Source organism: Plectrocnemia conspersa, unplaced genomic scaffold (assembly GCF_051122295.1).
Source record: "Plectrocnemia conspersa isolate PC_06_02 unplaced genomic scaffold, ASM5112229v1 ptg000004l, whole genome shotgun sequence".
NCBI lineage: Eukaryota > Metazoa > Arthropoda > Insecta > Trichoptera > Polycentropodidae > Plectrocnemia > Plectrocnemia conspersa.
The window spans coordinates 9,013,890-9,158,068 of record NW_028277168.1 but is presented as its reverse complement, the minus strand read 5'-3'; the positions used below and the strand labels follow the sequence as shown (position 1 = coordinate 9,158,068).

General features: G+C 28.8%; 1 protein-coding gene across 12 annotated transcripts; it reads right to left on the bottom strand.

Moving 5' to 3' along the window:
* Positions 1-64,160: 64,160 nt before the first annotated feature.
* On the bottom strand, positions 64,161-132,049 carry LOC148235845 (limbic system-associated membrane protein-like). 12 transcript variants are annotated; one of them, XM_088184117.1, is made up of 8 exons: positions 131,642-132,049; positions 118,341-118,863; positions 70,814-71,007; positions 70,527-70,737; positions 66,425-66,517; positions 65,443-65,570; positions 64,410-64,578; positions 64,161-64,335 (listed from the first exon to the last, which is right to left on the bottom strand). In XM_088184117.1, the coding sequence occupies exons 2-8, from the start codon at positions 118,414-118,416 to the stop codon at positions 64,238-64,240; spliced, it is 969 nt and encodes a 322-aa protein (XP_088040243.1). In that variant the 5' UTR covers positions 118,417-118,863; positions 131,642-132,049; the 3' UTR covers positions 64,161-64,237. The 12 variants fall into 12 exon arrangements, with proteins under 12 accessions (XP_088040243.1, XP_088040248.1, XP_088040251.1 ...); XM_088184122.1 differs by having other exon boundaries at positions 118,341-118,809; positions 131,661-132,049; XM_088184125.1 differs by having other exon boundaries at positions 118,341-118,809; positions 131,797-132,049.
* Between the last annotated feature and the right edge of the window lie 12,130 nt (positions 132,050-144,179).

Here is a 144,179-nt window from a genome sequence, read left to right as displayed (position 1 = left end):
TTGTATTTTTTGTTTTTCTATAACTTTACTGTCTATTGTGCTAATTATTAGTGAATTGTCGGATGAAATATCCGATGATGATCTAGCTCTGGTATACATAGTTAATATTCCTTTAATTACGCAGAAGCATATAAGATCAGGAATATTTCTTTGATCAGTTCTGGCAAATATAACAGAGTATTTTGTCAAAGCAAAACGATGAAATTTTAGTAAAAATTAAAAAAAAATACTTTTTTTGGAACAAGCCTTGTTGAAAAAATCATATAAGCATTATTTATACACCTATATAAATGTATTATATTTTACCTTTGTGCAAATGATATTGTTGTATGGTGTTAGTATGTTAACAAATAATAAAAACGTACATAGATAATTATAAATAATAAAAACTCTCACAGCGTATAATAAAAATCAGCTTAAAGGCTTACAAATAATCATAGTACTGGATTTTTGTATTTTGTTTAAAAAAATTGTTATCGAGACTGATCCAAGCAAAATAACAATCGTCATATATAAACGGATAAAATTATAAATTAATATTATTTACATGAAGTAAATATAATTATTAATAAATAAACTAAAAAAATATATAGTTTTGTACTTTTTTATATGAATTTATAAAAAAAGCTAGTTATTAAAATTAAAAAAAATATATTTTTATTCAAAAAGTATAAACAACTGTTGTATCAAAAACTGTAACGTTTTATTATACAGTATATTTCAGTGTCTTGTATATAATAGTCGTATTTTTTGTACTTTGTAAATAATGTTCGTTAATGTCGTTTATTAATAAGATAATTTTATGAATTTTTGTTGCTCATAACACAAACGTTAGATAAAAACTGAAATTATTTACATGCACAAAGTGCTGATGCAAATAAAAGCCGATGTGGTAATTTGAATAGTTCTGAATAATTTTGCGAATTAAATATTCAGTGAGATTATAAAAATCTATGAAAACCCAATCTCACATAGTACGTGCTTCCAATTGGTGAATAGTTATTCTTACCACTTGGCAATAAAAACGAAAAAAGTAATTTGAATTTTTCTTTAGAATGTTTTCATAAAATGGTTCAAGTAAGGTGGTGCATGCAATATATTTTCAATTTATTGTGAATTTCACCAGCTCTGCAAAAGAGACGTACACTTTTCATTGTTGCCATACATAAATATATGTTTATGATTTATAGCCGTGCTATTTACTGCTCACACTGCACTATAGGGCGACCCAGGAATTCGCATGTTTCCGGCGAGTGGCAAACATAGAAATTTCTTAGCCCATTCTGTCGGTGAGATACTCAGCGTAACTATATTTTTCACAAATGCAGTAGTTGTTGTTCTATCTCATTGTAGTGCATTGAAACTTTTAGAGTTTATCGCCATGGATCTATTCATGATTCAATTTTACTACCACTCAATGTTGACGACACACTGTTTTATGTTAGTTTCAGAAAGTGGAACGACTCACATGAAATATGGTATACGTATATTGTATAAGATCATTTAAAATTATACACACAAGTATAACTATTGTATCAATATTTATTGCAAAGTATATGTAGAAAGGATATTTTAAGGCTAGCTAAAATAGCAAAATCTTTCTTACTTGGTATGCAACACTGATTTTAGTGAGTCTGCATAAAGTGTGTGTATATTATTATCGTGTCTATTCCCAATTTAGACAAAATTGAGATTCAATTAATGATCTATTTATTCTGTACAAAATTCATTAACAACTTGTTTATGTATAAGACGTTATAAATATGGCAAAACGGTATCGTGAATATAAAGCATATATTAGTAACATGTATGATGAATAAATAAATAGAAGCTTATCCTTTGTCCCACGAACTCATTAAAACGATGTATTCTAAAGACGATTCTAAAAATAAATGTTTCAGGTTGCTATAAGTAGTTGTGATTTCCAGAACAAGTTTATTTGTCATGCTGGCGTTATATAATACAAGATCTCGTGACGATATAATATTTTGGGTTCTAAGTACCACTTTCTAATGTACTTAAACCCATAACAATCGGTGTCTATACAAATACAAAAAAAGTGCTGACGAAATATGCATAACAAGTACCCGAATTATTAATGCCTATTGATAACGTTAGTTGGTACAAAAATTATAATAACAAAAAAAATCTGTTCAGATGAGTAACCAACAATAACAATTGGAAAGCACCACTTCAATCTCCAGAATAAAAATATAAAGCGCGAACATAACGTACCAACTTATCTTGAACATTATTTGTGACTTGGGACACATGGGATTTCAGTAAAATTCTAACCAAGCAAAGCTACATCAAATTTTATTTTAAGAAGAACGAGGAAGCTGCTGCTTCACACTTTACGTAAGCCTGGTGCAGCCAATATGTCCTTATTTTTAATGCTCCGCACGAGCTTTAGAAAAGAAAATTATAAAAAAGTAACAAGTTGCACAAATTGTTTTCCTTGCTCTCTTAAACAATGCAGATGATCCTTTATTTTTTACTTTTTGCCAAATTATATTTGCCAGGTGGGATTCGTGTAAATCTGGCAACAATGGTTGCTCTCTGGAGTGTTGTAATTTAGATACGGTGCTCGCTATCTGATCGGTGATGATATCTGGGGCTGATTTTTTTTGTATTTTCCTACTGATCCTGGATGAAGATGTGTAGTTGCTTAACTGTTTATCTTTTCATTTCGAAAGTCTGTTGAACTAGCTTTGTTTCTTAGTAAATTTGAAGGACGCAAATCAATTAGTATTATTATTCTATATTAAGTCTTGCATTAATAATTTTAATGTACGTTTTACTTCAATAAAAAAATATTTAAATTTACTGATAGAAAAATAATATAATTAATTTTATTTTATAAATTAAATTTAAAAACTATGTTTTAACTGTTAAGTTATAAAATTTAAACAACACATTTGCATTGTTACATATGTTTAAATAATAAAATTAAACATATATTTTATTTCTTGGTTATGTTGAATATAATTACTTTGTTAAATTATTTGCAAACTATCTCCTAAAATAGCAAAGTCACTCCACATTATTGTAATAAAGATAAATAAAATGTTTTACTAAAGAGATTACTTATTTATTTCTTCTTATTTAACCGCTTCTGTTCCGATCTATTTCGGTAGTGGCTTTCCGGCACGTGTGCCGCCGGTGTACCGCCACTTACCTGAATCAATTATTAATTTCAATTTGTACCGTCGCCCGTTTTACGATCGTTTTTCTCCTATCCGAAGGATGCATCCTCCAAAGCTTCGGACCGTACTTGGGCATCCATCAAAACCACAACTTGTCAATATTGAATGTTTGTGGCGCGGTAAAAGCATCGGCTATGGATGGAAGGAAGAATAGTAGAGAGGGTAGTAGAAAAAACCCGAATGCGAACTCCTTCCGTTGTTCTATCATATTATTCCGAAACGTGATTGCAATACTTACGAAACGGTCGTTTTCGCAATTTTGACGCTGTATCGGCACTTTTTTTTCGTTTCACGTACGGACAATCTTCACAGCATACGTGATTTAATATTTCGATTAAATAAAGCCAAAAATAAGATTGGCAAAAACATAATTTTATTTTCTTAGCAATAAAGTTATTAACTAAACATTGCCCATTCGAGTTAATTTTTTAGTACCAAAATCATTTGCCACCGAAAAATCGCGTTCGTTTTCAGTAAATGCATAGTTTAATTGATGTATATTTTTCGTCAGTTTGCCAGTTGTTTTAATTATATTAAATTCTTAAGCTAGAGGCTAGTATTTATCATTGTTATTGCAGTTTTCTCCAGGAATAAATTATTTTATGCATTACTGTTTTATAAGACGTTTCAATATCATCATAGGTTATGTTTAGTTTCACACAGTCGTGACTAGAGTCTCTAATTCGAGTAATCGAGTACTCGATACTCGAGTATACTTGTCTATTTTTCAAGTACTTAATAATAGAGTATTTTGAAAATTACTCGATTAATACTCGAAATTAAAAAAATTTGAAATATTTCAGAAACAAAAATAACTTTAACTCGGTCCGGTAAAGGTTAACGTCTTGCTTTTATTTGGCGTTTATGCCCGAAGTCCCGAGTTGAGCGGTTACTATCAGGTATAATTTTTTCATAGTTCCATAGTTGCATAGTTCCGGTCGTCGGCTATGTTAGTGGGTACGACGGAGAAATTTCTTTTGTGTTTTCTGTTCGACAGTCCCGACTTATCTAATTTATGGCAATGAACAATATGAAATATCAACAAATAAAATTTTTAGATTTTATGACTATGCAGTTGTAGCGTAAAGTGTTGTCAATTGTTTATACTGATCCCTCAGCTTAAACTATAAATCAAAACAATTGTGTGTTTTAAAGGCATTTAAAGTAAAGTCAGTTCTTTGCGAACCGTTTAGCTCTAGAGTGAAAAGGATTCACCCAAATACATCTTCGAAGGATATAGATTTAAATTTTTCGCATTAATCAGAAGGAGTAGAATATTGTATATTGTTAAGAAAAAAAATCTATTCAAGAGGAATTACAAAATGCTATTTTGTCCATAGTCGAAGGAAATAAGAGAAAAGCAGAGAAGGGAATGAAAGAAGAGAACATAAAAAGAGTTCAAAAAATTTTATATCTATAAAAAGCGAACAGATATAAATAAGAAGCCTTATCCAACGCGTTAATGACAATAAGAACAACATCAACAGCACCGGAAAGGGTTTTTTCCATAACGGGAATAATAAAACCAAAGGTTAGCAGTAATATTAAATTCGAGAACACTTTTTGCATTATTGTTTTTAAAAAGTATGTTCGTGAAGTTAAAATATATGTAAAAATGAACATACTAAGTATTTTATTTATTTATTTATATGTGCACGAATTTGAATAATAGCTATTTTGGTACATTTGGTAAATACTCGAAAGTACTCGAGTACTCGAGTATTTTAAAATTTTAATATTTGATTCTCGAGTAGTTGATGGTTCGAGTAATTGGAGACTCTAGTCGTGACTAATTTTAGTATTTTAAGTATAAGATATAATCAAATTACTTTTGCCGCTTCCAAAGAGAAGTTACAACTATTTTTTTAAAAGAAATTCGGTAGTGGTATATAGGATTTAACAAGTAGCGTACACAAAAGTAATTTAAAGACCATAACATACGTGGCTTTTTTTGTACGTTTCACGACTGTTAAGAAACAGTTTACAGAAGGGTATAATAACACTAACACTTGTCAGATTTATAAATGTTTCATCGGTAGAAATATATATCTACCAGTGAAAATATATTTTAATTTGATTATACTAAAGTGGCAATGAAGATATATTTTTACTAGTAACACACATTGAATGTACGCAACATATATTGTATTATTTATTTTTTTAGTAAAATTATTTATCAAGTAAGTACAGAAAACTGAAATGTATATATATTAATTTTTTTAATTAAAATCTAATGTAGCTTTATTTTATTGATATTATTGATCATGATGCATATTCATAAGACCAATAAATTAAGGAAAACTTTTTTTTTAAAGTACTTTGTAATATATGCTACAAATCTAAAATAAATTTAGAGCAAAAAAATCCATTAAAAGCGTAATTATATCACATTATTATAAACATTATCGCAAACTGATAATGTTATTCATCATGGTTTGTTATTTGAATAAAACACGTATTTCATGGCATATACTATAAAATATATGAGTACAGTTAAGTTTACTAAAAACATACAAGGGTTGCGTGTGAAATTTTGCATGTCTACTCCATGTTTGGTTATTGGTATATTACTTTAAAATATAATTTTACATTTTATAATTTATATTCTTATATATATGTACATAATACATATAAAGTATATTTAACTAGACGTTGCATGTGTAAACGAAATGTGGCCTGAATAAATATATAGGATGAATTATAAGATGTAATTAAATAATTTCGCTGGCAATTTAAAAAATGCATATGTATTGCTATGTTTTTTAGATTAAAGATAAGCTTTGTATATATAAATACTGTAATAAATTAATAAAAAACTTAATGTATTAAAATGCGAAATTTACAAATAAAATGCAATATTAAATACATTTACTTTCAGAATATTTTAAGGCCTAATATGAAAACGTATATGTACATTGCTTAAAATATATTTGTTTAATTATAATTTTACATGAGTTACAAATCCCTGGATTTTTGTATTTTAAAGTTGTCAAATATTTCTGGAGGGCGTAATCCTTATAACAAGCGTCGTTTAAAATTTTTTTTGGTGAAAAATATTTTTCATGTAAAATTTACTAATACAAGTATTGCACGTTGCGCCAAAGTGATTAGCGCAGTGGCGTATTATACATTTCGAATGCGGATAATCGGCACCCATTATCACATATCAGCAAATCTGAAAACACACAAAACCCATTAATGGCCAACGTATACATATGTATGCGTGTGTTTGTGTGTGTGAGTGCAAAAAAAAAACCTCTGAAAGCTTAAGCCTCAGCCGATTCGAATTAAAACCTTATAATACGACAGTTAGTAGGTGGGAAAATAGGAAAATCCACCGCATTGCGACCGTTTCTATTTTCTTGGCCCGGGGGGCAGGCAGACCGGTCTCAAAAATGGCGGTGGTACATTGTCACAAATGGCCACCGTAAAGTTTCAATGGCGGCTTTGAGCTTTTGCCCAACAGACCAAAAGTTTCGGCCATTGTTTTCGGATTTCGAACGACGAGCCGCATCCGTACACACAAACAAATATGGCTTTGTGGATTTGTCATCGCGCGCGCTAAATACCAAAGCAGTACTTACAGTTGTTGTTGAGGATATGTATTCAAAATTTCCCCCTTTTTCGGCAATGAAGCGAACAAGCCTTGGCCGCAGACTCGGTTATTACCTTTATCGTTGTGTTCAACCTAAAGACTTTATTATCCGCGCAAACATACAAAAAATCTATAGTGCAAGAGTTGAATTAGAATATGAATGAGATTGGTGATGGCATTGAAAGTACCAGTATGAATATATGTAGGTGAAAATGCTTAACCTTTTAGACGTATGTTTATCAAACATTGCTAAAATCTTCATTTATTGTTGTTAATCTTTATCGATTAGATATTGAATATCTAATATTTTCTAATATTTTATATCCGGTTATTGAATATATAATAACCGGATTTGTATGTGAAAGCACACGCATATTTCAGTGTGCTTTTTTTCAAAGAAGTCTAATTTTTTTGATATTGCCTTTTTTTTACTCTAACTTAATATTTAAAAATCTGTTAAAATACATTTTTTTGATTGATTACGTGCGGTACCTGTGCATGGCATACACATTTGTTTAAAAATTCAGATAACACGGCTTTATAAATTATTTAGTAGCAACAGTTCAAATACGACCCTACAATTTACGCATTAAATATATATTATGATATATATACTCGCAATGTTGTTTGTTTAAATAAAACTACATCGAAAGATGTTTAAGTCACTTTAAAGATCAAATTAAACTCTTTGAGATTTTATAGATTGCCGTAGAAACGTTTTTTTTTCTTTAAAATAAACCAAACAAAGTTATCGTCTGTGATGATTCAGCGTGAGCTCCGCTGGATCCAAGTTCGTGATTATAATAGTTCAAAGAAAAGTGATACATAAAAGTGATTTTTTTAGCAGCTTTAGAAGATTATATACAAAGCAGACCGAGCAGATAAAAATTTATTTATAAAAAAATTCGCCTTTAATAAAATCCGACCCCAGCTTTAAAGTACATATGTATATATCAATAGTGATTGTACATTTTTAAAGACATTATAATTTATAATTAATTATAATAATTATTAAAAAAATTTGATACCTTAAATATTTATAAGTCTTTATCATGTCTTATTGACTTATCTAATTGGTGCATATTTACCTAAGAAAAAAATAGGTTTCCAGCTGATACATATATTATTAGATTTCAGCTACTTTTAATAATTTATGTGGGTTTCCCGTTTATTATCACTTGGAGACGGTATTGTGTGGCCAATTATTTTTGGGTACAATTACTTTAAAAAGTCATACATTATTTCAGTGAAAAACTAATTTTCTATTTTCTTGAACATTATTTAACTTGATCGCTAAAATGACTTTATTACTTATTTTAATGTATCTGGTAACTAATTGTAATGCGATTTTAATCACAATAACAATTAACTATTCTTATTTAAACACTTGCTAAGGGGTGGTGTCAACGAGTTTTAAAGTGCTTAGAGAGTCGCGATTGCGTCCCTAAATCGTACGTCAGTGCTTGAGAACGCTTCTCTTGCACGAGCTATCCAGCTTCTTAACGAACTTTCCAAACAAACAGATGTTTTCGGCGATTTGAGTTAATACTCATCTATTTTCAGTGTGCACTATATTTTGTAACATAATAAATGTAACGCTGACTACATTTTTTGCAATAATTTATTTATGATATTATTATTATTGTGTTATTTAAAAAAGCCTTTGATACAATATGACATGACAGATTAATGTATAAACATTTAAAATATGAAACTGACAATTATATTATTTATAAGCTACGGTCTTACCTGAAAAATCGAAGCTATGTTGTTTCGATAAGTAATACATTTTCTGGTGTACCTCAGGGAAGTATACTTGGTCAGTTTCTCTATATTCTATATACCAATGATATTACAATTTAAAAAAATACTAAACTATCAATGTACGCCGACGACACTGCAATTAATTTCCGACCTGCCAGTAATGTATTCTGTTGTTTCGACAAATGAAAAATAAGAATTCAAATGTAAAACAAGATGGCCGACAGTAACATGACAACAATTTTAAATAATTATTATTTATAAGCAAAATGTTGCTACGCGACTATAATTTGTATTAATTCGTTATGTGCGTTGTTCCATTTGATTGCATATAAATATTCGGATTGCTAATTAACTGTGTGTGTGTGTGTGTGTAAATTAAATATATACATAGTGTGTGTGAGGATTAGAAGAACACATTGTTACACCATATGAACGATCTTTGTGTTGAAGTCCAAATTTTGAGTTCCGAGGCCGAAAAGTGAATTTTTTCTTTTACAATACATAAACATTATCATTGCTTTCGATTTAATGACTTAATATAATTACTCGATTTGCAAATAAATCAGGTACGTTTTAAACGTGAACATGTAATATATACGTACGTATGCAGATTGAGGTTAAGTTGATCAAACCATATAAATGCTAATAAAACGTATTTTTTTTATCTATTGATATTTGGGGATACTATTTTTTACGATGATTGCGTGACAATGATTGTGAAGTAGTCGGTTTTTAGCTAGAGAAGTTCGGTTCCATTTTTGCGTATCTTATTGCTCGCTCATGGCTTCTAAAAGTAAGCAATTATTAAAATCTAAATACAATACTTAAACAGATAACTGACAATGATTAATTTTATATTTATCTTAAAACGTCATTATTAATGTCATTATTAAATACCTTAAAGAAGGATGGACTCTTGAGAAACTCGTGAAGGTGTAAATTTTCTTTTGTCAAAATATGTTACAAACTATTTACGATCGCTCAGATATTTTGTGAACATCCGAGTTGAATTTTTTATGCAACCTATCATGACTTTTGTAAAATATGTGTATCCGTATATACGTATATGTTTGCGTTTTATACATTGTGATACGATAAAAATTAAATTATCTTACTATTATTACTCAATGTTTTCCTTTACCATAAAAAAATGGTAAAGAATATTTTATTTAACTTTTTTTAAATTAAATCTTTTAAATGGTAATAAACGCCCTTTAATTATTGTTCAGCACGCGCTGATCACAGCTAAATGATGATTATAACCGATTCCAATTTGCATGGTTTAGCGTTAACAGCGCCCGAGTCAGAAATTGCGGTTCCGACCATAATCGTTATCGCGTATTCTTATTGCTGGAGGAGGAGTAAGAAGTTTAATTGAAGCCGCGGTCTAGTTTGCCCCTTGCAGCCGCTGAGTGCATTAATAATGCAGCACCATGTACGGAGGATTTCCACCGCTTACTAATTCCTATTGAGGACGCTTCCTACTTTATTTTCCTTTCTAGTGTCGGCGGAGCGGTCCGATTGTAAATAACGGGTTGCACTTAAACGAATAGCGTTACTCATTCGCAAAGATCCCGGTTTCCTGTTACGTAACGGGGTAAATACGTACATAGAGAGAAAAAACAGGCTCAAGTAGTAACAGATCACTCAATGTTGTTTCATAAACTGTTTACCCTTAACTAATCTATCATAATCGTATATAACGTAACTTGTATCAGCAATCTGTCAGGCTTGTACTTAATTATTTTTTTTAACAAATGGCAGACTTGACTGAAAAAATATATTATTTTAATAAGCGTAGAAAAATCTGGAACTTTAAATATTATTCAGCGAACGGTAAATAATAATAAAACATCGCGGGTAAAATAAATTTAATTATTGGCTTACTATTAAGTGGCACTGCAAAATTTATAAATATAATTTGATTATGTAACCATATTTTTAGATCTGTTCTCCTTCATATTATAAATCAATAGCTAGGTAATTTTTTTATTAAGAAAAGAACATAAAAATATGTATTATATTTCACTAGGTGATTGATAGCAATATTTGACCCAATTTTAATATTTAGTATTTAATTCGATCACGTTGTTAACAAAGCAAAATTTTATTCTTAACAACCAATACCGCAGCCTTCATAATTGGAAATTGAATTTAAAATATTCATAACCCGAGAAGATTACTTGTCCTTCATAAATTTCCATCCTCTTATGCCTGAATGTATATGTGAGAAGATAGAATTTCCTGCTATAGGAATTGGAGTGTTTAATATTAAGACATCCTTAGATGTGAATTTGTGAAACAACGGTGACTCGTGTGTGTTGCTGATTTTTCATACTTTTATTCAAAAAATCGAATACTAATATTGAATAATATATTTTTTATATATTTAATCCTTAAAGAAAATTAAATTAAAATATGAGGTATTATACACTTAAATACTAATAAAATTATTATTATAGTTAAAACTGCGCTACTAACTCTCGAGTATATATAATATAATAATGTACCACAAAACATTATTTTCTATTTATTCTGGTGTTGTTACAATATTTACTTGTGGGTGTTAGTTATTTTTGTGCTGTAACTGATAAGGCTGGCACAAATCATACAGTAAATATACAATTTTAGTAATTCAATTTAAAAAAAATTAAACAGCAATCAAGTACTCCTAACTGGCAGATGCCCAACGAAACAGCACTCGAAAGATTAGCAGCGTTTTTTAGAGCAACACCCAATCGTGAAGCGAAAGATATTGCGCACGCGCACTAATTTTGTAAATGCCTTCAAACTAGGTGCCAAATTAATTTATTGGCATCTATTACATTAATTATTCTACATTGGTTAGTTCTTGTAGTATTTTATTGTTAAAATATACAGACAAATTCTCTTCCGTGTATTTTTATATTTCTTCCGGAAGACTGTGATTTTTGCAGCGCATTTCCATCACACCGGAAAGTATCCGAAAACCATAAGGAAACAGCGGTCAGGTGCGAAAGAAAAAATGGTTTACGACACACGTACAAACCATATTCGCGTGTAATTTCAGGGGTGCGAAATTTTCATGACGCAATGAAGCGACCGATCGCAAAATGGCATCGTAAATCTGGGAATTTTTTTCAAATTAACCGCCAGCCAAGGAGGGCATCGATTTAAAGGCGTAGATACTATAATGCAGTGTGTGTGCAACGCTATGAGACATTCTAGGCTAGGGGCCTTTAAATATAAACTATAATTTTTTTTAAGGTTTCACTGTACGGCCTATATGCATATGTTTATATAATCTTTAGTCTTAAAAATAAATTTATATGATTCTTAATGCTTAAAACGTCTACATATTATAATGCTTAGCTAACATGGAAATGAGATAATTATTTGATGCTGCTAAAAGCAAAGTTTGTTTGCCAAAATTGCCAACATTGTCAAGCGAATATAAGAACATAATATTTGTACATCTTGAAAAATGTTACACAAAATTTTGGTAACTCAAGATTCATATGACTGATCATCAAATGTTTCTTAATCAGGGGTTATGTGATCCCATCTTGGAATCACAGACAAAAATTCCCCATTTGTAAGTTCACTTAATATTTATACAATATTAATATTTTTTATTTAAAAAAGCTTTTCAGTCATAATTGGTACTTAAAAACGATTTTTTGAAATCTACTTGGCCAAACACATCGGTAAATAAAACAGATGTAAAATGCGACTTTTCTTCAAAATCTGGTTAAATGTTAAGAACTTTCTGTGTAGACATTATTTTTCTGTCGTAAACTGAAATAAAATAAGCACTTTTATGCTTTATATATTTTTAAATATATTAGTAGTTGACTTGAAAGCTGCTTTTCTATGTCAATTTTTTTTGATGGACTTATCTTCAAAAATGTAAACAGCAAAAACTCAAAAAAAAACTAATAATTTGTGGATTGTGTAAAAAGTTTTTTAGACTTCAAACAACAGTAAAAGGCTAAATTTTTTTTTATTAATGAGAGGAGTCCGCAGTAGATCAAATACATTTCAACAATTTTAAATTCAAAAGAAAATTTTAATTTGTAACTGCGGTATTTATTCGTTATTAAATAACATGAAAAGCAGTAAATCCCAGTAAAAATCTTGAAAAAAATCCAAAGTTGCAATTGGCCACTATAAATTACAAACTGTCCACGATCGCCCGAGTTAAATCATCCAAGCAACCGGGTTTGACATTTTTCTTCTTAATAAACAATGAAAACCCATATCGAATTTCTACTTGTATCTTGGTATCAAGTAATTTTGTCTTTATTCTAGTTTTAAACAAAAATTTAGTAACAGTTTACCGAGCGGGACGAAACCCACGCGTTGCTTCAATAAAACCTGCTGAATGTGATTGGAATTTTTCACCCCTTTCATAAATAGGGGTGACTATTGTGCATTTCTAAAGAAGCAGCAAGCTTGATTTTGCAATCTTTCAAAAGTAAATCGAGAATCAAATTAGGCCCATAAGAAAGTCTAACTTTTAAGAGCTATATTTAATACCTAAGCGCCCAGTTTTATTAATAGTCAATATCAAAGACTAAGTACAATAAAAAGAAATTGACTAAATTACATTCGGCTTCAGCTCAGCAGCGCATTTAGTGTTAATGAATTTTTTAAACGCTATATGATCAGTAAAAATTTAATTTTGTCAAGTTTTGTAATATGCGATGAAAAAATATCATCAAACACTGCAAATCTCATGCGCACATTTAATGTCAGAAATTCTTTGAGAGAAAATGTGTTTTCCAAACTTTTCCATAACTTAAATGTGTGCTTTATTTTTAGCCATAAAATTATCTTAGCACAAAACCATTTAGAATATGCCACTTTAAGCACGCATGTGCTCTTTCGGGTAAATCACTAATCAAGTGCACAATATAGCGCCTCATAAAATACCGAAAGAGCAGATTTTATATAAAACCTTCTTACCCTCTCATATTTAAATCATATTATATTAAATTATATTTAAAAATAAGGAATAGTTTATTTAAACGATTTAGATCAAAAAATTCATAGTTCACATTTTAAACAAGTTATTTTATTAATGTTAACGAAGTGGTTTATTTTAAAGAAAGGTATGCAAAGTAATGTTTTAATTAAAAATAGGTTTTCTGCCTTTCGAACAATCCGTATATGTTTACCTAATAGAAAAATAACGTGAAGCATTACCGGCGTATTAAACCATGAGTGTTTGCACCTTTTGTTTGTTCAAAAGTATGAGGGCAATTTTCTAGCTACGCCACTGCATCGATCGCATATCCTGACATTACTACTAGGCTTCATTGGTCGTTTCCGACCCTTAGATCGGGCAACCGGACAGATGCAAGTTTCCTGTCTAATTTTGAACACGAAAGAAGCAAAGAAGACCACGCACGTATAATAACGTTTTTATTCGAGGGCCTTAAGCGTTGCCCTTTTGTACAGCCATTATTCCAAGTGTCTTCGGACACAATTCCCGAGGAGCGTATACGGCAAAGTAATAGATAGATAAAGATCTCCCCTCCTTCCTATTAAACCCACTCCAAAGCAGGCCAAGTCGGAAGAACCCCGATTTTGCCATTCGAGTTTGTATTTGCCATTTAGGGTTTTGTTGAGGTTTCCGAGATCGCATATCCTTGATTTTACGACAACGGATGATTTATACACATGTAAACTTACATGTAGTATATTAATATCCTTTTTATGCGTGCACATAACCCAGTTATATTTTATGTATGTATATTACTTTCTGTCATTACAGTACATCACAAAAAAAACTATGTATATTTTGGCTGAAACTTCAATTTGTACGATGTTTATGACGAATATATTTATTATATATAGAAAAGTTGTAAATAACAACTAAAACAACTTTTTATTCTATATAACCGAAGTATATATTTAGCAAATTCCAAATGCTAGGCCGTGTCTTTACGTAGTGAATCTCCGACACCATGAAGCTTATTTACATGGAAAGCTTGTTGAAATGATGTACACATTTTTAATAGCTACACATTGTACTGTTCCTACTAAAAACCCATTATAAACCTTATAAATTAATTATAATTACTCTGCTACCATCAAATTCATAAGCATAATTAAATAATAAGTAATTACATGGCAGTAAGAGCATCTTTTTAATTAAAAAAAGCGTATATTGCAACGTGATGCTCACGTACCCATTAAATAAATATATGTAATAACCACTATCCAGAGTTACTAATATCTATTTTATTTTGATTTTTACAATTATTATACTCTTTGTATATTATGCAATTCTCATATTAAAGTGCTCATTTACCACGAAATATACCGAAAATATTGAATTATCTATTTTTTTTATTAGTATACGACGTTTATAATATATAATATTTATTAGTAGACGTCGCTCACTATTAAATAATATATATATATTAGCACCCTGAAATGTAAACTATTTATTCAAACATACGCATAAGCTGCGTATTAGAATTATGATGAATTCCTAGAAACATCTTACATAACACAGAAGCTCCTTTATAAACGTGTCGCTAAATTCCCATATAAATTAATAATATACGTTTGTTGGTTCCTGATAAATTCAATGCGATGTACGCAAATTAGGTATGCCTAATAAAATCGATTTGGACTTATGGCCCCATTGGCAGATGGTGGACAGATTTTATGGGTGCTGAGAGCGAATCTCTGTTTACAGAAGACATGATTGATGTGTTTTCGCCGTGGGTCGTGTCAGTTAATCATCTCACTGACAAAACCCAAATTGTTTCCTGAATAACATAGAATGTATATTCATAATCGGCTTTTCCTTAAATATTTAATACCCGAGGCCTATATTCTCACTATACGAGATCAAAACTTACATCGTTTTTGGTTGTACTCGGATGACTTCGCTCAACTTTGAACAAGTCCCCTTGAGTGTTTGTTTTCTAAATATAAATTATTATAAGCGCTTCCGATCTGTGATAATGCAGAATAATTATCTATTATATCGTAATAATGTTTAAAATAAGCCTTTTGCATATGAGAGCTGTAGCCGTTATGATTAATTTTCAATTGGATTTATCTTATTAGAAGGGTGTAAAATTTTATATCTTTAAGTATGAAAATACCATACGGCAAAAAAATACTGACATACGATCTACTAAGAATATGTATCTAAAATTTTATATGTCAAATAAAATTATTATGTATAATTAAATTCAGAGTTGCAGTAGTTTTTTTATATAAGATAGAATCATTTAGTTATCACATTTAAAATAAAAACAATGGTAAATGCTAATGATATGTCTTTTATAAAATTCATCACACATTTTTATTTTTTATTATGCTATTTTATAATATTTTTATTGATCGAATTTTTAGTAATATATTTAATAATGTAATTGTGATACAGCTTATTTAAGCCCCAATATTTTTTTTTACTCGTTGCTTTTTTGTCTTCGTTCTAAGTATTGCTTATAATCCCTGGAAGGTCTACAATAATAGTTTTGTGTTATCGATACTATTAACAAGTTTATTGTACAATCAGGATTGATTTTTATTTAGGAACTATGTGTTTTTGGGAAATATTTTTCTGAATGTTCACTGCATTTAAAAAATATTTTACATGTATCATGAATGTTTTAATCAAATCAAAGCAACCTTTTCTGATAACGGATGTAGCTTATTTTTTTTTTATAATTTGGTACTACTGCATTTTTCAATAAAAAAGTAAAGTTTATATTAAATGTTGAATAAACTATAACACAATATTTTTATTATTGCCACTTTTACACTGTAAAAAAATTTTGTGTTTATAATAAAATTTTCGTTTCTGTAAAAAAAATACATATATTCTGAATCGAATATTTATTCGCCTTTTAACATTATGCTATTTTAATCCTCATACACGTGCCATGAAAAATTTCACTTATCGATTATAAAAAAATAGCCTAAAAACTTTTACCATTTTATTATCATTTCTTTGTGTGCTTCAAATATATTACATATTATCAGTTCATGTTAAAAAAATATTTTATATTTTTTTTTATTAGAACGCGAATATAAATGATTCATGATATACAACAGTATTTTCGGATCAACCTACATATCCACACATGTGATTGATCGAAAGAGAGCTGCTTTGTCCTTATAAATAAAAAATATCCTGATGACACACACGCAAACATATATAAGCGTACACACAAAGGGAATCGGTACATTTTCCTGTTTCAGATAAGGATCTCGCGGGTCTCATCGCAGTCTAAGTAATTGGAACGAGGCTGTTGGGTTGTTGTTGTTGAATTTTATTTTCCGCCTCGTCGACACTTTTCCAACCAATTTTTCGATAAGAATCTCACCGTTGGACGTACGGATAATGGATACGTAAAAAAAGGACAAACACACTTTAGAAGTTGCAATTTCAGTCCGCTCCGCCACTGTTGGCTTGTATAATTTTAATCTGATCGCGCGTTCTTGCAGCGAAAGTTTATTTCACAGTCTAGTGATATTCAATCCCTACGGTGCAAAGTCCCAAAGCGATCAAAGAAATCCTAGAGGCTTTTATTTCATTTTGAAAAAATACGTGCACAAGCGCACAGGTTTAGCGAAGAGGATAAATTGCTTTCAAATGCTTTGACTTTTTTATTTGCAAAATTGCTAAGTGAACAAACAATGACTGTGTATTTAAGTTTAAAACTGCAGGAATTTTATTTTAATTTAAATTTTTTTGAGATTAACCTACTTTTAGTAAGAATTGTTTAAATTGAGGCTTTATCTACAGAGCTACAGGAGTGAATTCACATGTATTTTTTATTAAAAAAATTAATATTTTCAATTTTCACTTAATTAATAAAAATATGTTTAATTTGTATACATGTTTTATAAACATTGCATAGCTAACGTAAGAATACTATATATATTTAGTTATATTTATAAATAAAAAAATATGTGTTTCCGCTGCCCACGTGGATCAAAGTATTTGCGTGTTATCTCAGAAACTAATTATATCGTATTATCTGAGAAACTAATATAAATAAACTATTGTTTTTGGTTATTACAGCGATATTATTCTACGTAAAATATAATTATTAAAATCCATTTCACAAACACCAAATAAACTCTTACTTTAAAACATTATTTTTGGTTGCTACAGTATCTTTATTTAAACTAGCATAATTTTCATTTGATAAATCATACGTGCAAGAGAATATTAAACTTTTTATTAAGACCAGCAATAAACATTGAAAAAGCTTTCTTGATTCCAGCATAATAACTTCTCGTACCATCTCTCTTTTTTCGCACACAATGCTCGCATAATTTATAAAGTTTTGTTCTGGAGGCATATCTTATTTAGCATTAACTAGTTTTCAATGAATTTTAACTGCATAGTTTTAATATGTATAGAAGTAACAAACCATGGTTATTTTAAGCACACACTGCAATCACAACAATACTTCAATTAGAGTCGAGTGGAATTTACCATGTCACACAGGTAACCAGTTAATAATATTTTGGATTTAATTAGCCATATATCTTTACTTTAATCAATAAATATTTATTACCATAGTACCTTAGCTAGTATTTTTTTTTATATTGATATAAATCTTCAGAAAAGGCTGGTTTTACCACTTCAGCAATTTTATAATTTGAAAGGCTCTGAAAAAGCAGTATAGATAGCTTTATTTAAAACCAAACTACCTAGCTTAAGTTTTTGAGTCATTATCGGATACTAGTTTACAAGAAAATAAAATTTACATACCAAACAAATCATTAGGAACATAATTAAAATTAATTTTAATTATGTTTGAAATTATTGTTCACAACTATATTTTTTAAATTATTAATATAGTTTTCACAAATTAAATGTATCCATAGTTTATAATTAGTTGTGCTTGCTAATTATAATTTTTAAATATATTATTGTGTAAATTAGTTAAAAAAAAAAATGTATTAAATATGTTTCACCTATAAATTACTTCAAGAAAAGATCAAAAAATAGTTTTTTGTAACTTAGTATAAAGCAGTGTATTAAAAATTATTTGTAGTGGTTAATGTTGTTTTACTCAACGGTTATAATACATAGTATGGTAATACCGGTCGATCGAAATTCAGTTATATGTCAAGTTTGTTGTCCAGGTGAGTGCCCAGGTAGTTAACGCTTGTACTCCACTTTATAAACTTACTCGTTCAATTATGAGATGTGTATACTATTGTTGGTAACTAGTTAAAAACGTGGTTTCCGTCTTAACTTAGTTACTATAAATTGTTTTAAACTCATGTAAGGATAGGTAACTGAATTTTATATGGCTTATAAATGTAAGAATTAGTTATTATAATTGCTATATAAATACAAAAAATAAGGTTAAATAATTTAATTTAATTAAAAGAAACAGTCCAATTATGTTTCGTTTATTATTAATCTAAATAACATAGCTCCCATGCTTCATATAAACGCAAATATGTAGATAAAATATTATATTGAGATTTTAATATATTTTAAAATAGTTTAATTTTACAACCGTTGCATCATAAGCTTAAAATAATCCATTATTTAAAAAAAATGGTCTTTTGAATTTTTAAGAAGTTTTCTTAACGAAATTTTATAAGGCGGTAATAATTAACTAATTGGGCAATAGTTGGTAAAACTATCCGCATCTTTCTTAGGATTATATTTCTATATATAACAATATATATATCTTTATTTTAATTTTAAACTACTATTCTAAAAGTTAATAAGAACTCTTGTTAACTTTGATTTTTTAACATAATATGACACTGAGTTAATTGTTATTATATTTTACGTAAAAGTAAATATATTATGTTTAAAAAGCATTTAATACATAATTTTTCTTTTTCACCTTTCAGAATTTTTCTTCCACACAGTTTATATATATTATTTGACATGGCAAAATAGCGTTTACTGAAATATCGATGAGAAAAATGCCAGTTCTTATAAAATATTTTGACATCATACTCACCTCATTATTAATTCATGGTTTTTTGTTAGACATTTTATATTTTTTTTTCGAACATATATAAATTAATATTTACTTGCGATTCACTGTGAGCAAATGCAAAGGTCCCGGGAACTTTGAAAGCGTAAATTGGAGGGCGAGGTCCTCGTCTTGTTTTCAGATTTATCCAATTTGTCGAATTTGCCTTTAGGCGTGATTGAAAGGGGATTTTTCTTTCGAACGAGGGCACCAAATCAACGCCATCCGAATGCTTACCAGAAACCTTTACTCCTAGCAAACGCTGAGTCAACCTATTCAAAATGGTACACGTCGAACTGTAGCCTTATTTTTCCAAACGACTTTCGTGTATATTTAAGTGAGGCTTTGCGTTACTCTAAATAAATAAAATATTATTTATATAAATAAGTTATTATTTATATAAAAAAAAACAAATAAAATACGTGAAATGTTCCACTTTATTTTTATTTAAATAATAACTTAGTTACGTAAAACATAACGCGATTATTGCATCTTTAATTAAGTAAGAGTCGTGGCAAATAGTGCAGCAGACAGAAAACACGATGTTGTAACATTGTAAAAATATTCAAAATGATGATCGATTTATCTTGCGATCAATTCATTTAAGCAAACATCGATTATACTGCCTAATAAAATCAGTATTGACTAGTAACCTTGTCGGAACTCGTCCGTAAGCGTCTGCGTATTAGTATACTCTAAGTTCAAAGGAAAAGAGTTTGAGTGTCAACACTGCGACCATTCAATTGTGTCTATTATTTATTATTAGAGTTCAACAAAGCTTATGATTATGAATAATCTTAACTTTCTTGTAAAGAGAAAGAGTTCACAACATATCAAGCCCATCTGAACAATTTTCAATAATGTTAAGGTTCTTTAATTGCGGAAAACTTCCATGTATTTTTGCAATTTGAGCAATTTTTACTTACTCCCACACATTAGGAAAACTTGTGTGAGTTTTACTTTTCGTAATTGATATACCGTTTATGTAAGTATTTTTAAGAAAAACGACTATGTGAAAAATTTTCATGTAATTTATATTTATCGCGAATGTTGCATCTTGATGCATTAATATTACGCTATACGGTTTGATAAAATCTTACCTAAGCCATGATTGATTGACTTAAATGGCGTATGAAAATAAATCACAAACACATGGCTAGAAATTAAAAACTATTTGTTTACGGGTTAACTCTATGAATTCTACGATTAAATAATTTTATTTTTACAAAGCAACACTTGGTCATTAATAATTATAAAAACACAAAACGTAGGGTTTGGATTTAATTAGCTTAACATAAATATATTTTATATTTAATTTTTACAATCTTCCTATCGCACACTCGGCATGCTAACCAAATAGCAAAACGAACCGTAACGTTAAACGAGTATAAATGTTTAAAGCTATTAAAGCAAACGTGGATCTGACGCTGCAATGGGACTTTGTACGTACCATTGCAGCGTTTTCATATGTAAATATACCGTTGTACCACAAACATATTAAATTTTATTGTATTTAAATTTTAGCAGTTATTTTTGAGCGTAGGGAGAGAATCAAAAATATGGATCTCATGTTTGTATATGAATTTTATTGCATTGAAAATAACAATAAATATGTAAAATTATAGTTTGCTTCAAATCTGTCACTGTTTTTATTGTCTAAAATCAAGTATATTAAATATTCTGTTTTATGTACACATAAACCATTTTTTTTTAATTGGAGAAATAGCTTTGCTAAACGCGTTAATTTCAAGTTCTAATTAAAAATGTTTATTTATTATTTTGAGGCTTCACTTTTGAAAAATCTGCTATGCGTTAAATAAGTATTATGCTGCTAATCGAATCAGCATAAATTCAGAAATGAGCTCACGGGTTTTATATCAGGAGAAAAAAAGGAGACTAGCGATCCTTTTTTTCTTCGACTCCATGAACGATCTGAATGACTAGTGCGAATCTAAAATTTATGTTTCTATATAATAAATGTCTTACTAGATATTCTATATTTTAGGGCAAATGTTAATTTTTGTAATTAAAAAACAATGGAATTTCGTAACTTCTTAGGAATACGGATTTTACCGACTTTTTAATTAAAAGCACGGACATACTCTAATTATTTGTGCAATTTACAATATTTTCAGTTTTAATTAATTTTTTGATTGTTTGTATCAAGAATATATAAAATATATAGCTGAGTCCTTTGAAAAACACATTTTTAGCCATGTCACAAAAACGCGATTTCCGTATTTTTTTATGAATTTTATTTTAAATTAAAAAAAAATTATGGTATTATTTTAACAAAATTATTATTTTGGCAGATGTGATACGTAGTTTAATATTGCTAGATTGTTATGCATTATTTCGATGACATTTACAAAAAAAATGTTTCTTTTTATCATAAATGCTTAAAATTTATTTTATGCAGTTATTTGTAATCACATTATTATATTTATAATATTTAATGACTGAATATATAGCACAAAAAAAATTGATGTAATAAATTTTACAAAATGGAAAATTTATTTATGCTAAAAACTAAATTTTAAATATAAATGTTTTTAAGTGTAATCTCAAAGTAAAACGTAGATGTAAAAATGACATAATTACAAGAAATCTACTATTAAATATGTATATTCTTACAACAGTATATATAATTCTAATATTATATTTATATTATGTAAAAATAAGTAAAAATTTGTTTTATGTAATTTTATATATTTTTTTATTTATTTATTAATCACTAAGGTCTCTTTGTCAATTTAGTCGTACGTTATGTTAGATATATATTTAATATTTAAAACTACTTTATGAATATTTAAAGTTTCTATATATATTTTATACAAGCATAAGTGTGTTTTTCATAAATTATGTCAAAGCACAAGACGAGGTACTATTCCGTTTTAGAATAAAGTCCATAATGCATGGATTTTAAATATTTATAGTCAAAAACAGATTTGCATTCAAAGATTATTTAGACTTATATTAGTCGCAAAAATGAAATATCATTTTATTTATTGAAATGTTCATACATTATGCCTATCTATACAGACACATAAATTTCTTTCGATAAAAGGTATTGCAATTTTATCGCTCGTATGCTAATAAACTATTGTCGTAAGTTCATATTTCTTATAATATAATCGAATATTATACGAAAGAATTACATTTTATTGCCATATAATGGCAGACTCTTTACGACTAACCAGTATTGGTTGCCATGAAATTTTGCCATATTTTTACGAGAACAAGTCAATAACACACAACGTCCCATTTTTCTCAGCGTATAAAAGCGATTACACATATTATTCATCTCGGGTCAATCGGTTTAACGTTACCATTAATTTAAAAACACAAAATGTGTATCGAAATAATATATATATATAATAATCATATTATTTGATTAGTTATTTTTAGCAATTGAAACGCTGTTTCAAGGAGCTTACCAGCATTCATATAAAGTTTAATGGGTCAAGTCGGCAAGCTTTCACGTTTGTACAAACATCGTATTGTTCCACCTCTTATTCAGCATATTGACTTCTCGGTGAGTTCTATGAAAGAACTTTTCCCATATTCAAATGGCGTTGTGTGTGAACAAACATCGCTTGGGTGACTATGCGTTTTACCTGTGAATAACAAATCTATTTAGAGAGTATGAAAATTAATTTGCTTTAATAAAGTTTCTCTTAGACTGGAATGTGATTCATGTGTTAAATTTGATTGTCACCATAAGGTTATTTGATACCATTATGATGGTGCCATTTTTATTTTCGTATATTCCGTCGAATTCCATAAAGCGTATGGCGCAGCAATCCAATAAACAGTAAACTTTTACGCCCGTCTCTATTCATGGCTACCGGGCAAAATAAAATAACTCATAAAAGCACATAACACAGCCGTTGTTTTAATAACCGGGCAAACACTACCCACAGGATGAATGGTGGCTAATATGATCCCGCAGATGAAATTTGGTGTTAGGTTGTTACCTTTAGAAAAAGCCTAAAACTGTAAAAGTCGCTATTATAAATATTAAATATAATACACTTATATTTAGAAACTAAATATAAAAATCTATAGAACATTTTTAGAGTTTTTTTTTAGTATTGAATCACTGAATAAGAACACCCTGTAAGAATCTTAATTTTACAAATCCTTATAACAATCAATAATAAGCGAAAGACCGCCTTATACAAAGTTTCACGTAAACAAGATAACGCGCACAGAGTTTCTGACAACTTTTCAGTAACCATTTAATTAAGAACAAAGCTTCTTGATATTGGTTATAAACTCATCGACCATTAAACCACCTTAAGAACGATTTTTATGCATATATTTTAATTGGTTTTTAATATCATTGGGTAGAGTTTTACTCATATGCGCTAATTATTTTCTATTTTTATTTTCGATACCACTTCACTACACATTTTTTTTCATTGGGTTATTGAAATAACTGACATAATTAAAGTAAGTTACAGTATACTTCAATAACATTTTTCGCACATGAGAAACGGAAAACGCTGCAAAGTTTTAATTGTGATGGTAGTTGTAAACACATTACAACCATACCGTTTGTACAACTAAAACTTAAATAAATAAATACTACCACGTCACAAGGTTCCTCACGTAAAAGACTGTTAAAGGTTTTTACTCTGTCTCATCATATAAAATATTATTTTGAACCAAATATATATATGGAATATCTCACATTCGCTTTTTAATAATAAACTTTAGTCAATGAAGCAGAAAGATATGTATTATTCAATTGAAATAGACATATATTATAATATAATACTGAGATGAACTTCTTATATTTTTTTAATAATTTACCTTAACTTATCGTATGGTTTGGGGACTTATATTACCTTTAAAACTAATTAGCAATAATATATGTAAATTAATTCTAGATTTAAATTATACTGTTGCTAATTTGATTTTTTTTTTAGTCATACAAGGTATGTACATTTATTGTGAATGCGTGTTAAAACACTGTTAGACTAGAATTTAAATATTATAATTATCTCTATCCGTAGTTTAAGACATATTTTATATGCTATTGTGTATATCTAGATATATAGGTAATGTATTTAGTGTTACTGCCAGATATTATAATACAAATTAAATACTAATAATGTAAAGCAATTGAACTATCTATTAAAATATTTTCTGAAATACTGATTAGTTTTAATTTTTCCTATTTAAAGTTAATATAATAACTTACTTTAAGTTGTTAATTATATAGATAAAGATTAGTACTTATATAAAAATACTGATACAAAAACATTGTATAGTTTACAATATGATATAAAAATTACAAAGTTAATTATTTTTGTTACTAATTAATAATCACGTTTAGCTGTATTATTGTTTAGTCAGTTTATCATAATATTTTAGAAAATAAAAATATCAAACTATATAACAAAGATTTATTTATTCTGGCTTTGAAAGCCCTTAATTTTTTATTTGACTGATTAGATGGGTAGGTTTTTAACGAGAGCTCCGATCTTTGTTAAATATTTTTTATATATATTCCCAATTAAAATTATCTTGTTATTACTAATAAATTTATTTTATTAATAAAAAAAACATTTGTAAAAGAAGCATTTAAATTATAATACAAATACCACAATGATATATTCTATCTCCCAAAAAATATTAATTTAATTAAACGAATTTAATATTTAATTTTCCGAAAGAGCGCCCAGCGCGCATTACATGCACAGGTCGACAAGATATATGAGACGTTTTTTATTCACTGAACAATGCATTATCCCTTGAAATTTACATACCCTTTGTTAAGGTTAATCCACGGAAAATAAAAATAGCCACCATAATCCGGGTATTTATGTGACCATCCGCGGGTTTCCCCGGGGGCGCCCCGTGATTTAGGAGCGCCCGTCACGTAATGATCCACGGGCCCCTGCGGCGATAATGCGGCCCTGTCGCAGTATTATTCGGTAATTGTCATCATTGAAATTCATTCACGCGAAGCCCTTCGCCGCTTCTAATACAATCAACGTTAATTGATACGAATTTGTCACTAATCAACTTCGCAATCACTGAGCGCTTAATTATCGTTTTGATTCGATGGTTCATCTCGACGGATTATGAAATTTATGCATGTGCTTTTATATCGCTTGTTTAATAATAACTCAGTAAATTAGTCGATTGTATTCAAACACCCTAAATGTTATACACCAGTGTTTGATGAAAATATAGAGATGTTTGAAAATTAGATAGATAGCAAGAGCGATAAGAAAGTAAAGTCAGTCATGCTCTTTATATATTATACCTTTAAATAATATGCAACAAATGTAATTTTTTTATATAAAAAAATGATTTGCATTTTTAAATAATTTATGTTGAATGTGTTTTAAAAATTTGAAACTTTTTTTGAATACATTTTGTAAAGTTTGATGTGAAAAACCAATCGTCAACATATTTTAATTATATCGCAATATATTTTTAGTTAGTAAAAAAATTTATTACCATTGCATTATTTTCCAAGAAACTACATTTCGCGCGAATCGTTTTTAATTTATATATAATTATTGCTAATATTACCACATATGCTTAGTGAAGCATATTCAATGGAGTATTTAGGTAAAAATATGTCTGAATAGAGATACAAATGTTCAAATAGTAAAAAGAATGTAGAGTATGCAATATTTGCTTTTGTTTTACCCTATCATAAAAAGAGGACCCGGCAGGCCGCGGCGGCGCGGTCATTTCTCTGTTACATAACATAATTACTGGGAACTGTTAGCCTTGCCTGAGATAAAGCAAATGTATTTATTTTATGTTGACACGTCGTGCATATCGTACAAAAATTATAGAGCATGGTAAATTAAATTTTAAAAATTTACGCTAAAATATCAGCCTGTCGGACTTTTTGCATAGGTAGGTTAAGTCGATATTACGGCCCTCTGGGACTAAAAGGTATATTATTATACTACCTTGATATCTTACCCTGATAAAACCCTTTAATAAATATTGTTTTAATTTCCGCTTCTGCTTTCAAGCAATATGGGCTTTGTCATTTTTGTAGTTCTAAGCCATAGAGATATCGTTTTCAACAAATAAGATGTACGAATTTAAAAAAAATAAAAAAATATTTTCAGTACTACCGGTATTTAATTTTGTAATACCGGTAGGACTAAATGTAAATTTTTTCTTAATACCGGTATTACAAGTTGTAAAAGACTATCTGTTGCTTAGTAAAAATTCAGTTAAAGCTATTTATTTTATCATATTATACACCCAGATAAACCTTCAAAATTTAATCAAGTGTGCATATGATGACCTACAGATTTCTACTAAGATTTAATAGTGTCACTATTTCAACGAATCCAACACTTTTTTATATTAGGATGCGATATGATGTAAGAGTGCTGGATGTAGCATTGAGTAGCGTACATTGAACGTACGTACCGAGGGAGGCTTAGCGACCCTTTGTCCCTAAAACGCGAAATCCACGCGAGAAAAAGATCGTTGCTCACTGTCAGAGACGGTCGTGTAACACGCAGATAATGGAAGATGAAACGAACATACCGAAAGGCTTGCGGGGATGTTGGCTGGCAGGTCTCCAGTGCGGACCGCGATTTCGCCTGATGGTGACGTTAAGCCTCACATGATAATTAACCTGTTAAAAACGTCTATTCAAACGCTCGTATAATTTATGCTTAGGGTTCATATGATACCAGTAAATATTTAATATGTTTCTGGACTTGATTTGAAACAAGAAAACGAGTACTTTTAGTAGTTGTATAAATTATGCAATGCATGATTCATAGTGCATATTTTTAATTGTATTGTATTTTATATATGAAGCTGATTACGTATCAAATCAATACATATTAAAATAAAATGCAAACGGGAAATTTTATAGTTTCCACAAAATTTAACTAAATAATAATAAAATTTATAAAAGAGTCTTTAAATACATGTACTTATTTCGAATTGTAAACTCAGCAATTATCCTTCTAATTGCAATTAGAACCTAACACACTTCATTTTAATTCGCAACTAACATTCAACCGTTTTAATTCTGAGAGATTTACACATTTCATCCTTATTTCTTATTGCTTTGTTACGCTACGTATTCACAATATTAACCCTTAAGTACTTAATTTTGTCAAATAATTATATTTTACATCTATCCATCATCACACATACGCATCCCTTAACACTATAAGTACTATAATTTGATTTAACTTTAATAATTATTCATCACCCATTAATGTTTATAGCTAAATATTTACCTTAAAATATTCATATCTTACATTTTTTCAAAAAATTATACAATTATTTATATTAATGTATGTATATATAATATACAAAACTAAAAATGGTTTATTATTCACATTTTTAATAAATACTATTATTTTTTCTTAATCTCAGTTTCTGTTTCTATATGTCAATTATTTCAAGCACGCTTTCGAGGTCTAGAAATACAGCATCTTGTTCTTAACGTTCAACTATTTATTTTCATTTGATAAAGGATTACGAAATAGAACATTTTATATTGAAGTTTGTAAGTTTTTATCCATGTACATAGTTAAAAAATGTAGTATATTAAATAATATTATTATGAAATTAAAATATAATGTAAAAGCTGTTGTAGCATTGAATTATAAAATATATAAATTATACATTTAATTATAAAAAGTGTCACACAATAAAAAACAATAAAATGTTTGAATTATTCTTAAGTTTCAGAAGTCAATTTAAATTATTAAATCATAAGTTAAGACTTAGTTTAATTATTGTAATTAAAAGTATAAATTATCTAAGCTTGCTATACGTCATGAACATTCTCTAATTATACAAGGCCCGCTGGGAATTTATTATAATATCCTGGATTAAGCTATCCTATATTTCTATATAATAGTTTTAACATACATACATACATATATGCTTAAAATACTATTGGAATTATTGATTTTTCATTGAAAATGAAATTTTTACAGAATCCCAAAAAAAATATGTATTAAAAATTCCATGATTATGCTATCATTATTATTATTGCTTGGTCTATTCCAATATATCTTGTCACATATGGAGGGGCCATTGGTAAGCTGGTGCCGAAGCGAAATGATTAATATACATACGTATGTATATGGCAAATTAATGTCGCAGTGAAATTAATATATACTGCTTAGATATGTTGTAATGATTTAGAATAAAAACAGAAATATTAATATTCGTATTAGATCACTTAGTAATTTAGTATTACATAAAGTACGCCATGTGTTGCACATATTGAAAATGTGGAATGATATTAACTAATATTCTTGCCCGCTCATGAATTTTCCGATACGAAATTTTACAAAATCTGCATAAAATATCCACAAAGTGTGGCGTATTATGGCTCTTGGGAAAATCCAATAACGTCTTTGAATAACGATAAGCTCTATTTATGTAGCATAAAACGCCAATAGTAATGATTAATGACGAGAGAGTTATTCTTCTCGCGGGAGTAACGATACATAATTATCTTCTCATTACTGGACCTAAATAAAGTTAAAAAATAATATTTTACTACACCATTTAGAAAAAAAATATTTCCATTATATCTAATTTTAATAAAACGTTGACTCTGGCATACCTTATTTACCTTGTCGTATATATGTCGCACCTTTCAAAGAATTACTTATTTATGTCAAGATGAATACATTTTTAATCGAAATAAGACGTTTCCTGAATTTCATTTCCACTTTTTGTTAATAATGTATTTTAAATATTCGCGACTCAAATAAAAAAAGTAATTTTAAATTTGTCTTGAGCATTTTGTATTTTATCTGATTCACTGTTATATTATGTAATGAAATCGTTATCGCTTATTATATTGTAAAACGTTAACAGATAGTTTTATCATATATAAATATTAATGTAGAGGTGTGTTTTAAAATTTGTTTATGAATTTAAAGAGAAAAATATTGATATCTATTTATATATCTAGAGAAGTTGTTGGCCTGTTTCCAAGCCAGAAACAATGTAGTTAAAGATAAAGTTTTACTCATGTGTGACAAGGCAGAAAAGCCTTGCCAACCACTCCCTGTTCCCTTGTCTGAAAATACTTTTTTTACGCATACGGGTTAGAGTTTTAAATTGTCAACAGATTGTGTTGTTTATGCTTTTTTATGCATGTATTGAATTATTCCAGAGCGCTCATTTTTTAAATAAGTTATTTTAATATGATTATAGCATCTAACTGCATTTTTTTTATTTAAAACTTTGCCTTTGAATTTGTTAATTTAATAATATATAGTAAAAACTAGATACGCAAGTGTTGTTATTGGACTGACATGTTTATCAATTGCACCATTTTAATTGATTTCAAAGATTAAATCAGCTTTTCGAAAAACGGTCTAAAAGCTTTTAAATACATTTAAAAGCCAGACAATCTAAATAATGAGTTAATATAAAACCCAAATGACAAAGCCAGTTAGTATTTGATTTAAAAATATGGGTTTTAAACATCTAAGTAGACTATCAATAATCGCAGAAGCCGCCGCTTCTCCCTTCGCATCTCCTAATTTTGCTCAACTTCCAGCACAAAAAATTAAAAACGCACCCAAGAATAACTTTACGTATAACTAACATAATTTTTAAACAATATTTATAATTAAATGATTAATTCGTCTATTTTAAGAAAATTTTTTCATGCTACTTTTGCTTCCTATAAATATTTGGCTTATACTTTATTATGGACTTGTATGTTTTATACTCTATATGTATATTTTTTATTTACTGTATAAATATTTTATAATATTAAAATCCCTACGTATAACCATCTAAGTATCCATACATACACAACACTTTGGTTAACCAGTTTCAGCAAATAATTCGTGAATTCTCACTACGTATATACATTTGGAATGCTACTTCTCCGATTTCTATTGTCGGATAGTTTTGAATAGTCTTGGAACAGAAAGTTATAGGCACACATCAGAGATGGCGTTAATCAGAATTAGCAGAGTCTTGCATTTCGCCGGCAGTTACGAAATAATTAACCTTAGAGCGAGCACGCCCGCTCTAATGACCGTCGCTGGCAAAGTGTCAAGCAATTTCTTCGCTCGGTGGTGTTGGCCTTTGTTAATCTTTGCCCCTAGTATTTCAGAGAGGGCAAAGTCCTCTGTAAAAATGCGCTGGCTATTCTCCTTTTCTTGTGTGAGCTTTCGCGAGCGTTCACACAGAGTTGGATGGATTTGTTAGCATTGAGAATAAAATTTCATTAACTGAGCAACAGACACTTCTTGAATAAATTGGGTCGTTAGCGAGTTAAAAATAGATGTATGTTAGTCACAAAAAAATGATAAACAAAAATTCTTGAAATGGAATCTCTACAGTTTGTTAAACAAAACGTTTCAATTAAAATATATTTTACAGATAATACAATATATAAAACAATGAATGTTGGATAAATATGTACTGAATTGGCAACTTTATTATTTTCAAGCTTGTGCTTATGATGGTCGAGTAAGTATTTATTAATAAACTCATGTTGTGAATTTTAAGCAGAAAGAATTTACGTGTAAAATTATTGAAATAATAAAAGAGCATCCATCCTCTTTGAAAAATATCGTTTTAATTGCTGTTTGAAGATCCATAAACTATATTATAAACTTCAAAAACCATTATAAACTATTTTCGTGCCGAAAAAAAAACGTTTTTAGGGGGCGTAGCACTAGGGGTGGTTGACCTCGCGGGCAATCTTCGGTGAATCCTATTAGATTGTTTATTAAGTTTTAATTACAATTTTGACTATGGACGATTACGGCGTGACGTTTCTCGCGATGAAGGTGTGCAGGTGATGATGTGTCTCAGGGCACTGTGGCTGCATGCGGAGAGTGTCAGGTGTGATCTTCATGTCTGTCGATGAGGGTGCGTGGCTGGTTCCTCCGGATGGCTGCTGGTAGATCTTGGCTCTCTGGTCATCTGCGTCGCTGGCTCTGCTGTCTGGTGACTTCTCTTGTCTCGTATCTCGGACAGTTTTTTGACCGTCTGCTTTCTCCTCGTCGGAGTCCGAGCTTATATCCTTTAGGGGAATGCATGCTAGCTGGCCAATCGCGATTGTGCATCAATCTCCTAGCCAATCGCTGCAGTGGCTTCTTAAAATTCGAGAAATCGGATGTGTATCTCCGAAAGCAAGTTTTTTGCTTGGCTCCAGACTTTCTTACTCTTCGGAAAGGGTTAGCATTGTGGTGATTGATTGCGTTCGTACCGTTTTGTCACAAAAGGGATTCTCTTAACGATTCACGTTATGTGTGGTCAAAAGAAATCCCTCTTGTGCCATGATGTTTGTCTCATTATTAATGAATGAACGTTTTTGGTCACGGTGCCTATATGTGTGGTCGCCACAAACTTTTTAAAAATAAGTTAATCATGATTACATAGACAAATTAATTTTAAAATGTATAAAATAAATCATCTAATTACTTTTTATTGATTTTTTGAGTTTTCTCACTTTAAATAACCATTTTAATAAATGCTGTAAAATCTGACTGAATTATTTAAAACAAATATTTCTTAACATTTTGTTAAATTATATTATTTAGGGATAGCAATCTTGTTGTTTTATCAAAAGAAAGCGTCTGTCTCAATTAGTTGTTTTTTTTTTATTTTCATTTGAGTTTTTATATTATTAATATATTAACATTTTATAAATGCCAAAACCAAGATTTAAGTAAATGTCAAAGAGCAAATATAACTGTATTTAATTAGATTTGCAGGGACTGACACAAACAACATCAGTAAACGAATTAGATTTGTACGCGATGCTTTATGAAATACGTTGAAGTGGTACTGTAAAGTTCAGATAAAAAACAGAAAAAAATAATAAATGATTTTTACCCTTGATTGATAAAACCCTTGACTACTTTAGCCCTGACTTATAGTAATATCATGACAAGCACTAGAATAATTGTTAGGAAAGTAGGATTAAGATGTAAAAAAAAATATATTTAAAGCGGAGCTTTAGGAAAATTATAAAAAATCCAAAAATAATAAGACTAAATTACAAAAATAAATAATATATTATAGTCTGTAGTTAAATGTTAGCAACATGGGTAGAATTTTTATATGCAGTAGTACCTAAAATACAACGATAAACTTATTAAACAATATTTATTAGACCGTCCGACTTCAATATAATAATGCTTCTTGTGAGAAATCATAGAGTCGTCCTTCGACGAATCAGTTAACGGTTTTAAGATGGTCTGAATAATAAGCAAATATTAACTAAATTCAAGAAATTGTAGTATTTATTTTACCAGCATCTTTAAATTAAATACCGAGCTACAAAATAAAATGTACAGTTAATTTCTAAGGTATATGGTAAAAATACGCTAGAAATATTTGCAGTGTAATAAAAGCCTAATTATTAATAAACACTTATTATTTATACAAATATCCTTGATCTTAAGTATAACTGTGATAGCTTAAACTTTTAGTAAATTTACTGGTAAATATATATGTTTACTAGTGAAAATCTAATTAATAAATCTTTCTCGGTATTACTATATTTTAGGTATAAAAGTAGATTAAGGAGACGAAGGTCGGTCGCATTTCGCTTGTCTTGTATATATTAAGAAGAAAAAGCAATTAATACGTAATTTGGAACACGTGTCTCTTTTTTTTGCTTTTACCTTTGGCAAATCTACAAGCACTAGTTTAGTTGATTTTTGACATTTTATAAGTGAAAATAGAGCTGTCAAATAATTCTTGAGCGCTTTTTTATGAATAATTGATAATATAAAAATAAATACAACCTTTATTTTAAAATAATGAACGTAATTAAAACTATACTTAATTATCTTTTACCTAAGAAAAGTTAACTAAATTTCATCAATATCAAGGTGCTTAATTATTTTTGTTAACACTATATACGGGTCTAGACTAGCAGGCGTATTGACATTTTTAGAATAATGCCTAAATCTAATATTGTGCTTAACAGTAAAGTAAGAACACTTTTTCTCAAGGTTGTAGCTACATATATTATATTTATTAAAGCAAATTTGCCAAATACTATTTTAACACTGTATATAATTCAATTTACTTTAGCATTTTTACACACAGTTGTCATGAGACCTTTATAGCTAAAGGTTTTTTAATTATTTTGTGAAGTCATTAATTATAATTAAAATCGTAAATATAGCATGTGTACACTCATAAACTGTTTGTATTATAATAACTTTAATAACGTGTTAAATGCCTACGTTATTTATAGCCGTTTTGTGCGTCACTCGATACTAAGCTATTCAGGTTAAACAGAATCAATTCTCATGAATTATCGCATTATTTTCCCAGTTTGCTTCGGCAAACAAATAAAAATATATATTTATACATTTTTCTAAAAGGTTAATAATTGCGAACGTTTATTAATTTACGATATATTCGCGCGAGCGCGCTTAAAGGGGTAAAAACGAGAAAAACCTTTCACGTCATTCGTGACTTTGAGCAATTATGACCACACGTAGCATATTTCACTTGAACGGTGCATGACGAATCAACATCAAGAGTCGTTTTGACCCCATGCAGGTATTATGAACTTATTGCATATCTGGCCGAAATTATATAGGACTTTTTTAACGATCACAATTTGAAATTACACAAATCAACGAGAATAATTCGTTTACAATAATAATATCCGAATTTCATGCAATGCAATATATAATATAGAATAACGTTTATTTACGATGTGAGCTTTGACTAACTGGTCTACTCTTCGCGTGGTAATTAATTATCGTAAATATACTGATAACTTCATTAAAAGTGTCGTTAGATGAAAACTTTTTACTTCGTATAATTTAATAAGCTGCGTCTCGATTTTATTACTTTATTTTTATGCCGTCTCGTTAAAAAGACGATGTCGTATTTAATGGTTCTTTCAAGCAAAAAATTAAAAATAAATACAATTATGATTTCTTCCCACTTTTTTTTGTTGTCATCCTCCCCTTGGGCTTGCAATGATAGTACAGAAAAAACGACGCTGTTAACAAAAAGCGCAATTTAAACCGATTCGGTCGCCGAGATGGGCTAGTAGATAAATAATTGGGTCAATTAAGAATGACAAATTATATTGAAACAAGTAAGAAGATATAGTGGCTTCGTTTGTGCCTAAAATATATATTTTATTAAATTAAAATAATTGTCAATGGTTGTTAATTTAATAATTTATTATTAAAAATAGAGTGCAATTTATAGTAAAATGCATTTTTCATAATAAAATACGAACAGATCACAATATTTTTCGTTCACTCAACTAATGATAAAATATTATAATTGCTTAGATTTGTTTATATTTGAGAAGCACATACAAATAAATATGACATAAATTATCAATAAACTAATCTATATTCAATATATATACTTACATTTATAAATTAATAATTAAAAAATACGTTAGCCGGGAATCATATTTAATGCAAATAGAAATAGATAGTTTATGAAATTAAATTTTACCTATTTATATCGTGATAAATAATAGAAAATAGGGAATTAAAACCCACCGAAGTTACAAGGTGAATCTATAAAACTCAATAGCATTCAAGGTGATAGTCAGGATCTTCACATTAATCGCATGTAATTATAATAATAACTAGCACATTTTATGAATATTATTAGTCTCTGACTATTGATCTGAAAGACCCGGGTTTAAATCTAGAAGATCGGAATTAGTGATTTTTATTTAATTATAATTCCGATCGATTATCACAGATTAGGTTTGCCTAAATTTTTCTAATCTAATGGATGAATATTGTGATGATTAATTAAAATCGAGCTAAGTCGTACATATCTGATATTGAAAATTCTCTAAAATGAGATAATACAGCTCATATTGTAATAAAAATAAAAATAAATCGACTATGTGTTGTTTTATTATTTTTTTAAATATTTTTTTTCTCAACATAATAATAGACCTACCAACATACACGATTCTTATAATTTAAAAGCACAACCAATTAGCTGATTATTATAATAAAATGATAAATAAGGTGTATAGGATCATGTAAAGTACCTTTTCTCTACAATACTCGCTGCTTTGTTTTATTGTTATATTGAGTAAATGATTATTTTTATTTATGAATGATATTTTAATTTTTATTATAAATATAAATTGCTGAAAAGTATATGACGAATTTTTTATAAATATTAAAAATATACTTTGGTACTAAAAATCTACATGCACACAGCATAATTCAAAAAATTCAATAATCTCTCGCCTGTTCTACGACGAGTACCAGTAAGTTACACCCGGAGAAAGAAAACACCCGTGCGTGTGCATAATTTAAGGGCGCGTTTCGCTCATAAAACACGTTTCTTCCAGCGATTTGATTGCAATTTTTTTCCACCCTTCTTGCCGAAAGAACATATATAAAATAATATTAGAAATCATTTCCCGCGAGTGTTGTACGTCAACGGAACATATTGCGTGTCGTTGACAAAAAGATGTGATTCTTTCCACCTTGCATCTCGCACACACAGCCTCCCGGGTATCGTTCGGAAAAATCTCTTCGCTTACGTTCGATACATTTTTCTTCAGAATAACAAATCCGACACGCTTTCAAGCGATTTACTCACAAGCTGTTGCTTAAATCTACATGCACGGAAGACACACATCCATTGTGAATTACTTTTCGCTCGTATATTACGCCGATTCGTCGGAAAACATAAGCCGGAATCTCTCGTGTTATTGCGGCGATGATGTTCTAGAGTACGACGTGTTGTTTTTTCTCCTTCTGAGTTTCATCCCTCTAGGATTTATAAAAATATTGTATAAATACGCATTTGGAAATTGCGAGGGTGTTTCAATGAGTACACAAATAAAGCTACGTGCTGAAAGAAAAATATAACGACATATGGCCTTATAAAGAGCAACCAAAAATAGAAATAGATAATAATTTAATTAATTCAATTCGTTTTATTCTGTAATGTATATAAACACTGCAATATGTATAGCAGATATTTACCATAAACCATAAGAAGAAAAACACCATTTGACATGAAACATTTATCATTAACGTCATCACCATCAACGTTTAATCCACATGCTTCTATTTAGTTATCGATATAACGCCATTGTTTTTCAAAAAACTAACTTAAAACAACATTCATCAATAGATGATTTTAAAACGATTGTACTAGGTTTTACAGTCTTAAAATATTAAATGCATACTTTAGACGGTTTATTTTAATGTATGAATTTAGGTAACCTTTGATTTCGAAATCTATAATTAGCATAATATTATTAATTGAAATATTGTTTAAAAGTAATATTCATCGACAAATGTTAGTCGATACAAACATATTGAAAAACTAGAAAATGACATTTTTTTTTTTTTTTACAGTTTTATTATTTTAAATAATTCAATAAGCATTTTAATTATAATATTTATTTTCTTAGTTTATTATTACTTTTTATTTCAACCGCAGACGCGTGTTTTTATACAAATTTCTCATATGTTCACTTTTCACTTTGCATCATGCAATGTTGAATGTGGCAGTTAAAGTGTTGTTCTTTTTTTGTACATCATTGTTTTATTAGCTTATGGTAAAAACAAAAATATGTTTTATAAATAGCGACGAAGGGTCATAAATTATTTTTATACGACATTTCGTTTCTTTCGCAATTTTACGACGCCATAAATTCAAATATAAAAATGCATTAATAAACACAATGATATTTAGTTTTAATGGTGTGTAAAAATAATTATTTGCTAGGCAAAATGTATGTTATTAAATTATCTAAATAAAAAAAATCAATTATTAATACCACCGTCACCGTTTACTTTACTTAAATTTATTAATCGTTACTTATGTTTAATAAAACGTTACATTTATAATATGTACATGGGATAATTTAATCTATATTAAAAGAATATTATTAAAGCATTTCAGAAAAAATATGCGAACAAGATAATAAAATATCTTTTCAGTGTTAAAATTAGATAATACCTTTGGTAGATTTTTTACATTAAAATAGTATTGTAAATTCTATGACGCAAGCACATTTATGAGCGCAACGCTATGTGTGTGCGTTCATACACCGTGACTTTTATTATTTATGGGCTACTGATGTAAAGGGTTCAGATGAGAGGCAATCGACCTATCTTTATTCTTATTTACCAATCTATTACAAAATCTTGCATCCATACCCTCCTATTGATAAACATGTAATTAAATAGCTAGAGCTCAATATAATAGAACATTACTAATAGTGTTTACGTTGAAAATTTAATAATTTGTATCTGAAATCGAAAATGTACTATGATAAAAATACGGATACGATCAATACTTATTTTGTATGTGTATTTGAATTTTTTTTAATCCCTTAAAACATCATAGTATACTTTGCTTCGCTGGGAGTTCTAATAATAGACCCATATTTGAGGACGCTACAAACAAGCGTATCTTAAAGAACATGAATTTAATTATTAAAGAGACACGCGCTCCGCATAACGAAGCCGAGCATTCTCAACGCCCTATCACAGACTTTGGTGATATGCATACAAAATCTTTATCTATGCTCAAATGGTAATATAAGTCATCGACGGAAGTATTTAAATACATATACTGCTTAAAATACAACTGCCTAAACTGTAACCTAATTTCGCTGGGAATGTAACAACGTATTTATTCTTAAAGAGAGCGAATCCTAATTCGTGCTTATATTCAGAAACATTTTTGGGTCGTCAGCCTTTAATAGTTTTTCTTAGTTCGTAACGACTGCATATTTATTATAAAAAAGAGCAAAGAACCCAGAATGGATTTTTGTAAAAATTCAGTATAAAATAAATTAGAGCGATGATTACCATAGATATATAGCCATACTAAAAACGACAACTTAAGTAACTTCAAGAAAAGGCTAACAAGACTATTCGATAAATCGCAATTGCTTAACTTTCAAAAACATATATGGAACTTCATCGAATGCTTCTTGAATGTCAGAAGAGAATTCATCGACCTGCATCTTTAATAATATGCACTTTGTCACGCCAACGACGCCGACGAAAACCTTGTTGTCGGTCCACTAGCGCTTGCCGACAGTGATTGAAGAATTGTATCAAACAACTTAGCAGCTGCCAAAAAAATAGCGCCCATTCTGAAGTTTTTGATACATAATTTATCGCTCTTTATGTGGATCGGGAAGACTTTCGAACACTTACACAAATTATTAAACATTTTTTTAAGCAAAAAATTAAACAAATATATCAAAGGGAAGCGAACATATTAATATGATTGCTGAGAATATCATATGGTTCTGTGAAACGATGCGGTTTGGCTTCTCAAAACCGTACTTTGTATCGAGAATGTTGATTTCATATATGATTAAAACATACCTTTATTGCAAATATAATTAACAAAATATTTTGTCACTTCTTGGAAATCATTTAATTTATTATCCGATTCGATTCTTGCGGTTATCGATTCGTGTAACAATATCCATAGTTACACACATATAATAACAAATCGATCATACTTGTTAGAATTTATTAAATACTCTTTCTCTGAAAAAATGTTCATATTAATTTTCTTCTTTTGAATACCATAATTACGTTTAATTCTGGGAGCGCCCGTAAGCACAACAACATCCCTAACGAACTTCACCAACGTATTCAAAGCTTATTAACCAAAAAGGAATGCACTAGGGGTCCAAGTCAAACACGAGGGGTCGAATCAGTAGTCGTCCGTCGTGCGACGCGCCCGTTTGACGTTGATTAAAAATGTTGTGTATGTGTTGTTGAAAATTAAGCCTCATTGGGGTGGCTCATTTAATTAGCTGGCGTCGATGTTGCGGTCCCGTAACCCCCCAGAAGACCCTCAAACGTCGGCGCTGTGAAGTTTGGCTCACTTCATTTGTCCGACTTCGCTGGGCCTGCGTCGGCCGCAAAGTACTTATGTGTAAAGTGCCAAAGTTCAACAAGATTATTATACTCAGGAGGGATCCGCTGGCTAACTGTCAGAACGTGATTACTCACGTGGCGAACGGTTATCGAGCGCTCAACGTGTGTAGGTTACTTTTTAACGGTTAGCGCATGCGACGCTTTAACCCGCCATACGTAGCATGTTCAAAAAGATCTCGGACCATTGTAATATAATATATATTTATATATCATATCTATTTAAAAAAAATAGAGCATTCAAATTAAGCAAGATAAAACATGAAATAATCATGATGGATTACGTATAAATTTTATATATTTTAAAACTAAAAAAAACTTGCCTCTAAAAAGATGTCTACTCTACCGCATATGAATACAAACCGAGTTCAAAAATTATGTAAAATTCTTTAGGTGCACATATAATAAACATTTTTGAGCACTTGCTTCTTATTTGGAATCTGAATACGTGCTTACATGCCTGGAGTGTCCTGTAACCATTAAGTTACCTGCTAATTTCAATGCACGCGAGCTAATCATATATTTTGTTTTAGATGCATTCACTTTTAATCCATACTTTTTGGCAAAGATGTGTGACATATCCAATTTGTGTACACGCATATTAAGGATGTCTTATAATTAATCTCCGTATTATATCTTGTAACTTTTCAATTTGTCACCTGGTTTTGTAGTTGAACAGTATTGAAATTTACACTAAATTTGCTAGTTTTCGGGGTACTCCTAGCGTTTCATGAATTCTTAAGTCATATTTCGGTCAATAATAATTAATGCCTGTTTAAAGGCAATGCGTAAATAATGTAGCTTGTTATCATATTCTCTGTCTCATAACATGCGTTTTCTTTATTAGGATAAGATATATTAAGTTGGGTACATTTTGAGTATTGATACTTTAATTCTAGTCTTCCATTCTTCAGGAATTACCAGATGTTGGCAAAAGGTGGCCCGCAAGATTTTTTTATATAGAAAAATCTTTACAAGTTTTAATATATTTAAACATTACCGCAAAATGTGTAAAATGTTGTCTCATATATCATAATGCAATAGCTATTTTAAAGGAATATAACCTTAAACGAAATGAAGAGCTACAAGTTGCAAAAATTATTGCTTAATCTGAATGACCGTACACAGACTAAAAATATTTTAAAATTATAATGACTGAATTGCTGGAAAAGTGCGTCAAAAAAAAAACACGATCACACGATTACATGACGAATTGCAAAAATTATAAATGACATACAAGATATTTTGAAGAAAATTATTGCGATGGATAAAAACTGGGATCTGAAAGATACCGTTAAATTATTATGATTTAATCATGTTATTACTGAAAATTTTAACGTTTTTTAAGAAATGGCTTTTCTTGTTATTTTAAAAAAAAAAACAGAAAAAGACAAAATTTTTAATACAGAAGAAAGAATAAATTCATTGGGGTTTAAGTGGAAGAATTTGATAAGTATTACAACTGATGATGGGTGGAACATGAGTGGTAAGAAATCTAGTTTAATGGTTTCAGCAAAAAAAAAAAATTAGGTTTCGGAGCAGCAATGAGTAATTACTATTTAATTTACCATGTTTAAGTATGAAGATGATAAAAATTAAACTATTAATGGATGTTTTTTTACTAATAATTATTATAATCAAAAGACAAAGTTTAAATCACCGCTAGTTTCCAGAATTATTAAAATAATATGAAACATTGAAATTAAAGCATTCGAAATGAAAGTTAAATTATTATAGATCAGCTTGATGCAAAGAAAACTAAAATTTCCCTTATTGTATATTAAAAATTAAAAAATAAAAGTACATAGTGAATTGAATCTTGACAAACGAATTTTCAAGACGATTTCAAGATTTTCATAAGCCCTCAACAGAAATTAGTCTTTTTCAAAATTCCTTCAATTCATGTTTTGAAGATATTCTGAATTATTCACAGATATAAATAATTGACTTGTTAATACTCTAATAATATCTTTATTTTCTGCTATAAAAAAGTAAGAATGCCTACTATACTTGCCAGCACATATATTTGTAAATAGAGATTTTCTAAAATAGGTTTCAATAAAATCAAAGATTAAACGATACTTACAGATAAACATTTATTTTTAACGCTCCATTTCAGCATCATTAATTTTATTAGTGATTTTAATAAATTAGTCAAAAAAATTCTAAAGCACCAAATTTATCACTAATTGTATATAATTGTATCGCTTATGAAATTAAAAAAAAATAATACTTAAAAATAATAATGTTGTATTATTCATAATAAAAGATAATAAATTTATATAAATATGTATCTAAAAAATCCATCACTACCTAATAAAAATAATATTATGTGGGCCGTCTATGAATCCCAAAGGTTCAAAATGGCCCGCGTCCAAATTATGTTGCCGATCTCTGGCCTATACAATACATACTTATTCATGTATGTGCATTTGTGTTTTTGCTGCCTTTTTTTCTTGAGACTTAATTACATAATAAATTTATTCAATGTAGGTTATTATATTTATTTTATTACTATATAGTATAATTCTTTCTAATCATGTCATATGCTTTCATTTTAATGATGGTTGAAGTGTTTTTCCCATATTTTTATCATTTTTTTTCAAATAAAATATTCTCAATATGCATTAAATCTACGTTTGCGTTTTTCTTGTTTTGTGTATATTAATACCTGATTTGGCGTTTTCAACATATTTTTAGATCCTGTCAGTATTTTTTGTGGGATTTTGTCTCCAGGCGGAACAGTTTTTTCTTCATTACCTTCTAAAACACGAAAGCCTCGCTATGTTTTGCATTACTATGTGGTTTTTCATTAATGTATTTTCTATACTTTTTTGCCTTAATACTAGCTATTTAATATTAAAATACAAAGAAGGAATTTTTTATCAATAACACTCTGATATAATTATTTTAATCTCTCACACCTTTCTAGTTTTTAATTAAAGTAATCAAAATTTTATTTTTTCAGTGTATTGAATTTTTTGCTTATAATAAATGTTCCATTGGTAATAAAAAGACCAAGTTCGTTAATATTGGTGGTGCAATAAAACTTTAAAAACCCAACCAAAATTGTAAATTTTATCCCGAATCAATTTAGCAGTGGATCAGAATATTTTTTGTCTATTCACTAGAGCTGATCTCTTTTCACTCAATCGAGCTAGCTTTGTTCTTATATAATTACTGTTTTGCCTGGTTTTACCAAATTAAAATTAAAATTTACTTTGGAGTTCCACCATACACAATGAAAAACTTTGTGCGTGAGATTGCCATTACTTTTTTAGCCATCGTACATTTAATAAATACGTAATTAAGCTTTATTTAACTTTAAAGTAAGTTTACAAACTGTTTGAACTATTTATATGTAGCTATTATGTATTTAATGACGTTGAATAGGGTGTTAGAGTAACTTACGTGAATGCGACATGTATAAAGCTACGGTAAAAAATATTTAAATTTGCAATTGCGCTATAAATATCCGTGTGATACACGTAATGCAACACTAGCGATTTGTATTAATGAGATTTGTTTAATGTAATGCTAGTTCATTTAATTAAATAATATGAAATTTGTAAATATTTTTTATTATATTAAAAAAGATCAATGCAATTCAATATTTTTTTTTCAACAGTTTTTTTGTATGGAAGATATGTTTTATTTTATTACAATTTAATAACTAATAAAATAATAAAGTACAGATTTTTTATTTATTTTAAAATGTTAATATATACAAAAATTTTTAGGTAATTTTTTGGCGCCTGTTTGTATTGTGTTATGGTGAGAAAAACTCGTTGTATTTAGAAGCCCTGCGATGGTTTTAGGGCGATACGAGCTTGTAAAGCAAACTGTATCATCTGAATAAAGTAGATTAATGCTGCTTTAACAACCATGCAAATTAAGTATTAATACAAAACGCTCGCGTTTTGTGTGAAAACCATTCATCATTCCCAGCGAAGATGTTTCATAACGCAAAGTTGCATGCTATAACAAATATTACAAAGTACGTCATTTAAACAACTTTTCCAATTACAATACACGAATACCCCAAAATAGATTTGGTGGCACTCGTCGCCATTTTCTAAAATATCTTCATTTTTGTTAACACGCACAATACAAATACATTCAGTCGTTTTGTATTTGTCTAATTCGACCCCGCGCAAAATGTTATTTCCGCGAGGGCGCGGAAGCACGCCATTAATCACCGAAAATATTATTATTGCGCAAATGGCGGTCGACGCGGATGTTTTCGCCTCCGAGAGTGTCGGAGCACAACGAACGCCAGAGTCCGTTCGTGCATGGCGTATTTTGTTTCATGCAAATTGAGTTTGACCCCGGGTGCTCGTCAAAATAAGACCACAGGCGGTGGTGGTGGTACGACCACCAGAGCGGGCTTTTCCGCTATGGCAGACGGACCGTGTAAACGCGCTTTAGTCGCGCTCCTGCAAACCCAACGCCGACTTGGTGGCGTTAAGTTACACTTACCACACACAAGTGGGAGTGGAAGTGAGAGCAGGAGCATAGAAATTGATGTTTTTTAAATTTTATTCTGAAATGGCAATGTTTCATTATCTTTATTAGTAAAACTGAAGAACCGCTCCGGGCGGCACTTGCTTGGGAGCGGAATTTTTGCGATGGAAGGACCGTTTGTGTAGTGTGGTTCTTAAACTAGATGTTCTTCATTATTTGTTTGAGACAAACATATGCTTACATAATGCTTGATAACCATTTATATATTTCATCAAACTTAAAAACGCTTTTGCACATTTTTTATATCCATATAATATTCCAAGAAAATAAGCCTTAGTTAGGCGAAAACGGGGGGTCAAAATAGTCCGCCTGCCTTGGAAAGTTTTGACATTTTGAAGACATGCATTAAGTTTGAGATTTTTAGGAAAGTACGATTTTGTATTAGGTAATTTTATAAGAGTGGGGCAAAATTCAGGATTGCCATAGGCGGCACAAACTTAAACTACGCAAGTTAATAATAAAATCACCAGAGTTTTTTGCCAATATAATAAATTTATTTATGTATTATAAGCAATAATCAATAGATGTACGAACCACCGGCCTCTGAGTTTCTAGTCAAGACAATACGGACTACGTTATTTCGACTGGGGATTGCAATACCGGTATACCGTCATTATGACAAAAATGTTGGTACTACAAATACTATAATTATAAATAGCTAATATTACAATTAAGAAATTATCCTAATTTATTTGTTTAAAATGACATTTCTGTACTTAACTGCGGAGTTTAAGTCTCTTGCCAATGCTTTCTTATTTTATTTTTCATGTTAATTAATTTAATAATCGTTGGAGTCATTTCAACATAATACTAAAAATATTTTAGCCTGTTCGATTATGGTTGTTAAATAATTAATATCATTGTCGATAGTTTTAGTGTCCGTTGGAGCATAGTTACGTCGCTTAATCACTTTACTGGATTCGAAAATACTTCTTTTAATCAGCTTTGTTATAAATAAAAATCTTACCTTAACCTCACCTTCTAGTGTAAAATACACAGGAAGATGGTCCGGTGACAAAGCCTGGATTGCCTAAATGAGGTCTGAGCGTTACATTTTACTAACGCAATATCTTAAATTGACGTGCGGTTGGTAGAGTAATGCGTTGGTGATTTTGGAAAGTTTAAAATCGTATCCGTGTCGTACAAGTAGTTAAAAAGCGTCGTCTTGGATCGATTCACACCGGCACAATTTCAATGCACGTGTCTGGCGTTGAGATATCCAGTTAAAATAACCGAATCCCCAGGAGCAAACACCGCATCGAGACCATTATAAGTCAATTCACATCACTTTGTGGCAATTATTATTAACCTATTTTCATGTTTAATTTGAATCGAAACTGTTTCTAGGTTAGTTGTGTTCATGCGCGCGTGTTTCATTGATTTATTTACAAATATCGTGCCTACTACGCCCGGTCTTGAGAGACGGTCCCTCTGGAGACAAGCAAAGTTGGGGATGTAAATGTTTACGTGCGGTTTTAACTGTTTCGGTGAATACGATAATATCAATTTTGTACTCACTAATCAGTAGTTTCAGTTCTCCAGTTTCATATCTGATTCCACGGGAATGCGAAGATCTCAGCGAGAGTCCAGATGAAGTAGAAATAAAAATAAAGCAAAGAGATAGTCAGCTTCCAGCCGACAAGCTCAAAGCAATATTCGGAGCTCTCAACGAAATCGTAAATATAATAAAGTGTAATTCATAATTTAAAAAAATAAAAATCTTATTATATTTTTACATAAAAAATCAATTATAATGGATTTGGGTGATTTCATAGAATTTCAATAAACATTTCCAAAAGTTAGATGCAGATGCTTTACGACTCAGACGTAAATATTATAATGTTAGCTGAAACGTGACTAACCATAAAAGGTAACAAAACACCCTTTCAAAATTTCCGGTTATGACTGTTTCGATTTTCGAAGGTAGTCGCGATTTTTATTTGTAAAAATTTTGCTGCCAATTGCCACTCATTAGCAAAGGCTGAGTGACGAAATTATTGCAATCTTCTGTATACAATTCCAAAGAGAAATCTTGATAAGAGACATTAATGGAAACACAATTTGCCGCAATCACAACGATGACGACATTTGGTTGTCATCTGATTCGTTCAGAATGTGATGTACTGCACATTCTGAAAGAAGTACAAAATGTGCAGTACATAACAAGCGGGGCTGATTATGTCAAGGGCTTTGCTCCTTGCTTGTTGGCCCCATCAAAGGCTAACATCGCAGGTAACAATCACTGTGAGAAGCCATTCATCATTCCCGTTTTTTGACCAGCCGTTCATCATCATCTCTTTTCGGTATCTTCCGTAGAGACAGGGCCGGTCTAAAGGGCAGCTTTATTAAGTTCTATAAAAAGAGTTCAAAAGTTTCTCTCAATTCATTATTTTGGAAGTTATTTAAGACGCTAACTTTTCCCTAAAGGTTTTAACTGGATCGATTAAATTTGCAATTTGTATAAAATGGCAAATGTTTTAATGCAAAGTAGTGTATTACATTAAGTTCTACAAAATGTTTAAAGAAAGTGTTTATCTTATTTTATTATTTCGGAAGTTATTTGAGACGTTAATTTTTCCCTAGGAGCTTTTAACTGGATCGATAAAATTTTAATAAAATATTACTGCAGCGTCTTAATCTGTGTGTAATTTCCACCCGTCACCTCCCACTCGCCAATATTTATTATTCAAAATTTACTTATTTAAAATTTATTTATTTAAAATTGATTTAATACAAAATCATTTATTTGCGGATTTAATATTTAAAATGTATATACTTGAAATTGAAAATTAAAATTAAATTTATTATTATTTAATTTAATTTATATATTTAAATTTCATTTGATGAAAATTCATTCATAATTTAATGTACTTTATATTTTTAAATTTATTTATTTAAAATTTTATAGGGGCCCAGAATTTTTATGGCCAAAATTTAGTGGTACTTGGGTAACACTTGCGTGACTGTTTTTATTTCGCCTGGCATCCCTCGCCCCGTTCGCGCGCGTCGTGGGCTCCCGTAACCATGTAAACAACTTTGTATCTCAATAAAATATTACTGCAGCGTCTTAAGCGGTGTGTGATTGCCACCCGTTACCACGCCGTCGCTAATAGTTATTTACTTAAAAAAAAATTTTTTTTAAGAAAACATTTAAAAAAAAAATTGAATTTATTTAGTTAAAATTTATTTATTTAAATTTCACTTATTTTAAAATTTTCTTATTTTTAATTTATTAATTCAAAATTTATTTTATAAAAATTTTAAAATTAGAATTCAATTTATTATTATTTAATTTAATTTATGTTTTTAAAATTCATTTGAAAAAAATTCATTTTAAAATTGATTAATTAAAAAAAAAAATTCAAATTTTTTTATTAAAAATTCATTTGTTTGAAATTTTATTATTTAAAATTTATGCATTCTAAATTTATTTAATAAATATAAGAAATTAGAATTTAATTTATTATCATTTAATTTAATTTATGTATTTAAAATTCATATTAAAATTATTTTATTTAAAAAAAAAAAAATTTGAAAAAAAAATTCAAATTTGTTTATTAAAAATTCATTTGTTTGAAATTTTATTATTTAAAATTTATTTATTTTAAATTAAATTTATTGAAAATTTTATAGAAGCCTAGATTTGTTATGGCCAGAAATAGGTGGTACTTGGTAAACTTGCGTGACTGTTTTTATTTCGCCTGGCATCCCTCGCCCCGTTCGCGCGCGTCGTGGACTCCCATAACCACGTAAACAACTTTGTAATTCAATAAAATATTACTGCAGCGTCTCAATCTGTGTGTAATTGCCACCCGTTACCACGCCGTCGCTAATAGTTATTTATTTAAAATTAACTTATTTAAAATTAATTTATTAAAAAAAAAATATTTATAAAAAGAATTCAAATTTAATTAGTTGAAATTTATTTATTCAAAATTTATTAAATAATTTTTTTTAATACAATTCAATTTATTATTATTAAATTTAATTTATGTATCCAAAATTCATTTAAAAAAAAATATTTTAAAATTCATTTATTAAAAAAAATTATTTAAAAAAAAACTCAAATTTATTTATTAAAAACCCATTTGCTTAAAATTTATGCATTCAAAATGTATTTATATAAAATTAAAAATTAAATTTCAATTTATTATTGTTTATTTTAATTTATGTATCTAAAATTCTTTTGATAAAAATTCATTTCAAATTTTATGTAATTTATATTATATATTCAAATTTATTTATTTAAAATTTTATAGGAGCTCAAAATTATTATGGCCAAAAATGTAGAAGTACTTGGGTAACACTTGCGTAACTGTTTTTATTTCGCCTGGCATCCCTCGCCCCGCTCCCGTAACCTTGTCAACAACTTAAACAACAACAATAAAATATTACTTCGGCGGATCTTTGAGACGTTAACTCTTGCCTAGGTGGTTTTAACTAGATCGATAAAATATGTAATTTGTATAAAATATCAAATGTTTAAATGCAAATTTGTGTATTAGATTAAGTTCTATAAAAAGGTAAAAAAAAGTGTTTATCTCAATTAATTATTTCAGAAGTTATTTAAGACGGTAACTATTCCCTAAGAGGTTTTAACTAAATCGATAAAATTTGCAATTTGTATAAAATGGCAAATGTTTTAATGCAAAAATGTGTCTTACATTGAGTTCTAAAAAAAGTTTTAAAAAAGTGCTTATCTTAATTAATTATTTCGGAAGTTATTCGAGACGTTAACTAATCCATAGGAGGTTTTAACTGGATCGATAAATCTTGCAATTTGTATAAAATGGCAAATGTTTTAATACAAAGTTGTGTCTTACATTGAGTTCTATAAAAGTTCAAAGAAAGTGTATATTTTAATTTATTATTTCAGAAGTTATTTAAGACCGTAACTATTATCTAGGAGGTTTTAACTGGATCGATAAAATTTGCAATTTGTATAAAATAGCAAATGTTTTAATGCAAACTTGTGTCTTACATTGGGTTCTATAAAAAGATTTCAAAAAGTGTTTATCTCAATTAATTATTTCGAAAGTTATTTAAGACGTTAACTATTTCCTAAGAGGTTTCAACTGGATCGATAAAATTTGCAATTTGTATAAAATGGCAAATGTTTTATTGCAAAGGGTTGTCTTACATTGAGTTATATAAAAAGTTTATAGAAAGTGTTCATCTCAATTAATTATTTCGGAAGTTATTTGAGACGTTAACTATTCCCTAGGAAGTTATAACTGGATCCAAAAAAATTGCAATTTGTATAAAATGGCAAATGTTTTAATGCAAAGTTGTGTCTTAAATTGAGTTCTATAAAAAGTTTAAAAAAAGTGTTTATCCCAATTAATTATTTTGGAAGGGATTTGGGACGTTACTATTTTCTAAGAGGTCTTAACTGGATTGATAAAATTTGCAATTTGTATCAAATGAGTTCTATAAAAAGTTTTAAGAAAGTGTTTATCTCAATTAATTATTTCGGAAGTTATTTAAGACGGTAACTATTCCCTATGAGGTTTTAACTGGATCGATTTAATAATAAATATTTAATTCAAATAAAAAAATTTTTTTTTTTAAAAAATTAAAAAAAATAATTCAATTTAATATTTAATTTGAATAATTATTTGAATAATTAAATAATTTAATATTTAATTCAAAAAAAGAAAAAAATAAATAAAAAGTCAAATAAATATTTTCAATAAATAATTGAATTTAATAATTAAATAAATGAATATTTAATTCAAAAAAATAATTTAAATTTATTAAAAAGTTTTATTTTAAATTAAATAAATAATAAAGTAAATGAATGAATAATAACTAGTTTAATTGTAAATCAAGTAAAAAAAAAAAAAAAATTATATAAAAAATCTGCGATTGTGCGTTTGCGGGCTTCCGATTTGTGTTTTCCTGTTCGGGCTGGCCGGGCCGGGCGAGTGTAGCGCGCGTGACACGGCTACAGCGGTGACACGTGAGGCGCCGCAACTGGCCGAGTCGCTCACGACCAACTCACGCGGAATTTTTAAAACTCCGACCGTGAGTCTGCCTGTTTTCTTGTCTTGACCGGGCCAGCCGGGCCGGGCGGGTGTTTGGGCGCGCGTGACACGGCTACAGCGGTGACACATAAAGCGCCGTAATTGGCCGAGGCGCTCATGACCGACTCACGTAAAATTTTTAAAACGGTAAAATGTCACAACCCGTGGGTCGATTGTGTCGAAACCGGTGGCAAACTTTGAGCGCTCTTTTGTTCATTGTTTGATTAAATTAAATATTGAATCAAATAATTATTTAAATTAATTATTAAATTATATATTTAATATATTTATTATTAAATTAATTATTTATTTATTTATCTGAAAATCTGACTTTCCTAAAATTTTTAACCTAAAAATTCTAGAACAGACGGCCTCTACGTAAAAAGTGATATTTTACTCTAAAAATAGCATTATTAATTTCTAGTTAGTAATATGTACCACAGAGCCTATTACAGTGAAATTAGTAATGCGTACAGTCCTATATTGTTAATTTTTGCGTTACAGTTAAATTTACAGTAAACTATATAAATGTATATGGTAACTACGAGACACAATATAGCAGCAGGTAATAACATAATCGAAAGCTCTCGAGCGTACTGCTAGAATCCTATTTTTATCTCTGTAGTGTCTCAGGTAGTGATAATATTGATTATGGTAACTTTATTGTTTCAACGCACACTGTCAAAAACGCGGCCCACATAACTTATATATTAGAATATTTTTGTGATACATTTTCTGTAGGTTTGTGTCCTGTTTTTATTTCTTGTTGCAGTACCATGGAATAAATCTCAATATATTTCTAAATGAAGTAATATGCTTTTAAATACAATATTCGAATACAGAATAATTAACAATAAACTATTGTCTATTTACATTTCTAAAAAAATTAATATGAATTAATTTAATAATAATTTTTACATATAAAAATATTGTGTTATCAGCAGATTAAGACTTCTAGAACGCAATAGATTTTGCACAAAAATGAATTAATATAATAATGGAAAGAATTTAAATTTAACCGTAAGATATTTATGTACATCCATGTTATGGTTTATTTTAGATAAAATATAAACTGTAATCGTTTTAATTTTTAGTGGATTAAAATTTTTATATTTGTTTTATATTACAGAAAAATAATTACTTATTAAATAACTTTTTGCACATTAAATACATAAGTTGTTTCAGTTATACTGTTAATGGTTATAATTTAAATGAAAAGCTAAATATTTTGCCGTTTTTTGGGTATATCCTGTGGGTAAAGACTCTTGAGACATCCTTTATATATGCACAAAAAAATGTCTTACTAAGTTTAACCCGTTCAACTTTGCCGCAGTTGAATAATGAGCCCAGGTCAACGAGTTTAAGATCACGTGTTTTACAGAGCCGTTTGGGGGAAATACGTGCGAATGTCTGTGACAACTGAACGCTTACTTATCGTAAATGCAAATGAAACCACTTAATTGCATACTTCATTTGGACCTGGAAACAAATCTGAGGGTAGTGCAAATGGTGCCACGAATGTTAAAGAAAGAGATAAATTTGTGTTTTAATTTCAAACTTTAACGGTTTTTAGATAACCTTAATTATCATATTTGCACAAAATTATTTAGAGGTACCAACGTAAATTATTATTTGTTTTAATAAAAGAGTTTTTGCTATATCTAAACAATTTTAAGTAATAATATTGATTATTGAATTTCAGTGTCACTATATATTCAATTGTATGTTTAAATCACAAATACTGAATAATTCACATTACTCGTTATTCCAATTTAAGTGTACATATATTTGCATTTTTTTTCATAACAAAATTTTAACGGGAAATTTAGTAAACACACGTGTATGTATATATATATATAGTACATATGTATATATCTTCCGATCGCAATCGGAAAAGTGTCGTTAAGTGACGCGTCGCCCGGTCTTTCCTTGGCCGGTTTTTTAAAAAGTTCAGCGCAAAGAGCTGTTCAAACAAAACCCGGCCAAAAGTAAGAAACTTATTTATGTTCCTGGAGAGCAAAATAACTTTTCAGCTCTCTCACCCCTTCTCTCTCTTCCAGACTACTCGAACAAGGGTAAATATTTTTCGTGTTTCTTTCTGAGCCGCACTGCCTTGCTGCAGATAACGGTCGCTTTATTTACATTACCACCGACCGCCAAACTACTGTGCTATTTTCTCTTATGTTATAAGGCAATATATTTTATATTTATTATATGGTATATAGTAAACGAGGTAAAAAACAGTGTTTTATATGCACAATTATTTCATTTTCGGGGTAGAAACATGAGATGAACGACAAAGTTTATTAGAAACTGGTCTGTGCATAAGAAAAAGAGACACAAAATAACACATAATTAAATAACATTCTATACCAACAGCCACAAATATAAAGCAATTTTTTACTGTCTCTCTAATTTTTGATAAAAAGTTGAAATTTTTTGCAAAACTCAATATTTGAAAATAAATTATGACAAAATCATTTTTAAATTCACCGATATAATTTATTAAAAAAAGTTTTTTTGTATCAAAAATAACTAGAAAAATACTTAGTAGCTGTTTTTTATGTATCTTTTATTATAAAAGTGTGAAAAATATAGTTTTAAGTTTTCAGCTTGAATAACATGAAAAAAATCGCATGGCATTGTGTTTTTAAAAAATAATTATTGTTAAGCCAAAATTATTTGTTAACTTAATAATATTTTACAGGCAATTAATTCTTTTTTTTTGCACTAATTGGTTTAATAAATTATTATCAGTAAAAAGCAAAAAAAAATAACAGATATATTCGAATATTCTAATACCTAATCAATTTTTTATTTATGATTCGAATAATTTAAAACTAACAATAAATAAGAACCCTAGTCCGATAGTCAAAATCCATATTTTCGGTTATTAAATTATAATAAACAGTAAACTGTGTATTTTAAATATTTTTTAAAATAATCATAATTATAATACAATATATGATGATCCCTAAACCATCCTCAAATAAAATGAATACGTATTTTCAACCAGAAAATAATAATACCTGCAGATCTAATAAAAATATGCATTTAAGAACTTTATTAATCTAATTATTGCTATACCATATATTTTAATAATCAGAACGTAGGTAAAATAAAATTAGAATTTAAAAAGTTGAACGTCCAATACCCATACGCTCGCTTGCTGCGGTATCTCTCGACAGTAAGTTCATTGCACATTAATAATTTTAAACATTTTATCAATCCAGAAAACGTTCTACACGGAAAATAAAATGGAAACATTTTTATTGCATTACTTAACTTAACTATTTTTTATAATAACAATAACTTAAAGTACAAAATTCAAAATTCACACTTATAATTATAATACAAATCCGCTGAGTCACGTCAGCTTGTATATCTACGGTAGGAATTTGTCACGTCTATGAAATTCTAGAAGACTTCGTTAATTGCGGCATAATTCTAATTATTTTATGTTTACTGTTCAAAAAATATAAGTATTAATCTATATTATAATAAGCACAGCTCTTAAACTCTTTAACCCACTAGGAGTGAATTGTTTTTTGAATACGATATAAATTAGTATACAGTGTATTAAAATGAAATTTTGATGTACTGTTTAACTGTACATCTTTTTAATATATAATTACATGTTCCTCGCTTTATAGTATTTTTATTATAAAGGTATATTGTTACATAATATTCAACAAATATATTTTATTCGATTTCCTTTTTATTTTAATCACTATCAAGCATCTATATAACACCTTTCGCAGCGCTCAAATTTATGACCATATTGATAAAAAAACATAAATAATATGAGTAATAATAGAATACGTCCAGAGACGTATTATTAATGGCGACAGAATGAAAACAGATTATAAATTATATATGAGATTTGACGCCGTAATATCCTTTTGGTCGAAGAGAAAAATCTGCCGAATGTTGATGAAAAATGTGGTGAAAAAAAATACGCCCGAATGGAATGTGCGCATGTCGGACAAAATATTTGATATAAGCATTTCGTATATTTCGGCACGGAATATATCAACGATACTATATATTTTTGTGCCCCCTTCAGATTCATCCACTTCATATTATGTGAATAAAGCAATTTCGCGAAAATATATATAATGTAATGCCTGTGTATAAATCTTATATTAAATATTCTTATGAGCGTGGGCTGTAAAAGAGAGCGAGCGAGATCAGAGCCTAGAAAACGGCGTGAAGTAGCATTTAAGTCGAGTTGAGGTCTCAAATTGGATAAATCAAAATTTAATGACGTTTAATTCCAACATATGAGGTGGTATATTTGATAGTACTTGTATTCGCCATTGTGTTGGTGGTAAAATAATTAAATGTGTTATTTTGAATCACAAAATCTTTGATGCTTCCTATATATTTTATGTTAATATACCATTACAAGATGACAGAGGTTAATATATATTATAAGTAGGGAGACATTAGCTTTAATTATACATCACGATATTTATCCGTTTTGATTTATCAGAAACATAATTATATAATAATCACTGATTTTAATATTCCAGATATAAAATATATTTATTTGGGGTTAAGACTCTGATCTTTCATGTATTAGTAACATACTTATACCATTAGCTTGTAATGCTAGTAAAATATGCTTATAAGGTTTACCATATTTAATTTAACATCAAGACCCACCACCAATTGATTTTAAAACTGCATATGAAAAATAGATAGAGATAGATTATATGCAGCCTTGAAGGAATTGGGCGTTCTAAAAAAACTTATTTATCTTATGGTAAAAAGGGGAAAATCTCAAGTGAAAGTGCAGAATGAGCTATGCAGAAGGGCTTCTGACTAGGGTAGAACCGAAACGAGGTACATGCACATTTTTAGAACATTTTTTAAACCCAGTCATTTAAATTTAAATATAATATTTGATTTCTTCATGTGAAATACATATATATATATCACACAATTTTCAATATGAAAAATTCTCTGGCTATTCTTCTAGTTCGCAATACCTATTTAGAGATTATGAAGGTAGTGAAAGTGATGTATCGAAAAGGGGCAATAAATTTCTATATAATAGTCTGAAAGTATTATTTTACAATGTAAGTTTTATGACACATTTTGTTTTGCCATCCTCAAATATTTGCCATTTAAAAAAAAATAAATGGCTAGTATTTGCAAAAAATATATACGGCATTCTTGGAAAATGATCGTACAGCAAAAAAACGACATTAAAGTCTAATGTTATTATATACCGTCAGTGATTTATGATCGTTTGTCTTGCTCCCTCGTTATCTATCGGTTGATGGTTAGCACCGCTAGCACCATATTTTCACAAATTATTTTTAAACTATTCAAATGCAATTTCGATACAATTACGCAATTAATATCAATTAACGTTTAAGAAGTAGCACAATTTTTTTTTTCACTTTTGCAAATATGAAGAAAACAAATTCTGTTAATACAATTAGGTGAATCATAATTAGAAATATAAAATTAACATTCAAAATTTTATGTTGATGTCAAGTTTATAACCCGCGAGAGTTGACAATAGTCAGCACTTCATAAAGATCATGTTAATCTTTTAAATTAAAGTAGTAACACATTTATGCTGTCGATAATATATTTGGGACGGGTGAGCCGTTTCACGTGTTTTTTAGATAAGCATATTCATATAACGAATTTTTCACGCTCACAAATAAAAGTGGTTCTAAAATATTTATTAGGCATTTTTTCTATCAGCTTTTTGTTTCTCAAATTTTAAATTTATTAAAAATTTTGTTAATTAATTATCAAATAAAATAACTGTTATTTTTTTTTATTTTATTGATCATCATGATCGTAATCTCTAGGGTACTTTTAATAACAGATTAAAACAATCTTCAAACAAACTCGTATATATGTATATAATAATAAACAATTTGAAGATTATTCACCTAATGTATTTTTATGTATTAAAAAATATATTTTACTACACTTTCTGTTTATCTTACGCTTATTTCTGCGTATTCAGGATTAGAATCGAATGAATTTTCCACCTCTAGGGAGTTGGTTAGTCGATAAAATCGGCGTCTTGAGTGGCGTATAGCAAAAAACACTACGAATCCCTTAAATCGAGAGCTTAGTTAAGGAATGCCATGAAGAGACAAGATCAAAACGGAATAGTGACAAACATACCCTTTTGAGCGTACAAAGAGGATGACGGTTCTAGATGAGCGCGACATTGCTCCTCTACTCCAGGAATGATACAAACGCGATAATAACTCAATGTGTCGGTACGTCTATGCGCCGCAGTTAAATCCACCCTGAGACATTAATCAGGCTGAACTCTGACGTGGCTCAAGCACAGCCCAACTGGGATGGGGATCCTGGGAATGGATGGATTTTGTTTCTGAAAAAGTGGCTGCCTGACCTTCTTACGGATTTGCGCGCACACACCCACGTGCCTGACGCCACGACTTTGGAAAAAAGCGGCGCGAAGATTTTTTCCCCGCGCCTTCAAAGTAAGGGAGTCTATTGCTCCGAGGGTGGGTGGGCGAGAGGGTCTGCGAAGATTTGATCTTGAACGTCTTCCCTTTATTCGTGCGTGATGAATGAGTTTCCTGGATGTGTGTGTGTATAAAGGTGCGGATACGCGACACGTCTACTAAACATTCGCAGGGGCTTAGATACAAGGACGCGCAAACATTGATTTTGGGGTATGATTTAATACACTGATATTAAACAGCGCTATTTTTATTATACATCAGTCTTTTCATCTAGCTGAACAAACGTGTTTATAATTATTTTAAAACAATATTAAAAAAATTCAATTTAAATTTACGATAGCTGGGAGACGTATAAGTTGTATTAATATTATATGTTCTTAAAAATTGAATCAGATTCGCTGTTAATTTTGTGAAGGTGTTTCTGATACTCCTGTTTTTGCATTAATTACTACAAACAAACTCAATGGTACACAAAAGTAAAATTCCTACAGAATATCCGGATTGTACGATTTCTTAGCTTATGATTCAAGTTATAAACTTGTATATTAATGAATAAAAAATGACAGTAAAATGTATTGAAATGCAAGTTCTATCGAATAACTATCCAATAAAACGTATATAATTGAGAATTTTTATAACACTCGCAGACATATCAAATTTGTATTTGTCAAATATGAATTATCAACATTCTTGCAAAACAGACTTAGCGCCTACTAAATATTTATTACGGTCGTTTATTATTTTTTTGTTGTAAGATATGATACTTAACTGTACGAGTATATGTTTGGACATGAAATAATTGGGTTATTGTGTATACAAATTATGCTAAGCTATCACTTAAACTACAGTGCGCCAGTTGAACTAATACATACGTATGTATTAATTAATTAAATAGTAAGTATGTAAGCAATATTAAATATAATTATTATATTAATAAATTAAGTAAATAAATACTAAGAATTATTTGATAAGTTCTTTTTCAGATATAAATCCTAATAAGAATTTTTTGAAAAATTCAGAGTAAATAAAAAATATTATTAATAATATATTATTAGCTTAATATAATAATTGCTATTTATTAACTTAATATTTTTTTTCAAAACTAAAAAACTAATCGAAAATCTGAAAGAATTATAATATTCGATTGGTACGGTCATCACGTATAAAAGAAAATTTCTTTCATACGTGATAAAACTATTACTTGCCAAATAATGATTAAAATGTTTTAAACTGGGTGGATTAACAAGTAATTGCAGAATTAGTGAAATTATAATATAGCAATTCTACACAGTGTAAACAATTCTAAAGCAATTTATTTAAATATAAACTATTCTATAGAATTAAATGTAATATACCAAACTGATACGCCATATTATTCGTAGTACTACACAAATATTTATTTATTAATAAAATTCTAAAATATTTTACCCTGTTAAAAAAAATTGTTTGATTCGTAGTCTGATATGAATTTCGAATCGGATATTAAACGTGGTACCAGACTATAAAAAATATAAATCATAAATTTAATAAATAATTTATGATATACGTATGTGAAACATTTGTGCAAAAATATTAGTTTTAAAATAAAACTCACACTCAATCTAGCTATTTTTATTGATACCCAAATAAATTGAATGAAATTATTTAAAATATAAATTTATAATATATTCATTATTTTTTATTAAATTTAAAATATATTAATATGGTTTCCTATGAATGTAGATAGGTAAAAGTAGGAGTTGTCGTATGGTTGTAAAGTGAAAATAAATCAGTTGTCACCGTCACATGTCGGATTGTATGGGTGCAGTGAATTACCACCTGTAATTATTTATAATTAACCCTAATATGCATTCTTTATTGTGTATAAAAGTTTTCGCTTGTATATATTTATATCATAATTACTACATTTTAATGAATAAGATATGATAAATAAATTTATATTATATACATATTTAAATTACTAAATTTTTAAGTTTTAGAAATAATTTGAGAAATTATTTAGTGTTTTTTTTAAGCCGCATAAATTAAAATACAAGTTTACTTTGTATATGGTTACAAAGACAAATAGTCAAAGATTTTTTTGATCAGTAGTATATACACATTTATTAATCTCGTTGGTTTTGCTTATTATCATAGTTTTTGCGGATGAACTATAAAGTATCTGTTATATTCGAGACGCTTGTGATTTTTATTGGAATGTAATGTATATAGTTGACACAAAAATGATGATAAATTTAACTCAGTATTGTATCAGACTCTAAACGTCGTCAACATAACACGTTACATACACGTGTAACGCGTTAATCAAAGTATCACTATATACAATTGCTTAAACTTCAGGATCATACAGTCGTATTATTCACGGAGCATTCGTACTTCCCTCGCTGTTCCATAACATTCGTTTATTTGCGACACAGTGCTACATATCAATGATATAAAATCAGCATTAACTTCAATATTATTATGAAAAGCGATAATATTATTTTAATACATTTTGTTAGCATCTTCCTACTAATCCATAGCTACGCATAGGCAAATATAAATGATAAAGCATATCAAAAAATTATGTGTGAATCACGGCGTTAATGTGCGAATTGCAAAAAAAGTTTTATCGCTATTATGAGGCGGCTTCGAGTGCGGTTCTTTATTGAAAAAGTTTCCCCTTTTCTAATATAGTTTCGATAATAACCCGAGAGAGAAAGAGAAAAAACTCGGCTATATGCTTTTTATGATGCTACTTTGCGTTCAGAATTTCATTATCATAATTCGCGTTCATTCAATATTTATATTGTTTAAAACGCTCGTAAGCTCAACTTAAATTCAATTTTTAATCGAAAGCGAACAACGGTATACTTACATAGCGTATTACGCTTCCGGTTATTCTAAATAATAAACACAAATTTCGCTGCGGTTTTTTGCCGGTTAAAAAAATTTAAACTCTCTTTCGTACTCCCCTTTCTCTCTCTCTCTCTCTCAAAAAGAAAGAAAAAACACCATTAGCCGAATTTTCCGGTTTTACACGTCCTTCCGGCCGAAACCGAGCTTATGATAAACGAGCTTCGGCGTGTTGGTGTTTTAATAACGGGGCTCGCTTACAACTTGACTCGAAACTTTCGGTCCTAATGACACGGGACACTTCCACTTCTACACGCAGAGATGGGGAAAACTAATAACGGAGTTATAAATAAACGCGACGGGGATTCTGTTATAACCGAGATAACATTATACCCGATATATTAAGCTCACCATATTGGCCGTAAATTTGCATATCTTGCAGTGCGTAGTGTTTTTTACTGTGTGCCGCTTAAGACGCAGATCACTAATCAACGACGGCAAGCAGTAAAGAAAATGTAGTAACTTTCAGTACTTGTAAAAATCATTGCGAAGAATCCGCTGTTAATAAAAATAATATTAATGGAATATCTGTATCTGATTGAACCGTCAAATAATACCAAAATAATATAATTTAATAATTCATTTTACAGACTCCATTTTTATTAAAAATGTTACTTATTGTTTTTCTGTATATTGTTTAATTTCTATAAATAAAAAATGTAAGCTTTATCTGGTACACTTTTAAGTATCCTGATTGTATTGTGTGATTTCTATTTGTATGTAATATTTTTATTAGCATTAATATCAGACTTGTTTCACCGCTTTTTTATCATTACCGAAAATGCTTTTTCTTTCATATGTGTTACATGCTCTAGTGCTGTATATTATTTTAAAGCAAAGATTTTTGCTGATAAAGAGGTTCTTTTAACGTTAAGGTTATTAAGTAAGACTTCCAACGGATGTGGTTTTAAGTGAACAACGAAAAAACACAAAATAAATGAAAATGTCGCTAGCAAGAGTAAAATAAGCATTAGAGAATCAATTATTGAATAGAATTCCAAATTCAATTCAAGTATAGGACATATTATGTGTAATACTAAATTGAAATAGAAAATAATTACATATATTTAAGAACCGAATTTCTAAGATAATTTTTAATTTGTGTTTAAAGATGATAATATAAACATTAATAACCAAATTTATTTTTGTTTTATGGTATAAATAGACGTTGGAAGTTTATTTAATATTATAATAATAAATTACAATATAAGGCTTTATACTTATACATATTTTTACATTGAAGCTATCCTCTTTTTATAAAAATTTAATTAATAATTCCAGGTATTATTTTATATTGAATAAGAGTATCGCCAATTATCTTGAGAATTTCAATAAAATGTAATGGCAACAAATTAAATGGTCCGAATTTAAATAACTTTGGGTAAGAAAAGAAATCAAATCTCGGTCAGAATTTTATTAACAGCCTGGTCATAATTATATTACTTAAGGTAAGAATAAATATCAAATGGTAAGAATAAAATTAGCATACGATTCGAATAAAAATATGGGAAGATCAGAATTTAAATAATGAACTGGTCACAGTTATATTATTTAAGATTAGAATAAATATCAAATGTTACAATAAAAATAGCATCTGGTCAAAATAAAAATGTGTAACGATCAGAGTTAAAATTTAGTTAGATCATGTGAATTTAATAAATAATATAACTTATTTATGAATATATATATATATATATATATATATATATATATATATATATATATATATATATATATATATATATATATATATATATATATATATATATATATATATATATACAATATATATTATAATAATATCTTGCAAAATATCTCGTTCGTACCAAAACTGATTAACAGGTTAAGTGCAATCAAATGACAGCGAGCGAGCTTTGGTCATTGAACATCCTTTGAATTACTCTCAACAAATCTATTTAATTATATGTTTGTTGCAAAGATATTTAGAACAACGTACGAAGCGGGAATACCGATAGAGCGGCAGCGGAGAGCAAGCTTGGCTTGTTGTGTTTCCATATAACAAACAAACTAATTACCCCTAAAACACCTTAATAATGATAATCATAATCATAATATTTTCAATATGTCGATGTCAACAACTATTGGTTTCGCTTAGTTGCCACATTATTATAGTTTTCGTTAAGAGCATATTCATTTAACTAGTCGCACTTCTCATACATATTGTTAAAAATGAAAAAGACTATTACTACTACGTATATATGGGTAAAACTAATAACCGAGTTATAAATAAACGTGGTGAGGATTCCGCCATTACCGAGATAACATTATACCCGATATATTAGGCTTGCCATATTGGCTCGTAAATTTGCATATCTTGCAGTGCAACGCGTGCACATTTGTGAAATCCTCCGCTGCTGGCTAGCTAAGGGGATTAGCCGTCGAAATATTGCACCGCCATATAGAATCGACGCCGTATCGTAACTTATCGGAAGATTTAATTTCGAAACTCAAGATGAGGCTCTATTGGTAACTTGTATGAAATATGGCGGCTAACTCAGAGCGCATAGTTGCAGCCTCACACTTAAATTTTGCAAGATTTCAACTCTTGTGAATACGTGCAGCACATTCGGTACTAAGCTGTATGGTAACATTTCTTTAACATTATGATTATCATTTCTAATAAAACTAAAAATTTTTTAATATGAAAGTAAATATTATAGTTTAAGAAGCAATATCAAAAACATTATAAATTCAGTCTTTTTTGAATTGATAAAGTTGTACAATATATGTATGTACAGGAAAAAATCGTTTGTGTAGTTTCATTAGTCTACTTTTATTTTATGCTATAGACATAATTGTTGAATTGCCAGAATTTAAATTTATTCAACGCCCGAACTCTTTGATGTGTTTCTATGAACACACATATGGACTCTAAATTAAATGTGACATAAAAAATACAACTGAAATTCTATTCACTGAGCTATAAAATTATTTGGAAAATAATCAACTTTCAGTATCCAATATGTTTGAAATTGTTACAACTAGAAATTCTGCAACGAGATGAAAGCATTCTAGCTTTAAAAATTAAAATCATTCACATGAAAATTTTATTTTGGTGTTTTACTTTATATTATACGTTAAGCACGTATGTGTAAAATAAGTTTACTAAGTCTAGTTAAATAAACAATTAATAAAACAAATCTTGGTCACAAAAATATAAGTCGATAATGATTCTCATAGAGATTTGTTGGCTAAGCAAAACTAGGAACTGACAAGATTTTCTTAATTTAATATTAAAAAAAAATTGAACTTAATTAATAATTAAATATATTTTTTTACTAAAATACTTTTAATCTGGAAGTTTGTTTTGATCGATTCACTCTTACACCTGTCACACATTAATCAAATGCTCGATTTTGAAATTTTCCACTCCATTAGGTTTTTCTGGTTCTCGTTAGGGTTGAGCTTAGTGAAAATACAGATTAGAAATAAGCATTTGACAGATTGTAACATTAATTATAAATTAAAAATAGAAATTTGTCTGTATGTTTTAAAAAAAACATAAATTAAATTTAGTGTAATAATGACACTATACAAAACATTATGGAACATATTTTTGCATTTAATACTCAAGTTTGAAGGTGTATGCCTTTATTTATTTTAGATTTATTTTTTTAAATTAAATAATATTTAAGCTTAATATATTTATCAAGATAATATTTTTTTTAACCTGATATCGCTGGAAGTTAATAGGAAAATACAATGCCAAATAAAAAAGAATACTACATATTATTTTGTGTAATATTAACTTTTAATACAAAATTATTACATTAAATATAAATTTTCTAGTTTCAAGTTGTCTATTGAGTTTATTTGTTACTTCTGCAAATTTGTTAAATATAGAGTTAGCAATTTTATACTTAAGGCCTTTAATTTTTATGGAAATTTATTAAACACGAATAACAATGACATAAGACATACACATCAATCTTTAATTACCAAATAGTACATTTATTATTCATAATTTTATTTTTAATATAAGTACCAGATATCTCACAAAGATAAAATTAAAATATAAAAGTATATGACATACCTTAATGTGTATTAGTGACTTTTAATTGAATATGATGAACATTTATTTTCACATATTTTTTAAAAATATATAAAAATAAAATAAAAGTTTTATATAAAAAGATTTTAAGCAAAAAGTATGTAAAATATTGATTAATTGGTGGTAAATTATCCATAATAAATTTATAAATAACTTAAAAAAATAGTTTTTATAAATTAATTATATTATATTTAATCATTAGTACAAATCAGTTTTGATTTTATGTAACTTATCAGTTACCCTTTTTTTTATTTAGTATTTTTTTTATTACTAAATAATTTTTTTCTTTTTTTCTATAAATAATAACTTATAAACAAGTTATTATTTACAGATTTTTTTTTATTTTTTTTCAGTATAAATTAGGGCATGCAAAATGTGATTTTATTTGTGTTTTTAAAATAAACATCTGATATTCTTTTAAAAAAAAAATTAAGAAAAAATTATTTGCATAGTTTTTTCATCAATGTTTATGTGTTACGCTTTTTAAACTATAACCTGGAGCTTTTATTTTGAACTTTGCAATTTAAACTTTAAGTATACAACATACAACATATATGTTAAATTTTAAGTATACATCTTAGAACTTTGCTTTGATTCAAACTTTAATTAACTAAATTTAAACTTTGACTACAATGTAAAATTAAATATTTATTCCGTCACAAAATATGTTGCCTATTAAATATCATTGCCAATAATTGAATAATGGTTATGGACAAATAAATGGAAACACACATTTTAAATGTTCATTAGGTTTTATTTTAAAATATAAATATTTTCACGTTTATTATTCTAAATATAATACATGTATTTAATTATTTATATATTAAATACCATTAAAAAATATTATTATCATAATTTGACAAATTAAACTACTCCTTAAATACGATGCAGAACTTCTTTGAATAGCGGCCGGTGTTTCTCCTATAATAATAATATTATTATAAAATTAAAATACATATAAATTAAGTATATTTTCATAATCGAAAATTACTAACCACTGAGAACGTACACCGTGACACTGGTTTCATCTGCATTTGACGACCTACAAGTGTACTTGCCAGAGTCGGGAAAGTCGGCGTCGTAGACCAGCAATCTGGACGTGGTAACTTCGCCTATCTCGTTAACCACAGAAACCCCAATTTGTGGCTTTTCATTGGGAATAAGCTAAAAGCACATGATGCATTATGTAATATCGTAAATTGCATATGTACACCGATTCAAGTGACATTTATCCTATTTGAAATGCATTGATTACTATACCACAAAATATAATACCACTAAACAAAATAATATGTAAGATTGCACTTATTTACTGTCCATTTTCAAATTTATTTTCACTGGTAGATATATATTTTTATTAAAGAAAATATAGTTAAACTAATATGCACTAGTAAAGTAATGTTTCTCTAGAATTTCTATGAGACTCTACAAAATTTGTTAACTATATTTATTTATATGATTCAAGTTAGGTTTGATTAATTTTTTTAGGTTAGCTTTGTGTTTGAAATTGGCAATTTGCAACTGTATTTTTCAGTAAAGTTATATTTTGACTAGTATAAATATTATTTCACTAACTAGAGCAGTTAAATTTATAATACAATTGCTTAATCATTTAACTGATCAATAACAATAAAACTGTTTTTGGTTCAAGACACATACATTTGTAATATTTTAGCTTTAGCTGGTGATGTATCGCTAACTATTTTTATGAACGAAATTCGCACAGGATTTAACAAGTTTAAGAGCAGCACTTACGTCACTTTTTTACATGTTTTAAGTCTGTTAAATGACAATTTGGAGCACTATTTTTTTACTAACTGCTGTTAGATGAATTATATTTTCCCCAATAGAAATATTTATGTGTATATACACTTTAACTAAAATTTTCTTTGGTAATAAACATTTACTGCAACATAAACACAAATGTTTCTAATGTTAAGAATTTCACAACTTGAACCAAAACTGTTAATTTAGCACATTCTGTATTATATTTACTATGAGCTATTACATAAACAATTATCGCATTACCTCATCTTGATGATACCATGTGATATAATCCGGTGGCTTTGGACTGAAGCGGATGCTGCACGTCAGATTGATGGTGCTGCCTTTATTAACATGAAGATCCGGACCGCTCGATATCGTAGCTGTTGGCACTATGAAATATTGATTTAAACGCTAGATAATAAATTACATAATGAACTAGAAATTATGTGCAAAATAGCTTAATAACAATGTAGTGTATCACGAAGGATATTCGTAAAGTTAAGACACAAATATGATTTTTTTATTACACAATATTATATTATAATATCAATTTAATAGATGAATTTTTTGCACTTATTTTTTTTAGCACCGAGATTACAATGTTAGTTTAAGGCACTAATTATCTTTTTATGTACAAAATAAATAAAAATCTTTTTAACGTATTTTTTCTGTTCACAGCGTAGTGGATTACGAAACAAATCTCACATTTTAATAGAATAGGAATTGACACGGCTACTTTAGACACAGTAACTACTTATATCGATACAAATATCCTTCATAAATATTATTAATCTGTTTTGATAATTTTAGGCATTTATAAGAAATTGATAGTGATAATCCTTTCATTGTGTATGATAGTTATCAAATAGCTGTCATGCATGTTTCAATTGCTATTCCTCAACCGCGTATATGTTGTATTATTACTAGGTAAAGCAATTTCGAAAATGGACTGATTAGCTCTATAACGAAACACGTATCGCTAACCGAAATTTTCGATGTTTGTAGTATGAACTGCGTGCGAATTTCAAACAGACAATTGTGTGGTAGTTAAATTTAATAAGCTTCTCGTGCATTTCGAATGTATTAATTAATGCCCCCGAACTGATCAAACACATGCTATGCACAGCTCGATAATCATATCGGGATTAACTTAAACCAAACACGACTTGTACGTGCGCTCTCAGTAGTTAACCGTTTTTGTTAGTGTGTTAGTTGTAGGTACAACAAACGGCGGACTTCTAACCTTGATCCGAATACATTGTGTGGTAAATTTCGGATGGAGATTTATAAGCTTTCGGTGACCATTCCTTTTGTAGTCTCGATGAAGAAACGCTACCTGGTAAAATTGAATTATAAAAAAATAAATAATATTACTTTAGATATATAAGAGAGAGTGAGACCTTATAAGAACAGTATTTATTACATCAAGATGTAGTTACATGCGCTAGAAACTATTTTGTAAAGTTAAATAAGCGAATATGTCAGAGGAAAATGAGGTCGCATTTTGCTAATGAGAATTTCAACCCTCACGTGGTTAATATTTCTAATAAGGCATCAAAAATGCCTGTGATGCGAAATACGAGATACCTCAGCAATATAGTCACACGCATATTACCCTTGAATTATTTATAAATATATTATTATATTTTAATGGAATTAATCTTAAATTTATTATCAGTTTATTCATGTGGATATATAATAATAATAATGTATATTATCATATATACATAAAACAGATATATTTTTAATATCAAATTAAAATGTTTTTTTAATACATATATAATAACAATCTATTAAGCCAAGTATACACATGAAATTAACAATCCGATCAATTAAACGCGGAAATATATCTAACGTTCAAATAATATTGCATAACGGTTTTGTGTATTGTCTTATACATAGAAAAGAGAAGCACAATGAATGGAAATTCAGTGTAACAAGATAAAAGCGTTTCAAATGATTGTTTAACAAAACTACTATAACTCGGTATTGCACATTAACGTTGCCTCTCAATAATTTTCTGTACTTGAAAGAGAAAACAATTACATATACACTCTTATTTAAGCAGTAATTGTCTTCGAGTTCAAAAACTAAAAAAAAATATTTATAAATAAATATATCCTACAAAAATTCTAGGAACGAGAATAACAAAGTTGTAAAAGTCTTTATATTATTAGAGAAATAATATAATTAACTAAATAATTGCTACTAAGATGGTATACATTAAGATTAAATTGGCCAGTAAAGCAACATGATTAGTCTAGGACAGCGGTCGCCAAAGATTTAGACAAAATAGCCAAATATGAGTAACAAAACGATTGAGAATTTTTTTGAGAGCCATAAATATATTTGTATTAATACAAATTATTTTAGTAAATTTATAACATGTTATAATTGTTTATTTTAAAAAAAAAAAAATATGCTTTCTTCACTTTTGTGTATTTGTGTAATAAATTAAAAATTGTGGGGATTGAATATTGAAATATTTTTTTCTTAAAAAATAAACACATCAAATTAAAAAGTATATATCATTATCAGAGTAATTTATTTTATTGTATAACTACTTATACTTTTCCATTTTATTTTTTTATAAAAATTCTACTAATATAAAATTATGAAATAAAGTTTTATTATTTAGGAATATTTTGCACTGTATCTGTTGCATTCCAAAAAGCGAGACATAAAGTAAAAAAAATATCATACTTATTACTGACCATCTGGTTATACTTGTCTCTCACTAGCATTCACTACTACACAAATATATGATTACTTACTTGGTTATACTAGCCGATCGATATTTACGTAGTTTCTATAAATTGTAGAAGCAATTTAAAAATCTAATATCAACAGTTGACAAATACCGAATAATAAAATACTAATATTGCATCATATTTTCTCTATTTGTGCAATAAGATCGTAAAAGCACCACGGAGGAATAATTAGGCTTATTAATTAACAAAACATAAAAATTGTGATTTTGGCAAAAAAAAAATGAACGCGTGTGTTTACTCCAAGGGCCGTATGCAGTTCGTGAGTCACGGTTTGCCGACCCCTAGTCTAGGGCTTTAAAAACTAACCTCTAAATTTCTAAGTGAAATGCTTGCAGGGCCGGTCCTAGGTTACTTAGCGCCCCAGGCAAAAACTAAATTTTTGACCCCCCCCCCATTATTAATACTTTAATAACTCATTATATGAGCTCAAAAATATAATTCAAGTTAAAGTAATCTAATTTTATATTTTACACGTACTCTTTTTTGCAAGTGTGGGTATTTAGGAATTTGTAGTTTTTTTCTCGTCCCGTGGAATAATTTAAAGAGTACAGAGTAGGGTGTTTCAAAAAACTAATATCCTCGGTGAAACTGACAATGAGAAATGTCAAATGCCAAATGAGAGTACAAAATGATATATTTGTGAATACTCAGCAGCCTACGATAGGGCGATGCTCTGGACTTAAGGTCAGACTAAGAACTTGTAAAGAGTTACACACCATTTTAAGAGATGCCCCATTATTAAAGCAAGTCACATAGGCTACATATTATAAAAAGGGCCGCAATTTTTATTTAAAAAGTGAAAAAAACTAACATGCATAACAAACTGAGCAAAAATTAATACAAATATTATTTAAAATGTTAAATGCTGCGGCAGCGACCGTGTCTTAAAAAAACAAATAATTGACAAAAATTTGAAAAAAAAAATTATTTTTATTTTGATTTTATTTTTATTATATAATAGATTTACTCTCTTAACGTTTTTCTCTTAAATGTTTTTTAATAAAGATACAATTTTTTAATTTTTTGAATAGCCGCCATTTTGAAACAAAATAGTAAATATAGCTGGCTAACAAATATATCTGAGATGTTTACAAGGTCTATATTTTGGCAAAAAAATTATGCTGATACAATAAAAGCAGTGGAAGTTATCGGGACCTTAATTTTGAGTAAATTTAATATTTTCAGGCAAATTGTATTTTTATAAGGAATTAAGTTAGGTTGAGTTAGGGTATGCTACGATTTATCGTAGCATAACCTATCTATCGTAACATAGCCTAACTCAAAAGATTTTTGTGTAACGGATGCAAGGTACCAAGGCTGCATATTATGAGAGGGGTCCGATTTAAAAAACAACAACCATTTATAAAAAATTATAATTTAAATTGTTTTTTTTTTCCCTAACTCAACCTAACTTAATTCCTTATAAAAACACATTTTGCCTGAAAATAATAAATTTACTCAAAATTAAGGTCCCGATAACTTCCGTTGCTTTTATTGTATCAGCATAATTTTTTTGCCAAAATATAGACCTTGTAAACATCTCAGATATATTTGTTAGCCAGCTATATCCACCATTTTGTTTCAAAATAGTGGTTATTTAAAAAATTAAAAAAATCGTATCTTCGGTAAAAAACATTTTAGAGAAAAAATTATAAAAAATAAAAATATTTAATATTAAAAATTAAAGCAAAATAATAATTAAAAATTTTTTTTTTCACATTTTTGTCAATTATTTGTTTTTAAGACACGGTCACTGCCGCAGTTTTACCATTTTAATAGCGAACTTTATATATGTAGGATCGTCGTCGGCGGCTCCTCTTCATCCTGTTAATCTTTTAAGTATACGACGTTATAAGCGTCCATAAATCGAAACTATACCGCTTTTTTACTCGTTTTATTATTTTATTTCATAAAACAAATTTGACCGTCATGACTTGACAGGTTTTACCATTGCTTTTTAAAGACAATTATACAAACAATAATTGCCAAAAATATCTTTGTGTTAGGCAAGCTCATTAAGAATCTGGATGACTTATCCAAGAGAAGCTTTCTCAAGCGCTGAAATCCTTGCCACAACGGGTAAAAATAAATAACGCGATCGAAAGTCACTGAGCATTGATGGGTTGTCTAAATTTTACAAAGTGCTTTATTAAAAAGATGCTGCACAAATAATGCACTGAACTGTATTCCAATGCTCCTAAAAAATAAAACACTAGGAAACAAATACAAATATAACTCATACTCCCTCCTGTTGAGATATCTTAGACTCTTCCACAACAATGGGTACTTTGCTACACTCAGATTTCAGATATTATAACAACATTTAAGGATTCAAGAGAACAAGACCTTTCGTAAAACTCAAGTTCTTTAACTTTTAAAGAAGAGGCGAATGACAATTTTTTTCTAATGCTTATTAAAGTCAAAGATTGATAAACATTTTTCCATCAGAAATATTTTTTTTATAAATATTATTTTAGCATTTTACTGCTTATTTATAGCTATTATTGTTCTTATAAGGTCACAATTTTCAACAAAAATTAAATTAAAATAACAATGGTTTTATAAATAACTCACTGACGACGCTAAGATGCACGAAGTAACTCGTTATCGGCTGGGTTGAGATTTGGCACTCGTACACGCCTGTGTCCCTCTGCTGCGCCCGCTTGACGTTGAGAGTCCATTCTTCAAACTCCTTATGGTGGCTTGATTGAAACCTCTCGTCGGAAGTGAACGTGTAAGTGCCAACTGCCAAAATTTGAAGGTCCCTGTGCCTTATCCAGGATACCTACACACAACCGAATACAAAGAATTCATCATTTTACAGTAGGTACGTGCTTCAGTAAGTAAATGTTTCCGCTTACCGTTTTGTTGCCGAGGTCGTGTACTATGCAGCTTAGGTAAGCGGATTTCCCGGCTAGAACCGTCACATTCCTTGGCACCAATAAGTCGAAACGGGGCTGAGCTGGTGTCGAGCTACCCCTGCCGTTGTGACCCAAATCACTTTCGAGTGAATTAGAATCTCCTTTATGCGACTCTCCCCGGATCGCGACATGACCTGCGGGAGAGAAATAAATGTTATGTGGCGGAACTTGACATGATGCAATTTCTAGTGGGGAAAGTTTATGCGCAAATTATGCTAAGGAGTGGGTTGATATTTCACAATGCAGTGCATAATTTAATTATACAGTAGACATAAAAGCAGACACTAGACAGCGCGTCTACCTTGTGGATAATCTCTTAAGACATGCTTTACTTTATTATATTTTTATTATCAAATAAAAAATATATTTTTACTACATATAGTTTTAATGTGCATCTATAAATAATATAAAACTACTAATAGTAGATTCCGCGATAAGATTTTAATAATTTTCAATTCATGCGCTCTTCTGTATAGTAAGAAAATATATTAACTACTATTGTTACATGGGTGTACCACCTACTCTTATTACAACTAATTATCTTATTTGTATTTATATTTGTGAAATAATAAGTTAATAGAAAAGACATGGTAATTCAGCCTATTTATTGTATTTTTCTAGTGTGTTTTTGTATTTTTACCCAGTGTTTTTCAGATTATTTTATATTTTTATCAAGTCTTGATATATAACTGCGTTTATGGTAAGCATTTTCTTTTAAAGTTAAAGTATTCATATAATTTCTAAGTTAAAATTAAAACTACATTAATGTGTCCTATGTATTCCTAATATATTAATTTACGAACAGCTTATTGCTTATTATTAATTCGAGTTATATACACTATGTTTTATATTAATAAAATTTAATCTAAGCATTTTCTAGTATTTCTTGTATAAAGCAAAGTATTACTGTTAAAATGAAAATATAATTGTATGCCTGAGGTCACAAACTTTTTATATCGGTAAAAATGTATATTGCCAATATCCTATTACACCAGAGCTATTTTACGCGTTAAAAGCGCAATAAATAAAAATGCTATTATTCTTTATGACTCACTGGCAAATACATTTGTACGCAACTATTGAAAATTCTAAAGGATTAGCGTTTATAAATAAATTTTTAACGGTTGTCCAGTACCAAAAAACATATATTAAATTGACAATACTGTAAAATATTTTAGTAAAACAAACAAATCTGATTTTTTCACACAAATCACAGTTGGTGCAAGCGTTGAAAGAAGAAAAAGCATGAAAGCCTCATCCATCCTGATGAAACATGTACAAGCGCAAACATTACATTTGAAATTACTTTTGAAAAGAACCTTCGTATATTACTTTTATAAGTTATTTTTGACTTAGAACACACAAAAGTTTAGCCAAATTCAGAACAAGCGGAGCTAAGCTAAGCAGAAACCAAAATTTAAAAGACCGAAAAGCAGTCGCTTTTAAACGAAAATAACACGATAATTAAGATCAGAGAATGATCTGGTAATATGTCTGATTTCGCATAAAGATACTATTCTGAGTTTTTTTACAATTTATTAAGTTTTATTAAGCAAATTATATAATTTATTTTTTAATAATATATATTTAACTAATTTAAAAAAATTAAATTGTATTATATATTGGTAGAGAAAGCTACAATGAATAATTATTATGATAAAAAATGAGCCCGATGTCACAGTTTATTAACAATAAGCAACTGTTATGGCACATGACAGTACGGTGCAAACAATGGACGTAAAAGTATGAAAAGCCATTCTGGACAGCAATTTCCTTTGCTGCCCCGCACTTCCAGTGCTATTCTAAAACCAAACGTATGTGTCGCGTATCCTCTTATTTTGTTCACGTGTACTTTCATTTAATGAGGATATTTTCTTTAATATATACAGGATAAGATATATCTATAATGTAACATTAAATGATATTTAATTTAATTTAAAATAATAATTTTGTTTCAAAAACATTCAAATTTATCACTTATCGGACAATGATCAAATGAGTGCGTCTTAAGATGTCGCGCTATTTATAGTGAATTGAGTGTTGCGCGCGTATGTCGTTTTTTCTATTTACATACATCTGTTTGTGTTTTGTGTATTACAAAATAAAATGGCGCCAGCATTCTGAGTGTAATATTTTGGCACATTTGCATTGAATTCAATTTCATTGTTAATTTTATTTACACAGACAACCGCTACACCAGCGATTATAATTTCGACTAAGTTAACGACTTTCAATTTGTTTACACACAAGAGCTCGTCAAGTTACGCTCGCGAAATTGCGTCAAAAACGAATTTGCAACAACGCTTTAGTATGAAAGCCATTAGCGATTGTTCAATATTGCGCAAATTACTAACTTCTCGATTTACTCGATTAAATTACAAAAGCGTTACTGCGGCAATTGAAACTAATTGATGTACATTACCATGGTTATTAAACTATCAGATCATTCTATAAATTCGTGTTTATATTATAAATTCAGAAACAAGGCAAATAAACAGTTTGTTATTGTAATTACTGATATTAGGGTTTGGGAGCACCAATAATAATTATTATAATTTAAATTTTGAGGTTGGTTAGGTTTCGAAAAATTTTTGCCAATTTTTTTCAAACTATTTAAGAGAACACATTCCGTTGTAATATAATTGTAGTACAAATTTCATAACGTCGGTTAATAATTGGTTTTTATTGAAACATTACTTACATATGTATGTATGTATAAATTAAGATAGGTTGAGACTACTTATCTTTACTGTGATAGGATGTAGCTTACCTAAGATAAAAAAATCACAAAAATATTTTCTGATTTTAATAAATTAAAAAGACAATACATTAATTAATTCGATTGTGTCAACAACCGACAAATCAATAGTTTCATTATTTTCTAAAATCGGACAGATTTGCGGATAGAATCCAAAGCAGTGTGAACTATGAAGACACCAAAATGCGTCGACGTTACGAGAGCATTTGTAAGTTTTCCCAACGGTATCGTATTCGCTGCCGCGATACCGAACCCGGCGGCAAATTTATGGACAACTTTTTCGCCAACGTGCAATAATATTTTATTAGTTTCTTTCGCAAACTGACAAAGTGTTCCGGGGCAAAGTTTCAATACAGAAACGTTGGAATTACTCAATGGAACAATGCGGGAATGTTCCGTGAGCGCGCGTCTTTACTTGTGTATTGTATATGTGGAAGGTTTTTGCCCGCAAAAATACCATAACACTAACTCATGGACGCGAATTGCTTGATTTATATTATTTATACGTGAAATGTAATATTTCAACAATATCCGAATCGCTTTTGCGACTTTTCAAAACGTGCGCATACAATGTATAACAGATCGATTCTTTAAAATGTCTGAGACGTTGTCACGATTTTATCGCCGTTAGTCGCAGTTTAACGGGTTAGATAACATTATAACTGCTAACGACCACTAAACAGGGTATAGGTTTATACTTTTAATGCACTATAAAATTAAAAAAATACGTTTATTAAATTTTAGTATATTTCTATTAAAATAATGATTAGACATTGTCCTAGAAATCATAAAAAAATCAGTCTTAAATCCTTCGAGATTCAAACTTGTCGATTAAAAATTTAATAATAATAAGAAATAAATGTTAAAAAAAATAACATGCTAAAAACATTATTATGAGCTGAAATTAAAATAACTTTCATTAAAAAGGTTTATTACTATAAATTATTTATTATTTATACAAAAAAAATAGGAAATAAAATCATAATCTAGGTAATGTAATTATTAAGAAATATATTTAAAGCTTAAAATTCCTGTTTTTTGAAAGTGTCAAGTACATGCACAATTAATCAGGAGGCCATTCTAACAACATTTCATACAAATGAAAATATAAAAGCAAATTTTATTTAACAATGAAAGAGAGATTTCGGGACTAAGCATTTGCATAAATAATCGGTTGTGGCACGATGGACTTAATAAAAAATAATATTACTCGTTTTTGCAGTATTTTTTTGAGAAATAAACGTATCTCAATATTTATATTTATAATACAAATTCAACTTATTTACATTTTTTACATATTTTTACCAATTATTTTATATAATATTTTTAACACAAACATATATATTTTTTATAATATATACAACTGGATTGTTTTATTATTTTTACAAAATTGTTTTTAACATAAAACCATTGAAGATAATTAAAAAGCATATTTTGATTTAGCTCTCAACTTTTATTTTTTTAAATTCAATCGTAGTAGAAAGAATTCGATAAGAAGAAAAGTATAAACGATAATAAAATCGACCATAACAAAAAAAAACAGCATTTTTTGTAGCAATTTATTATTCTCTAAAATTAAGCTAATGCACTATTATAGCTAAAATATATAAAGAAACAAATGTTTTTATTTAAAACGCTTTCATTTAAAAATATTTACATAAGTTTGATATTTTAAATCGCTTTGTTTGATAAGTATTGATTTATTAGAAAAGTGTGTTTATAAGAGAGAGCTAAATCATTTTAGTGAGTTTATATCGGGGATGATATATCGCGGGTGGGGGATCAATAGAGACACGACTAAGGTTGCACGCAGCTTAGCTCCCTTTGATCGCTGACCCGAAATGGTGAAGATGAACAAGGCAGGGCCGGGCTGGAGTATTGGGAAATATGGCCCAGCGTTCTCGGAAGATAAAAGAAAATCTAAGGTAAAGGATGGAGGTAAAGTTGCCCGAACGTCGGGGCATTAATGTAACTTTTGTTTCTCGGTCTAGCGGACCGGCGAGATATATGGCGCACGTAATGGCAGGCAAGGGAAATGGCTTCGGAGCCAAACTGAATTCTGGCTAGCGTTGACGGGAGCCCTTCTCTGTTCGCCAGGGAACACGCTAAAAACATAACTGATATGCCCGCAGGGCTAGGCCGTTGTAATTTGTGGCCCTATTTGCACATGTGACTTTGAAAGAGAATTTTTCACAAAGCGGATAATGTTTAAAAAGCGTAAACTTTTTTAGTCGTTCTATAGATCTCCCTTTTTTGTATCAAAGTATATGCGTATAACATTTATGTAACATTGTGTTCCATAATTATGCAAATTAATAACAGAAAAAAATATAAAAGGTCTAAAATTGTGAATGTGTTTGTACTAACACAAAAACATGTACAAGAGGCATTGTGTGAGTTGCGACTATAAAAAGGGTCGAGAAACTTTTTAGGTGTATCACGACAAAACTCATATCCTTTGCAAAAATCAATTACTGGTTTTTATGATTTTTAAATAATTATTTAAAGAATTTTATACTAATAAATATTAAGACCTACCTTTTGAAAATTCATTTATTCCTTTATATGACGCACCCCGTGTTCGGGAATTCCACACAGATAAAAGAATGCATTTTATAAACAAAGGAATGCAGTATATTTAGTCTCTTCTGAACTGTCGATCGAAACGTATCGCGAAAATTGCTCTTCTCTAAGTGATCTTTGTGATTTTTATTTTAAATTAATACGGCTTTACAATATATAAGCCTTAATGTATAATGGACTATGATAAATATATGAAAGGTATTGATCGCGCTGATAAATACCTAGCATGTTATCTAATATTTTGAAAAACAATGGAAAAACAAAAAAGGTTGTTTTTTATTTATTTAAATGCGCATTGCTTAATTCGTTCAGTGTCTATCAAAATTTAAATCGTAACAACAGAATTAAATTCAAAGATTTTCTTTTGAGTAAGGCTAAAGGATGGATACAGAATTCAGTGAAATTTATCGATTCTTAAGAAAAGATAAAGAATTGAAGATCATGTTTGTTCTGCACGTGGAATAACGAAAGATACAGCATACATGTGTAGAATTTGTGTTTTTATACGTATCAAAAAATGGTGAAATAGATAAAAAAAAAAGTGTAAATAATAAAAATAAATAAAAAAGTGATATAGTGCAATAGATAAAAAAAGTGAAATAGTGAAATAGATCAAAAAAAGTGTAAATAATAAAAATAAATTAAAAAGTGATATAGTGTGGTTTATAAGTGTAATGATGAAAATAAATGTGTTCGTGCCAGTTGTAAGCAGAAAAGAACGCCGAATAATTTGGTGAGTGCAAATTATATTATATTATAAACGGATATTTAATATAAATCGGTAATACGAAAAATTATAGCAGCATTTAATCATACATATTATTAAATTATAAATAACTAGTCTGTTGCCATTGCAACTATTTTAAATTTACACAAAATATTAAAAATGAAAAATACATATTTATTCGTTCATATTTTATTCCTCAGAGAGTCAAGTGCAATAATATTATTTTTTTTTAATTTTTCACAATAAAATATTACTGCAATAATTTATCCGAATTAAAGCTTTCCCCCCCCCCCCCGTTTTTAAATCTGTAAATCATTTAGGTTTTACAAATGGTAAGGAATAATCAAAATAACAAACACCCGGTAAAAATGTTTCAAAGTAAATGGATGCTATTTATTGTATATTCTTTGCTCTTCTACATATACCATAACGTTTTTATTTTAAAATTTTGCAATGATATACAGAATTTAAGGTTAAAAAGCCTTGTTTATTTATGTATTATCATCTGCGGATGTTTCGATTTATTTTAATTGGATTGGTTTTATGTTTACCTTGCCAGACAGTTTTGACTCTGAAATTTATTTCTGTTCAAGGAGTGTAACATAAAATATTATTTTTTTTATGAAATAAATAAATATGGATAATACATTTTATAAAAAAATTACGTCCCCCAAAAAGGCGCCGACTTATTGCATTGCAACACAATGGGATAAGACGACTTTTTTAACTAAAAATTGAAGTAAAATATATTTTTTTTTTGATATAATGAAAAAATAGTGTACTAGCATCTCATATATAGAGGCTAACTTGATGATATCCCTGTATATTTTTAATGAAAGAAAACGCATGACGCAGGACTCATGCTTGAGTACACGCCCACTAAACAATGTTCTTTCAAGACTCGTACACGAGTCCTCGGGCGTTAAGCTGTTAAGTTAAATTTTACAACCCCTTTGTATCATCGCTCTTCAAAACGTAACACTGCGCATCCTACTTTTTATATATGTATATGGTAATTAATGGGAACTTTTTTTAATTATATATTTATCTAAAATTTTAAGAATGTTTTGCATACGATAGATGTATTAATTGACTATCGTGTATTTGCCGACAGAATCGTTTTGAGCTGTCATTTTTTCAGAGATTTCAATTTTTATCTCATTTAAAGTAATTTATCCTGCTTTCTCGACTAGAAAGAAGTTTCAGATCTCAATTTTAATTAAATTTTTACTAAATTGAAGTAACATTTATTTAACATTTATTCCTGCTTTACAAAATAAAACTCTTGTTAAAATATAATTTAAAATAAATAGTTTTTATTTAACATATTTTTTGTTTAAGAAATAATAAACAATTTACTTCAATTCGCATATTCACTTAGCAAATTATATTTTCGTACATAGACATACAATAATTTCTGTTTAACTTTATAAATTTATTTAAATGTGAAGTAGGCTTAAGATTTTAAATTATATAATTATTTTTAACAAACGACTGAGTTTTAGAGCTGTGTTTAAATTTAATATACTGCTTAACACAAAAAAATGTAAAGGTTGCGTTATTTTATTTTATAAATATATTAAAGTAATATTTATGACAATTATTTATTTGCTATTATTGATACAAGTTAATTATAGTTCTTTTAATTAAGCTATTTGTCAATTATTCCACACTTTAAAAAAACATTACAGAATTAATAAGCTATATTTGATAAATGAGAACAGTTTTTTATTCGAAAATTTTAGGGATTTCATGTTTTGTTATCTAGATATTACTTTGTATTTTTGTTATACATTAAAAAAATATATGCTGAAAAAATATGTCATTATTAGTATTTTCAAAAAAATATTAATGCATTAACAATAACAATTAGAGATTAGTTAAACGAGAATGGTTTGCCTTAGCAGAAATAGAGCAAAATTACCATAAAAAAACAAAAGTCAATAATTAGCAAAAATTTATTTATTTTCTCAAAAAACCTCAAAATATTTTTTTATGATGCGATGATTACAAATGGCTTCACATAAAATCAATACGCTTTGTTTATGTATCCTTTGTAATTATCGGACGGCGACCTCGAAACTCTTAGATGGAACTAGATTCAAACGCGGTTTACTTTATATATCATTAATTAAATCTTTCTCAAAGGATTACTATAAATTATAAAGTTTAGTCACATCAACAATCACTCGATGACCATACGGATCGATATCAATCATTACCAGTCAATCACTAATCGTTTGATAAGCCCCCGACGGAATCTTAAAACTCGATAATTAGACTTCGCCGCCTGATACTTACATCTACATTTTGAAAAATATTATATTTTGCACAATAAACTGATACTCTTCCGGCAACTAACTGGGTGCAAAAGTGACACCACTCGGCCACCAATCGAAAAAAAATATTTCCTTTAAAAAACACAGCTGGATTGAAGGAAATACAAAAAAAAAATTAAACTAAAAAACTAATTTTCTATAAAAATATTAAAATTTGTCGTAAAATATTACTTTCAATAGTGTCTTTTTGTTTTAGAATTTCACCATAAATTTCCACTGATGATAAATTTGTATTCATACATTTATTTATGTAACCTCACAAATAGTATTACTTAATTAAGCAATATGTATTTAGCATTAGTTTAAATTAAACTCTATAATATTTACCATAAAAAAAAACGTTTTTTGTGATATGCATAGAAATATTAACCATTTATAATACGTTCAGAAAATCTACCACGACTTTCTTTGGTCCCGAATTTAATCTTAAACGATTCTATTCCCTGGCGCAATCGTGGCATTTCGAGTTGCCAGATGCCATCTGATCTCAATTTAAGAAATATTTTTGACACAATTTTTCTCGCCCCACATGCAATGTACATATAGTAAAATATAAAGGAAAATATATGGAGTTCCTTTACATGGCTATAAAAATATATAAAAATTTAATTTAGTTTTATATTATGTATCACAAATAAAAACGATTTAAGATTTAAAAGTTTTGTGGTAATGCTGACATAGCACAACATAGTTAAGTATATAGTCAAAAAGTAATGTTTAGAATTATAAACTTAAAATAAATATTTTATTAATGGATCATTTTGCAGCTGGACCAGTTTCAATTTACAGCGTAATTTTTAAAATAAAATAAAATTTTTCTGCAGGAATCGAATCTACTTTATCGACTATAAAGCAGAAATCTTTATATATAATTGGGTACAAAAATTTGAAATCAGATATAGAGCTAGGAAAACCAATAGACAAAAAAATATTTCTTATATAAATTTAAACGTCTATATATGTTGTCACTGGTCATTAAATTTGAGGTTCATCAATTAAGTTTTAGCGCTAATTGTTATAGCATAATAGTTAAGTTCTGGTAGTGACGAACATACTGGACAACCGCAAACAATGTGTTAAGCGCAGATTAAGCACGACGGCGAAGACTGTAATACCAGATTAACAATCGATCGTATTCATATGCGCTATAATCGCAAATTTAGATAGATAACGAGATTTTGCTTATAGCAATACATATGTATAATACATATTTAATATTTCATAAAAAAAAACTTATTCATATTTTGTGAAATCAATATGTATAAAGATATATAATAATACTGAAAATTGCAATAGTGCACTAAATATTAAAGTATAAAAGGTAATTGACTTAACGAAACAAAGAATAATATTTTTTTTTAATTATTTATTTGTTAAATTATTAAAATATTAATATAATTTATTTAGTCATTTTTGTAAGGATTTTTCTATAATGGTTATAATTTTTTCTTAAATTCAGGTTGTTATCTTAGGGAAATATAGTTTCTTAATAATTCCCCTTATGGCAAGGTCCAGCATTCTAAACTTTGTATCTATCAAAATTTTTTTTCTTGGTTTCCAAATAGCATATATTAGAAGCTGCCATTCTTATTTTTAATTTACCTGAATCAGCTTATAAATGTTTATTGATAACGTTTATAAGAATTGTGACATTTATTTGTTACTTTTAATATAAATCTTCACTAATTTTCGCAAAAGCATAGCTTATTTTGCTAAACAGTTAATTATGTTTATTTAAGGAACACATCTATTATATAGTCTTAATAAATTAATGTATTAATAGATAAACCTATTTAGGCAATCTGTGTATCTTAAATGATTAAATTATGTAGGTACATATTAAACAATTCTAGCGATTCTAAATAATTTATTAATTGTCAGGCTTCTAGACACTAAATACTTACCATACTCGAATAATCCGCAGAGGAAATCTACTCTACTTGAACGCTAGGTAGTTTGCTATTATATTAAAAAAAACTAGCAGCACTATTTAAGCAACATATACATATAGAGTAGGTGTAAATCGGGTTAGTTGCTCCAGTGAAAACCGTTTAACGTTTTGTTTTTAGTTCTAACCGCTTTGCCACGCTAACCTGATTTTAATCGCGAGATTTTTTCCCCACGAGCTTTCCTCCGAATTCACAACAAAAAGTTTTCATATGTAATAAAATTTCGATTTACTTTATGTTTGATAACTTATTTTTTAAAGCGGATTTTGCCAGTGCGAGTTCGCCTACACTTTGATTCTATGCGATAACTCTTAAACTACTTAACTCTAATGGTTGGTTTTTTATGTATAAAGTATAATATGGCTCTAACTTTTGCGTAATTAGCTTTTTGGCGTATTCTCGGCGACTTTTTGTGTCAATGGTTAAAGTTGTTCTTTGCGATTAATTAATTTTTATTTTATTATTACATGCTAAGCTTTAAGCGCAGTTTTTTGATTGCTGAAATTTTACATTTTTTTATGAAGACAGTCAATCTTATTTTGAAGCTATAAAAGTCAGACATAAATTTAATCAAAAATATGCGAAATAAGATATACGCATACAATTCGTACGTCAGAAACATTGGCGAAATAGAGTTATCTTTGATTTAACGACACCTTCAGATCATTAAATTTAACTGCTTGTTTTGCTGAGGAATTCATTGTTATAATGCGCTTATAAAACATGTGTAAACTCGTAAAGTTTTATTGCCCGTTTAAAAAAATTCCACGATCCGAATTAATCGCGTTCTATTCGAGTCGAGTAAACAATATATAGTCTACACGATACTCAATTGTTATTTTTATGTTGTATATTGTAGAGATTATTATTAAATTCAACTAACAAAGACATAAACTTCTTCATCTATATCCGGATTAAATCTGGTGGTAATCCCTGAAATTAAAATATCACTGCGTGCCGTCACAAAAGTGCGTGTTCTGGCTCCAAAGTCTTAAGTAAGACGAGTCACGTAAAATCCACAGGTATTAATTGATAATCAACCCGTAAACGACCGCGAGCATAAGATGTGGTAATTGTGAATTTGGGTCACGTATGACAGACAGCGGAAAACAACCGTTAGAGCACGTGCTTTGCACATGTAACAAACGTGACGTTTATTAAGCTCAATCGTTTTGGACTTTTATTTTTATATTCACAATTAAATATAAATGTTTCAGCTGAATCATTTTTTTAATTTAAAGTATAAAGTCATCAATTAGCGTTTGTATTCTGAGTGGAATTTCTTATTCAGCAAGTTGGACGCTGTAAAAGCTTTTTATTACGCAGTTTTATGGTACAAACATATAAATTATACCGATATACAAATAAAATGTTAATGTTACTATCAGGTGGCGGTATCGAATAGAAAAGTGTCTTTGGTCTTTGGTTCCTCATAGTCAGTTGAGTCAATCGTGTGATTCTTGAAGTCTTTTAAACTGAACAAACGAAAAGAGATCAACCGGACTCGAAAGCGGGATAACACACAGTATAATCACATAGAATAAAAAAAAGATTAGGTGACTAAATTATTGCTTTAATAATTGTAATTATTGCACAGACACATATATCCCGAGACATTAATCACTTAAAATTACCGCTGATAAATACTTTTTGTTTGGAAAGGACGCGCGCTAGATAATACATTCTACTCCGCGCACATTATTATTGCTCTTCAAATTTCTTCGTAACAGATTGCCGAACTAAAAGTTTGGGAATCAATAACCACCAAATTGAAAGTCTGGGAATCGGTGAAATCTTCATACATTTATTATTAATTAATAAATAATATGTATAATATATATATTATAACCAATAATTCACTGCAGATGGGATCGCTGCACCCGGTTTTTTAATGATTGTGCGTTTTTATAAATAAAAATTTGAGTGCCGGGGCTCGAACCCGTAACTTCTAAGTTACTAGTGTGAAACGTTACGGACTACGCTATTCTGTCCTTACATAAATTATATTTACAATAAATAAAAAGTTAATATGTGTGTGAATACATATTAGATTATTTGTAATTAATAACAAAATAACAATGTATCTAAAATTTATTCTCTACCCGAGTAGTCTCTTAAGTTTTCTTAATTGTTAAGCCGCCTAACAAGAAATAAAATCGTCGACGTCATTGTCATTTCTGGACGGAATTATACTTTCTCCCGAAGAAATATGAGGACGTCGCCTTCAGTGTGCGACACAATAAGACGTCGCGGGCGAAGATTTATTGTTGTTTACCCCCAGACGTATGGTGACAGTGCATTACGAAAATTATTCTTGGTCCTACAAAATGAAAGGGGCAAATGGCTCGTGTAACTGCAATTTTAACGCCAGGTCGCAAACCATTTGGAACAATAACAATTTACGGTCGATAAACGACAAACTGATAATTGACAGCGCATGCAATTCGCTGTGATCGCTGGACAAAACCGCCTTATTATTATTCTGTCAGGAAAATGGGGTAATTGGATCCCCATGTGATCACCCAAAATAAATGAAATATTAAATTGGACTATTTAATATTAAAATTATTGTATTTATACACAAATAGACAGCAAATGGGGGCGGTAAATTCTGAGCGAGCTATTTATAAATAAAAACAATAAAACAAGTAATCAATAATTTAAAAGAATAATTAAGGCAACTAAAAGTATTTAAATGTATCGAGTTTTCATACTTAAGATCGACCGCCATATTAGATTAACTTTATCAAAACACTAAAATTATACTTTCTTTTTAAGTTTGACACGCATAATTTATAGATACGCTTACTCATTGCTAATATAGATTTAGATTTTAAATTTTCGTACTTTTATTGCATTTCTACAATAAATGTCATGTAGATATCTAATATATTTTTTAACAATATTTTTGCTTCAAATATTATATTTTAAATTGATTTATATGTGTCTTTATTTTACCATTAAGATTTATTTATTGACAGTATTTTTAAATTAAACGATTCTTAACACATTATTTACAAAATAATTAAATCAATCTTAACTTTTTGTACACACTTTTTTTCTATAAAATCTGTTAAGGGTGTCATAAAAACTAATGGATTTATATCCCTCATATTTACAACGAAACAAAGCAGTCTTTAGCCTCCATAACAAGACAATAAATCATCAGTTAAAACGAGATCTATTACGTCGACGTACAACAACGAAAAAATATTCAATTTTCTAAGTACAACCGCTAGATGCAATTCTTAGAACTATACCTAAAAAAATAGTCAACCAAAATATTATTTTAGAGCAAACAAATAAAATTCCATTGTGGCAATTTCGATCAAAATATACTTGCTCCAATGGCTAGAGAATAAAAAATTCAATTCTGTCTTAAGTCACCTGCATTAATAAAAATAACAAGACATAATAGGGACGTCACCTTTCCCTGATTGTATCGAATGTAAGCTAAAGAGAAACTGACATAGAACTTAACTTTTATTTGGCACTTTACTTTGCACTTTAATTAAAACCTTTACTTAAACAAAGATTTCGCTTATGATTCTACTTGAAATCTAATTAAGCAAAGCTACGCCAATTCGACAAAGATGACCCTTCGAAGCCTAAGAAAAGCAGCCGCTTTCTATTCTAGCATATGATTTGGTCGACCAGGTTACAAAATTTAATACTGCAAATATATTTTTTACATCTAGTAAAAATACTGTTGTATCTTAATTTTTTTTCTGTATTTAATTTTTTTTATAGTATTTGATCGCCTTAAAACAATTCACTAATTGTGCAATTTGTGCATACGTCTCAACTTAAAAAAAATAATGGTTCAGTGCATAATAATATTATTATTTTTTTTTATTATTTTTTGTTTTAATGTTCGACAGTGATAGAAAAATGGCATCATATTCTTAAATATTTTTTATTTAAAATTCTCTGTAAGTAATTACATATATTCGTTATTAATAAACTGTGATCAATAAAAGTGACATTGTTTTCAAAATTTACTTTGTGTTTTGCGGGTTTAGAGTTATTACCGGTAGGCTTTTAAAGTTTTAGAGAATATGAATAAAAATTGTAGTATCGTTAAAATTTATTAAAACAGTTTTCTGTCAGTAGTAAAATTGACAAACTCGGCGTAATCAATATGTTTCTTGTAATCTTTATTTATAATTAAAAATATTATTGTTAAAAGTAAAAGCAAAGTTTAAAACATATTATTAGATAAAAAAGTGAATCAGTATAAAAATTTATTTGCTACTTGATTACACATATACAAATAATATACTAAATATTCAATCAAAATTTATGTCGGTTTTAACGGTTTGGTATTTTTCAATATGAAACATATTTGTGACATTCATATATATGCATCACCTCGCAAATATTGTACATTTACTTGTATTCAAGAATTTTCTATATTAGTAGGTAAAATTATATACGAGCATATATCAACACTAATTAAAATTTATCGAACACTTGTTTTGTATTCAACCTATTTTTTTTATTTATAAAAATATTTTTTTAAGTTTATTGCTTAACTTTAAATCAGTTAATTTGTTTTAAATTAAATTAATCGAGGCTTAAAACACGTCAATATATTTACAAAACAAACAAAAACACGTGTCACATATTTTTTCTTGTGAAATACTAAATCAACAACTTTGTTCTCGGTTATCGATCTGTATTATTATAAAATATCTTGATCGCAAAATTTAATTTTTGCTCACCTTACAAGACAACCCTCAAGCCTCCGCGTCTCGACTAATGCGATTCGTACCTGGCGGTGTAGTAAAATAATAAACCGAAACAAACAATCGTCGACGGAGTAATTACACGGCGCTAATTCATATTACCTCTGAGGTAGCAGAGTGCGCAGAGTGCGAATTAATCTGTGGCAAATGACGCGCCTCAAATTCGGTGCACGGGTCATTCCCGCAAGCAAAAATGGGCCCGGGTCGTGATTTAATTACTTACACCAGGACCGGAGTGGCGGCACGGCTTGGCACCGGGCTGCCTGCGTGACACTCGGACGGGGGCCATTAATTTTCTCGGCTTCGATCGCCATTTTGTTTACGTTTTTCATCTCGCCGCTGATTTATGGCGGCCATTAAGACCAAATCCGCGAGCGGAGAACGCGTCTCGCGATTTATGGCGGCCAAAGTGTTTTCATAACTTGGTCGGGCTTAAACAATTCCGGGACTCCAAGAGTTTTGTGGGTGAAGATGGATATCGACAGATTGAAAAAATTGAGTCAAATAAGCTGCTGATATTTCGAAATAAAAATGATAACATTAACGTGTTAACGCTTCAAAGTGATGAGAAAAAAAGAAAAAGGTCAGAAAGGTCAGTGTCTTAAGTACAATGATATTTTTTTTATTAAATTGTAATAAACCTTTAAAGTTTTCTTTGGGGGATCAAATATAGTAATTATTATCATTACAAATGATTTCAAAGCTTTACTTATTTTATCACAAACTTAAGTTGACGGGAGTAAATATTTAAATTTATGAGAATAAAATAGTGTCCATTACATTAACAAAACGTAGACGCTTTAAATATATAGATGCATACCTGGACTACAATTTAATAAGCTCATTTCTGAACTTCCAAAATTGCTTGTCGCCATCGCAGACATTATACTGGTAATAAATAGAAAAAAATAAATAAAAAAGTAAAGATTAGAGAGTTATAACTTTAAATACTATTATTTTGGATTTTTTGAAAAACAAAAAATATTTTTTTAGTAAAAAAATGGCCTTGTTCTTTGACTAATAATACTATTCAATTAGAATGGTCTTTTCAAATGTTTATTATAAAAAATGATGTATATTTTCCATACTTTTATCTTGGGCATTTGTTAAGAAAGGCCTATTTGTTTGTATAATAAGGTTTGATTTTATGCGGTAAGTGCACTCTTTTTATTAAAAATTTGATCTTTGGGCCGCAATAGCAACAAACCATTTAAAGCGAAGCTCAAAAATACGTTTATTGAATTTAATCTTAAAGTCTAGATGTAATTTTTTTAACGCTAGATTTTCATAAGTTACTGGCCTGTTTACTTTAGGTAGAAAAAAATTAACTGTAGCATATTTTTGGTAGATTATTAGTTAGTTATTTAAAGATTTTTGTAATTTGTCCATAATTTGACCATAAGCACTCGATGCTGTTTCATAAGCGTATACATATATAAATCCGTATTTTTATAACTTTGGGATATCGTTCGTATACAAGATAAAGGAAAACGGTTACTAAATAGCATAAAGTATTATTTAATTACCCAACTGTACCAAAAGAGAGAGAAAGGGTTACATTTAACGTGTTGTATGTACTAACTGGCTTTTGCGTATTGTAGATGTACTATTTGCACTCCCTCAATACTAGTGATTTGCCGGAGCAGGCTTTTGCTGCTTCATTAATTAAGGTTACATATGGTTTTGTAGAAATATATTATATCTATGCTTATTTCCTATATAATATATATATATAAGTGCTGCGAGTTGCTTAAAAACGGATATAAATAGCTTTTGCGAAGTAGACTTCTTGTATATCTAATGATCGCGATTTAGTTAAAGTTCGTTTTTGGAAAACATATCTCGAAACTAGTGAAAATTACGTAATTTTAAGTATTTTTTTTCCTTTTTGCTTATGCGTGTTAAAATTAATCCGGGGATTTGGTTATTTACGAGTTTTTGACGTTATATAAAGACCTTTATACGATGATTCTTAATAAATAAAACAATGTCCCAAATAAGTAATAATGCATCTTATAGAAAACTATTAAATACTTCATAATGATTATTATTAGAAACAATAACATTAAACTGATATTGTAACATGATTATTATTTCTCTATCATATAAAAACAGACAGTACCTCAAGAATTACTGCAGATCGATCTTATCAAGATAAGTCTATATAATATATTTTTACAAAGATTATAAACAATCTTATTAGAAAGTGGGATGTAGATTTAAATAACGGTTGTAGGAAAGTTCACCGATTCTACACTTGATGGCCGATGATTTATTTATTAAAAACCATGAAAGGTCAGTTAACGTATCTAATTTCTTAGTTTGACAGTTAATCCATCAAATAAATATAAAATTGATCTTAATAATATTGATGGAGCGATTTAATATGGGACAAGGACCTTTCATTCCTTTTTACAGCCGCGCCGGCCGATTAATAATTTTTATCATCTCCCTAAGTTTTATTTAATTGTTTTTTTTTTAATAATAGTTTTGTAAGCGATTCTACTTTTATCTTTTTATTGTCTCACTTTCCGGTCGGTGAACTTTAGATGTTATTGCCCCATCCTGTATACGGATTGCTTTATCATCTCGTATTCGTTATTGAAATAATAATTTATTAATTATTTTCTCCGAGGGTTTCATTAAATATTATTCACAAACATCGTCGCTTGAATTATTGCTACCGTCTTTGAATGAAAATTTGTTCGAAGGTTACACCGAACAATGAACTAAACATGTCAAAACCCAACGTAGGTCCTTTCCTAGGGTTAATTACACGTCCATGCGAAATTTTAGCTTTCGAGCTTTCTCGTTGCGTTTGTAAACCAAATACGTATTACACAAAGCGACATTTTGAGGTCTCTTAATTATAGAGTCGGCATTGAAATTTTGTAAATAAATTGAATAAATATTAACAACAGTTGAAAATTAAATTAAAGAGCCGTCAATAAATTTAAGAACTAAACGGTAATATTCATTACCGTTATTAATTTGATTTTCTGTCTTTACGCTTATATAATAAAAAATAATCAATTTAAACTTATAAAATTTTAATAAAACGCTTTTTTAATTTACTATTAACTTAATTGTATCCTTAGTTTCTGAAAGCTATTATTTTTGCAAAATACAACTAAATTCAGGTTTATTCTAGAATTAATTATGGTATTACTTTACTGAGACCAATTGTTCTTACAAACTAAAAGCATGAATACATTTTTTTACTGCAAATAAAATATAACAATTCAACTTGAGCGATTATAAAAGTGGAGAAAGAGATAAAATAACTCAAGAATCGAAAGCCTCTTTTGTTTCATTACCTCTTTGACCAACCGCCCATTTCTGTTTCAGAAAGTTTCAAGTGCTCGGGTTGATTAAAGCTTTTCAATTTTCTATACAATACCGTGAAAGCTAAGTACACCTCTTTTGTAGGGAAACTAGACCGGAAATGAAAATGGAAGTTGTAGAGTCTGATATAGTAGATGTCAAGTTATATTTAATCTTCGGGCTTCGGCCAAACACTCAAATCCATTTGCAATATGATGCACAAATATTAGCAACAGAATAAGTGAAAAGCTACGGGATGACTATTGAGTTTAAAAACGTATTATATGAATCATGTTTATTAGTATGTATAATGCATAAAATTTGAGTAAGAAACTTTTCAAGCACGCGAAATAATCTTTTTCGCGATAAGAGTAACACAAATTTAACAAAGCACCCTTTTCGACGGTCAAAACTTTTGATAAAAGAAAAGTTAATAATATTATACAATAGAACAAAGATGTATATATATATAAATGTAAAATATTACGTAATGTATATTCGTCGAAAGGGAGTACGATATAACAAATTTACTGAAATGTGTCTTTGGAACAAATTGGCTATTGCATTGCGAATCTAATAGTCATCGTTGAATGTAAAGACTCAGTTGGCCGTGGAATGTATTGAAATCTTTGTGTAATATCAAACGACCGACCAAGCAGAAACTGTACGTACAGAATCGAGTCAAAGTACGATAATGTCACTATAAATTTAATAACAATACATCATAAATATATTGTGCTACCAGTTAAATACTTTATTTAAAATGTAACCTAACTTATCTAGCTTACCATATATTTATGTAATGTAATGTCTATAGTAAGTTGTTTAATACATTTTGCTAAAGTGTATTTTAGATGTGTGAAGAACAATAAAACGTTAATTTACGCTGTACTTTTTCGAGATAAAATGTATTGCATTGACTCATTACGTCTGAAATCCATTTAATAGATTAGGCTTTTAGTGCATCACAAAGAATCGGAAGCACGCGAAATAATCTTTTTCGCGATAAGAGTTATGTTAAGCTTAATTAGAAATTGTATTTTAGTATACTTCTTTTGGGCTTTAATGCCCAAGAGGGAGGGGTGACTTTGCTGGTGTATCGAATTGTATTATTGTCAGCAGCTGGGATCTGTTAGAATGTGTTCTCATGATGCTCTTTGGACGATCCGCTGATGTCTCTCATGTCTTTCAACTCATCTTTGCTGCTGTAACTCCAAGGCGTCTCTTCTCTTTGTGACTAAGTGTCACATATTTTTTATTGCTGGTTTGAAACAGCTCTGTCAGATTGCAGATTAGAATATTTGCGAGCCAATTTCATCGCTTCTTAGACACAACTCCGAGATGTGTTTACGCTTTTAAAAAAACATTCTAGATAGCCTTTGCGGCGATCAGTAACCTAAGAGTCAAATAACAATAGTAATATGCGCGGAATAAAATGAATTGATTAGTGCGTGTTCTTTTTAAATTAATTAGTTTTTGACATATCTTATAGGTGATGAACGTATTAAGACGGATGTGCTATTGAGTGGTCGATGCAATATTTACAATTATTGACGCCAGAATTTGGTTACGAGTTCTCTCTTGCATTGTTGTGTAAATATACTGTGTTGACCACTTTTAAACCGCGTTGATCTCTCTTTTTGAATATTTTTATGGACGTTAAAGTAACCATACTTCAATATAGTTTATTTACTTTAATACATTTGAGTAATAAAATATAGATTGTACGTATTAATATATGTTATATATACGCAATATATAATTTTATTACTTAATCTAAATTATATAGTTCAGGATGATCTGACAGATATTATGAACTTGATTTAATTTTATAAAGCGGATATTTTTCTTTCTGGTCATCGCAAGTTAAATTATTTTTAATTAATGTAATGTACTTGTAACGAATACTATCTAAAAATAAATCAAGGAAATTTGATATTTGATACAAAAGCTCTAGGCTTACGATAAGCATTTGATACAACAAACTGCATTTTTTAAGGATGTTTTAGTGAATGTGTATTACCAGCAAACATATATTTTTATTTCAGAATACATTTTTGCCTGCAGAGATGTATTTCTACTAGCAAAAATATAATTTTAATGTCAGGCAAAAATTATATATTATGTATTTTTTTAAACACATGTTTATGTTAATGCATGGAGAATTATTAAAATAATTTAAGAAATTAAATAATTATTACAATAGTGCCTATTTTAAATGAAAAGTTTTTTATTCGAATTAATAAATTGGTAATACAACTTTACCGATGTGCTATAAAATATGAATTAAAAAATGAACTATGAACCACTACCACTTTGATCGACTCTAGGCATCATCAAACTAGTTGAACACGTATGTGTATCAATACAGTTTTAGTGTTATTGACCAGTTGAATTTTAAATCATTTGATTGATATATTTATACTGGCTTAGTAAGTAAAATTTCTATAAAAAATACAAATTTATGATAACAGAGACAATTTTTTTCAGTGCGTTTGTAGGTTATTAACTTTTTTATAAGACAATTTTATTACAACAAAAAAAATATATTTTTGTGGCAAATTATTGCGTTAAAACGCATACATTTTCATTTATTCGTGTATAATATAGTATATTTTTTGTACAATATTGACTTTAATTGGAAGCTTTATTGTATAATTTTTTCTATGTTGAAAATGATTTTGAGTATTATTGTTTGAAATAGACTCTTTTAAGATTATTATTAATATAAACTCTTATCAAGTTTATGAATATGTTTTTGCGTTTAATATATGTCCTATACTGTAACGTTGCAGGCTCTTGCACCATATGGTTCCAATAGTGTTCCTTAAAGTGTTTCTTCTCGAGAATTTTCATTTAGAGATAAATTTTCTGACTTTTCGAAAAATTATTTTTTTGAAGTCTTGTTGTCGATTAAATCAACACATAACGACAGGATTTTTTCCACCGCTGAAATTTTTTTAACAAAAAAATAAACGAGGATGTTTGATTCTACTTTGAATTACATGTGTTTTTTTAAATATTTATTTAAAGAAAAGTATGTTATAATATATCTGCAATACTTTACTGTATTACATAAATTTTTTTATTGATCAAAATTTGTCGAGAATTCTCGATAAATTGAGAACTCTTATTTCACGAGAAATGAAAATCATCGAGAAATCAGAATGCCTAGTCTGTTAGTAGTTAAGCGTTAATACAACCCATCTTTCTATTAATACTGTTTACAGCAAAGCTTTCAAAATGTTTCCAAATATGAGTTTAGCAAGCCAATTGCCAAACGATTTAACCGTACATTATCACGTTGCGAGAGGCAACGCGGCGGGCGATTTAATTAAATTTACCATATGCGCTGACAGTATTAAACCCGCGGTCCTGGACTCTCCGCACAAACATAAAGAGAACTCCCCTTAAACGATTTTTGAATCTCCTCTCTCTCTCCCGGCACGGACACTTAACACCCCATTAAGTCGGCAATGCAATCCGACGGGCGCCCCATTTAAAACACGCCGCCGGTAAGCAAACTAATCATGGCGCAATTGCAAAATCCAATCCTGCGCAAAGTAATTACAACGTGCAAGTCCCATTCGGTTTTGTGACTTGGGCGTGACGACAAATTAAGTTTTCTCGGCTCTACTTTTGTTTGGGGGCCTAAGTGAGACTGAGCCGAGCGGTAAGCTCGACGGTCGCGAATTAATCTAATGGAAAATGCTCGCACGACTTAAATGCTTGATGGATGCTGCTGCAATAGAAGCAGAAACGAAGGGTGTTTATTATATACATAAGTATGTATATGTGTTATATATTGCGTGTTCTATGTTTCTCCCCGTTTAATATTTTTACAATATGTAGGATTTGCACAAGTATAACCCAATATTGTAAAATACTATATTATTTAAATTATCAACCTCTATTTATAAATTAGGGATAGTGAACCTTAAACTATTTTAAGGTTCTAAATATCTTACTATTTTTTTACATAATAAATTAATTATAAAAAGGATCCTTTAAAATTAATGAATAATTTTATACATATGTAAAATATTATTTAATAATTTAATTCTAAATAATATTAAATTCTATAATAAATAATAAACCCTTAATTAGCTTAAGCTATTATGATGTAAAAGAATATGGTTTTTATAAGTAAAAATGATACTTAAATGTATCTCGCAAGTTCAGACATGTATATTCAATTAATATTATTGCTATTATTGCTGTTAATTGACATTACTCTTTTCTATTTTTTTAAATGCCTAAAGTTCTCTATTCAGATGAACAACGAATTGTGTTACACTTACTAAAAGTATTAATTTTTTTATAATAGAATTAATATTTTTATGTATTTTGTTATAAAATTACTAATTGAAACCTCTATTTTTTAATGTTACTTTAAAATTTGTTAATAACATATGTTTAAAATGTACAAATATATATATATATATATATATATATATATATATATATATATATATATATATATATATATATATATATATATATATATATATATATATATATATATATATATATATATATATATATATATATATATATATATATATATATATATATATATATATATATAGCGGTCACGGCAGGCGTTCCCCAGGGGTCGGTCCTCGGACCCGCTCTTTGGAACGTCATGTACGACGGACTGCTAAGAGTGCCCATGCCCGAGGAAGCCAGCATGGTAGCCTTTGCCGACGACGTCGCCATCCTAATCACCGGAAAGTCAACAACTGCCCTACAGTTAGCTGGACAAGAGGCACTGCACTCAGTCAAGAGATGGCTGGACGGCGCCGGGCTGGAGCTCGCAGTTCACAAGACAGAGGCAGTGTTCTTCACCAGACGAAGAAAGACAGAACCTCCCAAACTTGTCTTCGACGGCTTCAAGGTGCCATACGCCAGGTCAATGAAATACCTTGGAGTGCACCTTGACGACAAGCTCCGCTTCACAGTCCATGCAGAGCAGGCAGCGGCGAAGGCCGCCCGCGTCGCTGGAGAACTGGCCAGACTGATGCCAAACATCGGCGGACCAAAGTCGAAACGAAGACGGCTTTACAACGAAGTGGTCCATTCCATCCTCCTATATGGGGCCCCAGTCTGGGCCGACTCCATGAGGGTGGAACGAACGAGGCTGAAACTGGCCAGAGTCCAGAGACGAAGTGCGTTGAGGGTCGCATCTGCCTACCGTACGGTCTCTGAGGCTGCGACGCTGACCGTGACCGGCATACCGCCAATCGACCTGCTCGCGCTAGAGAGGCAGGAGATGCACGAAGGCCTGCCAAGGAACGACGCCAGAAAGCGCACGCTCGACCGATGGCAAGAACGGTGGGACACGACGCTCAAGGGCCGGTGGACCCAGAAGCTCATCCCGAACCTCAAGGCATGGTGCCAGAGGGGCCACGGCGAGCTGAGCTACTACTTGACCCAAGTGCTCACTGGACACGGCTGCTTCGGGTCCTTCTTAAAAAAGATCGGAAAGGAGCCAACAGAGGGGTGCCACCACTGCGAGGAGCCAGTCGACGATGCTGACCACACACTGTTCAAGTGCGTGGCGTGGACCCAAGAAAGGTCCCGGCTCAAGGAAGCCCTCGGGGAAGAAGCAGAAGTCTCACCCGAGCAGATGGTCCCGTCCATGCTCCAAAACAAGAACAAGTGGTCAGCGTGGGTGGCTTTTGCCTCGAGCGTGATGCAGGCCAAAGAAGAGGAGGACAGGAGCCGACGACGACTACCGCAAGGCGCCCAACCGACAAACGGCCAATAGCACAACGAAAGCGTCTCACGGAGCAGAAGACGACAAGATAAGACGAGGAGATCGAGGGGTGACCCAACGCTGAGGCGTGCCCCTCGGATCCCGAAAGAAACGAAGAGCGCAAGAAGTGCGCCGGGCCCAGCTGCCTCTCGAAGTACTACCTAACGGACGTGCCGGGAGGCAGCAGGAGCGGAGGGGGGTTTTAGTGAGTAGAAATCTCACACTAGCAACGCGCTGTCTTTTGAAGATTTCCCCCCTCACAAAAAAAAAAAATGATAGATGTATATTATATTTTTATATTTTTATTAGAAAAAACTTTTATTTACAATACAAATAAAACAATAGTTTATTTTATAATAAAGTTAAAAGAGTTAACAAGCTCATAAATCACCGCGACACTGAAGTGTGTTCATTTTTTATTTTTTCGCATTCCAACTGACATTGAAGACAACAAGAAATTGTTGAGTCAAAATAAAATATCTTAATTAACACCTGGCTACAAAATATATTCATAGATTATCTGTAAATATATTTTTTTATGTAATGAACCAGTTCGTAGATTTACTTATAAAAATAACGTATGATTAAAATAAATCTTGCTTATTTACATTAGAATTTAATTTTCATTTTAGTCATTTTATAGCAGCTGTCAATTTACAAACTCAATGATGTTAATATCATCTGCATATACCAGTAATTGCATCGACTTAATGTTAATGATGTTCATTGTCTTGTTAATTATTTTATGCACATTAATTTGCAGGGATGCTAAAGCATCCTATTCTATTTGCCCGTTAAAGGTAATAGAATTAACAAAAAGATATTTTATTATACAGACTCGAATTAAGCTTTTTTACTGTAAATTGGTCATTGATGACGAGTTTTTACAAAATTTCAAACTTTATCATTGTCTCGTATAGTTTTAATATATATACGGTTTCCTAAATCGCTTTGAAATTAACGAATATATCATACGTATTATACGCATGTTTAACTTGTACGCTTTTTTAAATATCTATCGCAGAAAACCCCCTGAAGTCTGTGTGTAAAAGCAGTCTTGAGTATAATCATGTTTTATGTGCTTTGTTTAGACAAGTGATTATTCGATAGTTTACGCACTCTTCGATAGATGATCGCTCTTTTTATGTATATAGCATATCACTTCCATACTTGAGTCTTCAAGCACTACTTCACACCTCCTCACATCTTTGATTATCTCAGCATATATTGGAGAAGTTCATCATGCTTGAAGAGCTTTACATTAATCCTGTCGCTACCAGTATATATAAGTTTCCTAATATCCTTTAGAACTTTATTCACTGATGGTGTGTATCTCACTATCATCATTTAGAATTAAATTTTAACTTTCGTTTTGTCATGACTTTATACATTTGTTCTCCTACAGATTGCATGTTTATATTTGCATATATTTTTTATTGTCTATAAAATCCTTTTTGCTTTTAACGTACTTCCCGGTACACCTCTTGTGCTATAATACCCTAACATCATTGCTGCTTTTTGAGGTAGGCCTGCTTTTATAGAGTTGTCGCTCTCTAATATTCTATATCTTTACCATTACGTGATTTTACCAATCGTATTTAATGCAACTTCATTGAGTTTCATTAACGTATATATTTATTGATCACTGAGAGCTGACTTGTATACTGAAGAAGTTTTGAACATTAGAGTTTTTAGGCACCCTCAATTATATTTATGCTTGTGAGAACATACCTTATCAGGTGCTTAAATTTGTAATGCTTATATAACATTGCGTATGTATGGTACTTAGCGTTTGTTCTTACTTTATACACTATATTAAACTTTGAATTGCGACTAAAGGTTGAGTGCGAATTTTGGCAATCAAATAAAAACTTTTATCGACTTATCTCATATTAATAAAAGTCTCAATTCTTTGATACACACTAAAAAATATCATAAAACGAACTGTTTCATTTCGATGCCAACATCGCGGTGGTCCACGCATAACACAATAATAATAGAGTTGTCATCACATTGTATAATATCTCGAACTTCAAAGCGAAATTCGGCCACACAGTGGAAACAACACAGCAGCGTTTCGTTGTTTTATTTTTCGCCCCCCCGGAAAATTTATGCCTTATTCGTTATTCCGGAACTAAAAGTTGAGACTCGGCAATAAAACATTTCAACCGCGCCACTAGTACACGGTGTGCAAATGCGTTTTCATACCCCTGAAAGTCTTCCGAGGGGTGAGCCGTTATGATATTTTATTTTTTCTCTCGTCCGACCGGGGTCGAGATATAAAACGAAAGCATTTTCCATTAAACTTTAGTCGTACTATTTGCGCTTTGGTGCGGCAAAAAAATAAATAAAAACAGTAAACCGCAGTCGCCGACACTCCTTTGCTACGCGGAGCGAAAAGCGGAAAAAATATTAATTGCGTAAACAACGACTGTGAAATATTATATGTAATATAGAATGACTAGTTATTGTAAAAATCCGAATTCTAACGCATTATCTCAATGATTTAAAAGCTTTTGATAATTTAAATAAATTTTAAGAATTATTTAATTACATCATGAATGTAAATTTTTAAAATCTAAAATACATATTGTATTATTCATCATTCGCATAAAAACTTTTAGTTGTAAATATATGAGCCATTGGTTTTAAAAGTGGGGCAAGTCCACATTGTTAAAAAAATAATTAGAGCTAATTTTGGTTAAAATTTATGTTTTTAATCAATTCGCAATCATATCTAGAAATAACAGTTTGCGGTATTTTGTTTTGTTGTATTTATGTTAAATTCCACTAATCGATTATGAAAAATAAATAATGTCTTACATTCGTAAAAGAAATCAATTACGCGTATAACTTACCACGCGTCGTATATTACCGTTCTTGGTAAAAAAGGATGCGTATTGTTATATAAATAATACATAACAATATTTCGCTTGTAATTTATTAAAAAATCGCGAGCCGTTAAACCAATGTGTTTAAACCTGAGATGATATTGTCAAAAAAAGAAAATTAAAGCACGCCTAGTGCAAAACTGTTGGTACTCTTACCCTAAATTTATAAGCAAAAATTCTGTAAAATATGCCATAGCATTATTATTATTACTATGAATATATTTTTAAATCACTCTGTAAGAGATATTTTATTTATTTATTTAAATATTTAAAAAGTCAAGATACGGACTGAAAGAAAAAAAGCGAGAAACAAGAAAATGGTAAGTCATCCATGAAAGCGGGTCAACCATCATCACTACTTTTTTCTTTACTTCGGACATGGATGAACCACCGCTCTCTCGCACATTTTTACTTATCCGCTGGGGAAAGTTTCATAAATCATTTTTATCTTTCCACACAGCAAACATACTCCGTAGCCGGGGGTATTAGTGAATAAAATAATATATAAAACGTATCGCACATAAAAGGGTAACCAATAAATGTGTAAGCCACGGAGAAAGAGTGAGAGAGAAGGGGAGAGAAAAAAACGCGCCGCGTTTGGACCGCTTTATTGCCATATTACAGCGGTTCTCAACCGTGAACGCATTACCGAAATTTAAACGTAGATCGATACGCCGTTAACTTATTGGTTCGAGGGTTTAATTAACTTTATTGTTTTTGAACGTGCTGTGCGAGCGCGTCGAATAAATTTGTAACTGTGTAAACCTATCAGTCTTGCTGTGCTAACTACTATTTTTACTTAATATTGTATAATATAAAACTTTTTAATCTAAATAATATTAGTAATAATGATAATTTAATTATACATACATGTTTTTTGTGATTTTTAGTAGTATTGTAGCGTCACTTTTATATATACCAACATATCTATTGGTTATAAATTATATTACACATAATAATTTATAATTATTTATATTCACAGACTTTCAGTCTAGTGGTTTCTACTAACTTGTAGGCATTGTATCTGATTGAAATACTCATTTTGTATAGATGTACCCCGTTGTAACGCATTGGGCTTACGCCTGTCAGGTTGCAACGGATGATTTATTAAAAAATAGAAATAAAAATATGTATATAATTCTTATCTTATGAAGAAAAAAATGATATGCGGTCTTGGCAGTTTATTTTACAGTTCTCATTTCCATACATATACACCAATAACAGGATGATTTGTAATTATCTAGGATTTGTCCTAAATCCGAGAAAATAAATAGTTTTCTAATATTAAGTATGAACATTGCAATAACCGCACTTTAAAGCGAGAAAACATCTGTGTCAATATTCATGTAGATAGAGAAAATTACTTTTTTTCTATTGGTAGATGTAGTAGTAGATATATTGAAATATATAGTAAAAAATCATTATCTACCACTATATAGGTGAAATTATCTGCTTTAATTTATCCTATCTTATAATATATATCTTGCAATAGATAAAAACAAATAATTTCATATTTCATATTTTTATCTACCGGTAGATAGGTATTAAGTAGTTGATGTCTATTAATAGATAGTAAAAATCATCTGTCATTAAATAGATACGAAAAAAAACTTTATTTATTTTATTCTAAACCTGTTTCATATATGTCTCTTTTAACTAGTAGATAGTAAAAAATATGTCTTTATATCGAAAAAAAGGCACCCTCAAACCCCTATTTTGTTTAACATAACTAAAAAGGCAATCTATTAGAATTATATTTTGTAAATACTAATAGAACTTGCATTTTATTTTAAATATATACAATACTTGTCATTAATATTATGTTGTATTAATGCTTGTTTTATTTATACACCCAAAGACATATTCCATATGTTATATAAAGCTGAAAGTTTTAATATTATATATAAAACTTAAAAAGTAATCTGTATTAGCCAATTAAATTTCTATTTGCAAACTTGATTAATAAATAAAAGTTGTGTAAGCCTAATATCTATTTTTATAACATAATAACTACTAAATAACATAATATAACAATAATATTATATCTGTTATAAAAATATATTATGTAGAATGTAAAAAAATTAATGCATATTATTTTTCGATCAACACAAGAACACAATTAAATATATATATTATCTCGTTTTATGTCAGGATTTTTGTACTTTAATATTGATCCAGTTCCTTAAAATAAATTGACAGATTAGCTAGTTTTTATTTTAATAAAATATACTAGAAAAAATCTAGTATGTTAAATTCGTGTAAAACTTTAGGGTATAAACTATTATATTGAAAATTTAACTTTTATTCTTTTTTTACATTTTTCATCAAAATTTACCGCTTCTTATATTGTTTTTCTCAATATTTTTTTTTTAATTATTTTGAATTAGGTTAGTTTGTATACGTATTTTATTTTAAATAAGGAATACGTTATAGAAAATTAAGATTATATATAAAAAATTTCAATGTTGAAGAAACGGTCAAAGTACCCTAAAGCAATTGATAAATTAATGCAAAATACTTTTTTTATTTAACAATTAACCTTAATCTTCATAATAGAAGCAAATTATCATATAAGTTAATTTGGGTTAGAATCCCAATGGTATCCTAAGGTTCAAATATTATTTCACAATTAATTCGTACAACGTATTACAAATTTTAAGGTTGGTAAATAACTATATTTATATTTAAAAATCGTTTGACAGAATTTAATTTTCACGAGATAAATAAAGATAAAGTTAACTAATTGTAAATTTGTCATATATTTAAAAAAAAATCAAAATATTGACATATAGAATTAACGACTTAAATAATTATGATATTAATGGCTTGAATTCACTGTAAATTCATATTATTAAAACACTTAGAAAATACTGATTTATAATATTAAATTAGAGAATATAATATAAAAAAGTGTTAGTTGATTTAACTTAACATGAGTAATAAATGCATAAAAAAGATGTCATTATATATTTATAAACATAGTTATTTTTAATCCACATTTTTTCCAAACAATTCTAAAGAAAACCGGCTTATATCCGATTTTTTAAATGCTGAAATATTTCCAATAAATTTTCTTCGGCATTTGAAAGAGCCCATTACACCAATAGTGGACAACATCATATTGAAATGCTCATGGGTCCGAGTCGTGCAGGTATTTTAAGTAATGGGGACGCCTGCTATGCGGCTTGAGAATACTTCTCACTATATGCGTTGACTTTGTGCCAGATATAGGGTCATTAGTTGGGTCGTGTTAATTGCATTGTAAATGTCTAGCGGTTAATTTATTCACCTCGAAGAATATATCTCGCGGTAATCGCGCGACGGCGTAATTAATCGGTCAACTTAATCTTGTTGTGGTGCTGCTTCAGAAGAAGAAGACGAAAAACATTTTTTGCTCTCGGGCTGCAAGAATAGTCGTGTAAGATTAAAGTCGTCCCGCCTTTGTGTTTAGATTTCTTAATGGCCCTTAATTTAGGCTAAGAACGTTATTAAAAATAAATAAATTACGCGAAAATCTGGCCCTGTTATTCCTTAACGTTCATAATGAATGGTTTATATTTAATAAATTTTTAACCATATTCTAGCAAATTAAAATTTTACCTTTATCTGCAAAGTAAAAGAGATTTATTTAATTTATTTTATTATGCTCATGTTTTATTCCTTGGTGTTTTAATTGGTACTTGCTTTATAGGATAGGATATAATTATAATTATTTTATCACTACTACAGTAAAGACTCTTTTTATTAGTATTTCTTTTTGCACGTTTTAAATTTATTAAAAATTTAAAAAATAATAATACTAGTCCCTCTTTCCACTTTTTAAAGATTATAACGTTAATTTTTAAGTAACATTTTTAATATGCTATATTTTCATTATCGCAAGACCTGGGTAATTGCTGCTCTATTGACTATATGGCTCATGATGTTACCAGAAGTGGAAAGGTATATGAAGCAGAAAGCTTTGTTTTTAAAGTTTTATTGATTGTCGAAAATGTGAAATTCCATCCGTATTTAGTTTACACAATACAACAAGCAGTGCTAAGCTACTAAAGCAAAACATACTTGGTGATATTAAAAAATAATAAAAATGGCTCATATCATATTTTGAATAAACTGAAAACATCTAACCAACGATGGAAAACATTTTTTTGTTTTTGACTGTTATAATAATGTTTTATTTGCTACTGCTGAAATAAGAGCAAAAACTTTAAATTCTTACTAGAAAACCGAGAAGAATAGAGAAGATTTTGATAATTTAACTTCAAATGATAATGACAAAATATTTGTAGGTAATGCCTCAAATAACAATGATATTTTTAATATATCGCTGAAGAACCAGAAAACGATAGTAAAACAGAAATAGTACAGTCGCCTTCAATACACATATAATTCTAGAATGTCTTTATCTTTGCAGTAATCATCCAATCAATTAAATCGTTATAACTTTTAATAACTGATTGCCTTGTTAAAAGGAAAAAATCAACACAGAATAATATTAAAGATGACGCTTATTCTAATTGTTAAGAACCAGTGCATTAAGAACATTTATGATTAAGGTGTTTTCGAAATAAACCACTAATCGTACGGACCAATGTTACATTATTTATTTGGACCTTATTTTGTCTTTTTTATGCGGTATCCTGTATAACGCATCTACCGACCCTAGTGTTTTATATTTTTTTACATAACTATAAAAGCTTTTAAAAACATGTTTATACCCTCTATGTATTTATCATAAATTATTTATATTTACAAAGTTCAAATCTTATATTATCAATAATATAAAACATCAAGTTTTTTAAGAAGGTAATTAGAAAAAAATTGTAATATTACAGTCAAGATCAAATCATAAAAATTAGAGGCTCTAAATTATAAATAAAATCTAATCTAGATAATATTCATCCTAGGCTTATATTTAATTTTAGTTTGTAATTATTATGTTATTAAAATTTATTTTAAACTTTTTCGAACAAATTATTATTCTTAAAGATTTTCAAGCAATGTCTTACGTTTTAATAATAAAGTTGATATAAGTTGTAAAGTTAAATGTATTGTTAGAAAAGGTCTCTTTTATTATATAAAAGTTTTGAGTACAACATTACTCAATAAATTGCCATGTACATATATTAAGATTAAGTTTAATAATTAAGACGCAAACTAAATTTTGAAAAAGTTTTGAACAAAAGTCAGCAACTTCAATGTATAATGATTTTTTATTAAATAAATATGATAGATAGAAAAAATACAACTTTTATAAAATCACCTTTTTTTTTTGTTTAAGCTTAGCGAATCAATTTCTCTTTTAAAGTTATTTTAAGTTTATTAGAAACAACCTTCATAAATTCATTAAAAAAATACCCCAACTTTATATTTTGTAAAAAACTGTATTTAATAATCAAATAGTGATTTTAACAGTTCTTAAAATTATTTTTATATTCAAAAATAGTAAAAATAAGGATATAATAACGATACTTTCAATTTAAAGTAAGATGATATTGTGTGTTGTGTAGATAATCAATAACCAATAATATACACGCATATAATTAAAATTGAATTTATACATGGTGCTACAATTGTAATACATTATTTGCATGTTGCAGAATAAAGAAATTAAAAGTGTTAAAAATATAGATAATAGCGATGATGCTATAAATTAATAAAGCTTAAAGTAGGGATTATTTATTGAGAAGTTAGTAATATGTCGTTTTTTAAAATATAATTTTGACAACTTTCTTATGTGGGTTTTAAGTACTTGCACAATTGTGTATGGTTAAAATGTCATTCTAACGACCGTTTCGATCAAATAAAAACACGACAATCACAGTCGCTCTATCGAAATCACAACCGACAATAATACAACTTGACACACCAACTATGACTCTTAGACTATTTCAACTCCACCGCTTGATAAATATTTTTATATACGTGGTAATTTAAATGTGTTTGAAAAATATACAGCTTTTATGGCGTCAATTTTAACTGCAAAGTCACAAAATCAAAAAAGAAATATTAGTCTTAATATAAATTATTAAGTCTAGTTAGCAATTACCTTATAAATGAAATTTCCATATTTTTTTAATGCCTAAATTAATCATAAGATGTACTTAAATAAATGATAAGATTATCAAAAATATTTTTGTTTACTTAACTTGAGTGGAAAATCTTAAGTTAAGCGATTATTAAGTGGACGAGCTGTCCGAAATCAATTACGCGGTTGGATTACAAAACAATCCGATCGTTATCAGGTGGAAATCTTCAAAAGCCGTTTATGAGCTTTCCGAGTGATCCTACAAGCGAACTAACGAGGTTATTGGATCGAGGCCAAACGCCGTGTGATGGAGCTCGAGATAAAGCCCTGCCCGAGAGTGTGTGACAAAGCGTGAAATCGTGAGGAATCTGCGAACTTCCCAAATTCCTACTTCTTTTCGGCACGGCTCATTCCTTCTTCTTCCGCAGCACCCAAATGCGACCATTTCCCGTTTGTAAATATGTCGGCCCTCTCTCTTTTGTACTACAATTCGCATGGCGTGATTCGACCGCAAGAAACAGAACAATAAAAACTTATGAAATAATTCACGTGCCGCCGCATGTAAATGTATTTATGTAGGGACACACATGCGCAATTTGGTTATATAATAAATGGTGTACATACATGTGTTTGTATGTATGGTTGTTATTAGAACAAATATTTTGTGTCAGAGGTCAATGTTTCATGTGGAAAATGTGAATATTGTACGGAGAACCCAAATAGAAAAAAAATTGAATGTTAGTCGTAATATGAGAAAATGGTATACCCTTTATTTAATATTTATAAGATAGATAATAAACATAAATATATAACATATTTAAATAAGAATTGTCGTAGCAATATAGAGAAAAGCAAATAATAATCGTATATATATTATTCCAAGCACTACTTATTTATCAGAAAACACACACACACAAGATGTATCATAATTGATTGAAAACACGGTATCAGATCACGCATGATGTAATATTTATGTTATAGCAATACATTTTTATATGTAGAAATATATTTCTACGAGCGAAATGCATTTAAGCTGATTCAACTTAAATACTGCTCTAATATGTACATATATAAAACTTAATTTGACAGTTACGAAATGTAAATTAGCTGTTTAAACTTAAATTTATTAATTAACTTGAAGGATCAAAACCGTAAGTGTGGAATTTTTATTAAGTAAAATTGCCTTTGGATTATTCGTTTAGTTTTTTAGAGGAACGTTTTGCAACTGTTACAATGAATGTGTATTTTTCAGTGAAGATATATTTTCACTAGAATAAATATAATTTCCAGTTAAAATGAATCGAACAATTGATTAGTATCGACTGTGTGAATGATTATTTAGTCCCTAAAGGGGATGTGTCGCCATAAAATTATTTTTAAAATGAAATTCGCTAGTGGCATACAGGATTTAAAAGTGGCGTTTAAAACTCTCAATTATAGACCACCACCCAAGCCGTTTTTTTACACATTTCGTGACTTTTGAAAGACAAATTAGAGCAGCATAAAAATAACACGTGACAGATAATGGCTTTAATGAAATAGTTCGTAAATTATATTTTTACTGTAACATATACACACATATATTAAAACGTTCTGGACAAAGTAAGTTTTGTTTTAATTTTTTTGGAACAATTATTTGTGGTTTATAATTCACTAAAACACTAAAAACAGTCCTTGCCATAAATTTTGAATAAAATATTAAAATGTAGGAGGTCCACTGTCGTTTCTTTTTAAATAACATAAACTCTGTCGACTCTAGTATATTTTATCGATTAATAAATCTCTATATCCAATAAAACTGTAAATGTCTCGTCTAATATCTCATCTTTACAATATGATTTGGATTCATTGAGAAGATTTATTCAAAGTTTCAATAAGCCTTGAGAAAAATGCTCTTGATAAAAAATGAAATCTGCTAACGATATTAGTAATCAATTAATTGTTCAACCTTTTTATAACAGTTCAAAACCATGTTAGGGTTCGTGATGGGAAATATGAAATAGTACTATGATATATTCCTTATAAAAGAAAATTCTAAGATATTTGGCCATCGTTTGCTAGCCCTTTTAAAGATAAAACTTATGATTAGACCATTCTAAGAAATATAAAAAGCGTGTGCTTATAAAATACCATTTTTGTTAGACACTTGTTTTTAATTGCTTCTAAAAAACCCTCTGCCTTAAGACACCAGAGATGAAATATATTTTTGTTAGACGGCGGGGTTTGTTTAGACCTTTCTTTAGCTGAAGGAAACCTCAGACAGCAGTCTTTATAATTGCCTCCATGGAGTGAGTTCCATTTTGAATAGCCAGTTAAAATCTGATTCACCTGAGAATAAAGTCACTTTATTGTACTCAGCTGACAACAAAACTTAAGTAGCGCGTTGCCGAGGATCTGCGTCCCCAGATAATTTGCTCTGTATAAAGTAATTATATTCATATATTAAATAAATACATAGAAAAAATATATAAAGGATTTATATTTTTCTTAATTCATGGGAAATAAAATAAGTTATAGATAAATTACAATTTCATGAAAGGTTGTTTTTTTTTATTTGAAGTTTTTTTTTATAAACATACATACATATATAATATTAAGGGATCATTACGGTATAATTTTTTTGAGTTATGTATTTGATATATTTACATACATTTAATATATGTATGTATTTAATTAATAAATAAGTTACCAATATACTAACACTTATTGACGGACGTGCTATAAATATTACGATGTAATAATAATAATAAATATCTAATGATGTTTTTAGAAAGTTTAATCCTACTTTTTGTTTATACTTTTAAAGTATTTAATGGCTTCTTATTTGTTTTAAGATTAGGATTGATTTTTAATAATAAGTTACTGTGGTGTGCCAACGGCGTTGTAAAATTTATTTAAAAAATATATTTTTTTATTGACTCATTATTATATTGCATGCTTGACATAATGGGACCGCAAGATTAAAGGCTGAAGTGTATTTTGCTCGTATTTTTTAGACATCAAACATCTTAACAATTTCAAACCGCATTTCAAACAGACGCATTACTCAAAGGTCCACGTCAAAGTGTCTCCTATGCCTAAAAAATAAACTCAATGATGAATCAATTGGAATTTTTGGCAATCGCTCTTGACGTGGGCGAAAATACATTATATATCAAACAGACAATAGCTTTATTTGATTTTTTCTGTTTCACAGCACACATCGTCACGCATTGTTAATATCAATATTAAACATCAGTCGCTCGAGCGATTTATGTCCGCGGTTCTATGTTTTCTTCCGTGGATATTCTTTTCACAGTTTTGATTTATTACAGTACCGTGTTTACGACTTACTTTGATTATTCGTTCGACACAAAAGAATCATTATTGTGAGTTACATAAATAGTACTCTTTTATGTAGTCTGTTACTTCCCGTCGTTAATAAGCCATTGGTGATCTGAAAAGAGCAATGAATTTATTCATAATTTTTGAAGCGTAATAAAAATATGTTTTTCATATATACAAGGTAATTCTAATGCCTTTTTTATTTCATAAAACAAATTTAAACATATTAGGTTCTAGCTCTTAACATTTCTTGAAAATGCTAGAAGTTGTTCAATCGGTTTGATGGGGCAAAATATTTTATTATCAATTTTCTTTTTTTTATAACTTATATTGTATAATATTGTCGACATCATAACAAGTTTATTAATTAACATGAATATTCAGAATATTTGCTTAATGTATATTTTAACAATACAATTGTATGTTTATTTATATTAAAAATAAATATTAGATATTCGATTCCGAACTTTTCTGTCACCCCTTTCCATACATCTAAGGGGTGACAGAAAAAATCGGAAGAACCCTAATGAAGCACTATATCATTACTATTTTTAAATCTAAAAACAATTTTTTTTTAATGCTTCCAAACAGTGAAGACTAAGGTGTACAGAGTGCGAAAATAATTATATTGGACAATCTAATAGACGCATCGCACACCGAGAAAATGAACATAAAAATGCTGTAAAAAAATTCAATAGTAATTCTACTCTAGATCATAAACTTGATTTTAGTAGCACAAAAACCTTAGCTAATATTAAAAACCCTTTTGTTCGTACAAAACGAGAAGCACTTGAAATAGAATATCACAAAAATATCGCTATGCACAAAAGAGATGATAGCAGCATATTATCAAAATCTTACCTTCCGGTTTTAGTCATAATGAAAAAATCACATTGCCACCAAATTAAACAAACACAAATGACTCATTCGGGGCAAATAAACAATTAATTAATATAATTAATAATGCCCCACATTAACAAGTATATATGACAAGATCAAAGACCAGAGCAGCAGTTACGGATATTTTTTTATTTATAACAAATAAAATTATAAATAAAAAAATTAACTTCTTCATCTAAAATGAGTAATACAGTCACAATTTATAATCAAAGTACACATTCCATTTCAATCCAATCGCATAAATCTAAATTCAGCGTATTCTTTCGTTAGTCGAAAAGTTTAAATTTTGCAATAATTAAAATAAATCTTACGATCAAAGTTTTGCTTGAATAATACGTTTATTTTCAGAACATGGACAAACCCAATTAAAACTTTCCAATTAAATCAAAATATTTCAGAATATTCTTATTCGAGAGATTTCGTGGACGAAGTCAGATTTATCGTGTGGAATTTTATCTTTACTTTAAAAGAGAAACTAAAATGATAAAATAATAGCGTTGGCGTCGAACGAAAACAATGCTACATCGCCGGATTAGGCACCGATCCAATATTTCCCCGGCAAAGTTTTTCACCATACTTTACCGATAATTGTTTAGGTTCACTGAGCTTGATCAATGGCTTCCCGCATAATTCCATTCACCCTTCGGTTCTTTGAATTTTTCAAAAGTGTTCGTTCGCGCAAAGAGAACCTACGGCTCAAAGTTGATACTGCTCGCTAATTAGATCAGCGACGAACCGACGCTGTTTTGTATTGTTTGCTTGAGTTTTTTTCACCCCTGTAGACTAAAGTGTGTTTTTTATTTTATTGTATAGTACTTCTCTGCATCATGGCTCATTTCACGATGCGTGAATTTACAATTGCGCGTGTCACTGTGAGTGACATTGACAAGTGAGTTTCAATTGTCATACATGAGCCATGAAAACAGCAGTTTGTTGTGGACATATCTTAATTATTGCATTTAAAAAACTATAAATACTAATTATTATATTTTTAGATTAACTCCATTGTAACGCATTGGGCTTACGTATGTCTAGTAACAACTACAGATTAAACAAAAATTGTATATGATAAAATAAATAAGACGTTAGGCTCTTAATGTTATTTTAATTTAGCACCACTCGCACGCAAATATCGAACGTGGCGCCAACTTAAAATTATTTGTAGAAAATAAACGTCGACGTGCAAGAGCAACAGGGCGTAAGCGGCGACAAATAAAGTTTTGTCGAAAAATTTTCGATCGAGCACGTGCGGCCCGCGGAACGGGCAACTATTAAATTTACATGGCCCATTAGTCCCGGTTGTGTAAATATATCGCGAAAGTTGGCGCGCGGGCGTGTAGTTCGCGTCGTAAAAATGCCAGCGTTTGTTCACCGTTCGCCTTATCCGCCATTTGTGTCCGCGGACACGGCCGCATTAAATTATATTATTGCCGGTTAGAGAGCGCCCACCCCGGGCGAGCGACGCCAGGGCCGTAAACAGCGTGGAGAAGGAGCGAGGAATAAAAACGTCTGTATGCGGAAGTTGCGCGTGAATCACCTGCCTTGTCTTGTGATTTTGTATTTTTGCACGACGGATATATATCCTATCATTCAACTAGATATTTTTTTAGTCTACTATTGTTGAATGTTTGCATAGTTTTTTAACCAAATAATGATCATAATGACTCTTTAAAGCTGCCATTATATTTTCCCTTGACACTGTGAGACGTTTTTTTGTTGTTTTGCCCTGCTTGATACTATTAAAAAGACTGATTCAGACTTCAGACCATGAATTATGTATTAAAAATATTTTATTTTTCAACGCTTCACAGAATCTACTTTTTTAACGACAGTTTCGTTTTCTATACAATGTGCTATTTAAGAGATCTTTAGCATTATATGATAGCACAAAAACTGAATTGCTATCAGCCCATGCCTTTAACTCTTAACCAATAGATTACATGTACCGTATCTATACTGAAAAAACGTACGCATAAAAACGCAGCGTTACGAAGTGAATTTTCATAAAAAGTCTGAAACAGCTTAATACGGTTATAATTTTAATGTTTTTATTGACATACAAGGAATAAGGTGCTTGACTTAGAATTAAAAGCCACTAGTCTAAATAATGCAGCAGACTCAAAATTATATTTATAAAAGCATACACTAATATCAAAAACCGGCCAATTAAATCTCTTATTTGTAAACAATAATAATAGTTACATAATTACTTAATTTATTTATTTAGATAATATAGGTAATTGTTTACACACTGAACAAATAAAATCAAAACATACAAAAAAAATATAATACAAACCTAAACAGAATATAACAAAAAAATGAATATTATATTTTATTTTTTAATGCACAATTGTGTTTCTTTATTCCATTGAAAAAATCCGGTTTATGTTTATTTTCGCGGATTGTCCTAGGATCATAAATAAACAAATTCACACCTTCATACAATATTCCTCTGGTCGTACTCGTTTTCTTATACCTATCTACCCTTAAAATATCTCTATGTCTAGTATTAAATCTGTATACATCTTTATTCCTTAATAAATACTTATTTTAATACTCTAATAATATATTTTCTACGTTATATATAAATACTAAAAGATTCTTCTTCAATATTTATTAAATATACAATGATTCCAATCTTTTATTCATACTTTTACAACTAATAAATCTATTTTTATTTTAAACTACTCTTATTGCCTTTTTTGTAAATCTTGTAACGTTGTCCAATTTAATTGATTAGAAATATGAAGTATTTTTGTAAAGTGGGGCCAAATAATACTATTGTAGATTATTTTTTTAAATTTATACTTAACATATTTTTCATCCTAGATATATTATATATTATTTACATTTTATAGTATTAAATATTTCTATACTTAAGTAATCTAAAACTATTATTAAAAATAAACTAATATTAAAAATAACCATAAATTTAGTTACGTAAGTACATTATTTTTTAATCATATTTCTATTATACCTATTCGTTATTTAAATGATCTACGACTTCTTTAACATTATTACCTAAGCAATAAATTAAAGTAACGTCTGCCAATATATGTATCTTACATTTTTAAATAATTATAAATATATCTTTTTTTATATATTAATAATTTATGTATAATTGATTTTCAGACTTTAGTTTTAGCCAAGTGTCTTTAAACTTACTTGAATATATTGATTAGTTTACCTATGGGGTAAATCTTTTAAATGAATTCGTGTCTGCTGCTGTGACTTAAATCGGCGGCCTTTTGGTTACCATTCTGATCCTTTCAGACTACGCTATTCCGACCTATACCTATTGCTATGCATTGGGCTTACGCCTGTCATCCTACAAAGAAAGATTTTACGAAAGGCTACCAACTTTCTTTACTTTGTATCACTGAATGGCCTGATTTAACGAATCTTGTCCATATTTACCATACTGTTCATAGTTTTTTTGTTTTTTAACATTGATAGGCACACATCAGATGTGTCTATCAATGTTAAAATCAATGTCATTAAATTTAAATAAAATTATTTTACTTAAATTTAATATGAATATTAAAAAAGTGAAAAAAATATCTTCAATAAATCAAACGCTTTTCAGTGAAATCTGTGCAACAATACAATACCACATGATTATATTACAATACGAGAAACATAGTTGATTTTGAAAGGTAAATTATTGAAAAAATTGTGGGCATCACTGATTTATACAGCTATATTTAACATAGGATATGATTTTAAGCGCGTTTTATCGCTTTCCGACATTATTAAAAGTGCTATTCGATTTCCGTAAATAATGACTGTATTTTTAGAATATTTCCAACTCTTTTTATCTACGCTTTTATACAAAAATAACCACAAACGACTCTTTTAAGAACAACTTCGTTGCGAAACATCAAACGGAGTATAAAAAAAGCCTCTTCCTATTGTTCAGAACTCGACACAAGTTCTGATGGTATACGAAACCGCACGGCTAAAACAGGACCGGGCCGAGCGCCGCTTTTTCGTAACGAGATTATTTTCGCTCTTTTACGCGTGTTTAAATTTCGTACAAACAAATAAAATAGGACAAAAATATATAAAAAGTAAACACAACGCGTGACCGCAGTGTAATCCGCTGACGAAATAATGCGCCGCCAACATCGCTCACTTCTCCTCGTGTCTCCGCGCATAACTCCTGTTATAACAACACTGAATCATTTCACACGTATAGTTGGAAAATAGCATTAACCGGTTGTTTTAAGAGCGCATAACTCGAGAGTAATCAAAATATATAGCGGTTAAGGACCGCGTTCCAATGCGGGCCCGGGAAAAGCCATTTTGAGCCGACACATGAAATTGTTGCTTGAAATAATTACATTTTCGTTTTAATGTAACCGTCACTTCTATTATTTTTATTAACATTTATTTATTTGTAAGATTACGTTAGGTTAGTGTAATATTTGTAACGTGAGCACACATAAGCGTTAAATTACTAGTATTGTCTAGCATAAAATTTAAATAGTTTATTATTACATTGTCTATATTTTTTAGTACGTTAATTTCTTGCGCTTTTTTTAATTTATAATAATTTGTATCGTTTATATTAGTTATGTCGCATTTAATTAGGTTAATTTTTTTTACAAATCTGATCATCATGAAAAAAATAATTAAGAAAATAGTTATGATGCACACTTAAAATATGTAAATACAATCCTAAATATATTTTTAGCTCTTCAAAGCTATCGCCAAAAACATCCTTGTATTTGGCAAGCTCATTGAAAAGCTGTATGTAGGGCTTCTGACCTGGGTAGAATCGAAACCAGAGACCTGTTTTTTACAGGTATCCAGTTATTTAAATTTCAATATAATACTTGATTTTTCTGTATGAAATATATATATCTAACACAATTTTCAAAATAAAAAATCTCCAGGTATTCTTTTATTTTACAAAACACATTTTGAGATTAAGTGGGTAGTGAGTGCAGTGAATCAAAAAAGGATAGGAAATCAGGAAATCCCTATTTAACAATCCGATAATATTGTTTCATAAGTTGAGTTTTATGACTTATTTTATTTCGGCATCCTCAAACATTTGAAGTTTAGCTAAACAAATAGAAATATTTGCTTTAGATACACACAACATACTCGGAGGATGGTTGTACACAAAAAACGCCATTAAAGTATATTGTTTATATTAGTCTCTTGATCGCTTGTTATCCAACAGTTGATAAATACCAGCGATTTTTTTTAATCCATTGAAATCTCGATATTAATTGCATAGAATAAATAAATTGATTAGGTAATTAATATTTGATATTGATTGAGAAGTAACAAAACATATTTATCATTGACAATGATCGCCACTTCATAAAGTTTCTGTTAATCTTTTGACTCATAGTAGAAACACATTTTTGCTGTCTACAATATATTGGATGGGTAAGCCCTTTCACGTGTTTTCACAATTAGCAAATTCATATACTATCCAACGTTCACAGACAAAAGCAAAACAAAAGTTTTTCTGAAATTTAATAATGTTGTTCACATATTACTTCTCAAAACATAATATGTGAACAACAATCGGGATTCAGAGAAAAGCATTCAACTGAAACTGCATTACAAGTAGTGATAAATGATTGGCTGTTGGCTAAGGATACAAACAAAATCATTGGAGCAGTTTTCTTGGATTTCAAGAGAGCCTTCGAAACAATAGACAGAAAAATAATGTTAAAGAAATTGGAGAGTATAGGTATAAGTAATATAGTTTTAAGATGGTTTAATAATTACTTATTTAAAAGAAAACAAAAAGTTAAAATAAATAATGTATATTCTGAAGAGAAATTAGTGTCTTATGGAGTACCACAAGGGTCTAAATTGGGACCATTGTTATTTGTTTTGTATATTAATGATATAGTTAATAACGTGAAAAAATGTAAAATTCAACTATTTGCGGATGACACATTAATGTATTGCATGGGTGATAACATTAAAGAAATTGTAAATAATTTAAATAATGAATTAAGTATATTAGAAATATGGTTAAAGAATAATGTACTTAAATTAAATGAGAATAAAACTAAATGTATGTTTATTAATTATAAAAATGTGTTAGATAATAGTACCAAAATAGTAATAAATAACTCTAGTATAGAAATAGTGGATAATATAAAATATTAAGAAGTAATTGTTGATACAAAATTAAATTTTAAAGAACATTGTAATTACATATTAAAAAAAATTAGTAGAAAAATAGGTTTATTATCTAGATTAAGACATATATTAAGTATAAATACAAAAAAAATAATTTACAATAGTATAATATTGCCCCATTTTAATTATTGTGCAACACTATTAAATATGTTAAATAAATTAGATAAACAAATGTTGCAAAAATTACAAAATAGGGCAATGAGAGTAATCTTAAATAAAAATAGATTAACTAATTGTAAAAGTATGATTAATAGATTAGAATGGTTGAATGTTCAAGAAATATTGAGTATGAATGTTTTAGTATTTATATATAAGTTAGAAAATAATATGTTACCAAAATATTTTAATAAGTATTTATTAAGAAATAAAGATGTACATAAATATAATACTAGAAATAAAGAAAATTTAAAGATAATTAAGTATAAGAAAACGAGTACGGCTAGGGGAATTATGTACGGAGGTTTTGATTTATATAATAGTCTTCCAAGAGAAATCCGAAACAGCAAAAATATAACGGGTTTCATAAATGGAATAAAAAAACACCTTCGTACATATAGAAATAAATTATAATATTAAGACTTTATTATTGTATATTTTTATTTTTTCTTTCTGTTATGTATTTTTTATATATTTTTATATATGTTTACTAAATTTTTTAAATGTAAAGATTAGCTATTAAGCTAAATAAATTAATAAAATAAAATAAATAAATAAATAATAATTTTTTTTTTACTATTTTTTCCATTTTACTTTGGTTTCATCACAAAATTGAATCTTGTCTATGAAGTTTCAAATTTATATAGTATGAATACGTTGGCTTAAAAATATTTGAAAACTAATATATTTATCAAGCATAATAGTTTTGTAACAAACAATATTTTTAGCCGACGTTGTAATTAATTTTGAAGTACTACTTTTAATCAAAAATTCTTCTTACATATACATTTTATTGAACCTCTCTTTTTGTTTCGCATATGCAATTATAAAATTATCTGTATTCTGTAAATTAATTAAATTAAGAATTAAGAAATTATATAATATAATTATAACTATTTATTTATAATATATTTATTTTTGCCATCAACATTTAAATAAATTTTTTGTAAATTTTTCCTTCTGATTTACACAATAATTTAATATAAAGTTTTGTATAAATAATTATACACCCATATATTGTCAATACTTGAACTTTTATCATTATATATTGTGTGTATATGATTATTTTGATTCAATTAAATATTATCATTTATATCGGTTTTAATTTTCTATTTTTTTTAGCTTTTACTTTTTAAATATATACTATTGAAGCAAAATACTAAAATAAAATATTTTTATTTATATTATACGTATATAATATAAATTATATCTATATATGTCAATATATAAAAGTAGACAAACACTTCCACCATAACTGTGAGAGAATTTGGACGGGTAAGAGGAGCTGAAAATGTGGCGATTGTCGATCGACTACCTCCACAGAGACTCCAGATATTTTTGTAAAAAAAAGTTTGTCTGAATTTTCCCTAATATTAATCAGTATATAATAAAACTGAATTTACTTACATAACATTCGAAAAAGTAGCTCGTGACTAACTTTGTTAAATGTTTTTTAAAAATGAATATAGACTACATCCAAATTTTAGGATCAAGGGATTTTGTCATTGTCTTTGAAAGGCATAAGAGGTTAATGACAATGGAACGACGCTGACGAAACCCGCGTTGATAGTTTACTAGCACTTGCTGACAGTGATTTTGTATATATCTGTAAAGAATGTGATCAACTGAAGGAACGTCTGGAGTTTTTTTAGTTTTTTTATATTAAATATATATATATATATATATATATATATATATATATATATATATATATATATGTATGTGATATTCATTACGATCGAAATTAAAATTTTTTATAAAAGATTTTTCATAACATATATGCATTGTGTATTTTTTTTTGCATTGTTGGTGTAATCATATTATATATTAAATTTTATTTTTAAAGTTTAATCATATTATATCCATTTTGAGTATTGATATAATAACATCCGCCGGAGGATAATAAAATCTTATTAAATTTAAAATAAAAAAATTTCTTCTGAAAAAGAAATACAGCGATTTATGAATAAATATATATTATATAATATATTTATGAGCAATTAAGATTCGAGCTTATAAAAGTTTAATACACCCTAAAAAGTCAAGGGATGTAAAGCCAGGTAAGTAAATCAATTCAGTCAATGAACCCGATAAAGGTGCGAGTTTCGAGCTCTCCTTTCGAAGGTATCCCTTGCGTGGGTCAGGCGATAATGTGATTAAACATTTATCAGATTAAGAACGCCCAAAGGGTGATGTCATACCTAGGAGCTTTCGGAATACGGCGTGCCCTGCATCCGGGACCGCTTTGGAGCTTTCGAATAAACAAAACAAGACACTAATGGAGCCGGGTCATTGGTGACTGCTAAAACCTTTCGTCTATAAAAGTTTGCCCCGCATTCTAGACAACTTCTATCACTTCTCTCCGATCTATCGGATTACAACCGAAAACCTGAGCCGGTCTTCGGAAATTGCCGAATAAACTTCCGAACAAAGTTTATATTTAATTCAAGGGGCACGTAGCGGTGAAAAATCTCTGATGGCCATGGGCATTTATTTTTAATACAAGTGTAATTTACTATACATTCTGAGAGAATTTAATCAAACGCAAGTAATTGACGAAACCTTTCCGAACCCTTTCCAAAGCAAAATTTAATAATTATATGAATGAGGTCAAGTTTCAATCAATAATATTTCGAGATTAATATATGTATACATATATATATATATATATATATATATATATAAGGCATTAAGATGTATTATTGTCGGTACATTGCTATTTTATTTTAATTTATATCGACCTCTGTAATATTAAATTACATAAGCACTTATTAATTACTTTTGTTAAACTTAAAATATTATAAACATCGCTAATGACTTTTAAATGTATTTGCTAGTAGCAATGCTTCTATGTATTTTCTATATATACTTTTCTGTCTTAGTTGCAGCGTATTAAAAATATCTTAGATTAGTAGTATTCTGTTTATTTTGTGGATTAAAAACAATTAAAAGATAAACTACTGCTAAAGTTCCAAGCAACCATGTTTTATTGTGGCTTCTTGATCAATATAAAAGTTGCATCAGTTTATATTGATAAACATATTTAAAATCCATCAAAGAACTTCAAAAAAATAATCAAAAAGTGAGGATTGTGACAAAATAAGTGGCAAGGACTCTACGCAGTTTGTCTGGCAAAAATATTATTGAAAAATGGGAAATCAATGTTGAAACATAGATAGTGACTATGTTAAAACATAAATAAAGTGTCGTTCTTTATTATTAAGTCAACTCTAAAATAAAGTAAGTTGTCTTTATTTCTTAATTATTTACTATTAAAATTATTTACAGAAATTATATAACGAGATCTTTACATCACTAAGTTTAAATTTTTTTCCATTCACAATCATTGATGAAATATTATATTTTAATATGATCTGACATACAAATTTTATATTTTTAAAATTACTATATTTATTTTTAAATAATAATTTATTGCTCGTAAATAGGCAATGTGAATATATAATTGTAATATATGCATCTTGATTTATGATTATCTAACTACTATATATACAGAAAGTCGTAGTTTAGAAAGTTGTTTTTCTTTTAAATAAAAACAATTGTTGGTCGTGTGATCTCTGAATTTGTGACAATTCGTTCAGCACGGCTGACCTCACGATTTAATATTCAACCATGCGCGATGTAAAATAATCAATCATGGGAAATTTAACATTTGTTCTCATGTAAAGACCGATCATTTTTCTCTCAACCAGCAGAAATATTTTATAAAAATATTTAATCTTTCTCGCACACACACGAGAGGTCACAGATGAACACATTCACATTCGGACACATCAATTTATATCCTTACCTGACAAATGTAGCAGTACAACCACAGCGGCCAGCAGGGGGTGGTTCGCCCACCCCTTTAGCGAATAGGGGTGCATCGCCTCTTCACTCTCGTCTCTCGAATTTAATGCATCCGTCTTCCTGACGCGGATTCATTGTCGCGCGACCAAAGTTTGAGTGCATTTTTATGATGATGAATGCTTCACATCCAGCATCCTTTGTTATTCATGACGCACTTGTTTGCCAACATAAATCACACACGGGGCCGTTCGCAAATTTTCAAACGGAATTTTTCATGCATTTTTCACATGCGAGCTTTTTTGTGTGCTTCGCTATGGTATATTTTACATAGATATCCGCACATACGTCACTACAAAAGCTTATTGCACTGTTTGTTTTTGAATTTATTTATTTTTTTGTAATGTAAAATATGTCATTGTACACTGTCGTACAAATGATATTTTTTTTGCACTATTATTTTAAAATTGAACCTGGTGAATCAAATCAACCCACTTGTTTTATTAATTAAATAATGTTGTTGCTTGCTATAAAAATATATTTACAAAATCAAAATATTCATAAAAAATATGTAACATAACAATTGGCAATATATAATATTCACAAATAATTATTAAACTTTATAATTTTTATATTGTGATTCAGTTTTTTATAACGTATATATTTGCATTTTCATCAAATTAAAATTAAAAAAATATAAAAGTATTAACGGTGTCTATTATGTAATATTTATCATTTTTTAAAATATAAAAATACAATATTTATAACTTCAACTTATAAAATAAAGTATATCTTTAACTCAAGCTCATAAAAGTGATTTTTGTGGAACAATTTCAATAATAATTGTTTAATAAAAATACTTAAAAGGGTAATAAAAATACACTTTTTTATTTTTATTACCCTTCGAAATATACACTTTATTTGTTAATGAAATATACAAATTAGTCATTTGAGCAAGTTTAATGTCACTACTGAACAACATTTTTGTCAAAAAGGTATGTAATTTAGATTTGTCTGCAAAATTAATTTTTTTCTTTAAAAGTCTTGGTATTCAGATTTTGACTTTTTGATCTTTCTAAGATACAAATACTTTTTGTAAGCAAATTTTAATATGTAGTATTTAATATAAAAAATGCTTTAACAAATTTCTTTAAATTTTTTTACTGAATTAACATTTTTGATATTTCTTTACTTACGTTCTTGGGTAATACAAAAATAATATTTTTATGAAGCAAAAAATTTACATTTAATTGTTTATTTTGATTTCATTGATTTAAAATATAATTTGATTTTAAATATGGAACCTGTTTACACCTCTGTCCTTTTTTATTTTAATGGCACAATATGATAACCTTAGTTTTACACCGTTTGCATTTTGTTTTTTTTTTATAAAATAAATAGTCGTCTAAAGAATTAGATGGATGAAATAAAATCTTATACAATATTTTATACTTAAATCTTGCATGTTATATTTTAAATTTAAATCATTTATATGCACTTAGACGAGTTCGCTTATAAATATCACTTTTACTTAAGTAATAATTTGCAGCAGTTATTAGGACCAAAAACATGTAAAATATTTATTTGCTTTATATAAATTGTTTACTATATAAAAACGGCTGTTTTACTGTTTATACATAAGGGCTTATAATTTACAAATAAATAGTTGCTATTAAATAAATATTTTAGTAGTTTTAGTTTAAAATTTAATGATAAGAAAATAGCTTGATTAATTAAAATGTATAAAGATAGTTTTAAAAATATATTAATTTTCATATATTTTTTTTACGGTCTAATAATCAAAGCTTTAATAATATATACATTTTTTATTTGTGTAATAAATAATATATATTTATGTAGGTAGCAATAATTTAGAATTTATAAAATATAAAATGATTTGAAAAATAGAAGCAACTTAGATCAAAAAGTATAAGCTTTTTAGATCACTATTCAACTTTTATTAGTACATCAGTAGACAAATCAAAAACCATCCACATAAAATTTACCAAGACACATCCTGACAGACAAATTGCAGCTATAATTCAATGGAACTTTATTATATATGCCCAATAGACCATGAATCATCTTTATTTAGTGAATACCTAAGTTATGTTACGTTTCATTTCTAAAGACAGCAATTTAAATTTATATAAACAATGATTGCTGAATAACTAAACCAATATCTAGTAATAAATAAATTGTCATATACCATATGTATTATAAAATACCTTAAATAATATTTATTTAGAATAGATAATTTGAAACAATCTTATTTCACTACCAAAAGGAATAACTTAAAATTATAAATACATTTATGAAAAATATATTTGTCTTCAAGAAAATTATATAAATTATAATTTAATGGCTTGAGAGTGAAACTATTTATAAATTCAGCTAATGTATACTATTTATTAAAAATTCAGCTTAAGTACAGTATCATTTAATAAATCAATCTAACGATATTTTGATGCAAAAATAAATAAATTATAATGTTTATATTCACGGAAATAAAAAGTATTCATATATGTACATATTATATATGCATGTATATTAAAAAACTCTAATGGAGTTATCCATAAGCATAACATATTTTTGTGTAGCACACCTGAGCCACTCCCAATGTCTAAATAAGGAACTCAGTCTCACACCCAATCTTAATTTAACTTTAAAATAAATGTTTTACAAATGCTTTTCAAAAACATGTGTTGTATTTAATCGTATGTTATTCCTATCACGTGTTTTCTAGATCGACATAGTGGCGTCAGTCGATTAGGCGCGAAGAGTGAGATTCTCAACGCATCTGAATGGATTTTGAGTGTATATATTTATATACACTCATACAAACTCAATGGCATATTTATACGTCGTGGTGGGTAAGTGGTGAGAATAACATTAGCCCAGGCGATGACTAACAAGATCCCGCGTTGACGTGCCATGTAAATGGGAGCTTTAAGCTCGGACAACTGCACAAACAACTCACGAAATTACACGTGAGGGGCCCTTGGCATTACCCTAATGATAACTCCGTTAAAAATGATAATTTAGGAGGATTTCTCTCGTAACTTGCTTAATGTGTTCGTACGCTTAGGATATGAGAGCAGTCGTATAAGAGGAAAACGACTACTTTTCATCTTGATGGAGGTTCGCTATGAGGAAGTCGGACGTGAAACCCGCTAAAAGAGGAAAGTACACCTGGTGCTTTTTTTGCGCAAGGTTGTGTCAGTTTTTATAGGAATAAAAATATAGATATGTATGTACATACTCTAGGACTGTTAATATTAAAATAAATTTTTAATATTTGATAATTTCAATAGCGGTAATAAAACCTTTATATTTTTTAAAGGTAATAATTAGTAAAATAAAATAATACATATAATAGCATTTTAAAAATTACCCTTAATAAATCGTTTATTTTATTTTTTTTAAAAATGCACATTTTAAAATTTCTTGTAGCAAATAATGACTGGGAAAAAAAATATATTTATAATACTTATCTTTAATAAAATTAAGTGATATGTTTAAAAATAGCTAAAACATAAAAGCACAGCTCATTTAATAGCTACTTAAAAATGATATTTTAAAAAATATTTACCAAACATACTTATTTAAATCAAAATTTAAAATAACGTTTAGCAAACTCTTTTTACTTCCTGAAATATTGTAAAGGCATCTTAGATAACCAAGTTAAGGAAAAATTGTTATAACTTAACTAAGATTTGCGAAGGATATTAAACAATTTTTCTATAAAAAATGCTTGTAATATTAAATATGTATGTACTGAATAAAAATGAATATTAATATTTTATTATTTTAATACGCAAAAATAATAGAATACAAATATATAGAAATCTTATCTAAATCATAATCAATTATGTAAAAAATATTACATATGGTCGTTATATTACAAATATATTTATTTAACCATAAAATTAACATTCAAATACAAGTAAAGACATATTTTTACTAGTATAAATTTAATTTTACTTACTCAAGTTAATTAAAATTTATCAAGCAATTAATCAAGAAAATTATCTAAAAATATGCTAATCTAAAAATTGAAACGATAGCGTCGGCTTTAAACTTTTGAACCCTTACTAGTTTCGTGACGAGAAATTTTTCGGCCTTAAAAAATCAAATTAAAAAGCTAATGTTTGTTCTGCCGACGAGTGTAAGCATATTAAGAAGAAATTACTCTATATAAAGAGATTCTTAGAAAATAAATCAAGCTTGTTACTTTTAGCTAGCTGAATATTTTAAGGATAGAGCTTTTAAATTATAGTGTATATTTTTAAGTCCATACGAAATTTTATATGTGAACTCACTCAGTATTGAATATATAAAGCTGTATATACAAAGGTTAATATTAAATAAAGTATAACAGCTCAATTCCTCAGGGTACATACAAGTTTGATGGATAAACATTGTTTTTATTTATATAAAAATCTTTAAATATGCATTCTATGTTTATTTAGATTAGACCCCTGGACACTTCCCTTACGATCATTTTTCAACCATGTTTAGCGCGTGAAAATAATAAATTTCCACAAGCGTTTTGTATTTTGTGATCATTATTCATCATCGCCCGGCAGAATGACGTGAAAGGAATATTCAAAGCTAAATTTATTATGTAAATGCTCCGGTACCTCCGTCGAACCGTAAAAAAACGCTTGTTGAACACTGCTCGTACACAAATTTCGGAAGGGGTAATTAAAAATTAAAATGTGTAAAAAAGTTTCCATTAAAAGAGTTTTACGCTAGATATTTTTAAATATTAAAAACAACTAATATGTGATAAAAGCTTTTATTAAATTAATTGCAATAATATTTACAGCTTGTTTAAGTAATATATTTTTTATATATTTGTTTTTTTAATAATATTAAATCTAATTTTGCTAATTTAATAATTAATGTTAATAAATAATTTATGAGAAATTTAATAAGTGAAACTAAATGATGATTTAATTAAATTAGATTATTTGTTTTTTAATACATACCATAGAATTTTAATATAAAAAATAATATGGTTTAATTTAATATGCATTATATTTCCTAGCATGTTTTGAAACTCAAAATTTGATATTATAATTATTTGTAATTTGAAACGATCACTCCTTATTAGGATTTCTAAGATTTTGCTAATCCTAAAGTTGAAGAATTATGTAATAAATTTAAATTAAAGAAAGTATTTGTACCGTATTTGCTAAAACAAACTAATATATATCATGTGTATACCATGTATGCATATATATGATATACCAAGCGATTATTAAAATAATATGATAGTATATGCATTCTAGATTTAATTATAAGATAGGGAAATCGCTAATCCATGTTTGTGATTTTTCCCAAATTTAAAGCGTAACATATTATATTGAATGTCTAAATAGACGTGTTTTTGACATGCTTATGTTTTTTTATGATTTGCTAAAATTTGTTTAATAAAATAAAATAATATAAAAAAATATTTTTAAAGACTGATTTTTTGTTGCACATTAGATAATAAACAAATTTAATTTAATAAAAAATATATGTATACGTTAAATGAATACCGGTAAGCTTTCAATATTTCAAGTGCAACGTGGCTTTCTTCAAACTAAATAATAAATTATAGATAAAGAATTTTTAAAAAGGAAAAAATTATACTACGCATTAGGAGTTTTTTTTTACACAAAAAAAAATAAATAAATTTAAAGTAATTTTTGCAATAATATCACTATATCAATTAAAAAAAGCTATATATAACAGTAATATTTTTTGTGATACAGTATTCCTTAAATTCTATTAATATTATTTTAGTAATCGTAAACAATTTGTTTTGTTTTTAAGTCGATTTCTAATAAAAAGATAAATAAATAATATTTTCACTATTAAGTCAGTAAGCCATTTTTTTATTAGTATATCGAAAGAGAAAAACTTCTTAATATATTTTGCAAATTTAACAAAAATTAACATTTTTCTCAAAAAAGGTATAAAATATATTCATTTTAATTTATTCTGAATATTAAATTTTAATATTTTCTACAAAAGCTTAATATTCATAATCAAAAGGTATTATTCAAATATGCAGAAACATGTTTTATGCTTGAATGAGTCTCTTACGACGAATGAAATATCATTTGGTAAAAAACGATTTCTTAACAAATTGGTCCTAAACTAATGAGAAATAAAAATATTAATAAATTAAAACACTATTTTCAAAGTACCTAAGTAACTCAAGAAAATCTGATTGATTTAAATAAGATGATTCTATTGAATCGGAATTTATTTAAATAAGTATTGTATAATCCACACATCACAATAACAGCAACAAAAAGCAAAATTCCTTTTACGGCAACATATATGTAAAACAGCATTTTCATTACTGCTAATACAAAATAAACAGGTCGTGCCTTTCAAACATAGACTTGGAGCAAACCCTGCAAATATAATTTTTAAACATTATAAAGGATATTAATGTGCTATTTAAATATATACAATCAAATCCCTTGTTTTAAATATTGTCTGTAAGCTAAATGTATACGTTGTAAATATAATAATTATTTTATTTAGATTATATGCAAATAAATAAAATGTTTAAATAAAAATGTTACTGGATTAATAATTCATAATAAATAAAGTACTTCTGGTAGCTTAAAAAACTAAGGAGATTTGAAAACTATAATATACAATACATATATAATATATAGCAAAAGCCCCAGATATATATTATTAACATATCCTTCTATTACTATATTCAGTGATTATCTATAATATTATTCTAAAACAAATTTTATTTGTAGCTTATATTTAAAAGCTTTCTCTATATGTTATATTGAATAGAGTAAACAAAGTTACTGCTCATAACTAATCAAGATGGACTATAATCACAATCATAAAACATCTTGATAAATGGTCATAAGGGAGGTGTCCAGTGCTTAATCTAAATCAACATAGCAAATAGCAGCGCGTGTTTTGTTGGAACGGTGACAAAGATATTTCTGGATAACTTTCCACTTAGGACATCGGGAACATTAATCACCGGCCGGGAAATTCGTGAGACCGGCACTTTGGGGTCGTTAATGCCCCCTATCCCGCGCTGGTAAAATCCCGAAAAAAGGGACCCCTAAAAAAAAGAAACGTATTAAAAATTACGCCGACGTTTCCCTGCCCATTGCCGGTGGATATATGGATACATAAAACATGAGAAGGTTCTCCAGAGCCGCTTTGACCCTTCGAGACTGCGGACGAATAATTTACATTTTATAATAACGAACGGCCGCTACTTTCTTGAATAACAATTTCGCGATTAATTTATGCGACTCTCTGACTTTGTGGTCTTTTTTTATTTGCACCATCACCCTACCCCGACCGCTAAATATTATTCCATTCAATTTCGCAGGCAACCCTTGTTGTATTCATGCTCCCGATTAATATGGCGATGAGGGTTTTTGAGGATTTTTTTACTGTGAAACAAAAAAAAAAAAACAATTCATGGCTTTGCATTGAAATGCATATGCGCTGATGAACAATTTTGTATAAAATAATAACTGAGAATAACAATTTGAATACATATAAATATATGTACATACATATTTGTATTTGTTGACAAACAAAACTGTACTTTAGCAATAAATATAATAAAATAGAAAACAATTTATTTTAACTTTTCTTCTATTATATGCATTAAAAAGCTCTACACGGAAAATAAAGCTTTATTCGATTGTAATGAAATGTCAATTAAATATCTAATTAAGAAATTCTATACCATTTTAATTAAGTAACTAATTAAGAAATATAAATTCTTGATACAATTCTTATTTTATAAAGCTATAAAGCTGTACCTGAAATATATACGATGTCTCAAATATATCAAGTAATAATGCTTCCAAAAATAACAATAAGCTTATATATTTAAATTAATTTTATTAATTTGAGGATTAAAATATTTGTTATTTTTTATTTAAGATAATAAAAATGTTTTAATCAAGTAATACAACACATATAAGGGACTTAGAATATTTATGGCTAACTCATGAAATATCTGTTTAAGATAATTAGCTAAAAATTATTAAGAATATTAAAAGCCATGGGTTTAATTACCATCCACAATGATTGGGTTATTTAGTGGTGAAAATATGAGTAATTTGGTGTTGCGTGTTGAGTTAGCTATTTAATTCAGATGTACGATTTAAGATTTTTTTGTTTTATAAGCTTTTAGGGATTTATTTTTTTTGTGATATATAACTACTATGTGGCTTTATTTTAAGTAAATAAGTAAGTTTTATAATTTTATGACTTATTTTTTATAAAAGAATCAAATGTGAATATTATGTCTTCAACCTATTAAAATTATTTTTTGCGTCTATATAACCGTGTGTATGAATATCTCTAAATTTTTTTTTTTGTTATTTAAATCTAAAGACTTATGTGTATAAAACGCGTTTAATACTCACCGACAAAAGTCGTTTAATGATATTAAAAAATCGCGACGCGTTTTCACGCTCTTTTTCAAATAAACCGTTACGGAAGAATTATCTTCGGAGGATTAGCGACTGGACAACGGTTTGTTTTCCCTTTTGAGGATTATGTGGTGAACACAAAATAATGAGAAAAAAACGCTTCGTAGCGTTTCATTACGTAACACAATAGCATGGCGTATATATAAATATGTATACTCAAAAACGAACGCTATTTCTGTATCGTTATCCCCTCACAAAAGGGACGGTGTTCGGGCGGAATCAAAGGCTTTGTCCGTTACGCGATTAAAATTTCCCTAGTTAAAAAAAGTCTTCTTCTCCTCGAGAACCTATATAAAAGTTTGTATTTATATGTTATATATATAACCTAATTCACTTTTGTGTAGATTTTTAATATACCGTTTTATTTTTCGGTAGCAATAAGGATACTTCGCGGTTGGGTAACGAAAGCCTTGAATCGTCTATTAGTCGTGAAAGCTTTTTCATAATTTAATCAATATGCAATATGAACATAACTTAATAATTAAAATATCTTATAATATACTACTATTGTACCACTAAAAAAGAATATAAAAGTAGTATCAATTTATCAAAAGATTTTTATATTTTAATTATAAATATTTATTTATAAAATTCGTTATTTTTAGACATGTTTTAGTGATAGTTTTAGTGACAATGGAGTTTTAAAAATATTTTGCGTACGTAGAAGTCTCTTTATCGACGTGTAGTAAAGCTTAAAAACTAAAATAAGAGATGACTAATTGTCTAAAAAAATGAATTGCAGAAAACCGTTCAGAATTAGCGACTACACTGTAGGGATAGAGTCGCGTTATACACTACTCCTGCGGGACTGGTCCAATAGGATAATTAGCACATAACCAAGGATGATTACGGAACCTGCTTGGCCATGACCCAGATAAAGGCTTAAGATTCACACTTAAGTAAAGGGAATCGTTTATTTTAAGCCTCAAATCCAATCAAAATCATAAATGGAACATTTACTACAAACGATTAGAGAATTCATTTAATCATGAATCGATATAGAAAGCTGACTAAAATATTTCAATTAAATTAATTACTAGTAATTAAAATAAACGATATTGTTTAACTTAAAATTAAATTAAACACACATTCTGGTAATTAACAAAATTTTATCGGATGTGTAACAAAACGTGTTAGGTTTGCTTTTAATTGGGTCATATGTGCATTACTAAAGTACACCATTGAATTTATCAAGTGCATGGATGTACTTGTATATATTATGTATTATAATGAACCCGAACAGCCATAATTCTCAAACTGAACCCTTATCCATACGGCAAAATGAAGAATAAATATTTTATAGTTAAACTTACTAGGGATACGTGACTGACGATCACGTTCCATTCTCAAAGAGTCCGTGGAAATTCTAGATCGTGTCGTAATGCACCTTTTGATGCTGAATTCAGGTTAAGTTTGCGGTGTGAATTATGAATTGGCATATGTGACGTTCAATATCTAATACAGCTAAGTCATACACATATGTTTATAATAATTATTAAATAAAATTAAAAAGTTTTTATTTATTTAAAAATATATATTTTATTTCAATGAAAAAATATTATGTAAAGCAATAATTTCTTTTCTATAATCACATTTAAGAATTTTAATTTTTTTTAATAAAATTATTAAATATTTTAATATTGAAATATTTGCTACATATATATTTTTTATATGGTTTTAATAAATCATTATTGAATATTTATTAATTCAATAAATTTAAATAATATTATATATTTGATGTTCGCATTATTAGGGCGTTGATAATAATAGGGTTTTAATGTATTCAAATGTAATAGAAAATAATAAAAACTATAAATAAAAAATATATATTTTAGCAGGTAACCTAAAAATATTTGGTTTGTCACATTGAGCAAATATTTTAATTAAAGAAGACGACAAGATATTAATTTTTATTGAAATAAAATGATGAGCTATTTATTATCATTGTTGTAAATGCGAGAAAATTACATATTGTGTTAATCCATGATTTTAATTATGATGCAACTATAATGCTTGTAAAGGTAGTTAATAATAACTATATTAGATGATTATGCTATATATGTTGTTATTGATAAAAAATATTATAAACAGTACTTGCTTATAATTAAAATTCAAATTCATGAAAAACACTAGTTTAATTAAAAATTAGAGTTTGTAGTGACCGTTCGCCAAATAAGACAACAATGATTAATACATTAATAAATAACAGTGAAATAACGTCTTACTTGCAGCGACCGTTCGCCAAATAAGATAACGACGTTTCTTGGAACTAAATTTGAACTGATTTCCAAGGTTTCTTTGAACCAATTGAAAAATAAGTTTGAGTTTTATAAGATAGGTTTTAAACTTTTTTTTAAAATATATAAATCATTACTAATCATATGTTTCTGAGTATTTCTAGAAGATCATTATTTTAGCAGGAAACACAATTTTGCTACAGAAAGATTTGAATCATCTTATATTTTTTTAAATTAGTAAGATAGTCATTCCAAAAAAAAAAAATTAGAGTATGTTATTATGAAATGTTTTTATCTTGTTTGATAAATGTCGCTTTATATTTATTAAGTAAGTAGATATTGAAATCGTAGTATGAAAAACGGTTTGCAATTGTTTCCAAGCGTTGCACTGCTACATATGTATGGTCAGTATTAGTAAACGCATGTGAAAGTTTTGAAGTTACTTATTTTAAGTATAACAGTTCTTAATGATGCTCAGTATTTAATGTTGTATATATTAAACATAAAATAAAATAAATTTAAATTAATAAGTTTTTATTTTTATGGTTATTTTGTATATATTTTGCACATACGGTGAGATACATTCCCTTTTGCTCGCTCGCATGTTAAGTGACGAGAGTGATTGAGAAGAAGTAGGCGTGTGGAACGCGTGTAACGCACACCCTTATCTCTCACTCACTCTCGTCACTTTACACCCGAGTGAGCGAAAAGGAACGTATCTCACAGTACGCGCCTAATATATATCAATATCTTTTAATTACTATTTTTTAAATTCTATTCTTCTTTTTTAAAACGTTTGCAAACAAAATAAATATTTAGATAGTATTATCTATTTTGCAAAGTTGCGTTTAATGAAAATCGAATTCCCAAATTAACTTTAGATACATTTGCATATAAAATTGCTATTTTAGAGAGTATTTCATAATGTGTAGAAAAATGCAAAGTAGAATTAATAAGGTCATATAAAAAATATTTTTATAATAATATTAAAATTATTATCAAGCTTAGAAAAATTGTATATAAAATAATATCTTATTTTAGAAGTTACAACATTATTATTCTCACGCGGCATAATCTATGTAGTAAATTTTAAACTATGATTTATAAAATATAACATGTATATTATTTGAGCAATATAAATTTATTATTAATAATATATATTGATATGAATAAACTATTTTTTCTGTAGGCAATAAATATATACAAGTTTCTGGTTTTTTAATAATTCTCTTAAGTTTTTTCTTCAGTAATTTTTATATGTGTATGATAGTAGTAAATGAAAAAAACTGCAGAATAAAATTTAAGATATATATTGTAAAACAAACTCTTAATGAAAATAAGTAAAAAGTAAAGAGTTTTGCCATATAGCCGTTGAAAGCTTAAAAAGTATGGCCAAAGTTCACGCTTGCTTAAGACAGTGCAATACGTATCTATAAATTGTATATGAAACATCCTTAATGTATTATTATAATAAAAATATAAAGTACTTCTAATAACTAACAATTCCTAGATAGAGTGCCCTATTTGATAAATATCATATTAGGTAACTGTTTATTTATACTAATTTAGTATTTAAATAAATGTATAGTAGACCCCCCAATAGCACGGTAAATTGGGAACGTGCCATTTGGATGCCCTTTACTTTAAGTGTAAGGGAGAAAAGAGGAGGATATCTCACCATACGCGCTTGATTTATAAGTACGTAATGCAAAAAATATGAGTATTTTCTAGTCCTCCAACTACACGCGCCCGAATAGCACGTCCTTCTGAAAAATTCTAAAAACTTTAGTTTTTATGTTGAATAGATTAAGTTTGTCGTGCTTTTTTTTATTAACATTGATCAAAAACCCCTAGATAATGTGGAAAAAGCGAGTATTGATCGTAAGAATTACAATTTAATATGGGAAAAGAATACAATATTTTAATTATTTTCCTTTGTAACGTGACTAGCTTTAGCCCAATGCGTTACAACGAGGTTAATCACTAGCAACTGAGTAATTCAATCAGACATAATGACTACCCACAAGTATTAACAACTAGACTAAAAGTATGGGAATCAGTAATATCTTCATAATATATATAAGTATGAGCATTACTTTTTATAATTAATAGACCGCTCTTAAATAGTTGCTTATTTTTATAAATAAAAATTATAATTGGCTGCAAGGATTCGAACACGTGACTTATGGGTTTTTAGTCTAGGACATACAAACAACGCTATTCTGATCTTTTATGTATAACTACAAATTATTTTAGAAGTAAGTTTTATTTTGTCTTATATATTTGTGAAGACTTAAAATTTAACTTACACATATATTTCAATTTGAATTATTATCCTAGACATAAAGCTTTGTATTTTGATTATCAAATCAGTATACACAATGTCAGTCATCATGTTCCTGTCGTGAAATCTTTATTTATTAAAAACACTCAATTTAAATTGCAAAAAAAAGTTGTTAGTGCAACGATAAAATTGTGTTCAGACATTCGCACGAACGAAAGTGTCAAAGTAACGATCATTATATCACTATTTCCGATATACGTCTATGTAGTATTATTTTACAATTAACCTTATCACTCCGAGCGTACATAACCGGGTCGTGTTTTTCCAGCGGAAAACTTTTCGTTTTCCCTCTCCCTCTCCTTTTCTAGTGACGGAGGCGTCGTCACGTTTAACAAACATCAAACATTTACATAAAACGTTGAAAACTCAACCGCCTCTCACTCAATTTATTTTCCATTATCGCTTTCCGTTAGAGGCCGAATCACCGTCGAGCACGCACTCACTTTAATCGACAAAAACACGGCGGATTAGCAAATATTTGCCCCGAAGCGAAAAATTGGCTTATAGCGCATAATCGGCTCGTATTAGCCGCGAGAGGTTGAAGATAATAGGATCGGGGTTTTTAACGAGGCACGTCGGTCGTTTCGGGTTAAAATTGCGTCAATGCTAACCGTTCAGCCGACGGCACTAGACTAAGCGCGTGGACTCCCCTACCCCGACACCCAGAACACTTCCAGTGCCAAGTGAAATAAATAAGATAAACACTATTAATCCCATGAGCTTTCTGGTTGGTCTTCGTGTCCTGGCGAATCGGTTAAAGTGACCGGTGACGGCCCTCGGTGGGCGTAGACGGAAAAACAGGCCGTTTGTATGGCTTTGGTAAACATAGTAGAAAACCCCAGAGGATAAATAATAAAGTATGTAAACAAGTCGGAGTGTGTGAAACAACAGATTGAAGATAGATACAAAAGATAAAACTATATATACATAGATTTACAGATTCTAATTTCGAAACGGTTTTGAATCCTGAAATCGAAAATTTTACTTCTTGAGATTTCTGGAATATCATATTGCTTTTTGTACGACTCGAATATAAATCTATTATATTTATGTGTATAAATATTATAAACGTTCTCAAAATAAACGCCATTTTTATTAACTTAAATCTTCAACAAACATTTTTGAATCCTTAAATTAAAACTCACTTTAATAAATTCCTCAAATTTTTGAAAATACAACCCAGATATAATTAATTTTATTTTTTCTAATTTTCAATTTATATTTATGTATGTATATACACACATATGCAAGGATGGACTAAAATTAATCAACAAGACGATAAGAAGAAAAATTTCATTTAATTTAGCACCTGAAGATTATCGTCAAATTACGATTGAAAGCGTTCGTGCAAAAAAATATATAGTATAATCAGTTAGAAAAATCTAATATATACCTGCAAAATAATAATTTAATTTAAAAATCTCATTTTAATACAATAAATATATTTAAAATATAAAGTAAATTTATATTTGTATTTTTTTTCTTTTATAAATAATTAACTGTAAAACATTTAACGCAGTGTTTCAATATCTGCGATTTAATATTTGCAGAAACTACGTGTCTGCAGCATTGTGGGCTAATAATGGCCCAAAAAGTGACTGTTTGGTGCGCATTGTGGTCAGGCGGCGTCATTGGACCTTTTGAAAAAGATGAAGGTCAGAGTGTAAGATGTTGTTGCTTTTATTAGTGATGGTCCAGCTGTAATGGTAAAATTTTCCTCTGTCCTTAATGTACTTGCAACTATGCTATAACCAAGAGCTTTACTTGGCAGTGTTAAAAATGTTATATGCTTAATTAAACAAATGGTGATGAATTATTCAAGGATTATGATAAATAATATTATGGGGATGAATATAAAAAATTAACTTTAATAAAACTTGCACCTTTAATTTTAAAAAAAGCAAAGGTGCAAGTTTTATGTCAGTATTGTCGTTTTTAATTATTCTTAAAATGCCAAAAGTGATATTATTTTTAATTAGCCGGAGGACTTATAATATTTAAAAATTTCTGAATGGATATTAAAGACTTTATTGCTAATTAGAATCAATGTTAAGGATAAATTAAGATGAATATATTCAATATTTTAACTTATTCTCTAAAGAAAGAATAAGTTACAATATTGACAACCATAGGATCTATATTATTTTTGTTTAGACTCATTTTTGCTATCTATTTTTGCAGCTATTAAAAAAATATCTGATTGAAATACGAATCTAAAAACATATGTCTAATTAATGTAATAAATAATATAGGTTGATTTATTTTTTATAGATCTAAGATTAATCGTTTACTTAAACTAATGTAGGTGATACATATTTGGTGTGCATTATCCAAAATATATTCATGTATATATGTATGTATATTAATTATTTTTTGGTTAAATACATATAGCTGTTAAATCTCTGAAGTATTACATTCTACAAATATATTTTAAATGGCAATATACCCATGTAATAAAGGAAACCTTAAAAATATACTTCGACTACGTGTGTCATTATATGAATCGTGTTTAATACCAAAACGTCATAATACACGTATTATATGTATATCCAATTAAATATTAAGGTTAAGACCAAAAATATCTTACATTAGTCGCTTACATAATATATATATATATGTATATATATATATATATATATATATATATATATATATATATATATATATATATATATATATATATATATATATATATATATATATATATATATATATATATATATATATATATATATATATATATATATATATATATATATTTATATATATATATATTGTAATTATGCTTAAGCTTTTGAATCAATTTTTTATTGAATATTTTGATAAAAGCTAACAAAAATAATTTTAATTTTAATAATATATATATTTGTTGTAAAATAAAGTTATATAAGCTAATATTTCATTACAATATACATAAAATTAAATTTACCTTTTATGAAGCAATCTAAGTAAATTCAATTAAAATTTTGCAGTAAGCGTCACTACTTAAAAAGCAATTATAGCCATAATAGCTTTATACTATGTCAACGATATTTTTTCTACTATGTACTCTCAATCTCAATAAAGTGACACATTAGCTTAAAAACGCCCATCAAGCTTCATACACCGAACCAAAACCATATTTAAAAGTATGAAAAATTTAATTAAAACTTCGCCCGTTTTGTCCCAGACGTTTTTTTATATAAAAAGCTCTCTTACTCCGCCGCCGTTAGGGGAAAAAAGCTCAAGAAAAACCATAGCACACATAGGAATATTCGCAATATTTTTAGCCAAGCGCAAAGTTAAATCAGTCTAAATGCTAACCCTCAAAAGACGTAATACACTCGACCTTTTTGTCTTGAGCGCGTAAGTAAATATAAATACAGGATGGTCTAAAAATAAAGTCATAAACGCAGACGAGCTGGAGAGCTCATTATTATGCGTTATATTTATATAGTGGATTGATGGAGTGCGAACGACGATACATTTATGCTGTGAAGCAATTAAAACGGCACGTGAAATGTAAAATGTGAAAAATGCATCTAGTTCATGTGATTATAACAAAAATGCATCTAGTTCATGTGATTATAAAAAGATTAAGTTATAATTTTACACCTTTAATAATAATAGTTTATTCGTAATAGGGCTATTTATTTTTTTATTTAATAATACATGAATACATTTTTTAAGTGTAAGGGTAAGAATTAAATAATAAGGATAAGTTGGTCCATGTATAAGAATATGGAGCATCTCCAGAAAAGTTGTTCGTGCATCTTGATATATAAATACTTCTACTTATTTATTGCAATATGATTTTGTAAATCTAAATTAAATTATATCGTTTGCATACTATCGTGTAGGAACATAAACTTTTTGGATAGAGGTCACATTTTTGGCTTTCGTTCTTGGCAAGCTTTATACAATCCATATAAGAAAATTGCACCGTTTCAGAAAAATCCTGTTTTATAAATTATTCGTTATAGACTCATATATTATACAAATTTTCTTACAAACTAATAAAATAATTTTTAACTTTTCTACATAATTAGCAAATATAAAAATGATTTTTTTTATCAAATCGGGCATCAAATATCTTATAATATATAAAATATCGTAAAATTTAGGTTCGCCAAATCATATAAGATAAATATATGTACTGGTACCATTAGTAACAATTTAAAAACTATGTATCAAACAATATAAAGTTTATTGATAATTAGTCATTAAATATTTATAAATCTTCAGTAGTATCAACGAAGTTATAAGCAGGGTTATCAAAAGTTGTAGATGATTAGGGAGACGAAACGAAAATATAAATACTTTTAGGGGAAAGGGTATAGCATCCGAAAAGAATCTCTTTAGAGTGTTCTGCTATGTAAGTTTATTTATTCTTGATAAATTTATCGGTAGCATCGTAAAAGTACATTCATATGCCGTTTCACTTTACTTAACCTTTTAACTATATTCAGAAGAATAGATTTTTGTGTTAATATAGCCGCATTCATTTCGGGAAACATATCGGATAAACCCTTTACAGTGAACTTATTTTGTCATTTTTTCAATATTTCCACTTCCATCTTCCAAATGTTATTGCTCATCCAACTCTATTAGATTTTAGCTAGTTAACTCTCCTTCGGCATATTTATCTAAATTTTCAATTTAAATAAAAAAAAACAGATTGGCAAGTCCCAGCATTAGGTGAATTTGCTCGTTTTGGTCAAAACCTTCGAAATTATTCATAAAACATTTTTGGAATTTTTATCATATGCTTTGAATACACTCCTCTGTCACTTTCTCTCGTGCTAATTTAATGTTCTTTATGCAGTCAAAAATTTTGTATCGTAGCTAAGGTCCCCTGATCCATTTGCTGGCCTGGGACATTATCAAGCAGTAGGGTAATTTGCAACGGAACATTTTTTTCTAGTCAATTATGCTTGACCGAGGGTATGAAGCAGTTGATGAACCATTACACAAATAAAGCTTCAGTTAATAAAAGGATAGCTACAAAAAAATCACCGGTTCGGTACATATCCGCGCTGGAGAGCTGGTCGTAAGTCCGAGCGATCGTTAAACAGGTCGGTCGTTAAGTAACGTACGTGTTACTGGTTTATACCATTTTTCTGTTTACAATATAATATAATAAAACATAAGATTATAAAATAAAACATTGTTGGTAACAATTTAAGGGAGAATTTTTTTTTATCAATTTAAGTCAACGAATAAAATAATAAAAAAGAAACAATAAATTATTTGCAAATTAAGGTGCATTTAGCTTGAGATCTGAAACCGTTTATATAATATGTATTCTTCGGTCTCTAAAGCAATATATGCTTTAACATTCTGTCCATATACCTTAATTTATATCTCTAATATACATATGAGAGCAAATAGTTGTATATTGTAGTATTGTCTGACAGTACTATACAATTAATATAAACATTTCTAATATAAGTTAATAACATTTATACATTTTTATTAACAAGTATTATTTAATGATTTTTTATTAAGTTTTAAGAATTTAATACTTTGATTAATTAAACAAGCAAATTTCACTTGTATCTTTGTTGTAATTTATGAAAATGCGGTGTTTCAGATAATTAAGTTCTGTAAATTTAATTCACACAAGAAATTATAAAACAATTTTCTCTAGGCAGCACGACATATTTTTTAAACAATAAATATAGTAACAGAACCAATATTTCAAGATAATTAAGACCGATTTTCTCCTGATTTTCTAGATTTTTCTTTGAAACGTCTTGGATTAAAAATAGGGATATCCAAAAGAGAAAACAGGCAATACCAATTTAACGGTATTATTATTTTTTTTGTTGTTCATTTATTCAAAGTCAAAGTAAATGCTATTTTGCTGAATTCATGCTGTGGTATTATATATTCAAGGTTTCAAGAGTCGAAGATGTAGTAAAAATTGTGGTTTTTATATTTTTTTTGAAATATAATATTTAATAACTTAATAACCAACCATATCAAATTTAGACTTAAGTTGCCGACATTTATGACTAATTATCCGTTCGTCTGTTCATGCATATTTCCTATTTCAAACGATAATAAACTCCTAAACAAGCTTTCTTAGATTCAAGTACTTCTAAGAATACTGTATACTCTCTGTATACTGTAAACTCTTTTTTTTAACAAAATGGACTTTACCCACTTTTAAAATCAACGGCTCATATTTCTTTTATACTTATTATTTTTTTATCAGTTACGATTTTTAGATTGGGGTGCGAATAAAATTTTAAATCTGATTTTTCTAAAAACATTAATTTATATAATATTATTTTAAATATTGCACATTTAATATTTATTTTGAAATATATTGGTAATTTATATTTTCGAAAGATATATCTCTCGAATATTTTAACTCATGTTTAAAATAACATAAATGAAATTTTATATATGAATATTTTTGTAAATATTAAAGAATACGTAAATACTTTAATAAGTAAATACGTAAATACTGCATAATATTTTTTACACTGATATCCTACACCAATACCACTACATAGGTTGATCCCTTACAATGAGCATTATTTTATTCCCTGCTTCTGCTTTCAAGCAATACGGGAATCGTCGTTTTGTAGTTATAAGCAATAAAAATATCGTTTTCAGCAAATAAAATGTACCGATTCAAAAAAATACATTTTTTAGTACAAACAGTAGTTTATTTTGTATTACCGATATTAGTAGTATCGGCACTACTGGTATTGCAATCTGACTCAAAACCTAGCTTTAAAAATTCTAAACATCTTAAATTTTCTTTGTGTCATTAAAAATATATTACTTTTGATGTTTTCATAAAAAAAATCATGGTTGATATTTAAATTATGTTTGCAGTAACATTCATGAATCACCCTTTACATATTATATGATATTTATGAAACCACGAAGAGGATGAGCCGCCCGCAGGCCATACACATTATGAATTATAAAACAGCATTAAACCGGAGGCAATCTTTACGATACACACATTTTATGACCTAGCGTTAGTTTAGCGCGCCAAGTCAATGAATAAAATCGGCAGAGGCGCGATCTGCTTAAGCATTTAACGCCTTGTCCTTTTTGGTTGCAAATCTGGCCGCACTTTTCTGCACGTTTTACGGCCGCTGTCGTAAAACTTGTCTCCGAATAGGTTTTCCCGTCGGCATTAAAAAAACATTAACCCCTAACAACTATCAATGGTCTCACAGGCCGCTTATATTATTTTTTTGTTTTAACCATTTAATCCGATAGAACTCTTAGATTGTTCATTAAAGCGACAAATAATGCAATGGTACATCCTAAGATGCTGAACGTTTGTAAAAAAAAACAGCAATGCAGCCGCATACGCATAACTCAAATTGATAACATTAATAAAAGATGGGCAGTTGTGATTTCTCAACCTATAAATTAATCTAATCTAAAATATGTGTTTGCGATTTAGTTTGCAAAGTTAGGCCCTAAGTTAAGAAATGCTATCTAAAAGGTAATGCTACAAATCTATTTATAGGTCATATGATATATACATCATTCTAACATATGTATATATAAAAACATGTAGAAATAATAAGAAGATACGAACTAGTAGTTCTTTAATATATAGTATAATAATAATATTAAATAATATAAGCTTAGTCATTTTGAACAAGCTGCATTAAAATTTAATTTATAAATTAATTGCTTAGAAATAAAGCTAGATGGAAGTTTTGAAAGCGATAACTAAATCCTAATAAATGTTTAGAAAAGATTGTGGTATATTATAGACTGAGCGATGATTAAGAAGCGATGTCCTCTGGGTCTGGATGACCCGCTAAGGTCTCTCGTGTTTGTTATTGTTATTTGTTCTCGGTCTCCATCATAAAGCTTAATCATCTGTTGATGTGACAAAGTGTTAAATCTTTTATACTCTTGATTCGAGACGTTTCAGGCGAATCAAGGATCGGTCAATTTCATCGCCTGCATATTTGACTAACGAAATATTAAATTATGAAGCTGAAAGATATAAATATTTCGAGATCGTTAATGTAGGGGTAGATTACAGTAACGGTTTTTACGCCAAAAAGACGCATTGTCGATTGCATTCCTTATGCACAAATGACTGTTTTTATGCTCATATTAATTTTGTGAATATGGACATACTTAAAGGTGAACGTGTATTCTAAAAATTCATCAGTGGTTCTCAAACTAATTTTATTTTATTAAATTTTAGGTGATTTTAAAACGTGAATCATTTTATAGTTAACCTTTAATTATATGTATATGTAATTAAATGTCCACGATTATTTGAAAAATTAAAATTTAACTATGATTCTCAAACTATTTTCATATTATTAAATTCTAAAAGTAATTTAAAAAGCGAATGTGTATATGCTTATATATTTAAAATTTTAAATTATTTAAAAAATGTCACTCACCAGAAACAAGTGCCTCATATTTTTGTAGATGGTCGACCAATAATAAATTATTCACTTTTATATATTATTTGTATAACCACAAAATTAAGCTATAAACACTAATTTTAATTATACACTGCTTAATTCTAACACATACACTAAATTATATACACTTAGATTTATTATAAACACTATTTTTATTTATACACTGCTTAATTTTAACACATCTGAATTTTTTTATATTTAGAGCACAAAGTACTAATATTTATTTTTTTAAATGATATGCTTAGAAACACTCCCCGATGTGCAAAGAAACATGACATTCTTTGCACATGTAAATTGTGCAGCACAAACTTTACACTTTCTTCTCAGACTTTGTTTAAAATGCAAATCCTCAAAATTATGTCACAAATAATCCCTAACGTATTTTGTAATATATATAGCAATGGTTAAATACTATTTAAAATCACTTTATAATACACAATTAATTATTATATGGGAATGAATGAATTATTTTTAAATTATGAATGAAAACACTAGAAAATTAACTCAAAATTAAGTTATTTGTAGTTTAAAATCTATTTAAATGGTTAAATATTCATACTAGTCACTTTATAATGCAAAATAATTAAAAACATTAAAAGGGATATTATTATAAGAAATATGAACGTATAGACTTATTCGAGAAAAATATAACGAAAACTACTGATTTTTTAAATATTTCGAAATGCATCTAGACTAGTTTAAGATTATGCTTCATGGATAATAAACCATAAGGATTAGAAACACAAATGTCAGCAAACAAAAAAACATTTTTTATCAAAGGTTGACGACCCCTGTGGAGTGGAATTTGGTTTGTCTATTTTTATAATATCTATCTCTAATTCAAATAATTTTAATGCAAGTTCGTTTGTTATATTTTTAGAATATTTATCTCTAATTCGATTTATTTTAATAAGAGAGTGACTCGAAGGTCAGTGACCTTTGTAATGATGTTGACCTTCTAAATGTATAATGTCGATGATTTGATGTTTATTTATATTAAATATAATGTTTGAATCTAATTTATATGTGCCAAAATTACGAAATTTACAAATGACGTTCTTCCGTCGAAAATAGTGAAAAAATAAATATTTTTATCACATATCGATAATATGTGAATGTATAATGCTATATCTTAAAGTTACTTGAAAAAAAACGTAACATAATACATACACATTTTTGATAATGAAATCCCATACTTCAGAGGACGCCACCGTGATGTATGCTTTGAATAACGCATGGCAAATGAAGGACGCCGACGTGGCGTATGCAGTGGGTAACGGGTTAAAGTAACTAAAAAATAAGTGTGTAAATAATCAATTTATGTCTAAACATAAGTAAATAAACAGGTATTTCAAATTTATAAATAAATAAATAAAAAACAGAGCAAAAGTTTCAAGATATCGTGAAAAAAAAAATGTAAAGATAGTGTTGCGATCCGAGGATAAATATTGAGATGCGCATGCGCGGCTCTTGTCACCGAGCGGTGTTCGAGTTGCGGACGGCGGCGATCGAGACGGTCGTCGTCTGTTTAAATAACACCTATGTATATGTATATATAGTGTTACGTGGACCGTTGCACCAGCTTGAGAAATGAAAATCACGCGAATTGTTTTTACACGGCGCCATTACTAAGGAGCGATAACGCTGAACCCTAAAGAGGTCATGGACGAACCCCCACTATCGACCTGCGCGAGAGTCGGGTCGTAATCGCGAGACGCGCGCGTGCGCATCTCAATATTTACCCCCAGATCGCAACAATATACAAAAAGTTTGCGATCGCCGTAGTCTTTTAGCGAAGCGTCTGCCGCACGAATTATTTTTTTGTTTTTGCTTTCCGCCATCACATATACGAGCTTATATTGAAAAGTGCGTTTTAAGCTAGGGTTTCCATATATATAGGTAGTCCATTTATTTCACTTTTCATAATATATCAAGAAAATTGGAAAAACTTTAATCTCAATGATATTTAGCCCTTTGCGCTTGTAAGTCGACAATGTTTTGACATCGTATTCCAAGCGTTGCACTCGTACGTCGACAATATGTCGACAAAACTTTGAATGCATTTATTGGCTTTGTGTTCAAGAAATTTTGCCAATTTAAATTTATTAATAGTAAAACAACTTCTGTTAAAAACATTTCCGTAATATTCAATTTTTACCTTATGCAAATAACTCAATAATCTTAAATTTACAAGTGTAAGTTTATTGTAAAATGTTTCATAGGAACATGCTCGTTTCGCGCGGTGTTAAGACCAAATAACCCGATGATTGACAGTTTAACGTCGTAAATTATTGCATTAAACTGATTTTTTTTCTTTAAAGGGTATCTATATTTTTATGATATGGGATGAAACGGGATTATATGCTCTAATTGTGCATAATTGTTACTCAATATTGTGTGTCTGTTATAAAATAAAGAGATTAGAAAATTTAGTATGACGGAAAAAGAGCGAGATGCAAGCAGAGCTCGCTATTTCCCTCGCTATTTGCCGATCCCTGGTCTATAGTGTTACACGAGCAAAATAACAAAGTCTAAATTATTTATTCATGTGTATTACAAAGAGATATTCAAAGTGCGTCATGGGGATTTTACAACTTTATATTTAGATTGTCCTCTATAACCGGAATATCGTAGTCCCAAAGGCGTTGAACTGATATCCTAGAGGCTACGGGTTCAGGTCCCCGCAGCAAACTAAACATTTTAATAATAAGTATGCCCTATTATCATAATTAGGCCCTAGCTACAAAGCGACAACTATTGATTGTAAGCTGTAATTACAGTTGATAATATACACTAGATATTACTAATTTACAAACTGTGTTTTAAATCTGGTTTTTCCCATTAAACTTGTAGGCGTTGATTATGTTGTGCATAAACGGCTTTAACAATAGTTTTTCAATGACGTATATTTGATTCATCAACCTGTAGAGTGCTAAATATTGATAATTTTATATAAGTGCGTACGTCGACAATATGTCGACAAAACTTTGAATGCATTATCGGCTTTGCGTCCAAGCAAATTTTGCCGATTTCAATTTATTAATAGTTAAAAACTTCCGTTAAACACATTTCAGTAATATTAAATTTTAACTTATGCAAATTACTCAATAATCTTAAATTTACAAGTGTAAGTTTATTGTAAAATGTTTCATCGGGACATGCTCGCTTCGCGCGGTGCTAAGACCAAATAACGCGATGATTGACATTTTAACGACGTCAATTATGGCATTAAACTGATTTTTTTCCTTCAAAGGGTATTTATATTTTTATGAAATGAGATGAAACGGGATTATATGCTCTAATAATGCATAATTGTTACTCAATATTGTGTGTCTGTTATGAAATATAGAGATTAGAAAATTTAGTATGACGAAAAAAAGAGCGAGATGCAAGCAGAGCTCGCTATTTCCCTCGCTATTTGCCGATCACTGGTCTATGGTGTTACTCGAGCAAAATAACCTTGTCTATATTATTTAGTCATATGTTTTACTAAGAGACATTCAAAGTGCGTCATGGGGATTTTACAACTTTATATTTGTATTGTTTTCTATAACCAGAATATCGTAGTCTTTAAGACGTTGAACTGATATTCTAGACCCTAGAGGCTACGGGTTCAGGTTCACGCAGCAAACTAAACATTTTAATAATAAGAATGCCCTATTATAAAAATTAGGCCCTAGCTACAAAGCGACATCTATTGATTGCAAGCTGTAATTACAGTTAATGATATACAATAGATATTACTAATTTAGAAACTGTGTTTTAAAACTGGCTTTTCCCATTAAACGTGAAGGCGTTGATTATGTTGTGCTTAAACGGCTTTTAACAATAGTTTTTTAATGACGTATATTTGATTCATCAACCTGTAGAGTGCTAAATATTAATAATTTTATATAAGTGCGTACGTCGATAATATGTCGACAAAACTTTGAATGCATTTATTGGCTTTGTGTTCAAGCAAATTTTGCCAATTTAAATTTATTAATAGTAAAAAAACTTCCGTTAAACACATTTCAGTAATATTTAATTTTAAACTTATGCAAATAGCTCAATAATCTTAAATTTACGAGTGTAAGTTTATTGTAAAATGTTTCATCGGAACATGCTCGTTTCGCGCGGTGTTAAGACCAAATAACGCGATGTTTGACAGTTTAACGTCGTCAATTATTGCATTAAACTGTTTTTTTTTTCCTTTAAAGGGTATCTATATTTTTATGATATGAGATAAAACGAGATTATATGCTCTAATTGTGCATAATTGTTACTCAATATTGTGTGTCTGTTATGAAATAAAGAGATTAGAAAATTTAGTATGACGGAAAAAAAGAGCGAGATGCAAGCAGAGCTCGCTAT

What these genes read in the sequence shown, in the direction of transcription:
- LOC148235845 (XM_088184117.1), bottom strand. Translation starts at nt 118,416, where the DNA reads ATGCACCCCTATTCGCTAAAGGGGTGGGCGAACCACCCCCTGCTGGCC. An exon ending in TGTACTGCTACATTTGTCAG is followed by an intron (nt 71,008 to 118,340) that starts GTAAGGATATAA and finishes TCTCTCCCGCAG; the next exon opens with GTCATGTCGCGATCCGGGGA. An exon ending in ACGACCTCGGCAACAAAACG is followed by an intron (nt 70,738 to 70,813) that starts GTAAGCGGAAAC and finishes GGTTGTGTGTAG; the next exon opens with GTATCCTGGATAAGGCACAG.